The sequence below is a fragment of the Malus sylvestris genome, chromosome 3 (genome assembly GCF_916048215.2).
Source record: "Malus sylvestris chromosome 3, drMalSylv7.2, whole genome shotgun sequence".
NCBI classification, from domain to species: Eukaryota; Viridiplantae; Streptophyta; class Magnoliopsida; order Rosales; family Rosaceae; genus Malus; species Malus sylvestris.
The window spans coordinates 31965001-32080278 of NC_062262.1; the positions used below are offsets into that span (position 1 = coordinate 31965001).

A 115278-nucleotide genomic window follows, 5' to 3' on the forward strand; every position below is an offset into this window, starting at 1 on the left:
AACGCTAGGCGCTAGTCAGGCGGCGGGCTAGCGCCTAGGCGCCTAGGCGGCCTAGACGGATTTAGGTAAATTTCTTGCATATCTTGTAAATAAGTGCATATTGACACCTAAAAAAAAACTATACTTGTATGGATAATAAAATAATGATAAAATGCAAATTAGGTACACTATTTCCATAAGTATTGGATGAACTTGTAATAAATCCATCATTTGTAAATTATATACACCATTTCCATAAGTATACCACCATGAAACCAAAAAAGAAAAAAGCACGCAATTAATAAAAAATAATAAATAAAAAAACCTCCTAGGACCGCCTAGGGCCGCCTAGGACCGCCTAGCCCGCCTAACCCTCCTAGCCGCCTAGCCCGCCTAGACCGCCTAGGCGGCTGCCTAGGCCGAACCCGATTTTTCCTCCCGATTTGCCCAAAAACGCCTCGGTTGCTAGGCGCCCAGCGCCTAGGCGGCCGCCTAGGCCGTTTTTTAGAACACTGTTATAAACTACTACGGTCTAGTAGTATTCCTCTTCACTTGTAAGAGAGGTCTTAGGTACTATTCTCGCCAAATGCGAATTTAAACCACATTATTACTAACCCATTGTGAGACTAAGCCCACCTCCTCTCCCATGTAGACAATATCCTTTGTTCCAAAGAAACAAAAAATGAAAAAAAACCTTAATAGTTACTACAATAGCCATAACGTGAGATTAAAAATTTCCAAAGCACATTAAAAAAGCAAAGCAATTTAAAACCAAAGTGTTGTAAACATTCCTAGTTTAAGTATGATTGTGTAAATCCTAGATAAGATTTGATTCTAGTTATCCTTTCCTATTGCAACTTGTATTACTTGGAGGAGAAGGAATATCTTCTCTCCCTTTACTACTATAAATAAAGGCACAATGTAGGAGGGATAACAACACAGACATTCCCCTACAATTCTACAAACACACATCTCTCTCCTCTCTCTCTCTGCTGCCGGCCCTAGTCCCTCTGTCAGATAAAATAGACCACAACACGTTATCAGCACGCTCCTACCGCTGCGCTTAGGAATCTGACGTTGGAGATTTTTTTTCTGCATCAAACCAGTTCATCCATATCATCACGCAATCAGGTTCTTTCCAAACAACGGCTTTTAACTCGATATTTTGCAAGCCCTGATAGCATGAACATTCACCATGATGCATGACCCAACTTTACGTTTTACGTATTTTAGATTCTACGTAAATTGTGTATGCTTCATAATCAAAATTGCTACAATTATGTGAATTTGATATTTGTCATGAATTGAATCTTACATATATACATGCATTGAAACTATTATTTGCATATGCATCAACGTAAATATGTGATTCATTAAAATTATACATGCATATAATATAATTGAATACAAACAAAAAAAAAAAAAAAAAAAAAACGAAAATTTTTTTTTTAGGGCTGCACACAGCAGCCCATTCCCCTCTTCTCACCCCGTGGGCCTATAATCCCACCCAAGGGTCCTCGGCCTATATTTTTAGGCCCCGAGATTTTATTATTTAATTTTTTTCTAAATAATATGGGTTTTTATATTTTCACCCACATTTTAATTTGGCCCCGAAGACCAAAAATAAATTAATTCACTTATCATTATACAATATTTCTGCATATATTCTTTGCATATTTGTTTGCATATATATTTGTGTTTGCCTGCAGGAATATATGAACCTGAAGTTCATAATTACTTTGAAACCCGAAGTTTCTTATACACATGCCTTGTTTGAAAACCCGAAGTTTTCACTTAAATATATCACCCATGAAAACCCGAAGTTTTTCATGCAAAATTAAACCAATACATGTCTATTAGAACCTGTATGTTCTACTCCTATGTGAATGGATTGATTTTTCTCCATTACACTAACCACATCTTGTTCATCCATTTTGTGATAGGAACATGTCGAATTTGAACAAACTTGACTTCACCGCTTTGGAGGTTTCTGGAAGGAACTACCTCAAGTGGGTTCAAGATGTGAAGCTCCACCTCACTGCAAAGAACTTGCGTCCTGCTATTGAAGAAGCAACAGATAAACCTGTTGGCGAGGCTGAAAAAGCCACTGCTATGATCTTCATCCGAAGACATATCCATGACGCTCTACAAACTGAGTACCTTGCTGAGGAGGATCCACGTGCATTATGGGTCGCTTTGGCTGATCGTTTCGATCACCAAAAGGACATATTCTTGCCTGAAGCAAGACACGACTGGCAGCACTTGCGCTTCCAAGACTTTAAGTCTGTGAATGAATATAATTCTGAAGTTTGTCGAATCCGATCACTTCTCAAGTTTTGCAATGAAACTTTGACTGAAGAGGATCTCCTGGAGAAGACCTACTCGACCTTCTCTGCTTCTAATATTGTCCTGCAGCAACAATATAGAGCTCAGAAGTTCACTAAGTTCTCGGATTTGATCTCTATTTTACTTCTTGCTGAAAAGCAGAACCAGCTGTTGATGAAGAATCATCAAGCTCGACCTACTGGGGCTACTGCTGTGCCTGAAGCACATTATAGCACTAATCAGCACCCAAAACGCCAAAAGATGCGTGGTAAGGGCGGCCAGAAGCCATCCCACCAAGGTCAACAGAGCCAAGGCCCATCCAAGGGAGGAAACAAAGCCCAGAAGTGCCCAAACCTCGCTCCCAAGGCCCCGAACTTCAAGAATAAGGGCAAAGCACCTGCCACAATGAATGACGATATGTGCTATCGTTGTGGTTCCAAGGACCATTGGTCCCGTATTTGCCGTGCTCCCAAGAAGGTTGTGGATGCATATCATTCTCGTCGTACGAAGTTTGAATCAAACTTCCTGCAAGTGGACGAACCGGAGACTACAAAGATGGAGGTTTCTGATTTTCAGGAGGATACCACTCCTATGGAAGATTAGAATCTTAGACATAGACTTATTTTTCAGTTAAAATAAGACAATTGGGGCCAAATTCCACCTAGTGGCCGAACCCCACCTTGTTTTTTGGTTGATTTTGAACAATTTTCCTTTATGTTTTGGATTATTAGTTGGCGATTTATTTTGGATATTAAGTTTTTTCCTTGAATAAATGAAATTATTTTGAATTGATACTTGTTTTTATAAACTTTTATGCATGTGACCGATTCAAATTAATTTTTCATTCTAGGTATGACTAGTGGGAAAGTTAGTTGTTTGGCAGATAGTGCAACCACGCATACTGTTTTGCGTGAACGCATCTATTTCACTAACTTCGTACCTAAGAATGCACCTCTGACAACCCTCTCAGGCCCATCCAACCTGATCGAAGGATACGGTAAGGCACGTATAATGTTGTCCAATGGTACAATCTTGACCATTGTTGAGGCACTCTATTCTCCACGTTCCGGAAGAACGTTACTAAGTTTCAAGGACATTAGAGATAACAATTACCACGCTGAAACCCACGTAGAAAACGGAGTTGAATTTCTGTGCGTAACTTCCTACGAATATGGCCAGAAGCGTATTCTAGAGAAGATGGAGCGTAACCCGAGTGGTCTGTATACTACGACCATACGCCCCATAGAATGCCACTATGTGGCCGGCCCTACCACAGGGACCGCGCACGAAATTACACTTTGGCATGATCGTTTGGGACATCCTGGACTAATAGCGATGCGCCATATCCTCAAAACTTCACACGGGCATCCACTAACCCGAAGCTTAGGTTCGATCCATGAAATTGCATGTCAAACATGTTCTATGGGAAAGCTTATTACTAAGCCTTCTTATGACAAGATTCGTTCGAATCCTCCCATTTTTCTACAACGGATTCAGGGGGACATTTGTGGACCGATTCAACCTCCCTGCGGACCATTTAGATATTTTATGGTTTTGGTTGACGCTTCTACACGTTGGTCACACGTGTGCTTATTGTCCACAAGGAACGCTGCATTCTCCAAACTGTTGGCTCAGGTTATCAAGCTCAGGGCTCACCACCCTGATTATCCGATCAAATCTATTCGATTGGATAATGCTGGAGAATTCACATCTAAAACTTTTGATGACTATTGCATGTCGGTTGGGGTTGAAGTTGAACATCCTGTACCCCATGTTCACACCCAGAACGGCCTGGCAGAGGCTTTCATTAAGCGTTTACAAATGATTGCTCGATCGTTGGTCATACGTACCAAGCTCCCGATCGCTGCTTGGGGCCATGCAATATTGCACGCAGCAAAGTTGGTCCGCCTGAGGCCTGTTGCGACACAACCATTTAGTGCCCTTCAGTTGGTCACCGGATGCGAACCCGACATATCGCATCTGCGCGTTTTTGGTTGTGCGGTCTATGTGCCGATCTCGCCGCCCTTACGTACAAAAATGGGGCTTCAGCGAAGGATGGGAATCTATGTCGGATATGATTCTCCTTCGATTATTCGTTACTTAGAACCTTTGACAGGCGATCTGTTTACCGCTCGTTTCGCGGATTGTCACTTCTATGAGACAGTCTTCCCGTCGTTAGGGGGAGATAAGAACGTCAACGTTCCTAATGAACGACGCGAATTATCGTGGACGACTCCCACTTTGTCTCATTTAGATCCCCGCACCGCTCAGTCTAAAGTTGAAGTGCAGCGCATATTAGATCTCCAGAGCATAGCTCAGAGCATGCCAGATGCTTTCACCGATCTAGCGCGCGTGACAAGATCACATATTCCAGCTGCGAATACGCCTGCAAAGATGGATGTACCAAATGTACGACGGACTACCCTCCTGGAAGCCCGGGACGCCAATTCTGGTGATCCACGTACATTAGCGGCTAGCCAATCATCTGCCCCTACACAAAAGCGTGGCAGACCCCTTGGTTCAAAGGATTCACACCCTCGGAAGAGGAAAACCACGGCACAAGGTCCTGAAGAGCCTACCGTGAATCCGACTATCGCTTACTCATTTTACCCAACTCATGAGGAAATTCTAGATTATGGAAGCGTCCTTGAAGAGACGAATCCTCCTCCCGAGAATCGTGAGATTTCGGTCTATTATGCTAGCTTAGATGATGTGTGGCGTAGAAATGAGATGATTGTCGACGATGCATTAGCATTTGCAGTAGCTACTGAGATCATGTTGAGCGATGACATTGAACCGCGTTCCGTTGATGAATGTCGACGTAGAGCTGATTGGTCAAACTGGAAACAAGCAATCCAAGTCGAACTTGATTCACTTGCGAAACGTAAGGTGTTTGGACCTGTAGTTCCTACTCCTCCACATGTGAAGCCCGTTGGCTACAAGTGGGTTTTCGTTCGGAAGCGTAATGAGAAGAACGAAATTGTGCGTTACAAAGCTCGTCTTGTAGCACAAGGTTTCTCACAACGCCCCGGGATTGACTATGACGAAACTTACTCACCCGTTATGGATGTGATTACTTTTCGATACCTTATCAGTTTGGTAGTTTCTGAAAAACTGGATATGCAGCTGATGGACGTAGTAACCGCGTATCTCTATGGGGATCTTGATACGGAAATTTATATGAAAGTTCCCGAAGGACTTACATTGACTGGTTCAAATATTTCCAAACCCCGTAACACGCTCTCAATTCGGCTGAGGCGTTCACTATACGGTTTGAAACAATCCGGAAGAATGTGGTATAACCGTTTAAGTGAGTATTTGACTAGTCAGGGATATGTGAATAACGAACTATGCCCTTGTGTGTTCATTAAGAAGTCACATTCCAGATTTGCGATTGTTGCAGTATATGTCGATGACATGAATCTCATCGGAACTCCTGAAGAGCTCGCGAGAACTGCTTCGCACCTGAAGTCGGAATTTGAGATGAAAGATCTAGGTAAGACTCGATACTGTCTCGGCCTCGAGATAGAGCATTGTTCGGATGGAATCCTAGTACATCAATCGAACTACACCCAGAAGGTGTTGCGCCGTTTTAATGAAGATAAAGCGAAGTCTTCGAGTACTCCTATGGTCGTTCGTACGCTAGATGCAAAGCGAGATCCCTTCCGTCCGAAGGAGGATGATGAAGAGATTTTGGAGCCTGAAGTTCCTTATCTAAGTGCGATAGGCGCTTTATTGTACTTAGCTCAATGCACTAGACCCGACATCTCCTTCGCTGTTAATCTTTTGGCAAGATACAGCAATGCACCAACACGCAGACATTGGACTGGCGTGAAAGACATCTTCCGTTACCTTAAGGGTACTATGGATTTGGGCTTATTCTATCCCTACGAATCCTCGAGTGATGCCGCACCCTATGCTCATCGGGTTGATTCTCGCCTTGTTGGTTATGCCGACGCTGGATACTTATCTGATCCGCACAAGGCGCGTTCTCAAACGGGTTATGTCTTTACCGTTGGAGGCACCGCAATATCTTGGAGGTCAACTAAACAGACCTTAGTTGCCACTTCGTCTAACCATGCTGAAATTCTCGCCTTACATGAAGCAACTCGAGAATGCTTTTGGTTGAGAGCAGTAGTGGGCCATATTCGAAGCTCCTGTGATCTTCATCCCGCCGTTAATGCCCCGACGACGATTTTTGAAGACAACGCAGCTTGCATCGAACAGCTCAAGAAGGGTTACATCAAAGGAGACAACACCAAGCATATTGCGCCGAAGTTCTTCTTTACACATCAACAACAAGAGCATCAGAAGATTGAAGTCACGCAAATCCGATCACAAGACAATCTGGCCGACCTCTTCACCAAATCACTACCGAAGGCGACGTTTCAGAAGCTTGTTCATGGAATTGGTATGCGTAAACTTTCTGAGTTGTAACTTTGCTATTTCTCTGTGGAATTATGTCAAACTCAGGGGGAGTATCTTCTAGATACTTGCTTGATCTTAATGTACTCTTTTTCCCTACGATTAGGAGCATTTTTCCCACTGGGTTTTTGCTACCTAACTAGGTTTTAACGAGGCACCCACCTTGGGTTGGTCATATCCCTGATGACGTCCTGTAGACGTTTCTTTTGACTTTTCATTTCTCACGCATTTTTCCTTAGACTATGGATTTTGTCCCTACTTGGGTTTTTGCCATAGCCTTAGGGTTTTTTAGTGAGACTTACTACTTATGCAAGTTCCTACCTTATTGAGAATAAGCGTTGTTCCTTGGAATCAATGCCGACGAGTCGACTTCCTCAACTTCTGCATGATGCTGAATCTACCTTGAGTATTTACCCACTCAAGGGGGAGTGTTGTAAACATTCCTAGTTTAAGTATGATTGTGTAAATCCTAGATAAGATTTGATTCTAGTTATCCTTTCCTATTGCAACTTGTATTACTTGGAGGAGAAGGAATATCTTCTCTCCCTTTACTGCTATAAATAAAGGCACAATGTAGGAGGGATAACAACACAGACATTCCCCTACAATTCTACAAACACACATCTCTCTCCTCTCTCTCTCTGCCGCCGGCCCTAGTCCCTCTGTCAGATAAAATAGACCACAACACGTTATCAGCACGCTCCTACCGCTGCGCTTAGGAATCTAACGTTGGAGATTTTTTTTCTGCATCAAACCAGTTCATCCATATCATCACGCAATCAGGTTCTTTCCAAACAACGGCTTTTAACTCGATATTTTGCAAGCCCTGATATTTTGCAAGCACGCAATTAATAAAAAATAATAAATAAAAAAACCTCCTAGGACCGCCTAGGGCCGCCTAGGACCGCCTAGGACCGCCTAGCCCGCCTAACCCGCCTAGCCGCCCAGCCCGCCTAGATCGCCTAGGCGGCTGCCTAGGCCGAACCCGATTTTTCCTCCCGATTTGCCCAAAAACGCCTCGGTTGCTAGGCGCCCAGCGCCTAGGCGGCCGCCTAGGCCGTTTTTTAGAACACTGTTATAAACTACTACGGTCTAGTAGTATTCCTCTTCACTTGTAAGAGAGGTCTTAGGTACTATTCTCGCCAAATGCGAATTTAAACCACATTATTACTAACCCATTGTGAGACTAAGCCCACCTCCTCTCCCATGTAGACAATATCCTTTGTTCCAAAGAAACAAAAAATGAAAAAAAACCTTAATAGTTACTACAATAGCCATAACGTGAGATTAAAAATTTCCAAAGCACATTAAAAAAGCAAAGCAATTTAAAACCAAAGCACATTATAAAATTCACAATAATTCATTTACAAGTGTGAAAAAATATGCAAACATTCGTGATCACATCCTGTACGCTTTGACAATGGGTATATCGTCGTTTGAATTTTTTAACCCCTACAAACCCTCATGAATTGTGTTTTTAGGGGAGCTCAAGATAAATAAAAATTCATGACAATTAATGTACAAGTTAAAAAAATATGAAAGAATATATAAACGCTCATGATTGCACCATCTACACTTAGATAATGGTTATGTTATTGTTTAGATTTTTAAAACCTTCCAAACCCTCATGATCGAATAGTTTTTTGTTTGACTGTAAAATTAATAATAATTAATATAGAAGTGTGAAAAATGTCAAAAAATATATATAAATCACTCGTAATGACAAACTTTATAACTTTCGTGAAGGGCTCAACTCCGAAATCCGACACCATAACAGATAAACTCTAGATTTATATTTAACCATGGATTGTCGTTTACACTATATTCTTCTTACCAGATTTGGTTTTTCAATTATTTTTTTTTTTTGAAAACATGATCTTTTAGCAGATGCAGAAAAATGAACAATTCAGATCACTGATATCACGTTCCGATATTTACGCTTAACTGAAGTTTGTAAACTTCTAGCAATATTTTCACTAACTGTTAGGCCTACTATGTGTTCAATTTTGAGCATGAATATCCAAATCCCTCATGCTAAGAGATCGATACAATGAGGAAACATTGTCAATCCTATTTTGTAGAGACAACCAGATATAAGCTGGGTCAACTGATGGGTCGTGGGCTAGCTGCTTCATATGCATGATGCATCTGCACATGGTCTCTATCCGGTCAACCCTGATCTAGATTTATTGGGAGAACATAAGGCCATCTCCAATCGAAAGATCTAAATATAGCCCCGTCCAGAATTATAGTCTTGCAAAATATTATTTTTAAATGAACAGTGTCAAACCATACTCATATATCATCTCCAACCGAATGGGCTATATTTACTAGTTTGAAGTTTATACTTTAAATTGATGGTTAATTTAATTAAACTACATTTGAATGTTTTCAAATAACCGTTGAATTTGAATCAATTATTGCAACTAAGGATTTGAGCCCCAAAAAAAGGGCCAAGAGGGGGCTAAATTTGGCTAGTTTGATGCCTCTTTGGCCAAATAATAGTCTGGTAACTTCATAGAATTATAGCCCAGTCTTCGGTTGGATATGAGTTTTTGGATAAATCGGGCTATTTTTTTGGCTTTTGAACTTTTAGCCCTCTTCATTGGAGATTGCCTAATTGAGAGATTGGCAAACTATTTGATTGATCATCAACTAATTAAACTTACATTAAACTTACAAACTCAAAAATCATTTTTACTTCCTCTATTGATATTCATTTTAATAGTGTAGAAATATTGTTGTAAAATGAATCAAAGAATGTAATTTTTATGTGTGAAATTAACAGTTCCCATGACCTTGTCCTTTTAGTCCTTGTAGATATGATCAAATTGATTTTCTTATTCATAATTACAATACCAACATTAGATCAAATTGAAATCTTGTCATTTGTTTTCGGCGAGAAGATTGCTATCCATCGGAAAAAGAATAGACAATATTGTATTTGCTTAGAAAATGTTCTATTTGAAAACTTGTCATACATTTTTTAATAATGCTGTGAACACGAAATTTTCCTGAAACAAAAGAGACAAGAACAACGTGCACAAACAAATATTTGTATTTGATGATTTTGGGTTACAATCTCTCTCAAATTTGATCCTCTGATTCGATCTCCGTAAGTTGTTGATTTGTCGATGTACGATTGATCCAAATGGTCGTTGGGCTTGATCTAAGGATGAACGTTCTTCAAGGGCCGTGGGCTTGATCTTGAAGGTGGATTTGAGCGTATTTTCAAGGAGCCGTTGGGGCTTGATCTTGAGGATGAGCGTTTCTTCAAGGGCTGTTGAGGCTTGATCTTGAATAACGGTGATGAACGGATCTTCAAGGGCTTTTGGGTTGATCTTGAAGAACAGTGATGAACGAATCTTCAAAGGGCTTTTGGGCTTGATCTTGAAGAACGGTGATGAACGGATCTTCAAGGGCTTTTGGGCTTGATCTTGAAGAACGGTTGAATGTGTGGATTTGTCGACGTTGTTGATCCAAAGGGCCGTCGGGGCTTGATCTTGGAAGAACGATGAACGAAGAACGATGAACACTTTCTTCAAGGGCCGTCGAGGCTTGATCTTGAATTGGTGGAAGTTCTTCAAGGGCCTTTGGGGCTTGATCTTGAAGGTGGATGATTGTTGATCCAAGGACCGTCGGGGCTTGATCTTGGAAGAACGATGAACGAAGAATGAAGAAGGCTTTCTTGATTCTTCGGGAACCTGGATGCTTGAGAGCTTCAGAGTTTCAGAGCTTCAGAGCTTCAAGGTGTAATAATGAAAATTGGTCCCTTCAAATGAATGAATTAGCCTTCTATTTATAGAAATTTCCAAGGCCTAATTTTAAATATAATATTCCAGATGAAATAAGTCATTTCTGCCAGGTGTTGACACGCGTCCTGTTTGATGACTTTTCCAACTCATTTCAATTTTTCGTCGAGTCACACGCTACGTGTAAAATTTATGTAATACATGAGCGTTAAAACTTTAATTTATCGATCAACATTTATTTACCGAAATTTCGATGTCTACAAATGCCCCCACTTCAAGGCACGTCGTATACATGTGTTTGTCGCGTGTAGGAGATGTGTTTTGAAGTCCTTTAATGTAGATGTCGATCTGAGGGCCATCAAGGCTTGATTTTGAATTGGGCTGGAGATTTCTTCAAGGGCCGTTGAGGCTTGATCTTGAATTGGGCTTGAGATTTCTTTAAGGGCCGTTGAGGCTTGTTCTTGAACTTTGTTTGAAATCTCTTCAAGGGTCGTCGATGCTTAATCTTGAAGGTTGAAATTGGACCACAAAGAGCTTTATGTGGTAAATGATCTTTAGCTTTGGTAGTGGATGAATCGGCACGTATTTGTTTTTGCGCTTTGTTGACTTTCCACAGCTTTGATCTTGAACTGGGTTGGAGGATTTTCTGGACTCCTCCAATTGTTGATTTTCCACAGCTCATTCTTGAACTGGATTTGATTCAAGGGTGGTAGACACTTGATCTTGAATCGGACTTGTGATTTTCTCAAGGGCCGTCGAGGCTTGATCTTGAATTTGGCTGGAAACTTCTTCAAGGGCCGTTGAGGCTTGATTCTTGAAGGTTGGCTCGAACACATGGCAAGCAGGCATGAGGTGAAGGTGACAACTTGTTGCTTTGTTCAATCTTTCTAATTCACACCTGAGCAGTTTGGTCAACGGTATGATCTTCAAGATTGATGGGCTCTTCTTCCAATTGGTGACTTAATCTTTAAGGATTTGATTCGAGGATGGTGAATCAGCACGTGCAACCCACCACGCCTAGCGAGTCGACCCAAGAATTTGAGGGTCAAAACGAGTCCTCCACCCATAGTGATTGCAACCCTGATGATATGAGATACTTTTGATTTTGAAGAAGTAGCGGATGAATCGGCACGTGGTTTGTTGTGCTTGTCTCCACATGCTTCAATGTATCATTTTCCCTTGCCTCATATGTTCTTCTGGCAGATGTGGTATCTTCTCTGGAAGCATAAGATGTTGAGATAATGGGTACTTCGAGAGCAGTGCTAGGTAAGCAATTAGGGAAGGGTTCCAAGCAGTCGGTTTCAGATCGGAAGATTGATACCAAGTGCTGGCTGATTGCTTTCTTTCTCCTTGTCCCTTTGGTAAGAACAAGGACAAAGAAAATGACAAGGAGAAAGCATGATATGAAATACTCTTGCTTTCGAAAAAGTGGTGGCAATTTGACAGCGTTGCACAGCGAGGCTTTGCTCTTCGGCGATGGTGCCGTCAATATGTTGTTAAAGCTTCTCGAGCTCTTGGATTCAACTTAGACCCTTTCTTCTCTCTAATTCTTCAACTCGGACTTATTCTGCTGAGTTGATTGTGCATGCCGCATTTCCTTATTTATTCTCCAAGCAGATGTGGTAGCTTCTTGAGTTCCTCAACTTAGACTCCTTCTGCTGAGTTGACTGTGCAGGTTGCATTCTTCTCTGCTTGTTTCTTCTGCACGTTGTCTCCACATGCTGCAAGGTATCATTTTCACTTGCCTTATCTGTTCTCCAGGCAAATGTGGCATCCGAGTTTGAGTGGAGGTTCCGGCATATTGTTTTCTTTATCCTTGTCTTTGTAGGTAAGAACAAGGACAAAGGAAAGGACATGGAGAAAGCATGATATGAGATACTCTTGCTTTCTACCCTGGTGATATGAGATACTTTTGCTTTGGTGTCATTTGCTTGCAGAGGTACCCCAAGGAATAAGGAACACTGAGTGACTCGAGAGGCTTCGTTGGGAAAGCATTCTCGGAGATGAAGAAAGGTTCTGTACGTCTGCCTTGCTATGGAGGGTGAAGGGTGGCCAGTTATAGGGATTTCCTTAATACCTGTAGGGGTACTATTCTTTCACTCGTGTCGGCAACCATTGAGTGATTGATCAGCATGGCTTCACGCGCTTTCTTCTTTATCAGAAATCTTCGACAAATTGTCCGTAATTTCCGCCAAGCTGAGTGTGCATGTGACAGGTGTTAACGAGGCTGAAAAAGACTGGCGCCTCTTCGACAAATTGCCCGTGATTTTCGCAAAGCTGAGTTTGCGTGTGACGAGTGCTGACGCGTGTGGAAAAGCAAGATGCCTCTTCGATTTCTGAGCTTGCCTCTTCGATTTTTGAATTGGCGTCTTCGAATTCTGAGCTTGCCTCTTCGATCTCTGAAATCCCATCGAGTGCTGATTTTTATAAAGGCACGTAGTTCGTTTCAAAGCACACTTGAATTTTTTGCTTGTAGAAACTCCCCTCTTGCACTTCTACGATCTTGACTTGTCTGACCTCTTCTTTCTTTAACACCTCTGAAAATGTCTGGTCCCTCCGACCCTCGTTTTGACTTGAACCTTGGTGAAAAGGCAATCCCGCCTTCTCCAAACAACATATGGCGCCCATCCTTCATATCCCCTACTGGTCCTCTTACCGTTGGGGATTCGGTAATGAAGAATGACATGACAGCTGCGGTGGTGGCTAGGAACCTCGTCACTCCCAAAGATAACAGACTACTTGCCAAACGGTCTAATGAGTTGGCTGTTAAGGACTCTCTGGCTCTCAATGTGCAGTGCGCTGGTTCCGTGTCTAATATGGCCCAACGCCTATTTGCTCGAACACGTCAAGTTGAATCATTGGCGGCTGAAGTGATGAGTCTCAAGTAGGAGATTAGAAGGCTCAAGCATGAGAATAAACAGTTGCACAGGCTTGCACATAACTATGCTACAAACATGAAGAGGAAGATTGACCAGATGCAGGAATCTGATGGTCAGATTTTACTTGATCATCAGAGGTTTGTGGGTTTGTTCCAAAAACAGTTGCCTTCGTCTTCTGGGGCTGTACCGCGTAATGAAGCTCCAGATGATCAACCTTCGGCTCCTCTTCTTCCTGGAGTTCCACTGAGTGATGAGGCGCCACCTGATCAATGAAGGCTTTTGTTTGTTGCACTTTTTTTTTTGGCATGTAAACGATCCCTTTGTAATTTTCCAGAAAAATCAATGAAATGGACTTTATTTCTCTCAATGCATTTTTTTTTTGCTATATATATACATATATTATGTACGTATATATATATGTATATTTTTTTCACGTGGACTGATCCACCATTCCAAAACCCTTTCCCTTTCTTTTGCATGGTGCTAGCCACCAAGAATCCACCTTCTCTTCTTCTTTTTTTAATTATTTTTATTTTATTTTATTTTATATTATTATTATTTTTTTTTTTTGTCTGCTTTCACATGGTGCTGATCCACCATTCCCCTTTTCTTTTCTTTCTTCACGTGGTGCCAGATGCACCATCACCTCCTTTTTTTTTTTTTTTTAATTATATATTTTTTTTCTGTATAAATTTGGGTGATGGGTAGAGGAATTTGCAAGGAGCGGAGCAAGGAGGCCGAGAAGATGGTGCTTCGAGCTTCACGACCGACTAGTCGTTTAACGGCGGTCGTTGAAGTTCTTTGCTATCATGGTGGTCATAGTGACGAGCTCGAGGGAGGCCAGGCGCTGCGGTGGAAGATGGGCAGAGAGGAGCGGTGCAGCCTTGGAAGTAGCAGGAGATGACGGAGAAGGAGTCCCGCTCGATGGCGCTTGAGATTGGGCTGCCCCATGCATTCACAAGTTTTTTGATGTATAGTGGTTTAGAGCAGCCACCACGGCATTCCCAAGTACATCCTTACCTCGAACCTTGCGGGGACCAACTTCTGCTTGGGAACGATCCTGCAGTGATGAAGGTGGACTTGGCGAGGCGGAGTGCTAAGACCGGTTAGTCGTTTGACAGCGGTCAGGAGGATGATGCAGAGTTGGGACGCTTGAGCAGGTTCGAAAGCAACGAAGCTTCAGCAACGGAGGGCACGACCATGAAGTTTGGACGGAGAGCATGACGATGGCCGCTGTAGAAGACCAGCATGGATTGAGAGATCTCTGATTTCGTCGGTTCTGCAGCAGCAGATGCACCTCAGTCGATCATCCCGGTCTTTACAATAGCAACAGCAGCCGACGACGAGACGGAGATAATTAGGCTTCGACGCCACTTCCCAGACTTCAAGAGTATCGAGCAGCGAGCAGTCTGCTACTGCATTCATCAAATGACGATGGAGAAGAAGATGGTTGTAGAGATGGCGTGACGTGGCATAGTGGAGGATGGCCTGGATCTGGATCGCCACAGGTGAGTAGTTATCGTCGACGGCGCGTAGAAGTTGGGTCGGCGATGGAGTAGAGGACGGAGGTGCCACCCTGGCAGAAGCTGGAGACAAAGAAGGCAATGAACTCCGGCGAGTAGGAGTAGATGCACGAGAGTTTGGTCGTGAACCATGTGAAATCAAGTTTGCAGGAATTTGTGGCCTGGAACTACTTGGAGTTGAGGGTCGATCTCAATAACGATTCAGACGACGTCTGTTGCTGTGTGGTGATTCAGATGATTCAGATGAAGTCGTATGGCACCAGCATCAGCGAGTGCATAACGTCAGTCAACTGCAGCACCTGGAAGGTCCGAGCGTAAGTGGGCGTGACGGCGATGACCGTTTTGAGGTTGTTGACTCCGAACTGCCTTCCCTGCTCCTTCTGAACCGTCTCAATTTATGCGGTGCGCCTTCATGGTCTCGATCGAGTTCGGGTGCGACAAGCTGCCTTGTACCCTAATGGGGATGAACGACGATCTAATGAGCACTGAAACCAAGCAGGAGAAAAACCTTGACATAAAATAGCTAAAGAATCATTTCTTTTCGATAGACATAATGGATCTCCTGTAGAGTCTAAGAAACACAGCAAATCCAATTTGCAATCACTTCTTCAACATTCTTGATCTAGCGCCCCTTTCAACTTCGTCAAACTGAACCTCCTTCACGATTTCTGCAAGACTTTCATCAGGTACGGATTTGAACGGATGTCGATGTAGTCGCCTCTGTATTCTCTGTAATTGTATGTTGAAAGCGAGGAGAGAGAGAGAAATGTGGTAATGAGTAGAGAAAGTGGGTTTTCGAGAGGAATAAGCAACAAACAGCAATGGGGAAGGTTTGTCCTGGTTCACGCGTTTGGCGACCGCCAGATTAGACACCCATGATTTCGTCGGACCGGAATTCGTGGAAGAAGTCGATGTATCCAATGGTCCAAATTCATTGCCTTTAAACACCCTTATCTTTTTGAACAAATGCGTCAGCAGGGCGATCCGACGGACCAGATCGATGCAGTCCTTCCTGAACATACCGGTAACGCCGTCGCCGAACTTGCTTGTACCAACGACGTCGTTGAGTAATTGCAGTAGCTCCGATCTACGGTCGATGTCGTTCTCGCCAACGCCGTAGCCATTTCCATTGCCGTTCTCAACTGGAACTGAATCGAAGGGAGTGGAATGGGAGTAGTTGGAGCCAGAACCGTCGAATCTGAAAACATCCAAGGAGTCAGGGGCGGCGGCGGGGCCGTAGTCGGCGTAGCTCTCGACGACGACGTCGTCCTGGTCAAATTGGCTGTCCGAGGCATGAAGATCATCGCCGTCCACGCTGAAAGCGTTGAAGGAGGCTATTTTTGGCGACGGTGATTTCTGTCTCTCTCTGTCTATCTGAAGATGATTTCAATGGATTGTGAGGAAATGGGAGAGTGTGAGCTGCTGGGCCGCACTGTGGGCCGAGGATAAATGGGGAAGAAGACAAGCTGGAGTTTGGGCCCGTTGTGGCTTGAGCCCTTTTGCTACTGGGTCGAGACACTAATGAGGATGGGTCGCTGACGAGGCCCCGACTTATGAGTTATGTATATGCATATATATACATATATATATATATATACATAATACTTGTATATTCCTTTTCTTTTTCTTTTTTTTTTTGTAAATACATAATAACATATGTATTCATTTTTTTTTGTAATAAAATTGACTCTATTTAAAACACATATTTTTTTTATTTTGATGTGATGAAAGGAATCTTTAATTTTGAGAAGACAAAGCATGATGCCAGGACCTCACGAAGCTTCCAGAGACGGGGTAGTGCTTGTGCAAAAGACTGCAACAGGGTTTCGTTGTGTAATGTCTTTTGATCACGGCTTTCCTCGGTGGGGACGTTGTTGTGCACATTGACCTTGCTGCCTGGAAAGACCGTCTTGTAGCTGCCCTTCCCTCGGTTAAGGAAGGATCAAGTCATGACGTAGTTCAAATGGGCGATGAATTTAACAATGATTTTGATGATGATTTTGCCGTACACAGTTTATGCTCTTGCGGGCCAGGAGCAGTTGGTGTCGCCTTTTATGCTCGTGCAGACCAGGAGCGTTGATGTTGCCTTTTATGCTCGTGCAGGCCAGGAGTTTTGTGCCATGCAGTTTAGACTCGTGCGGGCGAGGAGAATTGGTGTTGCCTTTTATGCTCGTGCAGACCAGGAGCTTTATGCCATGTAGTTTAGACTCATGCAGGCGAGGAGAATTTGGTTGTCGCCTTTTATGCTCGTGCGGACAATGAGCTTTGGTGTCGCCTTTTATGCTCGTGCGGACCAGGAGCGTTAGTGTCGCCTTTTATGCTCGTGCGGATCAGGAGCGTTGTGCCATGCAGTTTAGGCTCGTGCAGGCGAGGAGCCTCGTGTCCTACAGTTTAGGCTTGTGCGGACAATGAGCTTTGGTGTCGCCCTTTATGCTCGTGCGGATCAGGAGCGTTGTGCCATGCAGTTTAGGCTCGCGCAGGCGAGAAGCCTCGTGTCCTACAGTTTAGGCTTGTGCGGACAAGGAGCTTTGTGAATTTGTCAAACGATCCTGGAGAGGCATTCCTTGCAATTTTCATAGCAAGGAGTCTTGACCGAGTGATTGAAGAAGTCTTTAGGAAAGAAATCGCGCATTGTGATAGGGATGGACGATCTATGTGTCGAAATTTCATCATCTTCAACACGTTCATGTTATTTTGAAGGTTAACAAGAGCTACTTTGCCCCCTTTCCGATTGGCGGACTTGTGGAGGAGACGTATGCTTCTTGTGCAATTTCTTAGGAGTGACTTGAGTCCATCCTTTAACTTCGCTTCACTTGGAGCATGCCCCCAGCGATTGAGGTGAAAACTTTGTGTCGGAAGAGCCAAAAGTGATGGTGGTATAGTTTGACTTCACCACATCGTCAAGATCTAGCTCGATGATTCCTTTCTGAGCCAGCTTCACGATGAGATCTTTCAGCACGAAGCACTTTTCTGTCGGATGACTGATGAAGCGGTGGAATTTACAGTATCTTGGACTGTCAGTACGATTCATCTCTTCCGGCCATCTGCACTCAGGCAAACCGATCACCTTCTTATCCAACAGGTAATCCAGCATGGCAACCACATCAGAGTCAGGGAATGGATAAGTCTTCTCCTCAAGCTCCTTCAAAGTGCGTCTACGCATCTCTTGATCACGAAAAGCTTTGGTTTGAATCGCTTTGCCTCGTGTAGGGATTTTGACGGGAGTTGTGTTGACCATCATTGCTTCCTTGGTGGATTTTCATGCAGCCTTCTCCACCTTTGTCTCAAGAACTTTGTCAATCTTGTAGTCAGAGATCGGTTCTTTCTTCCCATGATGGGTGATGCTTAACTCCATGTCATGGGCGCGGGTGGCTAGCTCTTCGAAGGTCTGTGGTTTAATGCCTTGAAGGATGTATTGCAAACCCCATTGCATACCTTGGACGCACATCTCGATTGAAGAGGTCTCCGAGAGCCTGTCTTTGCAGTCGAGGCTTAGAGTGCGCCATCTGTTGATGTAGTCAATGACCGGCTCATCTTTCCATTGCTTTGTGCTCGTTAGCTCTAGCATGCTCACATTGTGGCGGGTGCTATAGAAGCGGTTAAGGAATTCCCGTTCTAATTACTCCAAGCTGTTGATGGACTCAGTCCGTGTACCACTCAAAGGCGTTTCCTTTCAGCGAGCGCACAAACTGCTTGGCAAGGTAGTCCCCTTCGGTCCCTGCGTTGTTGCAAGTTTCAACAAAGTGGGCAACGTGCTGTTTCGGGTTTCCTTTTCCATCAAACTGCATGAACTTTGGTGGTTGATAACCCATTGGCATCTTCAGGGCATCAATCTTCTTGGAGTAGGGCTTCGAGTAGAACAAGGAGGTATGTGAGCTCCCTTCGTACTGTGCTTTGATGGTGTTGGTGATCATCTCCTGCAGCTGCTGGATAGAAAGAGATCACATAAGTGCCGCTGCTTGGTCTGGCTCCGACTTCACATCGTTTTTCTCCACCTGAGGCTCCTCTTCTTCGTCATCTCTTATCTTTAGTGGATCATTCTCTGGGTTAGGGTTCTCGTCGTCCTGTGGCTCCAGTCGGCTGACGAGTGCAGCGATTTGCAAGTTTTTTTCTTCAACAATCCGTGTTAGCCTTGCGATCGCTTCATTCATTTGAGCCAGTTGTTCTTCGATGGAGGTAACGCCGATGGTCATGACTTGTGCAACCAATAGACGTGACTTTCCTTTAGACATCCAAGATGCTGACGAAGAACGTCGTTGACTGCTTTGGGATGTCATTTCGTGTGCCTCAGCATTATGCTTCGGTGCCCCCAGCGAGGTCAGGTTAATGACGGACTCGCATCTTTGATGCTCCCTTTGCTCCTTTAGCGGCACCAACTTTGAAGTGGCATGTTGAGGAGCGGTTGTGGCGCCAATGGATGCTCCGTTCATGGCGGAAGTGCTCAAGCTTCTTCCCTTTGTGAGAACGGCTTGTCCTTTGCTTGATGCCATTGATTTTGGAAGTGTGCTTGAATTTCTTGAACGGAGAAAGAGATGAGAGGTAGAGATTATCCCACCGGGCGTGCCAATTTGTGAACACGAAATTTTCCTGAAACAAAAGAGACAAGAACAACGTGCACAAACAAATATTATTATTTGATGATTTTGGGTTACAATCTCTCTCAAATTTGATCATCTGATTCGATCTCCGTAAGGTGTTGATTTGTCGATGTGCGATTGATCCAAAGGGTCGTTGGGCTTGATCTAAGGATGAACGTTCTTCAAGGGCCGTGGGCTTGACCTTGAAGGTGGATTTGAGCGTATCTTCAAGGAGCCGTTGGGGCTTGATCTTGAGGATGAGCGTTTCTTTAAGGGCTGTTGAGGCTTGATCTTGAATAACGGTGATGAACGGATCTTCAAGGGCTTTTGAGCTTGATCTTGAAGAACAGTGATGAACGAATCTTCAAAGGGCTTTTGGGCTTGATCTTGAAGAACGGTGATGAACGGATCTTCAAGGGCTTTTGGGCTTGATCTTGAAGAACGGTTGAATGTGTGGATTTGTCGACGTTGTTGATCCAAAGGGCCGTCGGGGCTTGATCTTGGAAGAACGATGAACGAAGAATGAAGAAGGCTTTCTTGATTCTTCGGGAACCTGGATGCTTGAGAGCTTCGGAGTTTCAGAGCTTCAGAGCTTCAAGGTGTAATAATGAAAATTGGTCCCTTCAAATGAATGAATTAGCCTTCTATTTATAGAAATTTCTAAGGCCTAATTTTAAATATAGTATTCCAGATGAAATAAGTCGTTTCTGCCAGGTGTTGACACTTGTCCTGTTTGATGACTTTTCCAACTCATTTCAATTTTTCGTTGAGTCACACGCTACGTGTAAAATTTATGTAATACATGAGCGTTGAAGCTTTGATTTATCGATCAACATTTATTTACCGAAATTTCGATGTCTACAAATGCTATTTGAATGTTTTCAGGCCTAGTATATATAAAATGTTGAGAGTGAATCTTGCATTGGAAAAAGAAGAGACATTGTATCTACTTATAAAGATTTCTCCATCATATTGACAATTGCTTTTATGATGCAATCTCAACTTCTATCATAAAATAACCGAGATCCCCTTGTTAGGAAATGTGAATTGCTATAATTAAAAATGGTGGAGTACGCTAAGAGTGAATCTTACATTGATTAGAGGAGGATGTCCTTACATAGACTTATAAGTGAGTTGAACTATTCTCCATATTACCAATTAGTTTTATGGTAGGCCATTAACCTTCTTCATAGATGGCATATTTTATCACAAAAGGTTACTAAATGTCATTATTTTGGTTCTCCACATTCTAATCCATAAAAAAATCTCATCCTTTACGTATTGCAATGCACATTTATGTTTTCCATGAAATACAATCCGCTAGGGTTTTTTTTTCGTTAAATTTGATCATGTGCACTACTTCATGTGACCTAATTTTTCTCTCTTGGGGACATTCAGAGCCTATTTAATGGAAGATGCAAAATTATTTGAAATCAGCTTTAATTTTTTATTTTTTTTGCCAAAAAACATAAGTAAAATGGATTTACGTCTTTATTTACTTCTTTAAGTGGGCTCCGCTAGTTTAAGAGAGAAAAAGAAATTGAGATCTCTACATTTTTATCTTCTGTATTAAAGATGCTCTTATGGTACATCGTTTGGTTTTGTATGTAAATACTTGTATTTAACTTGCAGTGGGTAGTCACTCAGTACCAAGGTCTAAAATATCGATATTATCGGCGATATTTCGCCGATAATATCGTTTTTGTGAGAAGACGATATTTTCACACTTATCCACTTAATTATCGTCAAAATATCGTGATATTATCGATAATATCGCTTCTTCCTCTGCAACTCCGAATCGCCCAAGCTCCAGCTCTTTGTCACCGACCCGTTCGCCGACTTCCCCTTCCTGAACTTCTCGCCGTTGTTTCCCGCCTGGGTTTGTTGCTGCTACTGCGGGTGCACTGAGGACGTGTAGGACGTGTTGTAGCACCTGAGATCCTGCATCCCATTGACCCCCGACGAAGTGCCGCTGCCGCCATCGTTGGTCTCCACCTCCGTTCTTCCGTGGCCGCACAATTTGGATCTGAAATCGTCCATGGTAGGATACTAGGATTTCAACGGAGCATGCAAAGATCTATGAGCTCCACCTTCACTGTCTCTCACTCACTCTCTCTCCTATCTCTCCCTCTTTCCTCGTCCTGCTCAATTGCGATGGTGCCTCTCTGGGTAAGCAAATCCAAATTGGCGTTCACCCAAAGCTCGACGCCGACATCGATCCGTGCGTTCGCGCTCGACCACACCATCTGCAACTCCAATGTCAGCTTCGATCGGTAAATCTTTTATCTAGTTGGGGTTCATCGACTTGTACCCAGTTCCTGAATTTGAAAAGGAAAGGAAAAAGAAAAGGATTGAGTAGAAACGAACGGAGAAGCTTTGACCAAAAAAAAGAAAGGAACAAGAAGCATCTGGAAAGGATAAGAAAGAGGGGGAGAGAAAAGGAAAAAGAAAAGGAATGAGTAGAAAGGAACGGAGAAGCTTTGACCAAAAAAAAAAAAGAAGGGAACAAGAAGCATCTGGAAAGGATAAGAAAGAGGGGGGGAGAGAAATAAAGAAATGACAAAAAAATATTTAGATCCCAAAAATAATTTAGTCCATGATTTAGTCAGACAATGTACCAAACGTTCAATTATTCTTATACTAGTTAGTCTATGTCAAGCCAATCCAATTTAGTTCCTGAACTTAATCTAGTCCGAGATAGTCCGGTGAAACATATGCACCCTAAGTTTATGACTAACTATGCACATGGGTAAACTATCATTTAACCCCTAAACTATTGCTGATAACTAATTCATTATATATAAATGATTATGATGTGTTTAAATTTTTTTCATTAATTACTACATATTTTCTACACTCACAATGTTTGCCAGCTCGCTATATAATCAACTTAAATCAGTTAAATCTATCATACAATGCATTTCCTTCCAATTTTTTGTGATAAACTAATAGATAATTGACTAAATAAACATCCTGCAAAGTTTCGATAAAAATTTCCAAGTTTTTCTCACAATTTACGTGGTTTTTATTCAATTTTTATTGATATCGATAATATCCCGATATTTCCATCGAAATTTCCGTGTTTTTTGACTACCGATATTTCCGATATCATCGACATTTTAGACATTGCTCAGTACTATGGTATACTGGAATTCATCTTCACTCAGAAGTGAGAGGTCTTAGGTTTGAATTTCTTGGATGGCAAATTTGATACCAAATTAGGCTGCCAATTGTGTGACTTTACCAAACTCTCATATTTTTAGTATAAAAATATCGATGTGCTAAAAAAAAAACTTGCAGCGAGTGAACCTAATAAATGAAGATAATGGTAGGTATACCGTCTGCATACAAAATAAAAACAATGAAAACGATAACGCGTTATAGTCAAAACAGCTATTCACATGATGTATACATAAAATAAAAACGATTTTATATGTGGTCGTAAATATTAGCCTGGTCTTTGCGGACTATTCGTTGTATAACTTTCAACACTTTCGAATAAAGGACCATTTCCAACAAGAAAAAAGGGCAATATAGCTAGAGACAGAGGAGTGGGGTGAAAAGAAATATAATTGTTGGGGTCAGTTTAAAAAGGAGGCCTAAACTTTCAATTTTTTTCAAATTAATATCTCAGGTATTAATAGTTGACAATTCAAGCCACTCTCGAATAGCCAACTGGCAACAGCAGTAAAAACAAGTTTGCTTTTATTAAAGTAAATCTATTTGATTTGACAATACTTACAGATATTCTACAACATAGGCAAAACTTACTTGGTGTGATACTAATAGTATATATAAGTAAAGAATCGCAGTCATTTCTTTTCTTGCCCAATACATGTGGATCTCCACTGTGCTACCATGAACAATGATATCGTAGAACTCTTTGACAATACTCTTACCAGCACCTTCTGCTTTGTCCATAATATTAAAGTTTTTCCAAACCAAATTACCCTGCAAATGAATTAAACCACAAATTCATATGTAACAACAATAATTCCAGTTTCATATATCCATTCCACTCGAGAGAAGTCATGCAATAGGGTACCAATTGCAGCTAAACCCTATTGCAAACATACAAACTTCTTAAAATGAGTATAATATACTTGTACACCTAAAACTATCTACACACTACCTCCATCTCCCTCCCAAAAAGTAAGGAAAACAAAATCAGATAGCAGTCAAATCAAATAGGTGAATTTGTGTTGATCAAATGATGAAAGAAAGCCTACATGAAGTAGTATATCAGGTAGAGCAGGAAAACTAGGCATCACTGACTTGAGGCTTAAACCATCAGATCAAGATGAGCAATTCGAACTTAAATAAACAGGTCTACATAAAGTTGGTGGTAAATCTACCCTCCATCAAAGGGATTTTCATGGTCCAATTCTCGACAATGTCTTTCATGTTGCTTCTACCAAATTTATTGTATAGCGAAGTAAAAATTGTAAATAAACTAGCAAAGAATCACAAATGATAAATAAATATTCACTAATAACAAAAACTCACTTGTAGTCACTTAAATTGAGATGTCAAATAAGCGTTTCTCGAGGTTTCTAAATGTTTGGTCATTTGTGAACGTTATCTTGGAAAAGTAAAGCCGCACTTTATAGCTACCTTTTAGCATGCAAATGGCATAATACCTGAGTGAGAGAGGGGCAACGTGCACTGTTTGATAAAAATCTGGACTAGTCATATTCAAAGATAATGCATTTGTTGTAATTTAATTTGCATCAGACTTGTCCATGTACACCCCCATACTGCTATAGCCCCACTTTTGAGACAATGGAACAAAGTCTTATATTTTGGCAGTGCTTAAGTCATCTGCATATGTATGGCCCTCAACTTTGTCTTCCTCCATCCACAATTGATAAATATAAAATGATTTGCATGTGTGACAAGAAGATTATTAAAGATTTATACTTCAGAATTCATATGTATGACACCCTATCACAACCATAAACTCATAAGTTGTTGTATGCTTGTTAGATAGCATTCGAACCTTGACCCTAAGCTCATAAACTATTACTTCGTTAACAAAAGAAAGTAGATACAAACACACAATATTCTATTCTTAATCATTTGGCTAAACAATCCTAATGATATAGAGATTTAGCAGACTAACTAACATCTAACAAAAGTATCAATAAACCACTGGGCTATACAACCAACTAGATGAAATATTCCTCGTTTACCATTCGTCTACTGATAACAGATTAGGTCTTTCAAAGCATTCTCGTCAAAGAGCCTCGTTTCCCATAAAGCAGTTCTTTATTTATTAAGATGGTTCTAGCGTCCTATCAATATTCATGAAAAAAAAAATTAAATGAACCCAACTCACATTTCGGTTTTGAGGAGGAAGGTCATTTATAAGCACCACATACGCGTTGAAAGAATTAAGGCTCAGTCATACATGTATCTTATGATGTTTGATGAATATTGAATTACAAGTTTTGGTGAACTTAGGAGTTTTCTTGAGACGAATAACTAGAAACTAGATTCATGTGATAATCAAAGGAATTAGTAGATACTCCTTTGATGAGAGAGTAGTTGCAGATATTATGTGACATAGGCAAAAGTTACTTGGTGCCACACTAATCGAAGATATAAGAGGCTTATAGATATCTCTGTAAGGAATGACAGTCGTTCATTTCCCTACCCAGTATAAGCGGATCTCTAGCGTGCTACATGAACAATAATATTGTCGAATTCTCTGACAATGTGCTTTATAACGTCTTCATCAAGCTTGGCTAAATCCTAGCCAGATATCTTTGTGTTTCGGTTTTGATCAAGTAGCACATAAGTAGCCTTGATATCTCTATGAATGACCTTCAAACTTGATTCCTCATGGAAGTAAACCAAACTTTTCGCTATATTAACACATATCTTATGCCTAGTTGTCCAATCGAATAAAGACCTTAATCTTGAAACGTGCTTGCCTATAAATGGACTAGGTCGACCCAACTCGCCTATAAATAAACTAGGTCGGCCTAGCTCACCTACTCATACCTACTGCTATAATCCTATTTTTGGATAAAGCAACTTCAAAATTGAATTTACTGAAGTTAATGTTCGTGTTGTGCACATCAGCCACTATTTATATTCCCCTTTATGTGTAGAGATTGTGTTAGTAACGAGTTAAAAGTGGCTAAAATAGATATTAACCTCCACATGCTGATTTAGTGAAACTTGACATGGATGAGGCAGTTTCAACTATTTATAATGTGGCTATTGAATCAGATGATAGAGATGCATTGCGTTGTTTATAAAGCAGGTTGTTTGATACTTATAACCCCATGTTCAGAAGAAGCAACTCTAGAATTGAATTAATGTAGTTAAATGTCATGATCTACATGTTGAGAATGAATCCCACATTGATGGGAGGAGAGACCTTGCATGGGCTTATAAGAGGTTGGGCTACTCTTCATGTTGCCAATTGGTTTTATGGTGAAACCTCAACTTTCTTCAGTACACATGACACTAGTATTTATATTCTTCTATGTGTTCATACTGTGTTAGAATTGAGTTATGGAGGCTGAAATGGAATTCAACATCTACATGCTCATTGAGTGAAGGCTTGGCGTGGATGGAGTAGTTTCAACTATTGATAATGTTCTCCTTGAGATGATAGAGATGCATTGCTTTGTTTTTAGGACAATGTGTCTTAATATCTTCCCAAAAAACCTTGATTATGTTTGACTATTCAAAATCATATGCATAATTTCAAGGGAATACAAAGAATGATATTAACTCTTCAAAATAGTTGTTCCACATTTTTGTACACGCTAGGCCATCACTTCCAGAACAAATGAATCAATTGAGAATCATTTATAGACCTGAATATAAAAGGGTATGGATAGAATATGCATATTTGTGATGTAAATTTACAATACTTTGATTAGAACTCATTGATTTTGTGGTTGGACAACATTACAAATTTACATATAATTCATAGGATCATTAATTTTGTTGCGGCCTATTTTACTTACACAAGTGAAGATGATCTTATCATTTATTATTATTTTGGCAGATGCATGACAATTTGATTACTTGTGATATTTGGATTAATTCTCAGTTATGGCATCCCATAACTCTTAACCTAGCTTGCTGGGAACTAGGTTTACCTAGGGTTTCATTTCAATGTCAATAACATCCAGCTTCAATGCCTTAACTGGTTGATTTGGAGATGAAAGCTTCGAGCCAAAGAGTTATAAATAATTGAAAATAGACTAAAGAACTTTTCATAGGTACGTGTTTGTATGCAGATTTGTGAATTAAATAATTAATTGCAAGTGTGCTGGTGACTGGTAACAGTGTTCTTTCTTCCTTCAGTATGTAAAATGAAAGAATGACAAAAAAAATCCATGATGAAAAGTATTCATAAGTAAAGTCGCCTTCTCCTTCACTCTTGTGGATTTGGTTGGCTGGATCCGACACCATAGCAGATAAACCCTAGATTTATATTTAACCATGGATTGTCGTTTACACTCTATTATTCTCACCAGATTTGGGTTTTCAAATTTTATTTTTTGAAAAAATGATCTTTTAGCGGATACAAAAAAATGAATAGTTCGGATTGTTGATATCACGTTCCGATGTTTACGCTTAATTGAAATATGAGTTGATGTTGTATAGTTTCTAGAAATTTTATAAACTTCTAGCAATATTTCCACTAACCGTTGGGCCTACTATGTCTTCAATTCTGAGCATGAATATCCAAATCCCTTATGTAATGAGATCTATACAATAAGGAAACATTTTCAATCTTATTTTGTAGGACGGCCGGATATAAACTACGTCAACTGAAGGGTCAATGGCTAGCTACTTCATATGCATGATCCATCTGCCCATAGTCTCTATCCGGTCAACCCTGATCTAGATTTATCGGGAGAACATAAGGTCATCTCCAACCGAAAGGTCTAAATATAGCTCCGTTCAGAATTATAACCTGAAAATATTATTTTTAAATGAATAATGTCAACCCATACTTATATCCAACCGAAGCGGCTATATTTACTAGTTTTAAGTTTATGCTTTAAATTTATGGTTAGTTTAATTAAACTACATTTCAATGTTTTCAAATCTAACAGTTAAATTTGAATCAATTATTGCAACTGATGATTTGGGCTCTAAAAAAAGGGCTAAGAGGGGGCTAAATTTGGCTAGTCTGATGCCTCTTTGGCCAAATAATGGCCTTGTGGCTTCATAGAATTATAGTCTAGTCCTCGGTTGGAGATGAGTTTTTGGGTAAATCATGCCATTTTTTTGCTTTTAGACCTATAGCCCTCACCATTAGAGATTGCCTAATTGAGAGATTGGCAAACTATTTGATTGATCATCAACATAACTAAACTTAGCATTAAACGTACAAACTCATAAATCATTTTTATTGCTCTATTGATATTCATTTTTATAGTGTAGAAATATTGTTGTAAAATTATCAAAGAATGTAATTGTTATGTGTGAAATTATCAGTTCCCATGACCTTGTCCTTTTAGTTCTTGTAGATTTGATCAAATTGATTTTCTTATTCATAATTACTATACCAACATTAGATCACTTGCTTCAGCATAGAAACTGAAATCTTGTCATTTGTTTTCGACGAGAAGATTGCTTTACATCGGAAAAAGAGAATAGACAATATTGTATTTGCTTAGAAAATGTTCTATTTGAAAAATTGTCATACATTATTTGGCAGCTAAGTTTTAATAATGCTATTTGAATGTTTTTGGGCCTAGTATATATAAAATGTTGAGAGTAAATCTCACATTGGAAAAAGAAGAGACATTAAATCTACTTATAAAGATTTGCGCTACTCTTTACCATATTGACAATTGCTTTTATAGTGCAACCTCAACTTCTATCATAAAATAACCGAGATCCCCTTGTTAGCAAATGTGAATTGCTATAATTAAAAATGGTTGAGTACTTTGAGAGTGAATCTTACATTGATTAGAGGAGGGATGTCCTTATATAGACTTATAAGTAAGTTAAACTACTCTCCATATTGCCAATTAATTTTATAGTAGACTCTCAACTTTCTTCATAGATTGCATATTTTATCACAAAAGGTTACTAAAAGTCATTATTTTGGTTCTCCACATTCTAATCCATAAAAAATATCATCCTTTACGTATTGCAATGTACATTTATATTTTCCATGACATACAATCCGCTAGGTTTTTTTTTGTTAAATTGGATCATGTGCTTTACTTCATGTGACCTAATTTTTCTCTCTTGGGAACATTCAGAGCATATTTAACGGAAGATGCAAAATTATTTGAAATGAGCATTTAAAATTTTTTTTTTTTTTTGCCGAAAAACGTAAGTAAAATGTATTTACGTCTTTATTTACTTCTTTAATAGGGCTCCGCTAGTTTAAGAGAGAAAAGGAAATTGAAATCTCACATTTTTATCTTTGTATTAAAGATGCTCTTACAGTACTTCGTTTGGTTTTGTATGTAAATATTTGTATTTAATTTGCAGCGAATGAACCTAATGAATGAAGATAATGGTGGGTATACTGTCTGCATATGAAATAAAAACGATGAAAACGATCACACGTTCTAGTCAAAACATTTATTCAAATGATGTATACATAAAATAAAAACGATTAGCCTGGTCTTTGAAAACTATTGTCAACTGAAGCAACATGCTATCTAATATTTACTTTTCCTTTTAGTCCCGATACATTATGCCGTGAAGTTTTTGTTATTGATTTTTCACGTTTGATTTGCGGACTATTCGTTGTATAACTTTCAACACTTTCGAATAAAGGGAACTGGATCCTCTCCTAAGCTCAGGATGGGGATCCTCATGAGCAACCCATTTGAACCGTTCAAATTTGATTTAACGGCTGCAATTATTATAACTTTTAGAGGACCCCCTATTTAAAGTCGTTGGATCAAAATTTAACGACCCAGATAGGCTGCTTGGGAGGATCCCCATCTTGAGCTCAGGAGAGGATCCAGTTCCCGAAGGACCTTTTCCAACAAGAAAAAAGGGCATGTATAGCTAGAGACAGGAGTGGGGTGAAAAAAGAAAAAATAGTTGGGGTCATTTTAAAAAGAAGGCTTAAACTTTCAATTTTTTCAAATTAATATCTCAGGTATTAATAATTGACAATGCAAGCCACTCTTGAATTGCCAACTGGCAACAGCAGTAGAAACACCGTCAACAATGCGAAGCATGTTATTTTTCTTTACGAACAATACAAGCATGCAATTTCCGTTTGGCAAATCGTTAACAGATAACAGTACACTGGAGTGACTTCTTTTTTTTATGGGCCCCGCGGGGGGTAATACTTGAATGACTTAAATTGTTAACTATTTAATATTTTAGGTAGTAATGCGAAAATTTTGAAAGATGGGAGTCCCTTTTTGAAAGTGACCCAACCTTTTTTGGTGTATTACGTAATTAACTGTAATTTGTTTTCCTATGTTTTTTCGGTGTCCTTTTCCAAGGGCAAGTTTTGTTTTTTTTGTTTTTTTTGTTTTTTTCGGTGTCCTTTTCCAAGGGCAAAGTTAGGTAAGTAGAACTTGACTTCTATTCAAGCCCTTGCAGGTCCAACGTACTCCCTCCCATCTTTCTGTTTGCTGTGCCTTTAAAACACTCATCTGATTTTCTTCTTCAGATGCGAAAGTTTGTTAAGCAAATAATGATGAATATATTCCTCCCTCGACTTCTTCTTCTTCATTCTCTTTTGGTGGTTTGCTTTGCAACCTTTGCTTTCGGAGCTACTCGATTGCCACAAGATGAAGGTAAGTCGTACATTTAACCTTAATATATATTTAATTACATGTCAAATTAGGTTGTCACAAGATGCGAATTTAATACCAAATTAGGTTACTCATTATGTGACTTAACTAAATTCCCTCATTCCCTTAGGGTATAATATAAGGGAAACTAATGAAAAAAGCTTGAAAAGTTTTAGTTTTAATAAAAAAATCATGTTATAAGCTTTATTTAATGATTAGTACAAGGCCAATATTAAAGTAGTCCAACTGAAAAATGGCCAAACTATAATAAATTCTTATTTGTCGATTTTACCCCTAACTTTTTTAGGTTGAGTTCCAGATTTTCATCGTTAATGGAGTTCATCGTTGTTTTGCAGACCTTCTTCTTTTTCTTTAAAACAAAAATATAGATCCTCATGCTATTTAATTTATATTTTATATTATTTCGTTGAAATGTGATCATCGTTATTATTCATAGTGTATTCGAGGTACTGTTTTTCAATTTTTCTTCGTTAGTGGAGTTCATCGTTTGTTTCTCCAAAAAATAAATTTGAGATCTGCATGTTATTCAATAATAATGACCGGTCACTATTTCCGAACTGTAAAAATAAATTGTTTCTGAATTTTAAGTAACATTGTTTCTGGAATCTAAGTCATTGTTTCTAGAATCTAAGTTACTGTTTCTGGAATCTAAGTCACTGTTTCTGGATCCAAATGAAATAAACACACTGTTTCTTAAATGTAAGCTAAAAAAGAAATAGTAAAATTCACTGTATTTGGATTCAAAGCAAAATAAGCATCATGTTTCTTAAATATAATCAACTGATGCATGAAAGAAAAGAAACAGTAAAAGGTTAAAACATAGACTGTTTTTGGAATCTAAGTCACTGTTTTTGGAATCTAAGTCACCGTTTCTAAAATTTAAGTCATTGTTTCTAGAATTTAAGTTACTGTTTTTGGATTTTGGTTCTTGTCTTTCCAGATACAGTGTTTATTTGTGCACATAAAAAACAAATATTGTATTTGATTTTTTTTTTCTAGAAACAGTGTTATGTTTTTGGTTTTCCAGAAACAGTTTTATGTTTTGGTTCTTTTTTTTTAGACACTTTTTCGCTGGTTTCTGCTATTAAACTTCTTTGAACTTGCTTTGGCGGCTTTGTTCCGATGAATGCTTCCTTTTTCAACTTTGATTTGGTTGTTTTTGTAATGGGGGAATTCGATTTGATAGGAAGACATAGAGTTATTAGGGCGGTATCATGGTTGGGGTTGGTGAAGAGTCAAGACAATATCGAATCATTTAGGGATATTTACGGAAGTGTAGATTTGTAGCGGATTGGGCTTGTAAGTTTGACCCGTGGACAATAGTTTTGGATGATTTTTTATTAAATTTTGAGTCATTTTGGTTAAATAACATTTTGTGATGGTTTTTGGTTAAATATTTGTTGACTCAAACCCTTTTCATTAAAACTCTCTAAAATATATCGTTGTACTAAAAAAAAAATGGTTCTTCCTTATTAATCACCTTAATTTGTTTCATCCTATAACTTTGTAAACTTATTAATGGATAAAAACCTAAAATAATATATCAGTTTGGATTCATGATTCACATTTCTTGTTTACATATTAATTTTTTTTTCCTATATATGGTGTAACATCTATAGTACTAATTGCACAAATATGTATATTTTGACAATATATATGCTCCATTTTATTCTTTGTAGTGCAAGCTTTAGCTGACATAGCAAAGACACTAGGGAAGACGGGTTGGGATTTCAGTGTAGATCCATGCAGCGGCCAGCTTCCATGGACTAATATATCGAAAGTCGAAGGATTTAAGAGTGCCGTCACCTGTAATTGCTCCTTTGACGACTCCACTGTCTGCCATGTTACCAGCATGTAAACGACTCTCTCTCTCTCTCTGATTATTTTTAAAAGATTACACAAATTATTTGTAAATGATTACCTAAATAAAAAAATCATATAATCATTAGATTAAGAATGCTAATAGATCCACGTCATTGTCCTATTTCTACACCTACAATGTAATTTCACACATCATAAAAAAAATTTAAAAATTAAAGCCGGCATGCTTCCTTAATTGCCGCTACCCTAGCGCCCGCACCAGAATGGTAGAATCTCCTCCCACCTCCCATCAATTACCAAAGGGAGAATGGGGTGGTGTTTGTGGTTGGGGAGGGTGATGAATGATTGGGGACTTGATAGTCGTCGGCCTATCGTGGATGATTTGGGAGGGTGATGAATTTATTTTTATTTTTGTTAGTTTTAGTTTTTCTTTATTCTCTTTTAGTTTGTTTAATTAAAATTATAACAAATATATAAATATGGAATTAAAAGTATTTTGCTAAAAGGATAAATATGTGATTAGCATTTTCATTAAAAAGTTGGTGGGAAAATAAGCAAATGGGATTGTTTTAGTAGCATTCTAGATTAAATGACGGTCAATTTCCTACTTTTTTAAAGCAACTTATATTTTTGTTGTCAAATTAAATTATACACCTTAAAGCATCCCCAAAGGAGATCAAATTTTAAACATAAAATTTAAATTTGAAAGCCTATGTGTCACTTTTATCGTATTTAAAGTTTTGCTCTCTATCAGATATGTCAATTTAAACTATTATTTATTACATTATTTACTGTCAACAATTGTAACGGATTTGAAGTTGTTGTCAAATTTGAAAGCAACCACATTTGCTGCCAATCAACGTCAAGTCACATAAGAATTGACATTTCGGTTGGAAAACATTAATACTGTCTTTTTTTCTTGTTTTATTGTTGATGTGGATTTTTTGACATCTACTTTAGAGATGCTTAGTGATTTCAAACTTATTTAGTGTTTTGCAAGGATAACTTACAAATGAAGATTTTAGGCTTAAATGTCAAATGGTCCATGTGTTTTAACCAATCAATCAATTTAGTTCCTGTGTTTTCAGTTAAGCTAAATTAGTTCATGTGTTTTCAATTAAGGCAAATTAGTTACTTACTGTATATTAAATACGCAAACCAGAGAGTCGATCAGCATCTCTGATCGCCGCTGCTTGGGGACATCTCTTATATTTTGGGAGTCCTGGTGCAAATTTAATGAAAAGGTCATACATATAAAAAAAATGATTTTTTGAACAATATATTCATACAAAATTCAACAATCAATATTTAAACTTAATTGACATCAGCATTTCATTTTTACTAATTGAATAATCTTCAATTTTTAAAAAATTATGATTTAGGGTTCATCCATGAAAAAATGAAGCACGACTAAAAGAGAGATACATAAATACACTTGTGTTTGTGGAAGAAAGTAATACACAAATTTTTAAGAAAAATGAAAGAAAGTAATATACAAGTTTTTTATTGCTAGAAAAAGATGAAAATTAAAATATTAATTATAGGTTCCACTTAATCAATTGCAATATAGATAAACTCATATGTTGAAGATTTTTCATTTCAGTCAAAAACTTTTTTATTGGAAAATTTACACTTATATATAATATGTAGAAAGATTGTCACTCAGTACTACGGTCTAATGATATTCCTCTTCATTTGGAAGTGATAGGTCTTAGGTTCAAATATCATGAATGGCGAATTCGATACCAAATTAGGCTGCCTATTGTGCGACTTAGCTGAACCCCCATCTCCTTAATGTAAAAATATCAATGTACTAAAAAAAAAAAAAAAGATGAAAATCTTTGGGGCCCTAAGAAATTCGGGACTCTATGTCATTGCATTTTTTGCACACTCCTAACGTCGTCTCTGCTGCTGCCTAGGAAGTGACGAAGATAGAAGATGAAGAGACACGAGAGAGATACAAGATGAAGAGTTTCTTTTTCCATTGGTTATCTTTTGCAAGTTTGTGAAAGAGTTTGTAAATCCCAGAAATTTAATAGAGTTCTAGTGGAGTTTCATAGACTCCATATGAATGCATTCAAAATATTAGGGAGAGAAGCCTGATTTTCTATAGCGGAAATATACACTATAAAATCCTTCTAAGCCCATCAAAATTTTTAGGGGGGGTGTGTTTAATTGAGATTTTGAGGGTTTTAAAAATTTATAAATCCATAGGGCTTGATGGAGTTTTAGTTGAGTTTCATACACTCCATGTGAATTCCTTCAATGCCTGATTTCCTAACTTCTAAATTACACTATAAAATTCTTCTGAATCCATTAAAATCCTTAATTTTTTAAAATACTTTAAAATCAATTTTTAAGGAATACACATAGTTTTTTGGACTACTTAAAATCTTAATTGAATACATCCAAACAAACTTCTACAGAAGCAATTCTTAACAAGCTAAGTTTGTTAGGAGTTTTTGCCCTTACACCCCATTTCCCGTATTCGAATTCCCCTTTTGTAATTTAAACGAGTTTAGTGTAGATTATCCTATCACGTTGCCAAAAAAGACAAGTAATTTCAAACGGTTATTCAATTACAACTACTTTCTTTTTCAAATCCATACTAGAAAAAGATTTCTCTGAACCTCTTCTTGTTCATTTGTGCCCGAAATTTTTAGTGTTTTCTAGATTCCTCTATCTAAATTTCCAAAAATATTTTATGAATTAGCAACCGGCTCAATTGGAAGTGTCGCACCCAATTCTATGCTGCTGTTCGATGCAGTTTAAAAAATGCAGAAATAATCTCTGCCACGCACACTTGCAGTGCAGTGGGAAGTGTGTAGAACTCAAACTGCTGCTCTGTACTGTCTGCAGCATCATTCTTCCCTTGGTATTTTGGTGCTTTCTTTTCCTTTTAGTCACAGTAACAGTTCTTTGTTAATTTGTGTTTAAGCAGAATTTTGAAAACTCAGGATTTGCCAGGAACACTCCCACGAGAAATGGTCAGGCTCAAATATCTGCAAGAAATGTAAGAAATTGGAGTCATGCAAATGATCTGTTCTTTCACATCTAAGTTGCCTGTATGTCTGTTTCCAATGAGACAATGGCTAATTTCTTTCATTCTTCTTCAGCGACCTCACCCGGAACTACCTGAATGGTACCATCCCTCCAGAATGGAGCTCCCTTCAACTTGTCAACATGTACTTTCTTTCTCGCTCTGCATCTATGCATATGTTACATTCTCATTGTATTAGGACTTTTTTTTTTTTTTTTTCAGTTTTCTTCAGCCATTTATTTCTTAAGCTATGAAGCTATTCCATGGGCGTTGTTCCTTCTTCATATTTGTGTCCCTTCAGTGGTCATGAGCCATTTGAATCATAAAAACTGAATCTCATTGAGACATATGAGTTGTGTTGCAGCTCCCTCATTGGAAATCGTTTGACAGGTCCTATCCCGGTAGAGTTTGGAAACATCATCACCCTGAAGAGTTTGTGAGTGATGAGTACACATTTTTTATGGATAACCTTATGGATCTTTCAAAATCAATGGATCAATGGAATTGATTTTGTTTTGTGCAGGGACCTCAGTTCCAATTCTCTCTCTGGCGTTCTCCCTGAGGAGCTTGGGAATTTCCCAAACTTGGAAAGAATGTAAGAACTTCTTATTCAAATTTTAATGTGATTAAAATATTTTGGTCTGTTTGGATTTGCTTTTCTGTAGACAGATGCTGTATTTTTCACCAGTAAATCATCCACTTCCTAATTTTTATATCTGTTTTATTGTTAGGATTCTTTCTTCAAACAACTTCACTGGGTTTTTGCCAAAAACATTTGCAAACCTTGCCACATTAAAGGACTTGTAAGCTTCTGTTGTTCTTTTGTTCTTGAAGATTTCCTAAGCACCCAACTTAAATTTTTTCTGAATTCTGCGACTAATTGGTACTATTTCCCTTTTGCAAATCGTTATGCAGTCGGATCGGTGACACTAACTTTTCTGGGCAGATACCTGATTTTATTGAGAAGTGGACAAATCTTGAAAAACTGTTGAGTGTTTACCTTTTGGGTGTCATCTTTTCTGCTACTTGATTCTCGATATCATCACTAATTCAAATGTTATGACGTTAAAACAGTTTGATTCAGGCAAGTGGTTTGATGGGGCCAATTCCTTCCGGCATCTCTCGTTTGACAAGCTTAACTGACTTGTTAGTATATCTCGTATCTGTTTATAAGTACAGAACAATTAGCAGTATAGTAGTTTCTGTTCATAGCTCAATTTTGACATGCAGGAGAATTACTGACTTGAATAATATACCTGAATTAAACTTCCCTCCGCTCGATAATATGACAAACATGAAGACACTGTGAGTTAAGGCTTCGATGAAACACAATTTTTGTCTGTACAAGAAATCTTTTTGCAACCTCAAAGTTTTGGTGTTTCTGTTACAGGATGTTGAGGAGTTGCAATATTGTCGGAGAGCTACCTTCATATCTTGGGCAAATGACTAAATTGAAAGCTTTGTAAGTAGAAACGTCTTTGTCCCTATTTTTACCGTCTTCAGATAAAAAAAGTTCTTCCAGATGTTATTATACTGATTAAGAGATTATTAAAATGACTTAGACGATGTTGGAGGGACTTTATGTTTCTGTATTTATAAGACCATATCCAAACCTTGGGGAAAAAGCTTACAAATTTAAGTCAAAAAATTTTAAGCCATAACTCAGCAATTCTACTCTCCTAAGATCCTAGTTTTGAGGACATGTAAGGACTAAATATATATTAGGCACAAGATTATATTAGTTTAGATCCAAGGCTTAAAATATTTGACAACTTAAAATAACGAATTTAGAAGAGCAAGACTTCATAACCTAGAAATTGTTTTTCTCATCCAATTTTAGCTCAAGATTATTAAATAATGACCTTAGCCTAATTTTGTATTTTCGGTAACTTTTTTGAAAATAAAATTTATATATATTGTCCTAATTTATTTTTATGAACATTTTAATCTAAAAATATTCAAATTCTGATATATAATCATACAAATACATAGCTATTTATAAAGTTTTAAGTGAAATTTAATTTAATTATTTTCTTAAATTATTTTAGACGTTAGATTTAATTTTGGGCCGTCAAATCTTTTTTTTTTTACCATTAGTTTGATGTCATTTGATCACAACCATTAGATTATAAGTAAAAAAATAAAAAAAATTTAAAATATAACAGTTTAGTGGGTCCATAATAGTTTAAGCCAAACTCAAATCCTAGGAGAAATCTAAAAACATATATTTTCTCTCCAGGACTTATTTTAGTCCAATAATTGGAGATGGTTTGGAGAGTTTTAAAGCTTACATTTTAAGTTTTATCCCATGGGTGGGTTGGAGATAGTTTAAAGAGAACAGCTTTTCAGATGGCATTGCCGTCTCGGAGAGCATATCTAAACTGCATCTGCAATTTGTTTGTGCAGAGACCTCAGCTATAATAAGCTGACCGGAGAAATTCCAAGCAGCTACGCCAGTCTAGCAAAGGTGGAATATATGTAAGCAATTTGAATGACCAATCTCGTCTTTATTACACGAAATTCACGCAGACATTCTTCATGGTTTTGTACTTTTGTTACACCCCAGCCTGACAAGCTGGAAGTTTATTTAATAACAATTTGACTTAGACAAAATTCAGGCAGAGGGTTTTGCCACACTGCGGTCTGACGAGCTGGAAGTGTTACTAATCACGCTTACTATAATTAAGGACTCACAGGTTAAACTAGAACAAAACGTTAATAGTCGAGCAAATAACTGACACTAGATGGTCATAATGAAAACTAACAAAGTAAGAAAACTGATTAACCACTACCATTGAACTGACTTGCATATTCATCTTGCTTACCTAGAATCTAGTGAGTATAAGTTGTATAACTCACTAAGCCTGTAAATGTCAGAGACATGCTCAAACATACTAAACTTATAAATACACACACACACAAAATATAATTTACTTATCATCTGAGCACATTTAAGATTTGAGTGACTGTCGGGATAGTCTTGGTCTAATATCACAGATGTTAATCGATGAACTCTTAAAGTGTCCTCAGAGTAGAATGTGGCTCTATTATGGTTTTAGTTAGACCAAGTCGGATTTTGATTCAAATATGGTCATGAAAAGTACTGAAAACAACACCAAAATTGACATGAGATGATATTGGTATAGGTAACAGATAAGTCTCTACCAATCCTCCTTTCAAGTACATACACTGAAACACATTTCCAACATGAAAGTTTTTCATGTTCTGCAAATTGAATTTTTCTATATCTTTAAATCCAGTTAACAGTCACTTTAGAATATACTAGAAAATGTGTCTGCGCTCTGCTGTGGGCGTTGAATGTATTAGTTGCAACAGGTATGAATAGTTTCCACACAAAGCAACTAAAGGAACGTTGTACCTAAGAACCAATGAAGTCAAACTTTGCTTGTTACATATGGATATGCATGCTATAAGAAACATTCATTTGTAGATCGTATTGTGTCATCAATATCATAATTTCAAGTAATCAGCTTACTACATGGAGGAAAAATACAGAAAAGGGAAAGTAGAAAAGTAGAAGACATAATACTTGAGCATCTTGCAGGAATACTAAGTTTCTGAAAAAAATTGCTAAACCATCTTACAAATTCAATCGTTAAACGTTACACTGCGACCCAAAATAAAGATAATGCATATAGTTAGTTTACAAATCAAAACGAAGTGCTATCAAAAGAAAATGTTTAAGATGTTGAAAATACAAAACTGGATTAGGCAACCATATCTTTTATCGGTAACTAAACGAATAATTTAGAATGATACAAACCTGATTCTAGCTCATCTGACTCCTCTCTCATCCTCAGCTCTGTATTTCAAAGGCTGAGTAGCCAACTTTGGAGAAATAGTCAAGTAATCACCATCCGTAGATTGAGAATAACCTACAAAAATTCTATAAAAAAGGGGACAAATTAACATATTTAAAGTATTAAGATGCAAACATTCTTAAGATAAATTAAGCAAAAAAATGAAACTAATCCAATGAAAATACAAAAGGAAAAGGAATTAAAGAAAAGTTACAGTACTTTAAACATTTCAAATTAGTGATTAATCAACCAATTAGTTAGTCTCAATGATCTAACATACCAGGGACATCATATAAAAATTCAAGTAAACCCCGTACACTCTACCACCACTGTTTCTGATTCCCGTCTCCCATTGACTAAAAACATTCCCAAATCACATCAGCCAGCCATACAAAGCCACTGGCCACATCAAATATTCGGCATGATTCAGGTAATCAAATTCTAATAATAGAGTTCAGATAATGAAGGGGTGTGATATCCACACACCATTTTTTACTTCTCACACATCCCTCTAATTTTCGGCCGTCGGATCAGATGAATTGAAGAAGATCAACGAACAGAAATTAACAAAGGGTGCGTGAGAAGTAAAATGGGGTGTGTGGATAGCACATCCCATAATGAAATGCAAAGAACACGGTACATATAGTAAAATTCAAGAACATGATTAAGAGGATTTGAACTATATTGTGTTGAAAACTTACCGAAGAGCGATGGTTCCAGGGCAACAGCGGTCAGGCTAACATGGATTTAATATGAAAAGACTTTCCTTCTCAGTCAAGTGTACCTAATTAGGTAGAGTGAACAAAAATTTTATACAAAACTGAAAAATTAGCAATTTGCAAAATATTTTGTCATGGCATACAGTTTTCAAAAAAGAAATCTTCAGCAAAAAATATGACAGAGGCAATAGTAAATTTGTTAGTCATAATATATCTCAACAGTTAACTCCTAAAAGTAATAAGAAAAGAAAAAGCACTAAACTGACATGGCAGAAAAGTTAAATTGATCTTTTAGCTTACATCCAGAACATTTGCTTGAGTTAGTTCTCATATTTTCCCCTTTTAATCTAACAACATATATGAAATCGAAGAGAGAGGATGAGAAATTTTTACCTCTGGGTGTGTCGACTTCAAGATCGGAGGTTTGGCCTTTGGATCCGCTCGTGTGTAGCCTGAATCTCGCGAGATTTTGGCTCACTTTTCTGAGACGGTGGTGCAGGCGACGGTCTTGGGGCTCTCCTCTCGACGAATCCGGAGGCGGAGCATGGAGCTATAAGGGTTCGCGGCTGGTGAGATTGAGAATGGCGAGAGAGGGAATCGGCCGGGAATTTGAGGGAAATTACAGAGTGAGAAAAGGGAGGGATGGGGAGATTTGATGGATGGTTACAGAGAGAGTCGGGTGAGAAAAAGAGGGAATGAAAAGGGGATGGAAATAGACGGAAAATTAGTCGAAGCAGAGCAATCCACGATGATTGACGCGAGGGCGCCCTTCCACTGTGCAAAGCGGTGGCTAAAGTATTTATTTGTACAATGCAATTTCTTCTTTTTGGTTTTTTTTTTTTTTGTTTTTTGTTTTTGGTAAGTGGGATCCAAAAGGAACGTCAACAAGGCGCTTCTATTAAAAAAACACAATTTTACAAACCAAACAAAGACTCAATTATTTCTAAAAACAAAGAAAACACAGAAAATGAGCCCAACAACAGTGAAGCCCAAACAAAAACAAATTTCTCAAAACCATCCACCGTAGACTAAAGTAATTTTTATCAGCAGCATAGAAAGATTTTGTTAAAACCTCTTTTTTTTTTCTTTTTTTTTTTTAACTTATACACCTTTCTGGTAATTCATAATTTCATTGAATATTAAATCTATATTATACCCCTTGGATGTGTCTTTTAGATGCAAATACTGATATAATGCACTCAAAGTTGGCAAATCAAATTTTCAAACCTTACTCGTGAAATTCATAAGGATAAACACTACATTGTTGACTAAATTTTTTCTATATTCATTATGTCTAGATTCTTAACTGGAAACTTGTTGACTGGACCCCTGCCTGCTTGGCCGAAAGTCAACGTGTAAGCTTCTCTTCCAAATGCTACTCTTTTTACTTAGTATGGAATTTTATGCTGACCGGACCCATGCCTGCTTGGGGGATGGGCAATGTGTAAGCTTCGCTTTCAAATGCTTCTCTCTGATTACTTAGTAAGGTATTTACGACGTCTACAGTTAGAAATTTATGCTATCTATTACTAGAATTGATATAAAACTATGATATAAAAAAAGGGCGGTCAATCCATCTTTTTTCCTACTCTTTTATTACTTAGTAAGCTATTTCTATTCGCATATAAAATCTGTAAATTAGTTTACATCGTAGCCGTTTTTGCGCAGTGATCTTTCATTCAACAACTTCACCATAGGGAACACAAGTTGTCTACTAAATGGCGGCTTGTAAGAATTTCTCCATTAGCTTGAGTTTTGTTCGTTTATGTCCGGTGGAGCAAGCTTAACTTTTCAACTTGTGATTCTACAGGAACTTGTTTGACAGCTCTTCAAAGGGAAATAGTTCGTAAGTTTCAAATTAATCCTCGAAAAAGCATTCATCTATAAATTTAATCGGCATTCCAACTGTGTATTTCTTAATTTTTTGTTTTGTAACTTATTTACATTTATGATGTTATCTTGCTGACCTTTTTTTATGGACCCTGCATTATTCTATGAGCAGAGGAGTTTCATGTTCCACAGCTGCAAAATGTCCAAAAAGTAAGTTGGGATCCTACATGTTGCTGTAAGATATATTTGTTCTCATTTTCTTTTGTTTGGGGGAGTGGGAGATCACTTTTAAGGCCATAATCTGTTATTTTTATCTTATGACCCACAACCACAAGCAGCTTTGCATTCATTCATCGTTCTTCCGAACATTCCCATGGAAAAGGAAACTAAATGTTGCCGTTCTTTTGTGTTCAGAAGTTGCTTCAGTGGCTGCTAATCTGTTTTTCCTTCTTTTTTTTTTTTTTTTTTTTTTTTTTTTGTGTAGCTTGGTACTCCTCCTTTCATATTAATTGTGGTGGTAAAGAAGTAACCATTGAAAATACAACATATGAGGATGACACATTTTCAGTTGGACCTTCATCATTTTACCAGAGCAGAACAAATTGGGCATTCAGCAGCACCGGTTACTTCCCTGATGATAACCGCGCTACGGACAACTTTATATGGACTAATGAAACTAGACTCTATATGGCCAATCCTCAACTGTACATGAACGCACGGCTTTCTCCCATCTCTCTAACTTACTTTGGGTTTTGTCTGCAAAACAGAAAATACACCGTAAGCCTCCATTTTGCAGAGCTAATGTTTAGAAGTGGAAACACATATAAAAGCCTGGGAAGGCGGGTATTTGATATTTACATTCAGGTAGAAAGCTACACTATCATTGTATTTTGATTGTTTAATTTTGGTCAGTTCAAATTTTTACTTTGACAATTATGAAATGTTAGGTAACTAAATTAGTAACGTTGCAGGATATACAAGTACTGCCGGATTTCAATATTATGGATTACGCTAGTGTGTTTGGTAATGTAGTTAGCTTTACCGCTGATGTAACTAACCATACCTTGAAGATCCGTCTCTATTGGGCTGGCAAAGGGACGACAGGCATCCCTGTTAGAGGAGTCTATGGACCTCTTATATCAGCTATTTCGGTGGAACCTGCAGGTAAGCTTACACCACTCTGAGCTTCTTACTGCTATTTGTCCACCGCTGGGAGTTTTCAGTGCATCAAATATCACTTTAGGCATTAATATTTCAACACAATTTAAGAGATCCGAATCTAGTTAGTTATCATTTGATACTACGGTCTAGTGATATTCCTCTTAACATGTAAGTGTTAGAATCTCAGAGACTATGATCTCTGTGGTAAGGAATGAATCGAAGATGGTGAAGAAGATTTCTGTAAAAATCTCAGAGAGCTGCAAGGAGAAGAGTTTCGCGGAAAAGTGCTTTCATTCATTCACACCTCACACAACACGTGCAAGAGGTATATTACCGTTGGAGAAAGAGAGATTCTCTCTCTAAGATACAAAACTCAAATCCAGCCATTCATGCAATCTACCATATAAGATAGTTACACGTGTCTACACAAGTCACTAACTCTAAGATTACATCTTAGCTGTCCAAATTGGAATGTAATCCAATGGCTCACATTTAAGCATGTACACTAAAACTAAATACAAGTTCATTCAGTTAAAACACTTATATTTCAACACTCCCTTCCAAGTGTTTAGCTGAGATTACTCCAAGTTTTCTTCTCAGGTATTCAAACCGATCCTTGGCCAATGCCTTGGTAAAAATGTCTGCAGTTTGCTCTTCAGTTTTGCAATACAGTAAATTGATCTCTCCATCTTGCAAAGCATCTCGGATGAAATGAAATCTCCTGTTTATATGCCTTGTCTTATGATGATGCACATGATTCTTGGTTATGGCTATAGCTGAGGTATTGTCACATAAAATTGGTGTAGCATCAGCCTGTTCTTCACCAAAATTTGAGAGAACAAATCTTAGCCACATTGCTTGTGTAGTGGCTTCTGCTGCACTAACATATTTAGCCTCTGCAGTGGATAGTGCAACACTGCTTTGCTTGACTGATGCCCAAGAAAATACACTTGATCCAAGGTTAAATGCATATCCAGATGTGCTTTTCATGTCATCCTCACTCCCTGACCAATCACTATTACAATAGCCAATGAGCATTGCTTGTTTCCCTTTCTCATATGCTATACCATAATCAAGTGTGCCTTGAATGTACCTAAGCACTCTCTTGGCAGTTCCCATATGTTTTCTGGTAGGACCATGCATAAATCTAGCTAACAAACTTGCTGCAAACATGATGTTTGGCCTTGTAGCGGTTAAATATAGCAAACTTCCAACTATCTGCCTATATAAGCTTTCATCAGCTTGATCACTTCCATCTGACTTAGATAGCTTTTCATTCACTGCAAGAGGAGTAGCAACTGATTTGCAATCTTTGAGACCGAATTTATCCAATAGTAGCTTTGCATATTTCTTCTGGTGCAAGAAAATGCAAGTGTCAGTTTGTTTCACACCTAAACCCAAGAAGTGGTGCAGCATAGAGAGATCAGTCATTTCATACTGTTTCATCATCTCAGTTTTAAACTTCATCATTAACTCTTAGGAACTTCCAGTGTATATGATATCATTCACATACAAAAAAACAATGAGTATTCCACTTTTTGCAATCTTTACATATAGTGTTGTTTCACTAGGACTCCTTTGAAAACCGGCTTTAGTGAAGTAAGAGTTGATATGTTCATACCAAGCTCTTAGAGCTTGTTTAAGACCATATAATGCCTTCTTGAGTCTATAAACTCCATCTTCCTTGTTCTTGATCACAAATCCAGGAGGTTGATCAACATACACTTCTTCATGCAATACTCCATTAAAAAAAATGTTGATTTCACATCCAATTGGAACAATTTCCACCCTTTCTGTGCAGCTAATGCAACCAATGTTCTGATTGTATCAAGCCTAGCAACTGGTGAAAAAAGTCTCATTGAAATCTATTCCAGGCTTTTGAGAGTATCCTTTTGCAACCAATCTAGCTTTGTTTTTCGAAACCAAGCCATCAAGGTTTAACTTGGTTTTGTAAACCCATTTAACACCAATTACTGGTTTATCAGATGGTCTACTAACCAACTCTCAAGTATTGTTCTTTTCTATCATTGCAATTTCACTCTCCATTACTTTCTGCCATGCTTCATCCTTAGCAGCTTCTTCAAAGGTTTCAGGTTCAATAATGCACAGATTGCATCTTTCATACACTTCTGCAATGCTTTTATATTTCAATGGAGTATGATCGAAATCATGTGGACCTGAACTTTCACTTTGTCCTGTAGTACCATTTCTGACTTATGTTTCATCAATGCTTCTTGGTGCCTCACCATCCATTTCTGACATCTCAGCTCGAGTTAAGCTTGATTCATCAGTCTTCTTTTCTTTCTCAGTAGACATCTCAGTGACTGGAACTGAAATGCTACACTCCTTCTGTGTACTCCAATCCTAACTTGCTTCCTCATTGAATACTACATCTCTGGATATAATCACCTTTCCAGATTCAATGTTATACAACTTGTAACCTTTCTCACAACTTTCATACCCCAGAAACACACACCTTGTGCTAGACAAGTCAAGCTTCTGTCTCTATTGTTCTGGAACATGTGCATAGCATAGAGAACCAAACATCCTTAAATGTTTAATTCCTGGCTTTCTTCTACTATAGGTTTCAAATGGAGTTTTCTTGTCCAAAGCCTTAGTTGGACACCTATTTAGGACATATACTGCAGTGTTAACTGCTTCAGCCCAAAACTCCAATGGTAGCTTTTTTTCAAACATCATACACTTTTCCATCTCCACAATGGTCATGTTTTTCCTTTCAGCCACTCCATTTTGCTGTGGTGAGTATGCCACAGTAAGTTGCATTTCCATTCCCATTTCTTCACAGAACCTGTTGAACTCAATGGATGTATACTCTCCTTCTCTGTCACTTCTCAATTTCTTCAACTTATACCCACTTTACAGTTCAACAGTAACCTTAAACTTCTTAAAGACATTGAACATCTCATATTTGTATCTCAAAAAGTAAACCTAACAGTCCGAGTACAATCATCTATAAAAGTGAGGAAGTACCTATTTCCAGCCTTTGTAACAGTTTGCATTGGTCCACAAATATCAGTGTGTACCAATTCCAGTGGAATAGTGGCCTACTTGTTATCTTTCTTGGAAAGGAATCTCTGCGATGTTTCCCAAGAATGCACCCCTCACACACTTCATTTATGTTCTTAATTTTTGGCAATCCAAGTACCATTTCTTTCTCCTGTAGCAACTTCAAACTATTGACATTCAGATGCCCCATTCCTCTATGCCAGATCAAAGTTGACTTACTCACACTTACTCTTAATGCCAAATGCAAATATGTTTGAAGTTTCAAAGGAAAACTTCTGTTTCCTCTCATTGGCACCTTAGCAACCAAATTAGAGAGAGAGAGCAATCATCATAAATTTCAACCTTATTATCTCCAAAGATTAGAAAGTAACCATGATTCATCATCTGCCCTACACTTAGTAGATTCTCTTTAAGACCTGAGACAAGCATTACTTCTTTGATATACCTCATTCCCATCTTAGTGTCCACTACCAAACTTCCTTTTCCAATAACACTAACTAATTGTCCAGTTCCCATTTCTACTTTTACAGTTATGCTTCTGATTGTCAATATCAACTAGCACATAATTTAGTTGTTGAACACCTTGAGCATCTTTCTTATTATTGCATTCCCTTGCAATATGACCAATTTTCCCACAACAATGACACTTAGGTTTGCCTTTAAGAAAACATTCTCCATAATGGTACTTATCACAGTGCCTGCAAGGGTTTCTACCACCTTCTACAGCTGTAATTTGCTTCCCAGATTGATAAGTAGGCTTTTGATCCCATTTTTTAAATTTTGGTTTCCAATTCTTCTAGTATCGATTGCCTTGATTTCCAGAAGAATTAATAGGTTTGGGATTCACACTTAGACTTGCAAATGCTTTCTCAGTCTTGTTATGATTATGTCTCTCCAATCTCTGTGCAAAACTTTTCAATGAAGCACTACCTCTTGAACCTCAATCACATCTATATCCCTTGAGTGTTCAATCACAGAGCATATAGAATCATACGCAGAGGGTAAACTAATCAACATTTTCTGCACAATTCTCTCTCTAGACAATTCCTCTCCATAACTTCTCATTTGATTTATTAGATCAAACAACTTTGTAAGATAAACAGACAATGACTCATCATCTCTCATTCTGGTATATTCAAATTCTCTACTAAGACCTTGTAATTTAACACCCCTAACCTGTTTGTCGCCATGAAATTCTTGCATCAGGATATCCCAAGCTCCCTTAGAAATTTCTTCGTGAGAGATCCAAGGGAAGATCTCATCGGAAACTGCTCCCTGAATCAGCCCCAACGCCTTGACATCTTTCATGAGCTTCTCCGTGAGAGTTACAGCATCACTCGATTCCTCATTCTTCTTCTTCTTTGCATCAGATTCATCAGCTCCCTTCGAATCTGAGCACCCTATTCCCTTTTCAACGAACTCCCATAATCCATGAGATTTGAAAATAGCCTTCATCCTTATGCTCCAGAACTCATAATTCTCGTCGGTGAAGATCGGCACTCTCAACTCACCACCTCCAGATCCTACCATGTTAGACATAGATCTCGCAACCAATTTCTTCATATTTTAAATTGTTCCTTCATAGATTCAATCATCCAGTGTTAAGCAACCAAACCTGGCTCTGAGGCCATGTTAGAATCTCAGAGACTATAATCTTTGTGGTAAGGAATGAATCAAAGATGGTGAAGAAGATTTTTGTAAAAATCTCAAAGAGTTGCAGAGAGAAGAGTTTCACTGAAAAGTGCTTTCATTCATTCACACCTCACACAACATGTGCAAGAGTTATATTACCGTTAGAGAGAGAGAGATTCTCTCTCTAAGATACAAGACTCAAATCCAGTCATTCATGCAATCTACCCTATAAGATAGTTACATGTGTCAACACAAGTCACTAACTCTAAGATTACATCTTAGCTGTCCAATTGGAATGTAATCCAATGGCTCACATTTAAACCTGTACACTAAAACTAAATACAAGTTCATTCAGCTAAAACACTTATATTTCAACAGTAAGTGAGGTTTTAGGTACGAATCTGACGAATTTGCGACCGATTTATTGCCCACCCCTGTAGATATATCATTGTATAAGAAAAAGGTAAATAAATTAAAAAAGAGAAATCCAACTCTAGTTTAGCAGGGTTCTTCCTTTCTTCTTCTGTTTCTTTTCCTTGTTTGAGTCAATTGTTTGAAGGAATCTTCTCTGTTCAACTTTTCTATCACAAAAATGCAAACAAAATTCTAACTTGAGGGTATTTTAAATAGTTACAGAAACTTATCCTTTTCACTGAAGGAGCCATAAAATATGGCAGCAGAATTATGTTATTTACGATCCACTTGTGTTTGGGTTCTGCCAAATAGTTGAATTTTTGTTTTTTTGTGCATTGGGTAGCTGGTTGGATAATGCACTTTCTTATCTATACATTTACATTTACTATCTTACAAAGAAGGTCTTCTTTTTGCAGTCGATAATAGCTCAACAAAAACTGGAAGTAGCATATCACCTGGTGTAAATGGCGTATCTGTAGGTGCAGTGGTTGGAATTGTGGCCGGAGGAATCTTTATTATATTAGTGATACTTTGTATTCTTTGGAGGAGAGGCTCCCTAGGACAACAAAAGACATTGGAGGATGGTATTTGCAATGTTCTTATACTTGTCTCTTCTTTTTAGTAAATTAGGAAACAAAAAACACCCTAAAGCTGTATAAGTTATATGAAAAAGCAATGGAGGTTAAAAAAAAACTCCACTATTCACTTGACATCTATTCTTAGTTGCAAGGTTCTTTTTGGAGCCTTCATTACAAGACAAGTGAGCAATAGTCATGCTCTAGGTGTGACTGTTGTTTGGTGAGAACGACGTTGTCAATGAGAAATGTCGACAAAAAATTCAAAAATATATATTTTAATGCATTCGTCACCACAATGTAACTATTACCTCTTTTTGGATTTTTATTACCATTTTCACATTGACAACATCATTGTCACTCCAACAACAGTCACACATATAGCGTGATTATAGCTCACTCATCTTGTTGTGCTTCTCCCAGTGCAAAGTAAGAAGGGTGTTTTTCGAAAGTATAGAATTTGAAGCGGTTTTGTCTAAAATGCAAGTCTATCAAGGGCTTGTACGTGAAAAGCCCTCTTCTTTTTCTTTTTTACATAACTAAGAAGGATATTTATGTTATTTTGTACGATTTTTCATGCATATTTAAGTGCACACTCTAAGACGATAATTGTTTAGGTATTGATTTTTCTAACACCTTGATGCTCCTACTATATGTTTATGTTGAAACTCATGATGCTCCTCCTACAGTATGTGTTTATGTTGAAACTCATGATGCTCCTACAGTATATGTTTATATTGAAACTCATGATGCAAGTGTGCAGCGAATAGCTTTACTTGTTAAATTCTAGGTCTTGAATCAGTCACGGTGCTCACGGAACATTAAGAACAAGAAATGCTATCATTCTGAAAGTTCTTTTAGACACAATTTCTTATGTGAGTTTACTTCTTACACAGATTTAAAGGGTGTGGACCTGCAAACTGGTAAGTTTACATTCAAGCAACTCAAAGCTGCCACAACCAACTTTGACAAAGCAAATAAGATTGGCGAAGGTGGTTTTGGTTCCGTTTATAAGGTATTCTTCTGAACCAATAATTTCCATGTATATATTTGTTTCATATTTTCTAATTTGATTAATAGTAGTCATCCTAATTAAAGTTAATTTCTCAAACGCAGGGCATTCTAGCAGATGGCACCATGATTGCTGTTAAGCAGCTTTCTTCCAAATCAAAGCAAGGGAATCGTGAATTTGTGAATGAGATAGGCATGATTTCTGCTCTGCAACACCCTCATCTTGTTAGCCTCTACGGATGTTGTATTGAAGGAAATCAACTATTGCTTGTCTACGAGTACATGGAAAATAATAGTGTTGCCCATGCTTTGTTTGGTAACTATCGCTTTTGTGTGCCTACAGTTCATTTGGTTCATGCAGATGGGTATAATAAATCTTATGCACACAAATTATACATGTTATTAGTTATGGCTAATTTGGATTAATTTGAAAAACTGAAGGGGCAGGAGAAAGTCGTTTGAAGTTGGATTGGCCAACAAGGCACAAGATATGCGTTGGTATAGCGAGAGGTTTGGCTTACCTCCATGAGGAATCAAGATTGAAGGTCGTTCATAGAGATATAAAGGCAACTAATGTGTTGCTTGATAAAAATCTAAACCCAAAAATATCTGACTTTGGATTAGCCAAACTTGATGAAGAAGATAATACACACATTAGCACCCGTATTGCCGGAACTTTGTAAGTGCCTATGTTTTTACTTTGTTTACTTTTGTTTTGATTCTTTCGTCCCTAACCAAACGGAAAGTTTTCTACCTTACGAAAATTTCAACTTAACCAAGATCTTTGATGTTAAATAAACTTCAAGGCCAGATTTGTCATATAGCTATTGTATTGTTGTTAAACTTTCGATTAAGATATAAAAACTCTGCTTTCTAAAGCTTGGTATTATTTTAGAATTCTTTAAGCTAAATATGGGGGAAATGATTTCATGATTTTGCAGTGGCTATATGGCACCTGAATATGCAATGCGGGGTTATTTGACTGATAAAGCAGATGTTTATAGTTTTGGAATTCTTGTATTGGAGATTGTTAGTGGGAGGAACAACACAAGTTACCGAACAAAAGCAGAATGCTTTTATCTTCTTGATTGGGTAACTTGAATCTAACTGCATCCTAATTTAACTTCAAATTTTGTTGATGCTGTTAACCCTAGATAGAAATCGACTTATATTCCGTGGGTAAAACCTTTCAAGCCCTTTTCATTAGTTTTCTTAAAGTTTTAATGATTATCCAAAATCAAGTCATCATGCTATTGCTTCATTTGCTATTTATTTTGTCCATAACACCAAAAAAAAGTTATTAGTGTCCTTTACTATATATAGCTTATATATGTCAAAGTTCTCGAATCAATAAAGGTTCTTTCATGTTTCTAGGCAACTCTTCTTAAAGCGCAAGGGAATTTGTTGGATCTAGTGGATCCACGGTTGGGTTCAAACTTCAACAAAAAAGAGATGATGGTTACAATCAACGTGGCTCTCCTTTGCTCTAGTGTCACTTCAGCAGTTAGGCCTACTATGTCTTCAGTTGTGAGCATGCTTGAAGGCAGGGTTGCTGTTCAGGAGCTAGTCTCAGATCCAAATCCCTCAAGTAATGAGATCGATGCGATGAGGAACCATTTTCAATCCTATTTAGAAGGGAGTGCAGGTGAGAGCCAGATACAAACCGAGTCAATTGAAGAGGCAAGGACTATTTCATATGCGTCTGGTCATGATCTTTATCCAATCAGTCCTGATTCGAACTACTGAGAGAACGTAAATAAGAGAAATTGGGAAACTGTTTGATTGATGATTATCAACATATTATTTTTGAAAGAAGGATAGTTATTTTTTGTTAAGAGTTTATAAATATTGGTGAAACAAGAATTAAAGAAGTTTCCAGCATAATAATTGTTAAGTGTGAAATCAACAGTTTCCATGAACTTGTCTTTTTAGTTCTTGTAATTTTGATAAAACTGATTTTCTTATTTTATAACTGCAATATTGGATCAACGTGCTTTAGCATAGAAACTGAAATATTTAGTCATTGTGTCCATGATAAGATTGCATTACAACGACATAATTTAAAACTAAACTCTTGTCACACGCGTATTTAACTCTTTGTAATTTTACTTGTCAGCTAAACTTTGTCATCGCTGATAATTGAATGTTTTCGTGCTCAAACAAAAGTGAGCTACAAAACAATGTGGTTTGGTACTTGTTAGGCAATATCAGTATGTCTTTGGAAGGCACGAGGTAGTAGATTTAGATAGTTAAAGGTAAAGGAGATGAGATGAAGTCACCTTGGCTAGCTTTTCTCGAGCTCCAATGATCAAAATGGAACTAAAAACTTTTTGTACAACTTTACGACTCTTCAGAATCTAAATTCTAAAAGAAAAATGTGCATTCAAAAAATTGAAGATATGATGAGCGTTAGTTTAAGTCACATTGCGATCATTGTGGGAATCAACATTAAAATGAACTTACTATGCAACAAGAGCCCGAGAATGATATTTTCACCAAACTTTGTGTTGGAACACCCATTGTCCCACATCGGTCAGGAGGGAAGAAGGAAAGCAGTTTAAATAGAAATACCCTTTTCTAACTAATACCGATGTCTTTTGTGATAAAACTTCACACATAAGGATTGTGCAGGTGGTAAAGTGGGGACAATATCAGTGTTGTTGGAGTGGGCCATCGGCCCATCGACTTGAAAAAGTGGGGACAATATCGGTGTTGTTAGAGTGGGCCCTTGACCCGTCGACTTGAAAAATTCTACACTTTTCCAAAATTCAAATTATATGAAAGTTTATCATGAGATGATCTGAACTTGAGTGTAAAAATACATTTCTTCGTTAACTAAGTCTGAAATTCCTAAGGATTGTGCAGGTGGTAAAGTGGGGACAATATTAGTGTTGTTAGAGTGGGCCCTTGACCCGTCGACCTGAAAAATTCTACACTTTGCCAAAATTCAAATTCTATGAAAGTTTATCATGAGATGATCTGAACTTGAGTGTAAAAATACATTTCTTCGTTAACTAAGTCAGAAATTCAAGTTCTAAGAAAGTTTATCATGAGAGGATCCGAACATGGGTGTGAAAATACATTTCCTCGATTAACTGATCTGACTTGTTTTTTATTTGCTCTTACCTTATTATGAAAAGTGAAGAAAGTTGAGATTTCACCATAAAATTAATTTGATATGGAGAGTAGTACAACTCTTTATAAGCCCTTGTAAGGTTTTGGAAAATTATGTTAACATAACTTTTGTCTCTGTACAACCTTCAATTTTGTTCCAAGTAAAATAACGTGAGAGCTACTAGACCCTCCCTAATGTCCTATTTCCCACCCGCATTATAATCCCACTACCATTAAAAGTTTAAAAAATGAAATGTTATTTCTCCACCCACTATTATTCATTAAAAATTGAAATGCTAGTTTAACGAAGTCTCCTTTGATGATAATCTACCAACAAATGAATGATTGTCCATTGTTGTATGATTATGCACTCTAATAACTATCATCAGTATCCAATCATCATCAGTTGTTAGCTTCTTACCCTTGAATTGGAAGGGGCATCCACACTCTCTTGTTCCAAACTTCCTTCCATCATCAAGCTTTATGTTTTTTTTTTTTTTGCGAATTCAGCTTACATATTATTAGTTCCTTTCATAATCCAATTTAAGTTTAGGGCTCATGTTACCTTTTCGCGCCATCCTTTTATTATATAACTTTTAAGGTCCTTATCGGTCATTTTATAAATGGACAAATTTGTAATTAAAAATTTCATTAAAAAGTGGGTAGGAAGATATATATAACACTGACGTGCGAATAACAATACTCAATAACACTTGTATCCATATGTATATTTACTATAAAGGACTTATACTAGACTCTTTAACAAAATCTTAATTTCTTGTACACCCAAATTGAATTTCCACTAGAGTTTAGATACAATAAAACATGTTCATCAAGTACGCATTCTCACACCTTTAATTACCTCTCTCTCTCTCTCTCTCTCTCTCTCTCTCTCTCTCTCTCTCTCTCTTTCTCTCCAACGTTCATGAACAAACACAACTGAATAAGAAATCGGCATCAACGATGACTATGAAGACAAAAAGGCAAGTGTTTCGTGTGTTTTTACAAATTTTGACTTGATTCGTCAATTAACACGCTACTTTACCCAAACTTCATAAAATTTGATCACAAATTCAATGAGGATGTCGACTCGACAACATAACTTCTAAAGCAACTTGCGAGTGCATCTATTTGATTGCAACCTTGGACCCAAGTTTGCCAGGTGTTAGAAAAGTTAAAAATTCACTACCAAAAGAAGGCTGATATGTGCCTATTTATTATTGGATTCCAACCGTTCATAGGAAATAAGTATTTATATTTTATACGTACATATTTTCATTCTTCAGAGCCTACTCTTGCTGGAGTTGTGGCTAGGTCAGATTCCATAACCTCTGCTAATCTCCGAAAGTAAAAGGTGAAGAAAAAGTTGGAAATGCGCGTAATTGTTTGAGTAAAATGTGAAAGCAAGTCAGATGCAATATGTTTTACTATACCTGATCCTCTAGATAATAGGTTGTACAGAAAAACAATTTGATTAAGTAAAAGGGTAATTTTGGAAAATTAGAAGTTGTTTTGGGTGTCCAGAGAAAAGCGATAAAAAAAGTTGGGTGTATGAAAAAATGTGTGTCACAAGACAAAATTTGGTGTAAACAGAATTTTTTTTCCAAGGTTTCTTCTTTCACAGATTTACATTTTCAAACCCCTCCTTATTGCACGTATTGCTGTTGGGTTTTAGTTGTGGGCCACCCGCTCTATTACCTTAAGGGGGTGTTTGTTTTCCCTCACTAAAGTTCACTGGACTGGATTGGATTAAGGGTTAGTCCAGTCCCGTGTTTGTTTCCCATAGGGCTTAGAGTTAATGAGACTAGCTCTCACTCGTCCCGACTAAAACAGGGCCTAGCCGGTCTTTGCTAAGCTCCCCAAAAACCATGGGATTGCTAATCCCGTCTCCAGAACTTGCATAGGACGATCGCATGCAGCAAGTCTTGTGAACTACAAATCTGCAAGAATGCTTCTGGGCGACTCCGTTTGCCAACCCATGTCTAGATCTAAAACACAGCCTTACCCACTGCCTAAATCTCAACACCAAAATTCAAAAACACATATGCAAAACGATAACAACAACAATCCCAATAGCAAATTCTTCCTTATTCCCGAATATTCCCAGAAAATTTCCAAATTTTTTTCCTTTGCCCCAGAAAATTTCGGGAAGAATGGATAGAGAAGGGGAGAGAGTAGCTTTGGGACAAAGAGAAATTGAGAGACAGAGAGGGAGGGAAGAGTAGCACGGGGGACGATTTGCAAGAAAAATGATTTGAAGGATGTTGTCTTGCAGGAAAAAAGACAGAGAAAAGAAGTGATGGGGGACGAAACAAGAGGAAGAAAAGGGAAGAACTCTCCAGAGAGAGCAGTGGAGTGTCTGGCTGTGGACGAAACAAGAGGAAGAAAAGTGATGTGTATTATAAAATATTATTGAATTAATAATAAAATATTATTAGATGTGTATTATATAATATAATATTATAGTTATTAATTATCCTGTTTTTTAGTCCGACACTGCACCAAACGCTTCACTAAACTAGTCCAGCTTAGTCTAGTCTAAGCCAGTCCAGCTTAGGCCCTGAATCTAGTCCAGTCCGAGACAGTCCGGTGCAACAAACGCACCCTAAAGGAAGTTATAGTTCCACTTAATATCAATTCCCAATAGGAAGAGTATCTCAATTTTTAAGAGTATGGGATGTCAAATGTTAATTTGATAGCTGATATGGTAGTGTCAGATTTTCTCTTCCTCCAATCAATCTAATTTTTTATAATAATATTTGTGGGATCCATTTAAAAAAAATTAATTAAAATAATAATTTATAATTTATAATTAGTGCATTAAAGGATCCACACATGACACAACACAAAAATTACAAAAAAAATAATTGATAACACTTTTTCTCATATTGGAGCTTCTTCCAACCTTCAAATTTGATTGCATGATATTTCATTTAAGAAATGACATCTCTTTTGAAAATACTCTTATAAGCAGTGGCGAAGCTACAGAGGGACTGGGAGGGGCGGCCGCCCCTCCCCTCTCCGGAAATTAAGCCCAGGAGCGTGGTTCCGCCCCTCTGGTGCCGTCGGAATTAATGGATGCACCTGCACTGCAGATCGGTTTCTGGGCTTGAGTTTCTACTGCTGTTGTGCAGCAGCTTATGTTATTCTTTTTTTTCAAATCTCTTAAATGAAACGGTTCGTTTCATTTTGTATTAAAAAAAACAAAACCTCCTTAATCAAACGATTCCGTTTCGTTTAATTGATTAAAAAATAAATAAAAGTTTTAAAGGGGACCACTGTCCCGTGCCTTCCATTATTCAAATCACTTCTCACCTTTTGAAAGCCAATCCTTTTGTTAAAACCAATCAGAAGGCCCGTGTGTGCCCCCCCAAATCCCAGCAACAGTTTTCAGCGCCCTCCTCCCTCCGTTCCGTTCTGTTGTCCCATATTTCTCCTTCAAGCCAAGCCAGCCGCCACTGCCTGCCAGCCTCTAGCAGCCAACTGTTGGTTGGTTTTCCACTTCTCTCTCAATCTTAGGTAAATTTTTTAACTTTCTAATTTGTATTATCCCTAACCCTAATTGATTCATTAATACGAAATTTTAGTTAATTAATATAGAATCATAGAGTAATACACTAATTAATTATTGATTTTTGCGTATAAATATGAATCCTATGAATGATTATTGATGAATGAAAATTATGAAAATATTGTCTAGACTAAAAATTGAATTCTTGATTATTGATTAATTGATTATTGATATTAATTTATGAATTGAATTTTTGTGTATTAAATAATTTATATGAATATTGGTATTGATTAATTGAATTGTTGGTTTAATTAGTTAGTACTCATATTGACTATAGTATAGTTTACTCTAAGATTAAGAGTCTAAAACTTTTTTCTTTTCTTTTCCATATACAGTTACATAATGGAACGATACTATAAGAAACAGTGCTTAAATCCTCCTTCAAATATTCCGACTAGTCCTTCTTCGAATATTCCGAGTAGTCCTCCTTCGAATATTCCAAATATTTCTTCTTCTAGTATTCTGGGTAGTTTCCAACAAAATGAGGTCACTGAGTTGGATGAAATACTGGCTAATCTTCCTGCAGACCCTGGACATAGACGTCGAATGCTTGATTATCCACCTAATTATCGTGAAGCAATTCGTCGCCACTATCTCCAAAATAATCCTTGTCAGCCTAAAGACCACATCATGCCCAGAAAAGTTAGCAACAATCGATGTTTTGTCACTCGTTGGTTTGATAATTTTAAGTGGTTGGAGTATAGTATAGTAAAAGATGCTGCATTTTGCCGTTATTGTTATCTATTCAAGTGTGATTTTGATAAAGAGGGAAATGCCGGAAGTGATGTCTTCACTGAGATTGGGTTTACAAATTGGAGGAAAGGACTCGAACACTTTCGAGATCATGAGGGAGGTGTTGGAAGTCTTCATAATAAAGCTTTACAACAAGCTAGAGATTTGATGACGCAAAAGCAACATATTGAAACATTTGTGATTAAGCAAACCGATGAAGCTCGCATTAATTATTACACTTTATTGCGTGGCGCACTTGATTGCACAAGATGGTTGTTGCAACAAGGTTTGCCTTTTTGTGGCCATGATGAATCGTTCAAATCAAGCAATAGGGGTAATTATTTGGAGCTTATGCAATTTCTTGCCGATCATAATGATAAAGTTAGGAAGGTTGTGTTTGAGAATGCTCCCAAGAATCTCAAGTATACTTCTTCTGATATTCAAAAAGATCTTGTCCGTGCTTGTGCCATTGAAACTATTGGTGCAATTACTAAAGATATGGAAGGTACATTTTTTTCTCTTTTGGTTGATGGATCACGTGATTCTTCAACTAAAGAGCAAATGGCGGTGGTATTGCGTTATGTGAACAAGGAAGGAGAAGTAATTGAAAGGTTTTTGGGTGTGCAACATGTCTCCTCTACAACTAGTAGCTCACTTGAAGAGGCCATTGAGAGATTATTTGCTTCAACAAATTTGAGTATGTCCAAGTTACGGGGACAATGCTATGATGGAGCTAGTAATATGAAAGGAGAACTAAATGGCCTTAAAGCAAAGATATTGAACAAGTATCCTCAAGCATTTTATGTTCATTATTTTGCACACCAACTTCAACTAGCTCTTGTAGCCGTTGCAAAGGGAATTGAGGGTGTCGCCATTTTCTTCAACAATGCTAGTATTTTGGTCAATACTATTGGATCATCGTGTAAGTGTCGTGACGCATTTAGAGAGAAACAACTAGAACAAATTAAGAAAGCTCTTGATATTGGTGATCTTGAAACGGGTAGAGGGTTAAATCAAGAGATTAGTCTCATGCGTCCTTGTGATACACGTTGGAACTCACATTATGGTACTATAGTTAGTATTATTGTCATGTTTGAAGCCGTGGTGGAGGTGCTTGAATGGATTAAGGATGATACCAAACAAGACAATTTTGGTGAAGTAAGTAAGTTATTCCATGACATACAAACTTTTGATTTTGTGTTTCACCTTTTTTTTATGAGACTCATATTGGGAATTATGAATGAGTTATCACAAGCATTACAAAAGAAAGATCAAGATATTGTGAATGTGATGGCGTTAGTGGAAGTATGCAAGCAAAGACTACAATCCTTGAGAGATGATGACTTTGGGGACTTGCTTGATGATGTACAAAAGTTTTGTCAAGAGCATGATATTGTCGTTCCTAACATGGAGGATTTGCGTTTTGTACCCGGAAAATCAAGGCGTAAAGCTCCAATACTCACAAACTTCCATTACTATCGTGTGGACCTCTATTTTCAAGTCCTTGATACGCAATTAAAGGAATTGAATGATCGCTTCAATGAGGTAAACACCGAATTGCTTCTTTGTATGGCATGTTTGAGTCCGGTGAATAATTTTGCATCTTTTGACAAAGCAAAAATTGTTCGTCTAGCCCAACTTTATCCTTAAGATTTTGATTGTATGGACCTCATGAATCTTCCAATTCAACTTGACAATTACATTCACGATATGAAGATGCATAGTGAGTTTTCATCATTGAGAGGAATTGGTGATCTTGCAAAGGAGTTGGTGAAGACCGGAAGGTTTGCAAGCTATATGTTAGTGTATAAGCTTCTTACATTGACTTTGGTGTTACCAGTTGCAACTGCTTCGGTGGAGAGAGCTTTTTCTGCTATGAAGATTGTGAAAACACTATTGCGTAACAAAATGGGAGATCAATGGTTGAGTGATAGCATGCTTGTTTACATTGAGAGAGATGTATTTGCTTTTATTGATAATGGGCCTATTATGCGGCGTTTTCATGATATGAAACCTCGTCGGCAACAATTGTAATTTATTTGTATTGATAAATTATGGAAGACATTACTATATAAAGGATTTGGTTCTTGCTATTCTTTTGAACCTTGCACTCTTTTAACTTCGCCCCTCCCCTTTTCAATTCCTAGCTTCGCTACTGCTTATAAGTCTTTGTAAAGTTTTTCTTTTTACCGATGTGAAAATCTCACCTTCATATTCTTATAAAATAAAATATAAAAAAAGGCTTCAAAACTTTACATTTTAACCAAAAATCATCTAATAACTTTATTTAATGATAAAGACAAAAGGGAAAAAAACATAAAATATAACACATGTGTGCCCAACGCGCGTTAAGTTTCATAAACAGTGTAGTACTGTTAAGTTTCATAACAGTGTAGTACCGTTAAGTTTCATAAATAGTGTAGTACCATTAAGTTTCATAAACAGTGTAGTACCGTTAACTTTCATAAACAGTGTAGTATCATTAAGTTGCATAAACAATGTAGTAAGTTTCATAAACAGTGTAGTAAATTTCATAAACAGTTTAGTACCGTTAAGTTTCATAAACAATGTAGTACCATTAAGTTTCATAAACAGTACGTGTGAGGAAGCACGGATCTCGCATGTCAATTTTTTTTTTTTTTTTTTTTTTGTAATATTAAAATTATGTCTTTTTCATTAAAATTTAAGTTCTTTTGTCCTTTTTATTAAAGTTTAAAGGTTTTTCATTAAAATTTAAGTCTTTTTCATTAAATAAAGTTATAGAATGATTTTTTTTTATTAAAATAAACTTAGTCTAAGTCATTTTTATGAAAGTTTAAGTCATTTTCATGAAAGTTCCGAAGAAAAAAAAAGAGTAAGATGGTTGGGTGAGCCGTCCGGCTCCACAATTTAGCCCCTACAGCATGTGACTCAGTTGCGTGAGCGTTTCAATTTTTATTGATGTTGATATACTGGACCCTCTGAGATGAGATAGCAATTAATGGAACATTTAAGAAAAAAAAACCCCCAAAGTCTTTTCTAAACTTTATCGTGATAAATCATACAAGTATACAAGGTATAAAGATTAGCCAATTGCTCATCAGAAGCAACTATGACAGAAGCAAGAAAAACAATAAAGAAACGATAATAATACTAAAGTCACCGACTATTTATTTCAATGTTTAGTTATCAACTAATATAAAGAAATGGTCACATAGTACCACGATTTAGTAGTATTCTTCTTTATTTGTAAGTAAGAGATTTTAGGATCGACTCTGGTTAAAAAGAAATTTGAATCACATTATTCCTAATTCATTGTGAGGATTAGCCCAATCTCCCACCCCTTTAGTGTAGATAATATCGTTTGTTCTAAAAAAAAAACTAATATAGATAAATGATAAGGAGATCCTCTCAAAAGCAAGACTATCTGCCACCTCATATTTTTGCACAATGTTTTATTATGTTGGCACTTTAATCTAAGATTTCAATTCTTCCATGTTTCAGCAGTAGTTAGTATATTGTTCCATGGAGCTAAGGTCCAAAATAAGGAAGAAACAGGTGTTTCCACGACTTTATCGCCTAGTTAATTATGTTCCACTTAATCCATGTTTCATGGCCACATATCTTTCCGGGGATATTGATATTAAAATGTAAGATGACAGAGAATTCATGAAGATTCCTACTTTTAGAGAGTTCTCATAGCATTTCTCATATGAAACATGATGTGCTAATTTCTGTGAATAAATTAGTTAATACAATTACAATGGCAAATTCTTATAACGAACATTGATCCGTAACTAATGCTCATGTATATGTGAATTTATGGAAAGGAAAAAAAATGAAGAAACATGAAAGTTCGCATTGCTATTCAAAATGACCATGAAATTACAAATCCGAAATTCCTAACTTAGGGTTTTAATTAGTATTTATTATTTGGTTGAGAGTTAGGAACTTAAATCGGGTACAATCTTATTACGGACGAATTTTCTTTATAAAATAATTGTTAATTATAAGGTAATGCAAGATTTTTCTTGATAAAATAGGCAACACTTCTACTGTGCCACTGATAATTTTCCTATTGGTGAATTGATAAGCTTGTCATGGGATGTCACTGCGTAACTAGGAATGTAATATTTGATATATTTATTGCGAGATAAATTTTGTGACTGATGAGTTGGCCAACCTAAGCTTCCCTCATCCTTTGGGTCCGATCTACTTCTTCTTGTAGCAGCTATTATTATTGGATATTTCTAGAGTCTGCAACATAATTTTGTAATTTCTCATTTGTTGGGCTATTAGCCCCTTTGTTTAACCCAAAAAATAAAATAAATGATTATACTTTCTACATATCTTTTTCTTTTTGAAATTTTTTATTTAAAGCTGTCATTTAATTCCTTTTTTATTTATTCGACCCAAAAGAGATCTGCGTGAAGAGAAAAGGGCAACGTAAACCATTGCCTCAAAGATACACAAATTGCCAACTTTCCATCCTCTCTCTCTCACGTATATACAGACAATACTTATAAATATAGGAGCTATAAGAGATAAAGAGAAAATAGAGATAACAGTTTGTAGTCCCATTACCATTTCTTTTAAACACCGATCTCTCTCTCTCTAGAAAAAGGCTCATGGATGTCTGGGTTAATAGTAGTTTTTGTATGAGTAGTATAGCTGTTTTCCTCCTTCTTCTTGTTGTTTCTGATTACCAAGTAGTAGTATTATTAAATGGTGAAAGAATTGGTGAGCCATCGTCATCGTCGTCATTGTCATGTGATTTCTTCAAAGGGAGATGGATTTTGGACCAATCCTACCCGCTCTACAATCCTTCCTCATGCCCCTTCATTGAGCATGAGTTTACCTGCCAAAAGAATGGCCGTCCCGATCAGATTTACACCAAATACAGATGGCAACCACATGACTGTGATTTAGCAAGGTGCACACCAAGCTATCTCTCTCTCTCTCTGGCTTCTCTTCTTCTACTTATTATTATTAATGCCTTTCTTTTGTTGCGATTATTAGCTGCAAATATTATTGCTTATTATTTTCCTAGTTGTTGGCTTGGCTCATCCTATATATCTCCGACCTAAGTGTAGTCATGAGATCAGGACCAGCAGTTGTACTCTTTGCCACTGTAGCTATAGTATCTGGTGGACCAAAAACTGGGGGTAAATTTTTCATTAATTAATATACGATGCCATATATACGATGACGCTTACATGCATCGTTGTTGGATAGGCCATTTTACATGCATAAGGAAATTAGATGGGTCATGCTTTAATTTAGTATAGAAAAAGAAGCTTAGGTTCTTAGATTTTATACGTTTCATGTATTTGAAGTTGTAAGAGTTATGTTTTAATGTTGTTAGTAAGTGAGGGCTGTTGAGTTCTTGTAACAGTTGCTCCTAGTGTCTTTAAATAGTTGTATCATTGAGTGGAAGGTAGTTTTTTTTTTTTCATGAATCAAAAAATTGAAAGAAAAAAAAACCAAAAAGTTATCTCGACATTGCTAGAATTTAACAGATGTTTTAGTGTTTTATTTGCCTAGTTCCGAGGTTTCTTAGACTAAACAGGGTTTAGTAGTTTATAGTTCTTAGTAGTCTCCATCTTCTTTCCTCGTGTTTCCGATGCATCAGTACAAAGACTTCGGATTTTATAGGACTAAAACTAAAAACTATTTGAACATTATTGTAAATAATGCGGGTTACACAAGTTTACACTAATTTGTTTTTATGGATTTATATAACTATATGAATTTATAAAGATTAACTAATTTGTCATTCTTTTGTTTATTTTTGAGACATGAATTACACTATTTACATTTGAAATTCCACATTCCAAATCAATTCTAAGAAAATGACTTGTTTTGATAATATTTTTCGAAATATAAAAAGTAAATTTAGATGTTGACTGTGATCCTTTTTACATTTCAAACACATGAACAAATTTTCTGACCAAAAAGAAAAACACATGAATAAATTTTATATAATTCGTGGGGGGAGACATCCTGTGAACTGAGTAGATCAATGTTATGTTTAAAAACACAAAAATTCTTGCAGAGGGGCCCCTCTGAATATATAAAGCGACACTCTCCTAATGATTTTCCTAAGAAATATAATGTTTGGCCGCATGGAAAATGTCGGTGATGGCAGGCTTTCATAGGTGACAATTGCATCTTTGGTTTGTGTGAACTGTGATCGTCTTGATAATGCGATGGCACAGTGGTGACGGATTTGGATTCTTTCTAGTCCCACACTCGTGATATGGCCTCTACTCATGTGACAATTATTAATGAAATTAATCAAACTATTTTTTAAAGTCGTGTAATATAGCTCACAGGCTTCTGTGGTGCTATATTTGTCATGTGAGTTCTTCGTGTTTGACATAAAAGAAAATCATCATATGATCAGGTTCAGAAAAAACTTAGGAAAATGTGTTCGAAATTATTACAATAATTTAAGAGATGAGAGATCGAATTTTGAACTCAGAACGCATGGGTGGAACTCAACACACTATTCATTAAGATAAGACCACATATACTCAGAAAAACCTAGCCTGATTTTACCAAAGCTTATATTTTTTGCAATAACAATAATATATTATACAAAATAGCGGGGATTTGGGTTGAGTCATAGCAGATAGAAATCCAAACTCTTAATGTTTTTTCTAAAATTTGGAAAGGATTAACATGCTTATATGGATTATGAATAATGATTATCATTTAACTTTCTCTCAAGTACACAAATACAAGTGGAATCGTGGATTGTCCACCATTGATGAATCCGGTGTAAATTTTCTTGCCATGTATAAGGAGATTGTGTACCTAAATTGTTAACCAAAGCAAGACATAAGTTCTAATTAATCATTTTAATCTTATAGTTTAGCAATATAACATGGCAAATTGTCTGATAAGAAAAACCTAAAATATTGACAACTTTTATTTTGTAGATTTAACGGGCTTGACTTCTTCAAAAGATTTAGAGGGAAAAGCATCATGTTCGTTGGAGATTCATTAAGCCGAAATCAATGGCAGTCCCTAACATGCATGCTTCACTCGGCTGTGCCAACTGCTAAGTATAATGTGACAAGAGTAGACGATGTATCTATCTTCGAATTTACGGTACGTTAAATTTGTACTTTGTTTTTGTTATTATTTCATTTTTGCTAGGTGAATAAATATTTTGCCAGATGGTATACATATTTTGTTGCAAGACTTTGAATCCAAACCATGAATTAGTAAGTTGTTTAAAAGTGTAGTCGAAATTGACAATTTAGCAACATAACATAAGAAGACAATGATAGAAAAACGTGTATGAGTAATGCTATTTGAGTCCCACATATAATTGGCATGTTCCAACTCTATTTAAAGAGTTCGGCAACAATGTAGTTTTGCATCTAAATAGCATAATTAAAATTGTACTAGCACTTTATATCTAATTACCAACTTAATTTGCATGTGGTTCAATAACTTAGGCTGTTGAGTTTTCACACATGCGTCTCGGGTTCGAAACTCCCTCCTTCCCACCCCCCCCCCCCAATCTTAAATTATTGTAATAGTTTCGAATCCTCCCCATCCTTTAAATAATAATGAACCTTTCAAAAAATTACCAACTTAATTCATCAAATGAAATCACATCAATTTGGTATAGGTGAATGCAATGCATCCATCATATACAATAGTTTAGACTTGGTTAAGGTCCATCCCTATTGGTCCATTTTCTTTTTCGAACTATTCGTCCATGACAAATTTCACCTTTCAATTCCCTGCTTGGACAATATTTGACATAAACCTTTGTCCCGGCTCTACCAAACAAGAAGCATGTGGTCCTCTCTCTGATTTTTATTTTTCTTGCGGTAAATGGCATGGTGAAAAATACAATCAAATTACTGCAGGATTATGAAGTTAGAGTGATGCTAGACCGCAATGTGTATCTAGTAGATACTGTAAAAGAAAAGATTGGGAGGGTCTTGAAGCTTGATTCAATAATGGGAGGCAAGTTATGGAAGGATATTGACATGCTCATCTTCAACACTTGGCATTGGTGGAATCGGAGAGGACCCACTCAACCGTAAATCCTACAACTATATTTACTTTAATATTTAATTTTCTTTTGATTTATTTATCTTTTTTATTTTTTTTTTAACAATCGATATTATCTACACTAAATGAAAGATGGTGAGTTTAACCTCACAGTGGGCTAGCAACAATATGGTTCAAATTCGCCTTTGACAAGAATCGAACTTAAAACCTCTCGTTTACAAGTGAAGAATAATACAACTAGACTTTAGTACTAAATGACTCTTTTGATTTAATTTTAACGGGGGTTAAAAGGCAAAAACCAAATTAATTATTATTAATCTTGCAGATGGGATTATGTTGAAGTAGGAGGCCAGATAAGCAAAGACATTGACCGCATGTTTGCTTTTGAGAAGGCACTTATTACTTGGGCTGGATGGGTTGATTCAAACATTGATCCTGCAAAGTCTAGGGTTTTCTTCCAGGGAATATCTCCTTCTCATTACAAGTACGTTCCTTATCTAATATAACTAAGGGACAAATCTGTAACACTATTTTTTTACATAATTTTTTGCACATATTTTTGTGGGGCTATTTCATAATATATTTTAACGATTCGAACCGTTTATCTTTTAGAATATCATTCATAGATCATCTTACAAAAAATTAGACAAATCCAAAATCATTCAGATATTCATTTGTAGTAAGAAAATGGACGAAACGGTTCTACAAAGAAACCCTAGATCCAATGGTCATATGATTTTAGATTTGGGTGATTTTTGGTAGACATGATCTATGAGGGAAGATCTAAAATATAGACAGTTAGAATCGTTAAAACACATTTGAAAGTGGGCCCCACTAAGACGTGTGTCAAAAGTTGTGTAAAAAAAATAGTGTCACGAATCCATCCCCTATAACTAATCTAAGATAATAATCGTTAAATTTTAATTAATTAAAACGGAATTATTATTAGCACTCTAAGAATTCTATCTTATACTCACAACACCCTTCATAGTGCAATTTCTCCGTTATATTTTCATTAAAGAAGAGTGTACGTAGAAGTTAGAACGACTTATTGAAGTGTAATTAAAAGTTCTGTGAATTAAAATTCAACGTTTTGGTGACATACACATTAGCTTTAATTTTTTTTATTAGATGTCGTGTGAGTGGATGTCAATCAAGAATATATACAAAAGTAAAATTTAATACATGGTATATCAACGACTAATAATCGTCCAAATATACGTGAAACAATTGTCATTATAATTTTTTATTAAGTTGTTGTGGAGAACTGTTTATGAAGTTTGTTCCAGTGACATCAAGCATAAGTCTCTAACTTTCTTTTCTTAATTTTGATTTTAGTGGCAGTGAATGGCAAGAACCAAAGGCAAGAAGTTGTGTAGGGCAAAAGGAGCCTTTGCTTGGGTCGACCTATCCAGGAGGTTTGCCACCAGCTTTGAGTGTGCTGAAGAATGTGTTGAGCACAATAAAAAAGCCAGTGACATTGCTAGATATAACAAATCTCTCACTCCTGCGTAAAGATGGACATCCTTCAATTTATGGGTTGGGAGGCCGCACCGGAATGGACTGTAGTCATTGGTGTCTTTGTGGAGTCCCAGATACTTGGAATGAGATTCTCTACAATTTTATTCTTTGAAACATTCATGATCGAAACTATCAAAACAATGGCGTCTTGTCCCATTGAAATAAAGACATGTAAATAAAATTTTACATGTTCTTATTTTTTTAGCATGAAATGAATTCACGTAACAATGTACCTTTCCCTTATCTAGATATAAAAGAAACGTTAATAGTTGACATTGAATTATGAACTGCTGAACAAGAAAGCATCAGAGGCTGCTACACATTAATTTGGAATTTGGTGAGATATAGACCCCCGTGGGCGGTGGGCCACTTTATTTAAATCCTCCATAGGGTTTCTTGTTCAAGTATCTAGCCGTTAGTTTAGCAAGAAACACTAGTTATTACAATCATATAGTTCAAACCAAAATAATTGCAATTACCATGGAACTGGAACTGAGCGCTTTGCTTGATCGGATATGGATGTTGGAACCTGTTTTACTTCCTTTTATGTTTACTTCTTGGAATGAGGATCCTCCTCGGATCCTCTAATCACGTCCTTTCATTGTACATCGTGTGACCAATTTTCTTCAGGTACTATTTATATTCAATTTCAAATAAAAAATTTTACAATGATTTTTTACTGCATGATGTACGATAAACGGATGTGATTGAAGGATCTCCGTCCTCATTCTACTTCTTGGCCCATTGCATCCTATTAGGACAATACCTTCTCTGATTTTCGCGGCGGAGGAAAGTTTTTATTTTCTATTAATGTGATATCATTTCACTGCATAATACGATATGAGAATCATTGACTCTCTTTATCATCATTTAAATATCATCTCTAGAAAAAATTGTTGAATTTGGGGGCAGCTTATTAATCCATATTGTGTCTTAACAAATCAATGATTACAGTAACAAAGTAGCATCATTATGATGAATTGTCAATTTCTTTGATTCATATGAATAATTAAACGGTCGAATTTTGATCTTAACATTTATACAGTGAAATGATGTCACCTTCTTATCGTTATTTTTTGTCGCTCATCCCAATTCCAAATAAAAGAAAATTTAAAAACAAAATAACTCTGCAAAAGATTTGTAATTTAAGTGGTTAAGACATTTACTTTCACACTCAAGATTCTAAATTTGAATCCCCCTCTATCAATATTGCTTGTATTGAAAATAAAAAATAAAAGCTCTAATTAGCTATGAGTCTAGTTCCCGATGTGAAACCAACTAAAAGCCAGATCATGGCCAGTACAACAACGTATCATGACGACTTCATTATTCAGAATCCAGAACGAGACATTCCATACTTCAACCAAGAAAGTCAGAAAAGGCATTCTTAATTTCTTTTTAACCAAACTAAGGACTCTGGAACATGTTATCAATACTTTTTTAACGTCAACAAAACGTACTGACATGTTGTACATTCTTTTTTGACAATATCGATACACATCTGTCATGCTCAGAGTTTTTCTGCTGAAACGTGTTGTGACATTGATTGCAAATTTTTGTTCAATTACATAAGAGCAAATGAAACCTATGAAAGCTTCCGGCCAGATTCCAATACCAGACTGGAAGCAAACAACCAAGACTGATGTTGAAAAGTCTTTTCAACCGAGGAAGTTCAGATTCAAGCTCTAGTGATGCAGCGTAAATTTGACGTATGCCCGCACCATTTTGGAACACTCTGCTCTTTGCTCTAGTACCACTTTCAAGTACGCTGTCGGCTGCAGCCCTTCAATGTGTTCAATCGTTTTTATGTTCAGAACTTGGGTTCCTGATTGTAAACCGGCAATGAGAGGAGTGGTTTTGAGAAATGTTTCAGTGAAGTGAATTGGCCCGCGCGGATAGCTTGAGCTAGCAGTGACACTGCCGTCTGCTGACAAGAACTCGACCATTACCTTGGGGCACAAGAAACTGTAAAATAAGTCACAAAAATGATATTTCAATTAGGTATGTAGAATTTACTTAGCTGATAAAGTTACCGGTGGCAGATTTGATTTGTCATAGAGTAAAATAACCAGTTTTTTGTTCCAGCCCACGACGCAGTTCAGACACAAGAATTTTAGAAAACAACATACAATGAGGCATATGAAAACTTTATATGCAGAGATTATCCTTACCTTCATCTTCGTTTTTAGCCCCTAAGTAACCAGCCATTCGGAGGACTACCAAAACCAATGCGACAGACATAAATGCTGCTACTACAATACCGGCAATAGCACCGGCAGATAGCCCCCAGTATCAACCTTAAAATCTGACAAGTGAAAGTTCTCAGGAATTTAAGATGCGTGCAAGTAGAAAGAAAATCAGAAATCCAACAAGGGGGGCTAAAATTACTTGGTGTCACAGTAAGTGCAGATATAAGAGGTCCATAGACACCTCGGTTAGGAATGGAAGTATAATTGGATCACTAGTGTGCTACATGAACGGTAACATTGTCGAACTCTATGACAATGTGTGTTATAAGGTCATCTCTAACTGAAAGGGCTAAATATAGCCCTATCTAGAACTATAGCCCTGCAAAAAATTGTTTTTAAATAAACAATGTCAGACTACATTTATATAATATCTCCAACCGGGGTCTAAACATAACCCCTCAATAATTTATTATTTTTAAGTTTGTTTTTAACTTATTGGGTAATTGAATTAAACTATCATATTAAAATAACCCGCCGTTTTTAATTTTTTATCCAGACATATTTTGAATGACACTTGTCGCTAAATGAATAAGTCTCTAAATTTCTTATCTTAATATAATCTCAATAATTTTTTGGATTGGATTTCGAGTGACACGTATTGCTAAATGAGTAACTCTCCACAATTTAACTGAAATACAACTTAATTGAAATACGAGAACTTAAATATTAAAACTAGAACAACTTAAATATTAAAGACTACAAAATATTATAGGCAAAAAAATTAGAATTCAATTTTTTTGTTTTTTTTTTATTTCGTCTGAGAAAAAAAATAAATAAAAAATCCAACAGTTAGATGACGTCAACTAATTGTTGCCGCTGATGTCAACACGTTGGAGGGCCACAGATGGGCCTCAACAAACGGCTTAGTGGATGGTTGGAAATAGCCAACCCGATAGCCTGTTGGAGGGTCCAAATGATTCCCTCACCATATCGTTGCCCTCCTTACTGGATTGAAGCCAATGCGGAGCAACATGGACGAAAGCTTGTCTATATCTACCGGTAAAGTAATACCTGCATGTCCAAAGTCCGCGGGAATAACATCATCGATGATACTCTTCCAGTAACAGTGAGGAGTTCATACTGTAGGAATAATCTAAAATATATTGATTGAGAATTTGAGATGAAGGTTTTGTGCATAGACATAAATATATAGATTACTGATTGAGCATCCCACATTTTGTTAATTTCAGCTTCTGGTCAATCTAAAACATGGCGAAGGAGGTCCCTCTAATTTACGTACAGATGTGGGGATCTGGTTGACATCCTAAAATTTACAATTAAGCTTGACAAGGAACTGCAGGCGATTACCGAGTCTCATGTGATGTATTGACATGAAAAATATAGGTAAGGTTCACTGCCCAGACTGTTAATGTGTCTGAGTTCAAGAGATTTGAACTGAAGAAAGAAAGCTGAACTAAGAGCAAAAACAAACCGAAGAACACAATGGAAGATGAATAGTTTTCTTCTTCTCTCTATCAAATTGCAGAGGAATATTTTCTGTGTTAATGAAAGAGCACGAAGCACATGCTTTTACATAACTGATGGCCTAGCACTTGGGACCACACATACACTACATTTCATCCTAGACACACATCTTTCTAATCTCATGGATCACTTAACACATGGCACTCATGGCCTTTTTACAAAACTAGACATTTACACTTTGCCTCATTCTACACAAGTGGATACACCAATTTAAACAAACTTATTCTAAAAACTTTTCAGCTCAAATACTTATAGTTCAACACTCCCCTTTAAGTTTTGAGCTGATTTCACACCAAGCATATCTCGAAGATAGTTGAATCGATCCTTAGACAGAGCCTTAGTAAATATGTCTGCCACCTGCTCATTTGTTGGATAGTACACCAAATCGATTATCCCTTCCTGGAGTGCATTCTTGATAAAATGATACCTTCTGTCAATGTGCTTGGTTTTCTGATGGAAAACAGGATTTTTAGTAATTGCAATTGCTGCTGTATTATCACAGTGTACTGGAGTCGCTTCAGTTTGCATCTCACCAAAATCTTCAAGAACAAATCTAAGCCAAATGGCTTGAGCAGTTGCTTCAGAGGCACTGATGTACTCTGCTTCTGCTGTAGAGAGTGCTACACAATTCTGCTTCACTGAGGCCCACGAGAACACTCCACTACCAAAGGAAAATGCATAACTGGAAGTACTTTTGCTGTCTCTAAGCACTCTTTTGGCAGTCCCATAGTGTTTGTTTGTGGGAGAATGCATGAACCTGGAAAGTAGACTTGCTGCATACATTATGTCTGGTCTTGTAGCTGTAAGATACAGTAAACTGCCCACAATTTTTCTATACTGTTCTTCATTTGCTGGACCACTTCCATCATCCTTACTAAGTTTTTCAGCTGGAATCAATGGTGTAGACACAGACTTGCATTCATTCAACCCAAATTTATTCAACAAGGAAGAGGCATACTTCTTTTGGTGAATAAATATGCTGAAATTGGTTTGAATGACTCCCATTCCAAGAAAATGGTGAAGTAAACCCAAATCAGTCATCTCATATTTCATCATCATGTCCTCTTTGAATTCTTCCAACATTTCTTTGCTACTACCTGTGTAGACAATATCATCTACATAGATAGACACAATTATAATATCCTTTTCTCCCCTTGACTTGATGTACAATGTTGGTTCACTGAGACTCTTTTGGAAACCACACTGGGAGAAGTAAGCATCAATTTCTCCATACCAGGCTCTAGGTGCCTGTTTCAGTCCATAAAGAGCTTTATGAAGCCTATACACTTTATCTTCTTTGCCTTGCACTGTGAATCCCTCTGGTTGGTCTACATATACTTCTTCCTGCAGTACTCCATTTAGGAAGGCAGATTTAACATCAAGTTGATACAACCTCCAGCTCTTTTGAGCAGCTAATGCAATGAGAGTTCTGATAGTGTCCAGTCTAGCCACTGGAGCATAAGTTTCATTATAATCGAAACCAGGTTTCTGAGCATAACCTTTGGCAACCAACCTTGCCTTGTTCTTCAATACTGTGCCATCCAGATTCAATTTGGTTTTATAGACCCATTTAACCCCAATGACAGGCTGCATTGTTGGTCTATCTACTAATTCCCATGTACCATTCTTTTCAATCATGGTCAACTCATCCTGCATTGCTCTTAACCATGATTCATCTTGAGCTGCTTCTTCATATCTTTCAGGTTCCATAACACACAGATTGCATTGAGCAAAAATATCATCAAGATTTCTCCATTTCAGAGGTGTGTGATCATAATCCTCTGAAAGCTTTGCAGATTCAGGAGTACAACTTTCTTGTTCTTGTATATGAAAAGGAGAACTAGGACTGAGAGAACTTCCTTCAATCACACTCATCTCATATGGATTCATACCAACTACATTTTCAGGTTGATCCTGAATGTAGGTTGCAGCAGCTGAACTTTGTGGATTTTCTTTCCAATTCCAGGTCATAGATTCATCAAAGACTACATCTCTTGACAAGATTAACTTGTTAGTACATGGATCAAATATTTTGTATCCCTTCTCACATGTAGCATAACCCACAAATACACCTTTAATACTCTTAGCATCTAGCTTCTGTCTTGTCTCAGTAGGTACATGTACATAGCACAGGGAACCAAAGATCTTGAGATGTGCTATACCTGGTTTTCTGCCACTATAAGCTTCAAAAGGAGTCATATTTCCAAGTGCCATTGTAGGACACCTATTTAGAATATATACAGCTGTGTGTACTGCTTCAGCCCAAAGAACATATGGCATACCTCTATCATGGAGCATAGTTTTTGCCATTTCAACCACAGTTCGATTTTTTCTTTCCACTACTCCATTCTGTTGAGGAGTATAAGCCATGGTGAGTTGTCTTTGAATGCCTTCAGTTTCACAGAACTTAGTGAACTCAGAAGATAAGAATTCTCCACCTCTGTCACTCCTTAGACTTTTAACTTTGAAACCACTCTGCAGTTCCACCATTGACTTGAACCTTTTAAAATAATTGAATGCATCAGATTTGTATCTGAGAAAATACACCCAAATCATTCTTGTATAATCATCGATGAGTAACATGAAGTATCTGTTTCCAGCCAAGGATGCATTCTGCATAGGACCACACAAATCAACATGAATAAGTTCCAGGGGACAGTTTGCTCTCCAGGATTGATTCTTTGGAAACCAGTCTCTATGTTGCTTTCCAAATTGACATCCTTGACATACATCTTTGATTTCTTCTAGGTATGGAAGACCATGCACCATATTTTTCTCACTGAGTTGCTTCAACCCCCTGAAGTTCAAATGACCTAGTCTTCTGTGCCAAGTCCGAGTAGAGTGATCTATGCTTGCTTTCATAACCAACCGGTTGTCTTGCAACAGAGAAAGAGGATAGCAACGATTTTCCTTCTTCTTGACCTTGATGACAAGATTGTCAAGTGAAGGTCCATCAAACACACTACACAAACCTCCTCCAAACACTAGATAATATCCATGCTCATCCATTTGACCTACACTCAACAAATTTTCCTTCAATCCTGGCAAGTGCATGACCTCTCTAATGTACTTCTTCCCCTTAATGAGCCCATTCCAGCAACATTTACTAACACTCCAGTAGGCATCTGCACCTTTCCAGCAACATTTGTTCTTATATCAACAAGGAGATCAGCATTCCCTGTCATGTGGTTACTACAACCACTGTCAATGTACCAATTTCCATTGACATTTTTCTCTGAAATTGCACTATTAGCATAGAACAGATTCCCTGTCACTTCCACCTGATTTGCAGAATTTGCCTTTTGCATAATCTTCCCTATAGTGCATTCTCTAGCCCAATGACCAAACTTATCACAGTTATAACATTTGGGCTTCCCTTTATATCTACATTCACCAAAATGGAACTTAGAACACACTCTACACTGTGGTTTGGTACCCTCTTGACTCATAACCTGTGAGGAAGCATTATTCTGTGCAACATTTGTGAATGATTTTTGCTGAAACTTTGGTTTTGAATCCCACTTCTTACCCTTTTGATTCCAATTTCTCTGTGATTTAAAATTACTAGACTGAGCATAACTTCGATTCTGCCCTTTTGAATTAACAGTAAGAGAAGAAAATGCTCTCTCAGTTGCATCTGAGGAATGCAAATCAAACCTCTGCTCTTGACTCTTCAATATAGCTAGGACCTCTTGCAGTTCAACAGATTCTAAACATTTGGTGTTTTCTATCACTAAGCATATAGGATCATATATCTTAGTGAGACTGATTAACACCTTCTGAACTAATCTCTCATTTGACAAAGTTTCACCAAACGTCTTCATTTGATTAATCAGATCATTCAAACGAGTAAGATACCCAGTCAAGGATTCATCATCACGCATTCTAGTGTATTCAAATTCTCGTCTGAGATTTTGGAGTTTCACAGATCTTACCTGATCCCCACCGTGATATTCGCCATATAACAAATCCCATGCCAATTTTGCTGAGTCTGCGTTTGCGATTCGAGGGAAGATCTGATCGGAGACTGCGCTTTGAATGATTCCGAGAGCTTTTGCATCTTTCATGAAGATTGCAGCCATTCTCTCATCATCGTCAGCATCAACATCTGTATCTTCATCAGTCTTAGCTTTCTTCTTCTTCGAATCGGGAACCGAAATCCCTTTTTCCACCAGATTCCATAGTCCATGTGACTTGAAAATGGTAACCATTTTGATTCTCCAGAACTCGTAGTTCTCACCGGAGAAGATCGGGGTCCTCACTTCAGCACCTCCAGATCCAGCCATTTTTCAAATCTTTCGTGAGCTTCGATTGAGCTCAGTAACCTCACAGATTTACGCCCGGATTTTTAAACGACGCAACCTGGCTCTGAGGCCATGTTAATGTGTCTGAGTTCAAGAGATTTGAACTGAAGAAAGAAAGCTGAACTAAGAGCAAAAACAAACCGAAGAACACAATGGAAGATGAATAGTTTTCTTCTTCTCTCTATCGAATTGCAGAGGAATATTTTCTGTGTTAATGAAAGAGCACAAAGCACATGCTTTTACATAACTGATGGCCTAGCACTTGGGACCACACATACACTACATTTCATCCTAGACACACATCTTTCTAATCTCATGGATCACTTAACACATGGCACTCATGGCCTTTTTACAAAACTAGACATTTACACTTTGCCTCATTCTGCACAAGTGGATACACCAATTTAAACAAACTTATTCTAAAAACTTTTCAGCTCAAATACTTATAGTTCAACACAGACCAGCTCTAGGTGTGGCTGACATCATTTTAACAGCACCGGATTGGCCAATAGCTGATCCATCAACCTTGCATCACAAGATTACACCATAAGTCGGTACATTGCTGCGTACTGTTAGTGAAATAGATAAGGAGAAATGCAGGAAATGTAGCAGAAACATACCATCGGAAAATTAACTACTCAGCAAGAATTAGTCTGGCTGAAGGGATTGGTCTAGCAGAATGGCTTGACAATGAATTGTCATCTGATGGAAAAGAGTTATCAATAATTATTGCAATAAGATTACTGCTAAGTATAGGTCATAACGAAAGACAAACGTAAAACTCAAACTGTAATTCACATACCTTTTAATTCCACCCGCAACCAATCTTGTGTGCATACCAAAGCCTCTCGAATGTCAGGATTCAGTGAGCTTCGACATTCATCAAGCAGTCTACTGCCAGCGTTGAATGCTGATTCTGGTGCAACAGTTGACATAGGAGTTCCGAGAACATCACGTGCCATCATCGACAAAATAGGGTACCTTGGTGTGTGGACCTTCCACCAATTTAATATCTTAAAATCACAATTGCGTGGAAAAACTGGTTCCTCTAGATACTTGTCCAAGTCTGATATCATGTTTTGGCTCTGAGAGGTCTCGTGGAGAAATTTGTCAAATCCCTTCAATCGATCCCTACAATCAGTGCTGGTACTCGGTAAGCTGCTGCCAGGCAAAGCTGAACCTTGATCAACCATTGTTGAGCAAATTGAATAAGCATCAAAAAGTTCCTTGAGGCCATCGGAAACTTCCTTAATCCTATCCAGAGCAGTACTACCGTATATTTGGGAGTAGTAATACTCCACCAACTTCATTTTGAATCGGGGATCCAAGATCGCTGCCACTGCCAAAGCCAAACTGCACTTGCTCCAGTACTTATCAAACTTAGCTTTCATCTTTAATGCTATAGAACTAAGAAATTCGTCTGGGCTCTTGCACCATTCAATTAATTGGATGTGAACATCACAAATCTCAGGAAAATATATACTTGCAGTTGGACATTTGTTGCCACAAAAGACATTGGTGATTTCAACAAGAAGTTTCAAATAAACTGTAACAAACCTTGTCCATTCCCATTCTGTGTCTGTTAAAGCTGATGTATACAAAGGGTCATGCTCTTGCAGGAAAGAAAATGCACCCCTGTATTCCAAGGCTGTTTCAAGCATAAGATACGTTGACTTCCATCGAACTGGGAAATCAAGAACTAATCTCCTCTGACTATTGATTCCAACTTGCTGAACAATTTCATTGAACTTCCCTTGTGTCACTTGTGAACTTCTTACATGTTTGAAACTTCCTCGAATATTTTGTATCACCTCCCTCATTGCTTCTAAAACATCCTGCACAACTGAATTTAGAAGATGTGCAGCAGAGCGAATATCAAATAACTGACCATGGACCAAGAGAGGCCTGTTTTGGGAGATCCGGTCTTTGATTCTTAGAACAATGTCATCATCGGTGGAACAATCATCAAATGTCAAGGCAAACAACTTACTGTCAATGTCCCAGTCCATCAGACATTTGATAACTACTACTGAAAGCAAGTCCTCCGTATGAGTAGATTCAAGTGTGACAAAATTCAGAATTTTCTTTTGTAGTTTCCAGTCCTCATCAATATAGTGTGCCGTCAAACACAGGTACTCAACGTTTTCTGGAGAAGACCACATTTCAACAGAAAGGTTAATTCTGCTGTGCAAACTGTTAAGCATCTCATACACTTGATGTTTTTCCTTCCTATAAATTTCCATACAAAACTGTTCAACATCATTATTTGGCACAACCTCAAATGATGGCTGAAGGTTCTTCACAAAAACTTTGAATCCAACATCATCAACCATGGTGAACGGGTAACCATGCAATATAATCATACGAGCAAGATCATAACGACTACGGTCGTGATCAAACTTTCCGCTTGCAATGGTAACTAGTTCATCCTTTTTCGGATCCTGATCGAACTTTATAATTCCTGGCTGAATATAATCATCTTTTCTCTGTGCTTCATCACCATTAATACTATCTATGCCAACGATATTATCTTTTTTCCTTCTCTTCGCTGAAAGTAGTTGTGATACATCAAAGTTCGATCGTTTCAGACATCGCATTAAATGGTTTCTCAGATGGGTGGTCCCACTATTACTTGATCCACTGAGCTTCTTGTGACAATGTACACAAACAGCATAACATATTTCAGCCTTTCTAACCCTTTCAAAATGATTCCAGACAATAGATGTCAACCTCTTTGGTTTCTTAGCAGACTCAACTGGTATTATTTCCATCACATAGGCATGAAATCAACCAAACTCTGCAAAACATAAGAGATATAACAACTAAATCAGATACAACTACACAATGAATTTACGGAACCTCACACATCAATAAAAAAGTTGATAAAGCCGAAAGTTGATAAAGCCGCAAAAAACTAAAAAAAATACTCCAAATGCTAGCAGATTATTAACATCCTATTCCATTCCATGGTGCACAACGCCAATAAAAGGTGAACGACAGTATATGTGAGTGTGCATATACTTGTATAATTACATGTATACGCGAAAGCTCTCATGCTAATAGAGATTTTACAACTATCCACACTGATAAAATTTTGGTGCAAGTAAATTCCTTGGGATACACCCTTTACAAGAAGTCAAATATTTTCAGACCAAAACCTTGCAATACTTACATCATCCAATGAACACCGAACTATAAATAAACAATGCACAGACACGCACCAGCATATACGCACCGTATCACTACATGAAGAAAACACCACATTATCATTTGTTTAAAGTCACAAAGAAAGTTATCAGTCAGAAGATACAAATGACAAGATTCAAAACGTATGTGTACTTTCATTTCACTAATTGGATCCTGAAACACTGATTTTTTTTTTCCTACCTTTTTAGTGAACAAGACAACGACTGAATTAATTTTTCCCTACAGAGATCCCCTGAGGCAAACCTGGAAGCAAACAAGAACACAGCGCACACAATGGCCAAAAATTCAACCTTAAAACAAGTGAATAATGCAGCTAAAGTAAATTATGTCAACCAAACTCATGAAGCCTCGCAACTTGAAGATCAATTCCAAAATTAAATCTTCAAACATAATTATCCATTGAATAGCACTGCATACAAGATTTAAATACGACTCAACATGAGTTTAGGGAATTTACGATCATAAGGTAACAGCTGAAAGATCCAGCGTTGAACCTCTCACTAAGCCTGTTACGCATATCAAGTGGGCTGCAGGTCACTAAGTCTTAATATAGACAGCAAAAACAGCAAAGTTTAGAACATGTGACAACAATTCAGATCAACAAAAACTGTCCGAATGCAAACTGTGTATCTCAAACTCAAGAAAAATGTGCATGAAGCCACCGAGATAACCCGAAAAATAAACGAAGAACATGCCATGACAACTTGACAAGTCAACAGGGTAAAGGGTGAATTTTTCCAACCCAAAAATAAATAAAAAATAAAAAATTTATATCAAATGGGTCCGGGAGTCAACATTTGGAGTCATTTGTTAAGGTACCATTGACCATATCACAATTTATTTTTGTTGGAACCCATATCACAATTGAAGTGATAAAACTAGTGTCAAATCCTGCTCCTCTTGATCATACAAAATCATGACATATACACAACCACATGACTTGAATTTCAACAAAACCCAAAAACCAACTTAAACAAAAATTAATTTCAAATAAAATTACATCCAAAATACAAAATTTTAACTCTAAATTTCAACATTTCATCTTCAAATCCCTAAGCAACAGAACAACCATATGCATTTAAGATCCGGGTCACACCAAAACCACCAAATAAACATTTAAAATTTCCAACCTAACAGAGTGAGGGGAATAAAAAAGTACAAAATTTGACAAAATTCGAAATGGGTCTTACCGCAATTGTTGAAATGACCTTGTATAATCTCAGGGAATCCGATCGGTGGTCCGGCGAATCGGGGCTGGATTGCGGGTGACCCTGAAGAGAGAGAGAGAGAGAGAGAGAGAGAGAGAGAGAGAGAGAGAGAGAGAGTCTTAACCCGGATGCGGGTTGTGAGATAAAATGGGTTGGATCCGATAGAGTAATATCCACTATATCGGGTTTATGGGTCAACGGATTAAGGGTATTCTTTTAGTCGAACCGATACCAATTGACGAAAGAAGGGGCGGACCATATTCATTTGAGCTGACCCAGTTTGGGTCCGTTTGGTTTCAGGTTAGGCAGGGTTAGGTGTGGGCTTGAATCATTTGGCAATGACACAATATTACCACGTGAATAAAAGTTTACACATATTTATACCATTAACCATTAACATAGGATACTAAGATAACAACAGACTCATATCATATAAATATTCCCGGCCAAATAAAGTATAATTTAGTCTGATGTTTAATTTCAAAAACAAGAAAAACTTGTGTGTATTTATTGCGCGCAATATTTGTTTTATGTTTACTTAGTGATCAACATACTATTTTATATGAACGACACATGTTTCCAATGACCGTATAAATTCTTTTTTCTAAAATGTTTCATAAGGTAATTAGGTTTGGAGAATTTTCTGTACCAACCCTCACTTGTTGATAAGCATCCCGTAAAATTAAGAGTGATACAATTGCATACTATTGCATTTCGTATTCTATTTTTCACTCACGTTAAAGAATTTGACTTTTATTTAATACACTGGTCATTTAACAGTCGAATAAGAGATTGTTAATGTCGAACTTAGTGGTCCACCATGCACATCTTGAGCCTTTACTCTGGTTGATTATTCAAAGAGTCGAAACCATTTCTAGAACGGCCATTCATTCTTTCATTTTCCGGCTTTGAATCATGCTACAAGTCACCATGACATGTGCATATGCATGGTTTTTTTTCCCTTTCTTTTGCTGAACCACGTATATATTCCGTTCGACTTCATTACCCTTAGCACTTAAGATTAATTACCCGTAAAGATACATGTTGACTCAATTTTCAGAGGGGCGTTGAGGGGGTGCGAAAGGTGCAATTGCACAGGACCCCAAATTTGAAGGGGTCTCCAAAAATTTTGTCACCTAATATTTATATTTAAAATTACTTTTTTTATGGAATAATGTTCTATATTCAAAAATTGATTTTGTTAGCACTTTAGAACCTCATCTTACACTCTTTATAAGCGTGTCTTTCTAAATATAAAAATTTAGAGTACAATAAGATATTTTGAGTACCAATAATACACCATAAAAGATAGTAATTTTTTTTCAATATTATTATATAATAATATTACATATTCAAGTGAAACTTTAAAGTTAGAGTTTTTGAAGTTTGTTTTCTTGTTTGGTTGTTTAAATTCAACTGCTTTTGATTATTTAGGGAACATTATGTTTGTAGCTCCTTTTAGTTATTATTAATGACATTTTAAACTTGCAATTAGTGAGTGTTAAACTTTGTTTTGATTTAAGTGATTGTTTTCTAAAATCAATACATTGTTCTACATTTTTTAAGACTATCTTAAGGAGGGGCGTTTTTATAAATTTCGTACAGGGCCCCCAAAATCTCAGAGACGGCCCTGACTCAATTCATGAGAAAAGGTTTCCTCCTCTTAACAGTTTTTCTTACACTACCATCCTTTTGTCTCTTTCTCTCTCCATATGTGCATACATACATACGTACACATAATATATACACACACACACATATATGTATATACATATGCATATGGGGTTCTGTTTGGTTTTTGATAAAATGTAGCAAAGGAAAGTACTTCTTCAATTTTGTTTCTGAAATTTTTGAGTTAGAAATGTGGACCCAGAAAGCAAAGGCAGAAAAATGATTTGAATTTTAATGGTGGGTGTGCTCAAGACTTGTGCTGTATATGCTAAATTCTAACTAAGTAATCTCGGTTTTCGTAAGCTTGTTTGGTATAACTTCAACTTATTTAATCTTCAATGTGAAAATTTGTGACTAATGGTTAGTTTTTTAAAGATTACTTGGTAGATTTTGTATGTAAGAAACTTTTACTGATTTCTTCAAACATGGTTATTGTCATTGATTATATGTTTTCAGCCTGTTTATGAATATTATAACATACATTTTTATTATTAACTGTTGTTTAAATACCTCTCCTAGAAGTTATTGATGTTGATATGTGCTTTTCTTTGAGGGCAATAACAATATGTGCTTAAATATTTCTAGATCACTGTCTAGTCCTGACTTGAGATCATTGAAAATATATGATGGATATAAGTCTCATGTTGGCTTGGTAAATATTGAGAGCATGGATATACCATGTGGTACGTCCCCACACGATTGACTTAGTTTATGTTCATTGGGTGTCATGATTATAAAAGTGTTTAGATTATTGTGCCATCCATTTGGATATAGGTAACATGTTTGAACCAATGGGGAATATTCCTTGTGCTGAGATTTCTTTTCAGATCTTGTTTAAAATTGTATTTGCGTGCGTCTGTATGCTTTCTTCCATGTGCCCATGTACATTGAAGTTGATTAGTCTTTGTCTCAGTTTATTCTGCTAGTTTATCCCTGTATATATGGAATTGTCTGGTTCCTTCACCATTTTGTCTAGACTTGGGCTTGGTAATTGTTTTGGAGGTGCTCCATGCGTGTCTGGAAGATTAAAATACATCAAATCCGAAATACCTGGTATTTGTTTTAACATCAGTCTCGGTTGTCCTAATAGTACACAATGGACCAAGAACTAACACAAATGGAAGGAAAACAGGTTTCAATATCCATAACCTATTAAGCAAAGTTCTTAGTGCCAGCAAAATGGTAATTGTAGCTATTTTGGTTTGAATTATAAAAGTTGTCTGGTGGAACGCATCGGTATATAAGTTGGTCATTATTGTCCAAGCAGGGAATTAAGAGGTGAGAAATTTGTTTGAGTTGCGAATAAACGTGGACCATCGCATCCATGAAGGGCCACCACGACCGACTTTTTCATGCAGTCAAAACACTTTCTTGAAAAGCTTAAAACTTTAAGCTGTAATTATTATGCTAAAATAAGCATTAGGAAAAAAATGTGTACTCTTAGAATTAATTGATTCTAGTTTAAATTATTATGGACCCACTAAAATGTTATATTTTAGATTTTTTTTTTTTTTTTTTTTACTTATAGTTTAACGATTAAGATCAAATGAAATCAAATCTAATAGTTTAGACTCGCAATTATGTTGTTTTAATGTAAAATTTGAACTGAACTGATTGGATTGATTTGGTTTTGGACGATTTAATGGTTAGGGCAGTTTTAAAGTGCACCCTTTATTCTAATGATTTTGTATCTGATGAATTTCCATTCTAATGAACTCCATATGATGAATGTAACATTAGCAATTCTGTCTTGGTGCCCGTTCGAATAAACACTAATCGTTGCATCTATTTTTCCTTTTCTTGAGGAAGACCGACACGAAAGGCGAAGAGAAAATAGAACTAATGTTTAACACTCTGTATTATATAGAGATATACATTTGTCTGAATAAAACATTTTTGCATATAGAAACTGTGTATGATACTTTTATCTATTGTTTGGATTAAAACTTGAACTTTGGGCTCACGAAGAAGCTAGCCCAAAAGGAGGCCTGATGGCCGAAGCTCAGCCAAAGCACAAAAAGCATAAATGACCCTTTCCGACTTGGTGCAGCTCATTAGGGCCACTTGCTCACCTACTTAGAGGCCAAGTGGTATAGACCAGCCAGCTAATCAGCCCAAAAAGTACTTTACAATGGCAGAACAAGTAAATAGCGGATGAGTCGTTACCCTTCAAGCTGCATTCGGGCAAGGTTACTGCTACAGGAGGTCAAGTCAAAGTGTCTATAAAAGAAGAAAGAGAAATCAGAGATAAGGACACTCAAACAAACAAACAAAAGCACAAACTCTACTCAAACCAGATTTACCTTCAAACGAAGCTGTAGTCAGCATCAAGCCTTCATCCCTTTCGGGATAAACCCTCACCAAAAGCCTTTGTAATAGCTCTGCTACCTTGTCAACAACCTGTTGTAGTATCGATTCCTCTCTGAAAAATCATCTCTCTATCCCTCTTTCTAGCTCTCAAACCCCTTGAGAAACCACAAAGATAGGAAGTTGCTAGACGATCAGCCTTGCCCGACCTTCTTTGTTTTTGTCTTTTTATTCATTAATCTAGCAATATGTTGTATAATTCCAGTTATATCCAAGTTATTTCTGTAAGATGATGATTACAAGACTTCTCAGCTCTTGAATCTGATTTGAATATGTCTTCATAGTTTAAATCAGATCTAAGTTCTAAGCCCTCAGGCATATAAGATTGATCATTCAAAAGTCCTTGGCCTCAAGGCATAAAAAAGAGCCTTATGTGGACTTAACCCATCCACGATAGTCTTTGATAGCAAGAAGTCTGAAGTTACTTGGGGCGTAAGTAATCGACTTATTCCTTAGTTTTATCTCTGTTATATTATGATTATCATAGAACATTTGAGTATAGAATTAATTCTGATAGGAAGCCTCAAAGCCTATATCTAAGGCCCTATAAAGGCACCTATTTGGATTCATTCTGCTCTTTAGGCTTGATCATCAGAAGTATAACAGTCGTAATACTTTACGCGACAATGAAACAAACAGTATATGTTCGAGTACTGGGTTAGTTATTGACGGGAAGGCTCAAGGCCTACACCTAAGGCCCCACAAAGGCACCTGTCCTGACTAGCACGGCCTCTCGGGTATATATACAACTAAAACTTGACATCCGTTTTACATCTGCCATACTGAAGATGGCAGTGGCACGCCTGAGCACTTAAAAGTTAATCTTGATTGTGAGCCTCAAGGCCTACACCTAAGGCCCCACAAATGCACCTTTCAAAGTTAACTTTGTCCTTCTCTTTCAGCTTTGCCCGACAAGCCTTGCCCGATAAGCCCGCCAGTGAAGCAGAAGCCCGACAGAAAGCATCAACCAGCGCCAACCTCTCGGGGAGTTGTGTGCTCGTCGGCTAGGAAACATCCCTAGCAGAAATTCTTGCCACGAACATCTATCACCATTGTTTGTTGCTGGTACTTTTCCTGGCTTCCTTGAGGATGAGTTCCGAGAGCCTCTCATACATTCCGATAGCAGATTCGAGCATATCAATCGCTCTGCTTCTGTCCTTTGCTGCCACCTTCAACACATCGTCATTTTTAACATCATCTTTATTGGCATACTCATCAGTTCTTTTCCTGAGAACCCAAAGTCGCAACTCCCATTTCGATAACAAAATTATATTTTTTTAATAATATTTCTCAGTCAACATATTTACTTTATTTCTCCAAAATACTTTTTGGTCAATTTGGGTAGATTTAGTTTTTGATGCAATATTTTTAGTTTATGGTATATTTAGGTTTTAAACATACCAACACTTGCAGATCTTTGCACATGCCGGATTGAATCTAGCTTTGTGTCACGTCCTCTGTTTATTCATGTTTCATTATTTTCCAGTTCTTTTTTAGAAAGGTTGATACAAGTTTGTCAAGTTGGTTTGAGGGTTGGTAACAATCACTTTTAGGGATTCATAACGTACCATCATTTTGGTACGTATCAAAATAAACATTTCATAGTACCAACGTATTGGTATGCACCAAAATTACTATTTCATAGCTTACCAACATAATGGTCATCCCAAAATAAACATTTTTATATTGTACTCAAGTTGGAAATATATAATGTATCATTAGTTTGTTGTGTACTAAAATTAGCATTCTATAGCGCCCTCAAATTGGAAGTATATAATGTACCAATAGTTTTTTAAGTACCAAAAATTAGCACTCTATAGCATACCCAAATTGGAATTATATAACGTACCAGTGGTTTGTTACGTACCAAAATATGCATTATATTTAAAATTTAGTTTTCTCACTATAAATTAAAGCAAACCAATCATAATTAAATAAAACACACGCACTTAGACATATATTTGTTTGGCATGTTTGGAAGTGACTTTAGAATAACTGAAACCGTTTTTTGTGAAAGTATTTTATGATCCAAAAGCACTGGAAGTGCATTTTGGAAGAATATCAGTTATATGTTTTTTGTTGGAAGCATTTCAAGGTGTTTTTTTTTCCAGATTCATTTACATTTTTATCAATAATTGATTTTAAGAATAATTTCTTTAAAAACAATCTCAATCATTTAAAAAGAAATTCCAAACACATATGCGTACATATCAAATGCTCTATTTTAGTTCACATATATGTTGATCCTAGTAATGTATCTAATGCGGAATCCTAAATTATATGCAAAAGAGATAAATTCTGCATACGTTTGTGCCTTTGCTTTTGTGACCATATCATTGGAGTTATCTCCGAATTCCGAGGCAAAGAATCACATCGCTGGGTCCATAGTCAGTCACCCATTGACCCTACTTTCCCTCCGCTACTGCATGCTGCATCGACCTTTGCTATCCAACAGGATCTTCATCGGATCTTTTGGTGAGGATCATAAGAATTTATAAAGTGTGTCTATTTATCATACTCGTACGGTTAAATTTTATCATGTACTATTTGTATTTAATTTTAAATAAAATTATTTAAAATGATTTTTTACTGCACTATGTACGTTGAACAGATATAATTCACAGATTTCCGAATTCCTTTCTGAATTTGAATGGGTATTTGAAAAGTGAGATCTTCTGCACCCAAATACCCATGTGGTCTCTCTGTACATATCAAATCATCAGCCAATTAAGGAAGACACAGAGAGGCTACACGGGTATTTGGGTGCAGAAGATCTCATCTCGTATTTGAATTGTGGATTTGGACCCCCCATCCGAATCCAAATTGTGGGGATCTTAGGGATCCTCACATTTTAACAATTCATCGTAAATCGTGCAGTTAGAAATCATTTGAATTTTATTATTTAAAATTAAATACAAATAGTAACTAACGAAAATTGACTGCACAACATACGATGAACGGTTAAAATGTGAAAATTCTTAAAATTCCTAAAAAAGGATCATTATCCTTGGATTGTGGCCTGATGGCCTGCACATGCCTTATTACACCTCCCTCTTTTTTTTTCCTCAATTCCTCCTCTCTTTTTTCTTTTCTTGTCAGATTTTCTTCTCAGCCGCAGCTTTATTGTCTCTTCTCTTCCCCTTGCTTTTCTTTGAAAAATCTGAAAAAAATAAGAACCCATCTTCTCTAACTTTTGATATCACGAAACTAGGAAGCAACTGATTTTGTCCTTTTTTTTTTTATATGCAATAGCTGATTCTATCATTTTAACTTGACTTGATTAACACACAAATCTCTAATATTCAACAAAGATGATACAAATTCAATATACCATTTTCAAACAAAAAAATTCTCATAGTTTGTTGTACAGAAATTCAAACCCCATGAAAAAGGAAAACGATGCTTCCATGATTCTATTGGTTCATTCACAATGTACGTCCGAAATGATTTTATAGGGTGGTTGACTTTCTCAATCACAACACGGTTGATGTTTTCTTTGGTTTCTCAAGTGAATTCTTTTTGCCTTCTTTTTTTACCTACTGCTGCATATATTTCTGAAGAAATGCTAGAAAATGAGTGGACAACCTGAGAAGTAAAGGAGACAGATAAAGAAAGAAAAATTATAGAAGATTAGATGAATTAGAATATTAATTAAGAATTAATATTTATTATGAAAACTTCAAATATAAAAATATGGTAAATATTATAATTGAAGGCTTAAGGCTTGCCACGGGGAAAGTTTTGATTGGATAATAGTATCACTCAGCATCATTTAGTGGCAAGTCAAGTTCCACACAAGTTTTTCTCCTCTTTAACCGTACTAGCAATTTGAATCTTTTAACAAGCAAGATTTTCACGTTGAGATATATATCAGTATAAGAATATATCAAGTAGGTTTTATAATTAAAAGAAGACTTTTAGCTGAGATTAAGTACTAGAATATATATCTGCTAAATTTTGGGAACTTTGGATGATAAATTGAGAATTAATTTGTGGTATACTTTGGATAAGCAACAAAAAAATTCACCACACTCAGGTGACATCATTCAACTGTAAAAATGTTATCCTCTAAAAAAAAATTATTTGATTTGGAGACGGTTTAGTCATTCATATGAATCAAATAAATTGACAGTTCATCATAATAATACTACTTGTTATCGTGAGCATTGATTTGTTAGACATAGATTAATAAACTTGACACACCCCAACCTAAATCAGGGTATGTTGGCCGTCACGTGAAAGTGACGTAACCATGAGCACAGTGCGGAAGCAAAATTGATATAGAGAAATACGAGAGAATAAAAGCCAAACTACTAGCAGTACTAACTAAGATAGGGTGCAAGTGCGAGATTAAGTGTGAGATACACCATCAGAGCATAAATAGCCTAAGTGCAGTCAGGCAGGACAAGTACTAAATATATAACACCCAAAGATGATCCTACATTTATGATGTTGTGTCAGAACCACCGTCGAAATCCTCGTGAGCCACCAAAGCACTTTTACCTAAAACCTGGAGGGGCACAAAATAGAAAGTGTGAGTGGGCAAAAACAAAGCTTTTCAAAATCATTTCATTTCTCAAAAGTTCTAACCCCTCCGGGGTGCAGGTTTATGAGCTCTCAATACATCACATCATATCTCACAACTGAAGCAATCTCATGATTTTAAGTTATAAACTTACCTGACACTTACCTATGCATCCGCATCACCAATCATAAATATATGCAACTACTAATGCATAAATAAAATAGGCAGATACTTTGCATGGCATTTTAAAACGTATAATTATTCAAATTCGTTTTCTGGAAAAATCTCAAGTATATAGGTATATACGGAAAACCAAAAGCCCACTCACTGGTATGTCGAAGGGTCGTAGCCCCCGAGCCTCGATTGACGGCGCTCATCTTTAGGATAGGTCTCACCTATATGCGAAACAACTATATAAACGTTATTTAAAGCATATACACAAAACTAGGAATAACTTCTCATACAATGCTCAAATGGGGTGTTTGAATATACCATCATGACCTACTCAACTTCAGGAACATCCCTATATTTTTAGAAAAAAATTTCATGACCCCACGTAAAGGCACGTGCCTGGCACACCAAACGGATTCCCTAATGGCGTTAGGGAATATTCTGTTAAAAACAAGCATATGCCGTTAAAGTTACCTGACGGCGTCAGAATATTCCGTCAAATTTGACGGAATATTCTCCTCCTTCTTCCTTGGTTCACCGGAGTCCGGCGCCGGTGCCGCTGCTATCGCCGGAAACTGGAAAATTAATCAAACCTTCATATCTTCTTCGATTCTCAACCAAAATTCATGAATTTTGTACCAAATTGAAGCTTACAACGAGTAGAACAAAACCTTACCAATTTTAAGCCCTAAAATCCACGGGATCTCGCCGGAAAAACCTCGATAATCCGGCCAAAACTTGAAACTTGCGAACTGGGACTTCCCGACGTCCAAGGGTAAAGTTTGTCTGTACAATTGTAAGGAAAATGGAGAAAAACCGAGAGGGGAGGAGAGAGAAAGGTCAATGGGAGTTTGGGTGTGTGAGTGTGTGTGGTCCAGCTTTGGTTTACTAACACAACAAACCACTAACTTTAAGTTCCAAAAACTTAGGAACTAACTAGCTTAGTATAAAACCCAAACTTAAACCACACTACTACACAACGTCTAAGGGTACTTTAGTCTTTCCACACCACCGATAAAATAATTCAGGACGGGGTGTCACAAAACTGCTCCCAAATTGAAGGAAGTTTTTTAGAGATAATATATAAATGATGATAAAGAATATGAATGGTTCTCATATCCTTAGTGTACAGTGCAATGATATCACGTTAGTGAAGAATAAGAACTGTCTTCGTGGAAATGAAGGAGAGTATTGTTCTAATAGTACACCATGGACCAACAAATAACACAAAGGGAAGGAAAACAGGTTCCAACATCCATACCCTATTAAGCAAAGTTCTTAGTTCCAGCTCAATGGTGTAATTATTTTGGTATGAACTATATGATTGTTATATGATTGTTATAACAATTTTTTATTGCTAAACTAATGGCTAGATACTTGAACAAGCAACCCTAAAAAGATTCAAATAAAGTGGCCCACCGTTCATGGTGAGATTTTTTAATGTATCCAGAATACGGGTACATATACCATATGTCATTATACAAGTGGAAAACTTTTTAAATAAAATTTCCCCCACTTCTATAATAACATATAGTGTAACGCCCACAGAAATTTATAACTCACCAAATTCCAAATTGACGAGTGTAGCAACGTGTAATGGTTTATTGTTTAGTAGTTCATACTTGAATGTCAACTATTAACGTTTCTTTTATATTAAGACAACAACTTACATAGTATAGATACCTTGTTACATAGTATAGCAAATATTTTTTTAATTATCAAAGATATTTCTTGTCTAAGTTCAACGGGGAGAGTTTAAATCCTACTTCAAAGTCCAAACCCAACTCTGACCGTAAAAATAAAATAAAATAAAAAGTAAAAAATAAAGGTCCAACCTCAATCCGGGTTTCTCATCCTAGTCCACCTTCATATTTTTCGAGGTCTCTGGCTTGCTTACTTGATGCTTGAGCTAAAGGCTAAAGTTGCTTTTCGACCTTTTGTCTGATGCGACCGGTATATAATTGGGGACTTGATCCTCTCTTGAGTATAAGGAGAGGATCCTTCTGACCAAAGGCTTTGGACCGTTGGATAAAAATTCAACGGTTACAAATAAGAGGTTTCTTTAAAGTTATAATAATTATAACCGTTGAATTTTCATCCAACAGTCCAAGTATTTGAGTCAGGAGAATCCTCTCTTGGGCTCGGGCTCAGGAGAGAATCCAAGTCCTATAATTTGGGGTGTGCTGACCTTGGTGCTTGAGCTAAAGGCCAAAGTTGCTTTTCGACCTTTTGTCTGGTGGTATATAATTTGTGGTGTGCTGACCTTGGTGCTTGAGCTAAAGGCTAAAGTTGCTTTTCTACTTTTTGTCTGGTGCGACCGGTATATAATTTGGGATGTGTTATTTACACATTTTTTTTTTACTTTTTTACACATTCTTATTAATTTTTGTCCGTTGATTTTCTTTAATTCATTCGATCCGACGGTTAAAAATAAAAAATGTGTGAAAAAAGTAAAAAAATGTGTGAGGATATCATACTTTTATAATTTAAGCATGTCTTTTTGACTGGTGGGACCGTTATAAAAAAATTCGTCAATTATGGTTTATGGTCTTCCGTTGGTTGCTGCGACCCTCAACCCAAGAAGGAATACTAGGAAATAAATCATAACAATTATTTTTTTCGATCCCTCAGCAGTCCTAGCATAGTTCACATCCTACGAGTTAAAAATATAGGGTTTATGGGAATTTTAGAATTTTTTATGACCTCATAATTCTTAAATAACTTCAATACTTTATAAGATTATAAGATTATAAAGAAGCAATACTAGAAAATAAATCAAAACAATTATTTGTCTACAAGACAAGAAAATCTAGACCAAATGAAATAATATCAAAATCCTAATTAAATCATATAAAATTACTAATTAAATCAAATTCTAAAATACTTTTCTTTTTATTTTCCAGCACTCCGTTTATTCACGTTTCATTATTTCCAGTTCTTTTTTACAAAGGCTGGTACAAGTTAGTCAAGTTGGTTTGAGGATTGGTAACAATCACTTTTAGGGATTCATAACATACCATCATATTGTTATGCATCAAAATAAACATTTCATAGCATACCAACGTATTGTTATGGACCAAAATAATTATTTCATAGCTTACCAACATACAAGTACGTTCCAAAATAAACATTTTATATCGTACTCAAGTTGGAAATATATAACGTATCATTAGTTTATTACGTACTAAAATTAACATTACATAACGTACTCAAATTGGAAGTATATAATGTACCAATAGTTTGTTAAGTACCAAAGTTAGCACTCTATAGCATTACCCAAATTGGAATTATACCAGTGGTTTGTTACGTACCAACAATTTTTTAGACATTCGCATTGCTCAATGTGTATACATGCATTGACCTTTGCTATTTGCTGAATTTGAATGGTATTTGAATTGTGGCCTGATGGCCGGTACGGTGCCTCTATTTGTACATGCCGACTTGAATCTTTAACAGTGCTAGCAATTTGAATCTTTTAACAAGCACAGAAGGAAAACAGGTTCCAACATCCATAACCTATTAAGCAAAGTTCTTAGTTCCAGCTCAATGGTAATTGTAATTAGTTTGGTATGAACTATATGATTGTTATAACAGTTTTTTCTTGCTAAACTACAATGGCTAGATACTTGAACAAGAAACCCTAAAGTGGATTCAAATAAAGTGGCCACGGTCCTTGGAAAGATTTTTCAATATACCCAGAATACGGGCACATATGTCATCTGTCATTATACAAGTGAAAAACATTTGAAAAAAAAAAATCTCCTCTATAATAACATATAGCGTATTGCCTACGAAAATTTATAGCTCACAGAATTCCAAGTTGTGGTCACTTGCTTATCATTTTTGGCAAAAAACAAAAATTAAGTTTCAAACTGCGTAGAATTTCTATTTTTTTTAGGCTTATTATATTAACTTCCCTCATATTGTTGAATACACCCCCATATACTTAATACACCACACACTTACGTTTTAAACTAAAAATTATCTCAATACACCCTACTTACTAACCAAATCTACCCTCACACCCCACATGCCCCACACCAAAATCCACCTCAAGTCCTCATCTTGTACCCAAAAAAAATAAAATAAAATTTAAGTCTTTGTCTTAAGCACATTTGCAACCTCTAAATAAAACTTTGCGAAAAAGAGGAAGGGGAAATGAACCTTTGCAACCTGCACAGACTACTGTATTTCTCTACTTTTTGCTTCTTTGGAGAATCACTTCGATCGAGAAGTTCATCATTACCCATATCAGTTGTAGTCTTTAATTCATGAATAATGCATTACAGCAGATAAAGAAACTACATCATACAAATTAAATTAAGAATAACTAACCAGAGAATATGAGCACTGAGGGAAAGTACAGAAAAAAAGTCAAAATCTTATTAAATGATTTGGGTTGCAGGAAGAAGATAAAGGTTTTTTTTTTTTTTTTTATAAACTTTTTAGGGCTTAAATAATCATTTTATAGAAGTCATTTAACATTAAACATGCAATGAGATGTATTCAATAATTTATAGGATGCTAATAAAAAAACTTTTTTTTTCTGTTTTCCAAACGTTGAATTTCTATTAACTTTTCTTTTCATCGGAAGCAATATGGACTCGCAACCATGCCCTCCATTTGGTTCTTCGATCCACCACGTGGCACCTACATCACCGTTCGTTCAGCAAGAAGAAGAATGTTGCAATGTGGGTCCCAAGGACAGATTACCAGGTCTAAAAATATATAGGGTTAATTTATAAATGAAAATGGGTAACCAACAAGACGTGGGAAAAATAAAAAAAGGTGTGAAAATGCCTTTGATTCCCACCAAGGTGGCTTTTCCCCGCAACAGATTTAGAAAATGCTCATTATCTGAAAAGTTCCACAGTTTCTTCTAGTAGCGTCGACCGGCTAAATGATCTGCTGTATCTAAAATGGTGTCTCCCTCTATGTCTCCTGTCTATGTATTTGACACGTTTAATTCCCTTTAACAGAAGTTTGTCCTGGGATGGTTGGTATTTTGGAGGTTTTTCATATTTCTCAATAGAAAATAATAAAGCTTACCAGAAGTTTACCACTGTTAAGGTGAACGATACGTGTCAGACAAATAAAAATGGGACACAAAGGGAGACATCATTTTAGGGACAGCAGAACGGGCCTGCCTGGTCCATCCCTTTACGGCTCTTCTCTATATTTCTCTCATGAAGATCCATGACATGCAGAAAAAAAACCATTAACCATCTAAAACAAAAACCCACACACAAAGTTAGCAGAGGTTTTTTATTATTGAGGAGACACAAAGGGAGACACCATTTTAGGGACAGCAGAACCGGCCTGCCTGGTCCATTCCCTTACGGCTCTTGTCTATATTTCTCTCATGAAGATCCATGACAAAGTTACCAACACACTCTCTTTGTTTTCTGTTTTTGTGTAGTGATCGGAGGACAATGTCAAGTTCTGTGATTGTCGTCCTGTTGATCGGGTTGCTGGTTTTGAGTTGTGCTCAGCTTCTGCCTCCGGAAGAAGGTTAGCCCAAAATAAAACCATCATTTTCCTTCTCGCTTTACATTTCTCAAGTTTTACTGCAAACATGAATGATAATTTTGTGATTTTGTGAAGATTTTTATTGCTCTTTTGACGATGGTTGCAGTTGGTTTTGTGTTGTCAGAAGTGCTCAGCTCTGTTTGGTTCCTGAGAATTTTTTCTGGGAAAACAAAGAAATTTGAAAGTTTCCTCATTGTTTGTTTTTGTATTTGTTCATCTGCATCAGTGTCTTTTCTGTTTCAGTTTCTATTTTTAGAATTTTCAGACCCTAGGAGATGGCCATCTTAAGTTAAAGCATGAAGCTTTCAAATCCTCTTCTGTTTCAGGTTCTACCACTTATATAAAACTGCAATGGACATTTTACCCGACACTAATTAGAGTTTTGGGGTTAGGGTTTGTAGTTTAGGTCTCGGCTTCCGTGTCGCCTAAAGCTGGCGACTTTCCACCGATCTGAATATCTCCGACATACCGATTTGGACCCTAATGAATCTGTGATAGAGAAACTTTGGGCTTGCACTCTAATGGGCGAGATTATGTCCTCTCTTCAGCTCATGGGTCGAATTCCGGACCTGCTCAATGTTGAATCAAGCAAGCAGATTCAGATCCTCCCAATCCTTCAACCTCCTCAACCCGCTCAAAACCACCATACCCATTTCCTCCGCCGCCCCACACCGTCGTCGACCCGCCTCCGCTTCCGCCGTCTCCGCTATCCTCACCAAGCAAGAAACGTTCACAGAAGAATCCCCGAAACCCACCTTCAATTTCAAATCCTACATGCTCTAGAAGGCCGAGGCTATTAATTAACCAGGCTTGGACGCCGCCGTCTCCCTCCGTGACCCGATTATGATCCACGAGCGATGCGGTATTCTCTTCTCGCCGGCGGCAAGCGGGTCCGACCCGTCCTCCATCTCGTTGTCGACGACGACGGAGATGTAGAACCCGGATTGAAGTTCGGGTCCGGAACCGAACTGGGCTTCGGAGAGGTCCCAGAAGACGAGAATGTTGGGGGAGAGTTTCTTGGAGCCATGCTTCTTCCAGAAGAGAAAGGACTTGGGTGGAGGTGGAAGGAAGAGGAGGAAAGCAACGAAGGGTGGGGGATTCGAATGAGTGACGAGGAGGTTGAGGTGGAGGGAGCGGCCACCTACTCCCTTCTCTCTCCTCAGACCACCAAAAAAGGTCTACTCAATATTGCAATCATATGAAATCGCGCGCAGGCTCAATATTGCAATCATATCAAGTTTACGTATATTCGAGTTTTGCCGTTTAGGGTTTCTGGTTTACGAAAATGCACTTCACTGAGCACCAATCAGAAGATCTCCAACCCACACTCGACACGTCGACACCAGTAGACTAAAAGTCCGACATTCCGATTTCCAGCCAATAATACTATTCTTATCATATTTTTGTACCACAATTGTATACCATTTTAGGTGGCAACAACTACATCATCTAAATTAATTAGTATTTAATTTCAAAATGTTAATAAATAATTAATAAAAAAAATTGTTAATTAAATGATGATTGTGGTATACGAGAAGTCTTCTTCTGCCACCTAAGATTATTTAAGTGTTTTAATTAATAAAAAAATTGAAATTAAATGATGTAGTTTGTTCAACTCCTCTCTGACCTAAGATGATAAAGAAATGTGATATAAAATTATGGTAAGAATATCATTACTCTTTGGAGCGGAATGAATCTATGACAGAGAAACTTTGGGTTGCACTCTAATGGGCGAGATTATGTCCTCTCCTCAGCCCATTTGTTACCCAATCTTCTGTTTTCATTTTCTGCTAGTCCATAAAAATTGGAATTGGGCATAGAATATAATATTTATCTTTCATAAAAGTACATGTTTAAACCAATATAAAAATTAATGTCTTTTTCATAATGGTTCTCAAACAATTTATATGAGTGCAAATTGCATAATTTGGCAATAAAGGATTCATCTGTTTGATTTGTGGTACATGTCGATTGCCCCACAAGGCACCAATAATTGCATAATATGGTAATTTCTTATTACCTATACGATGTGGCAATTTCTTATTGGTGTAAACATGTACTTTTATGCTTTTCTGATCAAAATAAGTTGTAACAAGTGAAGGATTTTTAGCATTCTTTTTATTCAGTTAGGCCTTTGAAGGGTTAACATGTATGATTGACCATGTCTTTTTCATTGCGTGTGATTTTTGGCAAGTGATGAACTTCAAGAGCTGTTTTTGTTTATGTGACAGTGAAAACTCTCGAAACAATTTCTAGAAAATTACATAATCCTCACTGGAAAAATATCAGCCAAACTTCTTGCCAAGATGGTGGGGTAGGCTTCTTCAAATACTTCACTGCCCACATTTTTAGCAATGTCACTTGCAAGTGTTCCTTTGCAAACAACACTTGCCATGTCAGAATCATGTAAGGCTTTATGGGCTTCAAATTTTATTGTTTTAAGTACAACTGACTAATAAGTTTTAACTGTTGCTTGAATTTCGGTATCACAGCAAGCTGAAGGGTCTGAATTTAACCGGAGTTATACCTGAGGAATTTGGGGACCTTACTCATTTGGAAGAAATGTAAGTGATTACGTTGTTGGTTTGAATGTGTTATGCACATTAACTGGATTATGGAGATGAATTTCTAATGCTTTTTCACATTAAACAGTGATCTCACTCACAACTACATTAGTGGATCAATCCCTGCCAGCATTTCTCGGTGTCCCATTCGTTCTCTGTAAGTGACTCTGAGGACCTTAAATAATAGCCGCGTGGGTACTTGTAATATATGTTAGGCATGTCATGTAATTGTTGTTAGTGTGTTGCAGATATCTTTTAGGGAATCGACTCAGTGGTTCAATTCCTGCTGGTGACTTTACATTGCTCAGAGAGCTGTAAGTTTTGTATTAATGTTATTTACTTATTGATAATTAAAAGAAAGAAGGAACATGCATAACCTTGATTGACAAATACATTTTTTCCAGGGTGTTGGAAGATAATCAATTTGAAGGGCCTCTTCCGCAGAACCTCGGGAGGTTGACTCACTTGGAAAGACTGTAAGATTGCATTCTCATTTCCTATTTTTGCCAAACTTTTTCAAAATCCAAATTTCATGAAACTTTTGCTATTTTGTATGACTTCTCACCGCAAGTGCTCTATGGTGATTAAACTCTTTTTGTAACATGTAATGTAAAAAAATTTCACAAATCATTGGATGATCTTTCATAACTAACTCTTTACTTTCAACAGCCTTCTTTCTGGGAACAATTTTACTAGTACGATACCAGAGTCGTACAGAAATCTAAAGAACTTAACTGATTTGTAAGTGAGGCAAAATGGCTTGATTATACGAATGTGCATAATTTTTACACAAAGAATTTCTCATCTTCTTTTAATGCCTGCAGTAGGATAGGTGGGAGCCAATTATCAGGAAAGATACCTGAATTTATTGGAAACTGGAGCAAACTTCAAAAACTGTGAGTGTTGCTTGCTCTTAATTGTAGTCATCTCCCATCATTTACTGTGAGCGTTTTTTTAGGATCCTCTTTAGATGTATTGTACCGAGTTATTCAACAGTCTTCTAAAATCTTCCTTAAAACTAATGTCATTGTATATATACATCTCTTTTAGGAGAGAACTTACTTGGAACAAGTTCGTTGTCACATGGCGTTCCAATCAGATATGTATATACAATGGCATTGTTTTTAATGAGAATACTATGAATGTTGCTATAGGGATCATGTTGTGGTTATTTTATTGCTAATCTGGTACTAAGAAGCTTCTTAGTTACTTTTAGTTACTTTCTAGCCTTATAAGGACATTGAGCCATCAGGAAAGAGGATAGTGATTAAATGAAATGATTTCTTTTTTGTGTTTCCTTTCTCTGCATTTTCTTTTCATTCCTGCATTTCCTTTCCTTTCAATATACTTGTATCCTATCACTTTTCGGCTGATCGAGTTAACTTAAATTTACTGCAGTGATCTGCAAGGTACATCCATGGAAGGCCCTATTCCTTACACCATATCTTCGTTGAAATACTTGAAGGAATTGTGAGACCACTGCTCCTCTATCTTGTAATCATTATGTATTCCAATTCTTCAACTATATAACAAATAAATATTTCTGATCTGTTATGTATCAGGATGATATCAGATTTGAATGGTCCAAGTATGCCTTTTCCTACTTTGAAATATATGAAAAATATCCAGATAGTGTGAGTTCCATATCGCATAAACTTATTGAAATTGTACTTCAGTGTAATCCCTGATGCACTTATTCTAATTTTTGTTCGTATTCCTGTGACACAGGATTTTGAGAAATTGCTCAATTAGTGGTACAATCCCAAATTACCTTGGCAAGCTGACAAAGCTATTAACATTGTGAGTGCTTTTCTAATCAACATAATTGTATACATGTATACATGTACTATTGCCAAAATGAACAAGAATTTGAGTTTTTGGATTCAATAAACCTTCAAAAGTTCAAAACAAACCTCTGATGTATGTTAGTATGATGTTCTTTTTCCTTTATTGTAGAGACTTGAGCTTTAACAAGTTAACAGGAGAAATTCCACAGATGATTGAACGTGCTACCCATCTATCTTTCGTGTAAGTCGGTCAAATGAAACATTCATTTATTGGTGCAAACAGTACACATTAATTTTAAATATTTCTCAAGTCGGCCTTATTTACATTTCACTGACCGTTAATTTTTACGTGTGCAGGTGTTTGAGCAACAACATATTGACCGGAGAAGTACCAATTGGGATATTGCAAAGCAAACGTGACCAGTCAGTCTATACTCTAACACTAATCTATGAAGTTTTGCTTTATTTGTGTTTGTTTCTTTAACGCAAAATGCTGGCAAACTTCAATTTCAATTTCACTTTTCTGTTTCTCAGTTATATGAATTTAGAGTTGTCATCAATGCCACACAAAATCTGTTGCAGGGATTTGTCATACAACAATTTTACGGGTTCACCTTCCGTCAGTTGCCAACATTTGACCGTGTAAGTCTATCAATATCCAAACCTCTTTTTATGCTATTGGCTAAATTCATTAGGTACTTATTTATGCTCTTTTTCCGTCCGATATTATTTGTTAATTCCCTTTATTATTACAGGAATCTAGTTTCTAGTCATTCGTCTCTAGAAAACTCGTAAGTTCACCAAAACTTGTAATTCTGTGTTTATCAAACATCATAAGACACATGTATGACTGAGCCTTAATTCTTTCAACGCGTAGGTGGTGCTTGAAGAAGGGCCTTCCTTGCTCCTCAAAACCGAAATGTGAGTTTAAGTTCATTTAATTTTTTCTTTCATCTATCTTGGTAAATTGGTTGGTTGTGTAGATCAACGTTTTTTTGTACTTTTATTGGATGTTGCATGTTGTCAATCGAATTGATAGTTTGAAAACTCTAAGTCAATGTTCAAATGGGGTCTAACAAACATGCAAAAACTAATGAGTTTATTGTCGTTATAGGTGCCATACATATGAATTGTAGAGTATAAATTTCTAATAATATTCTTGTCACACGTGCAGACCATTCTATATTTATCAATTGTGGAGGGAGGAAGACCAAGTTTGATGGTCATACATATGAAGAGGATTTAAGCACTTTCGGACCATCAAGCTTTTTTTCGTCATCTCAAAAGTGGGGCTATAGCAGCACGGGGCTGTACATGCGCAAGCCTAATGCAAATTACATTGCAACAAATGCGCTATCTTTGAATATCACCGGTCCAGATTTTTATCAAACAGCGCGCATTGCTCCTGTATCACTCAGGTATTATGCCCTTTGCATGCTAAAAGGCAGGTACAAAGTGCGGCTCTACTTTTCCGAAATAATGTTCACAAATGACCAGACATTTAGCAGTCTCGGAAAACGCTTATTTGACATCTCAATTCAAGTGAGTACAAGTGAATTTCACTTACTATTTGTGATTCTTTGCGAGTTTATTTACCCCTTTTTTGTCAAACACCACAATAACTTCAATGGGCAGCATTTAGTTTGTTTAGCGCGTTCCATTATAGATCACACTTTATGTCTTAAAACCGTACATGATTTTTCTTTTGGTATGATTAGAGAACGACACATATTTGGAATGTTATATGTCGTCTAGCTACTTTATTTGGGTGTTATTTTATACGAAGTTTTAAAAGAAATGCAGAACCTTCAGATGTAAACCTGTTTATTTAAGTTCTCTAATCTGATTGTTTAAGCCTCAAGTCAGTGTTGCTTAGTTTTCCTTCTTTGCCCGATACACTTCATTAGACCCGGCAGTTTCTGACACAACACGATGACATGACATAAAAACAACATGAAAATAACGGGTTTCGAGTCAACACGATAACTTATCGGGTCATTATCGGGTGATCCGTTAATAACGGGTTCTTAACGAGTATACACGCGGGTAACACGTGGGTAACCCATTTCGACACGTTAAGAAAAATTTATTTTGATAATTTAAAGTTTAATTACTAAAAGATTTATTATAAAATACAATAGCCATTTTAATATATACAATATATTCTATATTAAATATATAGTTTTTTATTATTATTCTATATAAGTGTTAAAAAAAAGTTTTAGTCATTATTTATTTTTATTATGAGAGTTCCTTATTATCATTACTAGGATAAATTTTAATTAACACGTTGTTGTCCAAAATTAAAATAAACTAATATAGTATTTGTATAGGCAAAAACTAAAAAGTCATACATACAAGTATGAAAAATGTGAAAAAAATATATAAATACTCGTGATTCATCATTATTCCTCCACTAGTAGATAATGATTATACTTACATTATCGCTTAGATTTTTAAAATCCTCCAAACCTTCATGAATAATTTTTTTTATTTGAGGGCAAAATTAATAAAATTAATAATAATTATTGTAAAAGTGTAAAAAATGTAAAAATAATATACAATCACTCATAGTGACAAACTTTACGACTTTCATGAAGGGGCCAGCTTCGAAATTCAACACTATAATTCATAAACCTTAAATTTATATTTAACTGTCGATTGCCATTTACACTTTATTCTTCTTACTGAATTTCATTTTTAAAATTTTCTTTTTTGAAAACATGATCATCTGATGGATGTAAGAAGATGAACTGTTCAAATCTTTGATATCACGTTTCGATATTTACGGTTAACTGAAATATGAGTCGATGTCATATAGTTTGTAGAAACTTTATAAACATCAAGCAATATTTTCACTAACCGTAAAACTCTGAATATAATATCAACGATCCAAACCGTTCATCTTCTTGCATCTTCTAATAGATCAAGTTTTCAAAAAACAAAATTTGAAAAAAACAAAATTTGATGAGAACAATGAAGCGTAAATGTAAACAGCAATCAACGGTTAAATTTTGATCTATGATTTATATGATTATAGTGGCGAATTTTGAAGTTAAGCTCTTCATGAAAGTTGTAAAGTTTGTCGTTTCGAGAGTTTATATATATTTTTCTATATTTTTTTACACTTCTACATTAATTAAAAAACTATTAAAGACTTTAGGTAAGTGAAAATATACTTAAAAGAAAATTGTGTTTTGATGTTTTGGATGTGACAATATGATATATATATATATATATATACTTATTTAGTATTATGTTTTTCATTTGATTATTTATTGGCTTAAAATATATTTTCCTTAACGGGTAACGGGTCGAGTCATATTACGTGTTAATATTATCGGGTCGATTTCGGGTCGGGTCATTTTACCTGTTTATTTTAATGGGTGTTACACGACACGACCCATTAAGATATCGGGTATGACACGAAAACGACACGAACACGGAAAACACGATATGAATGCCAGGTCTACACTTCATGTAGGCTTTCAATCATCATTTGAACAGAAGTTCGTCAATTTGATCTTATTACCACCTAATTTTCTTTTCTTTTATTTTTGGGAGGGAAATGGAAGGCAGTATTTAGCTAGTCTTATGTATATTAGTATATTATAATCATTTTTAGGAAGTTGTATGTCGCAATAGGTTATGACTTTTCTCCAGTGGAATTGAAATATGAAACTAGAATTAATGTTGTTACATATTGAAATTGTTGTGCAGGGGAATTTGGTCCAAAAAGACTTTAATATTATGGACGAAGCAGGAGGTGTTGGTAAGGGAATTGTCAAAGAGTTCGACAATATTACTGTTCTTGGTAGCACACTAGAGATCCACTTATATTGGGCAAGAAAAGGAACTACCGCCATTCCTTATAGAGGTGTCTATGGGCCTCTCATATCTGCGATTAGTGTGACACCAAGTAAGTTTTGCCTATGTTGTAGAATATCTGCAAATAATCTCTCATCAATTAGATTTACATTTATTCTAATAAAATTATACTTTATATTGGCAGACTTTGATCCTCCAGCAGAAAGTGTAAGCACCATACCGCATGGTAGGAGTTGTCTGCCTATAAGCACAATAGTTAAAATTTGGGGGTGCGTAGCAGTTGCCATCATATTAATAGTGCTCGTTATTCTTTGGATCAAGAGATGCCTCGTAGGACTACAGAAAACATTGGAGAATGGTATTTTTTGTTTCTCCGTTATATTGCATTTTCTTTTCATTGTTCCATTGCTAAGAAGAACATTTATCCTCTTTTCTGACTTCTCATGCATATTTAAGTGCACACTCTTAAGACAATAGTTGTTCAGATATTGAACGCTCCGAGAGTACATTATATGTTTTAAACTCATGATGCAAAGTATGTCTGCCTATAGGTCCAGGTAATTGTTAAATTCTAGGCCTTCAAACCGTAATGGGACAATGATATTGTTCTGAAATTTTTCTTAGACACAACAATTTCTTATGAGTTTTACTTACCATGCAGATTTGAAAGGTGTGGAACTACAAGCTCGCAAGTTTACCTTTACGGAACTCAACCATGCCACAACCAACTTTGACCAAGCCAATAAGATTGGTAAAGGTGGTTTTGGTACTGTTTATAAGGTATGCTTCGAAACAAATAATTTCTTTCTAAATTGATTGATAATAGCCGTCCTAATTGTGATTAATTTTCCATAGAGAAGATATTTGTTTTAACTATCTTAGTTAAATCCAGGGCATTCTTGCTGATGGAACCCAGATTGCTGTTAAGCAGCTTTCTCCCAATTCAAACCAAGGAAATCGTGAATTTTTTAATGAGATAGGGATGCTCTATGCTTTGCAACACCCTAATCTTGTATACCTATATGGATGTTGTATTGAAGAAAATCAGTTATTCCTTGTCTACGAGTACATGGAAAACAATAGCGTTTATGATGCATTGTTTGGTAAGTATCACCTTTGTACACCTACATTTCATTTGGTCCATGCATATGGTATAAAAGATTTTATGCACAAAATTATGACTGATTTTGATTAACTTGACAAACTGAGGGGGCAAAAGTAAGTCGGTTGGATTTGGATTGGCCAACGAGGCGTAAGATATGTGTTGGTATAGCAAAAGGTTTGGCTTACCTTCATGATGGATCAAGCTTGAGGGTTATTCATAGAGATATAAAGGCTTCGAACGTATTGCTTGATAGACATCTTAATCCGAAGATATCGGACTTTGGATTGGCTAAACTTGCCGAAGAGGATAAAACACATATAAGCACCAATCCTATTGGAACTATGTGAGTCCTTGTTTTTACTTCTCTTCTTATATTTGTCCTTCCAATATAATTATATTACGGCATATGTCTATAAGTATTGTATTGATGTGATGATTTCATGATTTTGCAGTGGCTACATTGCACCAGAATATGTAAATCAAGGTCATCTTACTGATAAAGCAGATGTTTACAGCTTTGGAATTGTTCTACTAGAGATTATTAGTGGGAAGAAGAAATCAAATCAAGGAGGATTCTATATTCTTCATTGGGTAACTTCCTAATTGAACTCTAATTTGGATTTTGTTGATGTTGTTTACCACTAGATAGAAGGCTTTTTTTTTTACATTCTTCTTTGCTAAAAGTTCACGTTAATTTTCAAGATACGTAAGTTATTTTCTTTTGTTCTTTTCATGTTTCCAGGCGCATGCTCTCAAATCGAAGGGGAATTTGATGAACTTAGTGGATCCAAGGTTGGGCTCAGAATTCAACAATGAAGAGATGATAGCTACAATCAATGTGGCTCTCCACTGCTGTAATTCAACTTCAAGGCTTAGGCCTACCATGTCTGCAGTTATGAGCATGCTTGAAGGTAAGGCTGTTGTTCAAGAGTTCGTCTTAGGCCCCAATCCCTCATCAAGTACTGAGATGGATGAAGTTTTCCAGTCTGTTTTGAGAGGGGGCGCTAGGACACTTGAAGGGCCATCGAATGATTCAGCCGCAGCTCTTGATGATATCCATCCAGTCAATCCTCATTCAGGCCACCAAGACAATTAAATAGGAAGAAAATGACACAGTTATTAGGGATTTGAAACATTTGAAATCACTAATGTCTCAGGAAAATATATACTTGCAGTTGGACACTTGTTGCCAGAAACATCAGTGGTTTCAACAAGAAATTTCAAATAAACTGTAACAAACCTCGTCCATTCCGATTCTGTCAGTTAAAGTTGATGTATATGAAGCGCTCTGGCAGGAGAGAAAATGCACCCCTGTACTCCATAGCTGTTTCAAACATAAGATATATATGTTGATTCCAACTTGCTGAACAATTTCATTGAACTTCCCTTGTGTCACTTGTGAACTTCTTACGCGTTTGAAACTTCCTCGAATATTTTGTATCACCTCTCTCATTGCTTCTAAAACGTCCTGCACAACTGAATTTAGAAGATGTGCAGCAGAGCGAATATCAAATAACCGACCATGGACCAAGAGAGGCCTGTTTTGGGAGATCTGGTCTTTGATTCTTAGAACAATGTCATCATCGGTGGAACAATCATCGAATGTCAAGGCAAACAACTTACTGTCAATGTCCCAGTCCATCAGACATTTGATAACTACTTCTGAAAGCAAGTCCTCCGTACGAGTAGAATCAAGTGTGACAAAATTCAGAATTTTCTTTTGTAGTTTCCAGTCCTCATCAATATAATGTGCCGCCAATTTAAGCTGACCCAAGTTTGGGTCCGTTTGGTTTTAGGTTAGGCGGGGCTTGGGTTTGAGTCATTTGGTAACATGGATATTTAGAGGGCAATTTACATGGTACAAGCAAACTGTAACTAACGTTTTAATGCCAAAGTCGATAACTTCCGTTTGAACACTTTGTGGGTCTGCCTGATTTTTGTTTTCCAATTCATCTTTGTAAATAAGAATTGGGAAAATAAGAAAATATTACTTCTTTCAACTGAAAAAATAAAATTCAATGAATGCGAAAAATAAGAAGTAAGAAGAGAGCAAGGATTTGCACATTTTACCAATTTTGTAAGATTTTTCAAGTGTTTACTTGACCGTTTGTAATAAAGATTTTTCAAGTTTGATGCATGGATTAATCAAATCTCATCCGTCCATGGATGTGACATGGTTTTGTAAAGGTGTCGTGAATATCGACGGCTTTCACGTCTTCTATTCTATACAAAATGGGGATGGCATTGAGATATCTTCAAAGGCCCCAACCTTGAAGGTTTTCTTGTCTCGCCATTTACAGACAACAGTAAAGAGATGTGAGGAAAAATATTTACATAAAAAAGCAGTACTTTGTAAATGCTAGTTGTGTTCATATCACAATGTATAAGTTCAAAAGCATGATTAGTATTAATATGACTTAATCTGAAATCCAATCGAGTTTGTTTTGCCAACAAGGTTTATTTGCAAAATGGAAAATTTCAGGAAAATTAGGGTGAAGGATGACCAAGTCGACGGTGCCATGTGACAGAAAATACCTTGGGAGATGAGGTAGTTGTAAGCGATGTTCGTCATTTGGAGTCAACTAAATAACAATTCCCATTACGTTATTGGCCCCAACCAATCATCATCCTTGTCTCCAGGTCTTGTAAAATATAAAATCAGGATAAAAGGTTACTGAGCATCCCAATGATCGAGTTATCCGACTAATGGAAATTAAATTGAAACAAAAAATGAGCTATTCCTGTTAAAGGAAAAGAAATCACCCAATCTGTACAAAGTGGACAGCAGGAATATAGCATGTGGATGCACATTCTGGACAGTTTGGACAGTTGCATGTGGATACCAAAATCCTTGTCAGCAAGTCCTTTGCACATGGTGGATGCACATCTGGGCGTGTCCTTTACATCATGGGCAGCAATGATGCCCATTGTTTCTTTATATTTAATTATTGCATGCGTGCTATCATTGTATGTATATATAATAGCTGTTTTCATTTGGTTTAGAACGGAATAAACAAACATTCTCCAATTCCATCATAATATGGTATCAGAGCAGGATTAATCCTTGCTCTGCTCTGTTTTCACTCTTCCGCTGCCATAACCACCACAGATCCTTCACAAACACCATTGTCAACATCATGACAGAACCAACCAAACCAGATGAGAAATCCATGGAATTCTCAGACCCATACACCATACACCACTCAGATCATACAGGACTTATATATCTTGGTCTCCAAAACACTTGATGGAAACAATTATGGGCAATGGAGTCGTGCCATGCGCATGGGTCTCAGCGCAAAGAACAAGATTGGGTTCATTGATGGAACCATTAAAGCTCCATCACTCCTGGATGCAAAATATGCAGCTTGGAAAATATGCAATGACATGGTAACATTGTGGATTGCGAACTCAGTTCACTCAGAAATAGCAAGCAGCATCACGTACACTGAAAATGCTGCTGCAGTTTGGAACGACCTCAAAGACAGATTTTCGCAGAGCAGTGACTCGAGGATCTACCAAATTCGACAAGAAATTGTCGAGAGTTGTCAAGGGTAGCTCTCTGTTTCTGTCTATTACACCAAGATGAAAGCCTTGTGGGATGAGTTGACGTCTTACCATGACCCATTCATTTGCACTTGTGCAGGTTTGAAAGGACTTGCTGAACGGGAAAAGAAAGAAAGGGTTATGTAGTTCCTGATGGGATTGAATGACTCTTACTCAACTGTACGAGGCTCGATTCTGATGATGAGCCCGCTCCCTGACACACGCCGAGTTCATGGTCTCATTCTTCAACATGAACGACAAATGGACGTGGCCAGTCGTCGCAATATGGGGACAAACTCTCACGCGATGCAGGTTCAGCGAACCTTAGTGTCGTCATCTAACAGCAAGCCCTTCAACACACTTTCAAGTAAGTCACTCAAGTGTACCTACTGTGATGGAGGTGGACACTTGGTGGACCGCTGCTATTACATTATTGGGTTTCCAGTGGGACACAAATGGCATGGCAAAAATGTGAAGCCAAGGAATAAGAGATCAGAAGCCAACAATGCCGAAGCTATCAAATCTGCTACCACCAACAAGCTTAAGCCTAATGCTTCTAACGGTCCTATGTTCACTACTGAGGAGTATAATCAGATCATTGCCATGCTTCGCAATGGTAATGGACAACCACTTGCAAATGCAACATGTATTTTCTCGCCTAAATGCAATATAGCACAAACTGACCCACATTCGACATTATATTGGATTGTTGATAGCGGAGCAACCGACCATATATCGCATTCACCACCATCACACAACATTGTAGATGCTCAACATGAGTCCGTTGGTTTGCAAAATGGAGGGCAAGCAGAAATAAAGAAGATTGGTTCTATGAAACTGTCACAAGATCTATCTCTTGACAAAGTTCTTTATGTACCAAAGTTCCGCGTCAACTTGTTGTCTGTTAGTCGCTTGACAAGAACTTTGCACTGTATAGTGACATTCTATCTTGGTTTTTGTGTTGTGCAGGACATGGACACGAAAAGGGTGATTGGCCTGGGCAAGCATTTTGATGGGCTATACTATCTTACACCAAGACAAAACCCTCACCTTGCCAACCACATCCATCGTACCACTAGTCTATGGCATCGGCGTCTTGGACATCCATCGGCCGCACCTTTACTTTCATTAGCCAAAAATCATGCTGAAATAATTTTTGATTCCACACAAATTTGTGAAGTTTGCCCTTTAGCAAAGCAAACCCGTTTACCATTTCATAACAGTGAAATCAAATCTTTCGCACCATTTGACCTGATTCATTGTGACATTTGGGGGCCTCACAGAAATCAAACACATACTGGGGCACGATATTTTCTTACTATTGTGGATGATTTCACTCGTTTTACTTGGGTACATCTTATGAATTTCAAATCCGACACACAAACAATATTGAAATCATTTTTTTCTTGGGTCAAAACACAATTTCAACATGGCATTAAAGCTCTCCGTGCGGATAATGGTAGTGAGTTTCTTTCCATACGTTCCTACCTAGAATCATGTGGCACCTTTTTTCAACACTATTGCCCTTACACACCACAACAAAACGGGGTGGTCGAACGTAAACATAGGCACCTTTTTAATGTTGGTCGTGCTCTTCGGTTTCAAGCCAATTTACCTTTTCAATTTTGGGGAGAAAGTATTCAGACTGCTTGTTATCTCATCAATCGTCTACCTACACCCTTGCTCTCCCATAAGTCACCATACGAACTTTTGCATAACACACCACCAACTTATACCCACCTACGTGTTTTTGGATGCCTCAGCTATGCCACCAATATGACACCCACCCATAAGTTTGACGTCCGTGCTCGTCGTTGTGTTTTCCTTGGTTATCCTCTCGGCCAAAAGGGTTATAAGGTATATGATCTAGCCACAATAAAAATTTTTACCTCACGAGATGTAATCTTCCATAAGCACATCTTCCCTTACACATCTTCATCACCTATAGACCAAACCAACACACATGCTGCTCCCATTATTCATCCAACACAAGACACCGACTCCTCACCAAGCCTACTTCAAACGGTGCTTGATTCACCACATGAACCTGTCACCGTTGACACCATGACACCTGCCATCATCGACACCCCACATGAATCTACTACCATGGCACCTTCCTCAAGCCTTCCAATGGCACCTGCCACCATGTCACATGAACCTGTCACTACCTGTTCTTCCTCTTCTTCGCCACCTACACCACCAACTCCTCACCCAATCTCACTCCGTCACTCCACCCGTCCCACCAAACCACCTGCTCACTTCAAAGATTATGTGGCTCATCACTCCACCTTGCTCACGTCCTCAGAGGCCATCTCTCAGTCCATGTCCAGCACGCGCTACCCACTGCATCGGTATGTTTCCTATTCCTGCTTATCTCTTGGGTATCAACGCTTTGTTTCTCATATTTCACACTTGGTGGAGCCAAATACCTACGAGCAGGCTTGCCAAAATCCCCACTGGGTTGCAGCGATGCAGGCCGAACTCACTGCTCTAGAAGAAAATAATACCTGGACTTTTGTTCCTCTTCCGGCCGGCCAAAAACCCATCGGCTGCAAATGGGTTTTCAAACTAAAGTACCAATCTGATGGCACTCTTGAACGCTACAAAGCACGTCTCGTTGCCAAAGGTTTCACCCAACGTGAAGGTATCGACTACAAGAAGACTTTTGCACTAGTAGCCAAACTCATCATTGTGCGTTGCCTCTTGACTGTGGCTGCTGTTCGCAATTGGCCCTTACATCAAATGGATGTCCAAAATGCTTTTTTGCATGGCGAACTTCATGAGGCGGTGTACATGTTGCCGCCTTCGGGTTGTCGTCGACAGGGGGAGAATGTCGTATGTCGACTCCACAAATCTCTATATGGTCTTAAACAAGCATCCAGAAGTTGGTTTCGAGAATTCTCAAAAGCAATATGTACCATTGGTTTGAATGGTTTCTGCCAATCCAAGGCAGATTATTCTCTGTTCACTCAAGTCAAAGGTACTTCATTCACTATTGTATTATTATACGTTGACGACATGGTGATTACAGGCAACAATGAGGCAGAAATCAAGAACCTAAAGGCCTTCCTCAGCAGTCAATTTCGAATTAAAGATCTTGGACCTCTGAAATATTTCCTTGGAGTTGAGGTCGCATGATCGAAAGCTGGAGTCACAATCTGTCAACGAAAATATACATTGGACATATTGGAGGAGGCTGGCCTTCTTGGCGCCAAACCCACGAAGGTCCCAATGGAGGCCGATTTGGTCCTAATTCCCGCAGGCAGCACTTCACTACATGAACCTGCGAGGTATAGGCGCTTGGTTGGAAAATTAATTTATTTGACCATCACAAAACTAGAGATAGCATACACTGTCAACACGTTAAGTCAGTTCATACAAGATCCACAACGACATCATCTCGATGCAGTGTATCGACTTCTTCGATACCTCAAATGAGCTCCTGGACAAGGCTTGATGTTCTCTTCCCAAAGTGAATTTAATTTAATTGGTTACTGTGATGCAGATTGGGCACGTTGCCCCATTACCCGTCGATCAGTTACTGGTTATTGTATCTTCCTTGGAAAGTCACTGGTGTCCTGGAAAAGCAAGAAGCAAGTTACAGTAGCCCGTTCCTCAGCTGAAGCGGAGTATCGATCTATGGCTGCAGCTACTTGTGAATTGAGTTGGCTGCGATATTTATTGGTAGATTTACGTGTTGAGCATCCCTAATCGGCAAGGTTATTTTGTGACAACCAAGCGGCTTTACACATAGCTGCAAACCCTGTGTATCACGAACGCACAAAGCATATTGAGATCGATTGCCACACTGTTCGTGAGAGGATTGAAAAGGGAGAAATTAAAACTTCCTATGTCAGAACGGGATAACAAGTCGCAGACTTGTTTACTAAGCCACTTCGTGCGCCTATTTTTCATACACATCTAGGCAAGTTGGGCGTCATCGACATTCACGCTCCAATTTGAGGGGGAGTGTTAAAGGAAAAGAAATCACCCAATCTGTACAAAGTGGACAGCAGGAATATAGCATGTGGATGCACATTCTGGACAGTTTGGACAGTTGCATGTGGATACCAAAATCCTTGTCAGCAAGTCCTTTGCACATGGTGGATGCACATCTGGGCGTGTCCTTTACATCATGGGCAGCAATGATGCCCATTGTTTCTTTATATTTAATTATTGCATGCGTGCTATCATTGTATGTATATATAATAGCTGTTTTCATTTGGTTTAGAACAGAATAAACAAACATTCTCCAATTCCATCATAATAATTCCAAGTGGAACGCCACATTGTTGACCGCTAGTTTCCCGCTCAGATTGTTGTCGAGCCCACCAAAACTGCTTGAACCACTGGATTTTCCGTGAAGACGGTGACCCAGCGGATACCCATGAAGCCTCCATGTTTCAATAATGTGATGATCCTTATCACAGTAGGAACAGTGCAACAGCTTCCTCTCGGTGGATCTCCCTTTCTTGCCTTTGCTGCTGTGTCCACGAATCGCAGAATACGAATCATCTAAGGGCTGGTTTGGTATTGTTGTGCTTTGAAAAAAAAATTGCTTTTGTTGTGCTGGGAGAATAAGCTTATTTTTGCTGCTTCACGTTTTTAGCTTTTTTTTCACTCAAAATTGTGAAAATAAGCTGTTTTTAAATGTTTACTAAACATTTTTTTTAGCTTAGCTTTTTTTTATATCCACTTTTTATAAAAGCACCTCAGTACCAAACCAGTACTAAGCCCAATAAAATTTGCAACACTTTGGTTCCCGCCACTTGTTCATTGTTGGATTGAACAGCCCCGCAAGAACATGGCGTAAAAGTTTGGTAGGAATCCATCTCATCCCACAAACCTTTAAGCTTGGTGAAATACACAGTTGATGGGTTGTTGATTATATGCAAGACTTGCCAGATCACGATGGATTTCAAAGAGACGAGACACGTTTTGTTGAGAAAAACGTTCTCCAAATCATCCCAAATGGTTTTGGTTGTCTTCATGTACACCACACTGGTGGCCAGGTTGCCGAAAAGCGTATTGAGAATCCACATGAGGATCATGTCATTGCAACGTTGCCAAAGAGCAGATTTTGTGGGCTTCGTCTTCGCGGATGGTTGTTCGACATGTCCATCAACAAACCCTAATTTGTTCTTCACACAGAGTGTAATTGACATGGAACGACACCAAGTACCATAATTTTCACCTGTGAGTTTGGTTGAAACAAGCATCATTCCATGTGTGGAATGGAATAACAAATGCTAAGAAGTAATAAGCAAATTCCATGTATCAGAAAGTAATTAGAATGGACAACTCATTCACATCGTTTATAAAGAGGCCGAATACTTGTTAGAGCAGCAATTTAGATTAGAATAATTAGATTACTCGAATAACAAGTGTAGCTTGTGGTTTGTTCCAAAATTACAATTTTTGTTGGTGCAAAGCTCGAGCCGAACCATCCGAGTTAGTTTTGTTTGGCTTGTTTGAACCTTTATTTTGTTTTTCATCTACGTTCAATGTTTTCTTTATCAGTTATGTTAGAGGTTAAAAAGAAAGACCTGAGACAACGAGAAGAAAGAAGAGTAGTTGAGGAATGAGGATGAAAGGGAAGCGGAAGAAATGTACACAAAATGAAAAACAAAAAACTAATTTTAAAAATTTTGGTTTTTTATCAAAACCACATATTAATAGAACTTTAGTTGTTAATCAAAACTGTATGAAATTACTCATATAACCCTCTAATTAAAATTGAATTGAAATAAAAATTATAAGCAATTTAATAATTACATGAACATAAATTTTACTGTTTTTAACATGAATCTCACAGTCATAACAGCCCTTGTTGGAAATTCAACCCTCGCCACATCCTCTGTTCTCTCTCATTATATCTCTCTATTTTCTTTTTTGTTGACGTCAGAGATCAGGATCGGGCTTGGTTGGGATGGGTCTCAGAGGACGAGGCATGTAGGAACAAGATCATGAGTGGTTGGAAGGAGTGGGTGGTGGATCGAATTTCTGAGATTAGGTCGCATAGGGTGGGCTAGGTAGGTGGCAAGGCCAGCCCAAGCCCAATGCAGGCAAGACGATCTTTCGGGGTCCAAAAAAATTAGAAGTACCAAAATTATTAGTGTGACATATTTATATACGTTTTCATAAGATTATAAATTTATAAAATTTGGTTTATTGACAAAAATATTTAATTAGAACTGGTGATTTTGTTGTTTGAAATTAATGAGGAGAACTTAGGTTTAAAACATCATGTGTGCTTATTTAAATTCCAATTTTTACAAATTTCTTTTCACAACAGTATAAATTTATAAAATTTGGCTAAATGATTAGAAGTTTAATTAGAAGCAATGGTTTTTGCATTTAAACTTAACGAGAGGTCCTAAGTTCGAAATGCTATGTGCATGCTTATTTTTTTCAATTTTTATGATTTTTTGTTTAGTTGTTAATTTATTTTTAATTACTAGCTAGTAACTATGTGTCATATCCCGGCCCGGGGTCCATCACATCCCGGGTCCGCTCCACCACCGTAGCACGATATTGTCCGCTTTGGGTCCCGACTACGCCCTCACGGTTTTTTTTCTGGAAACTCACACGAGAACTTCGCAGTGGGTCACCCATTTCTGGGAACTCACACGAGAACTTCCCAGTGGGTCACCCATCATAGGAGTGCTCTCGTGCGCTACTCGCTTAACTTCAGAGTTCCTATGGAACCCGAAACCAGTGAGCTCCCAAAAGGTCTTGTGCTAGGTAGGGATGAGAATATATATATATATATATATATATATATATATATATATATATATAAGGATCACTCCCCTGGGTGATGGGGATCTTACAATCCACCCCCCTTAGGGGCCCGACGTCCTCGTCGGCACACGCGCGGCCAGGGTTAGGCTCTGATACCAAATTGTCACATCCCGGCTCGGGGTCCACCACCACATCTCGGGCCCGCTCCACCACCGTAGCACGATATTGTCCGCTTTGGGCCCCGACTACGCCCTCACGGTTTTGTTTCTGGGAACTCACACGAGAACTTCCCAATGGATCACCCATCATGGGAGTGCTCTCGTGCGCTACTCACTTAACTTCGGAGTTCCTACGGAACCCGAAGCCAGTGAGCTCCCAAAAAGCCTCGTACTAGGTAGGGATGAGAATATTTATATAAGGATCACTCCCCTGAGCGATGTGGGAACTTACACAATGTATGTTGCTATTTTTAAACATATCGCTAAAAACTCAAAAATATCATTTTTTTTTGTTTGTTTTATATTGACGAGGTTTGAAAATAAGAAAAAACACCTCACGATTTATACAAAAACACTTTAAAAATTCAGATTGAAGACAAAACTCATAATCTATCTGTAGATATCGAAATTTCGATAAATAAATGTTGACCGATAAATCAAAGTGTCAACGCTCATGTATTACATAAATTTTACACGTAGCTTGTGACTCAACGAAAATTGAAATGAGTTGGAAAAGTCATCAAATAGGACACGTGTCAACACCTGGCAGAAACGACTTATTTCATCTGGGATATTATATTCAAAATTAGGCCTTGGAAAATTATATAAATACAAGCCCATTTCATTCATTTGAGGGAGGAACCAATTCATATTACACCTTGAAGCTCTGAACCTCTGAAACTCCGAAGCTCTCAAGCACCCAAGATCCCGAAGAATCAAGAAAGCTCTCTTCATTCTTCGTTCATCGTTCTTCCAAGATCAAGCCCCAATGGCCCTTTGGATCAACAATCATCCACCAATTCAAGATCAAGCCCCGACGGCCCTTGAAGAAAGTGTTCTTCGTTCATCGTTCATCATCCGTTCATCCAAGATCAAGCCCCAACGGCCCTTTGGATCAACAATCATCCACCAATTCAAGATCAAGCCCCGACGGCCCTTGAAGAAAGTACCATCGTTCATCATCCGTTCATCCAAGATCAAGCCCCAACGGCCCTTTGGATCAACAACGTCGACAAATCCACACATCCAACCGTTCTTCAAGATCAAGCCCAAAAGCCCTTGAAGATTCGTTCATCGTTCTTCCAAGATCAAGCCCCAACGACCCTTGGATAAACAAGCCACCGTTCTTCAAGATCAAGCCCAAAAGCCCTTGAAGACCCGTTTATCATCGTTATTCAAGATCAAGCCTTAAACGCCCCTTGAAGAAACACTCATCAAACCCCAACGGCTCCTTGAAGATCCGCTCAAATCCACCTTCAAAGATCAAGCCCACGGCCCCTTGAAGAAACTTCCAACAGTTCATCCAAGATCAAGCCTCGACGGCCCTTGGATCAACGAAACATCCACAAATCAACACCTTACGAAGATCGAATCAGAGGATCAAATTTGGAGAGATTGTAACCCAAAATCATCAAATACAAATATTTGTTTGTGCACGTCGTTCTTGTCTCTTTCGTTTCAGGAATTTTCCGTGTTCACAAATTGGCACGCCCAGTGGGACAATCTCTACCTCTCATCTCTTTCTCCGTTCAAGGAATCCAAGCACACCTCAAAGTCAATGGCATCAAGCAAGGGACAAGCCGTTCTTGCAACCACTGAGGGAAGGATCCTAAGCACTTTTGCCGCAAACGGACAATCCATTGGCTCTACAACCGCTCCTCAACATGCCACTTCAAAATTGGTGCCGCTAAAAGAGCAAGGGGAGCATCCAAGGTGTGAGTCTGTCATCAACCTGACCTCGCTGGGGGCACCGAAGCATGATGCTGAGGCACACAAGATGACACCCCAAAACAGCCAACAACGTTCTTCGTCAGCATCCTGGATGTCTAAAGGAAAGTCACGTTTATTGGTTGCACAAGTCATGACCATCGGCGTTACCTCCATCGAAGAACAACTGGCTCAAATGAATGAAGTGATCGCAAGGCTAACACGGATTGTTGAAGAAAAAGACTTGCAAATCGCTGCACTCGTCAGCCGACTGGAGCCACAGGACGACGAGAACCCCGACCCAGAGAATGATCCACTAAAGAGAAGAGATGACGAAGAAGATGAGCCTCAGGTGGAGAAAAACGATGTGAAGCCGGAGCCAGACCAAGCAGCGGCACTCATGGGATCTCTTTCTATCCAGCAGCTGCAGGAGATGATTACCAACACCATCAAGGCACAGTACGAAGGGAGCTCACATACCTCCTTGTTCTACTCGAAGCCCTACTCCAAGAAGATTGATGCCCTGAATATGCCAAGGGGTTATCAACCACCAAAGTTCATGCAGTTCGATGGAAAAGGAAACCTGAAATAGCACGTTGCCCACTTTGTTGAAACTTGCAACAACGCAGGGACCGAAGGGGATTACCTCGCCAAGCAGTTTGTGCGCTCGCTGAAAGGAAACGCCTTTGAGTGGTACACAGACCTAGAGCCTGAGTCCATCAACAGCTGGGAGCAATTAGAGCGGGAATTCCTCAACCGTTTCTACAGCACCCGTTGCACTGTGAGCATGCTAGAGCTAACGAGCACAAAGCAGTGGAAGGAC

The 115278-nt window shown here is 37.3% G+C and overlaps 7 protein-coding genes and 1 long non-coding RNA gene across 22 annotated transcripts; 5 read left to right on the forward strand and 3 right to left on the reverse strand.

Annotated features, from left to right (window-relative positions):
• Positions 1 to 979: 979 nt before the first annotated feature.
• LOC126615560 (uncharacterized) lies at positions 980 to 2915 on the forward strand. The gene is made up of 2 exons (XM_050283405.1): positions 980 to 1110; positions 1923 to 2915. Exon 2 carries the CDS (start codon positions 1927 to 1929, stop codon positions 2905 to 2907), a length of 981 nt encoding a protein of 326 aa, XP_050139362.1. The 5' UTR covers positions 980 to 1110; positions 1923 to 1926; the 3' UTR covers positions 2908 to 2915.
• Positions 2916 to 30025: 27110 nt separating this feature from the next.
• On the forward strand, positions 30026 to 51275 carry LOC126615554 (probable leucine-rich repeat receptor-like serine/threonine-protein kinase At3g14840). 3 transcript variants are annotated; one of them, XM_050283389.1, is made up of 24 exons: positions 30026 to 30217; positions 31915 to 32089; positions 34998 to 35069; positions 35173 to 35241; positions 35461 to 35532; positions 35620 to 35691; positions 35828 to 35899; positions 36012 to 36083; positions 36171 to 36242; positions 36327 to 36401; positions 36487 to 36558; positions 37503 to 37574; positions 40935 to 40991; positions 41305 to 41364; positions 41447 to 41482; positions 41639 to 41676; positions 41951 to 42330; positions 42438 to 42630; positions 48117 to 48284; positions 49172 to 49290; positions 49392 to 49479; positions 49728 to 49965; positions 50228 to 50378; positions 50661 to 51275. In XM_050283389.1, the coding sequence occupies exons 1-24, from the start codon at positions 30091 to 30093 to the stop codon at positions 51030 to 51032; spliced, it is 2922 nt and encodes a 973-aa protein (XP_050139346.1). In that variant the 5' UTR covers positions 30026 to 30090; the 3' UTR covers positions 51033 to 51275. The 3 variants fall into 3 exon arrangements, with proteins under 3 accessions (XP_050139346.1, XP_050139347.1, XP_050139345.1); XM_050283388.1 differs by having other exon boundaries at positions 30027 to 30217; positions 49392 to 49602; XM_050283390.1 differs by lacking the exon at positions 50228 to 50378 and having other exon boundaries at positions 49392 to 49602; positions 50661 to 50836.
• Positions 37929 to 40905, reverse strand: LOC126615572 (uncharacterized). Of its 5 annotated transcripts, XR_007620839.1 has the most exons (5): positions 40030 to 40905; positions 39619 to 39701; positions 39198 to 39316; positions 38881 to 38992; positions 37929 to 38475 (listed from the first exon to the last, which is right to left on the reverse strand). It is a non-coding gene; the product is annotated as an uncharacterized LOC126615572 (long non-coding RNA). The 5 variants fall into 5 exon arrangements; XR_007620837.1 differs by lacking the exon at positions 37929 to 38475 and having other exon boundaries at positions 38658 to 39003; positions 40030 to 40903; XR_007620836.1 differs by lacking the exon at positions 37929 to 38475 and having other exon boundaries at positions 38658 to 38992; positions 40030 to 40902.
• Positions 51276 to 56871: 5596 nt separating the features above from the next.
• Positions 56872 to 58353, forward strand: LOC126617173 (uncharacterized). The gene has a single exon (XM_050285211.1). The coding sequence runs from the start codon at positions 56872 to 56874 to the stop codon at positions 58351 to 58353; it is 1482 nt and encodes a 493-aa protein (XP_050141168.1).
• Positions 58354 to 61153: 2800 nt separating this feature from the next.
• On the forward strand, positions 61154 to 66520 carry LOC126615559 (protein trichome birefringence-like 41). 2 transcript variants are annotated; one of them, XM_050283403.1, is made up of 5 exons: positions 61198 to 61615; positions 63627 to 63798; positions 64572 to 64747; positions 65045 to 65203; positions 66058 to 66520. In XM_050283403.1, exons 1-5 carry the CDS (start codon positions 61311 to 61313, stop codon positions 66350 to 66352), a joined length of 1107 nt encoding a protein of 368 aa, XP_050139360.1. In that variant the 5' UTR covers positions 61198 to 61310; the 3' UTR covers positions 66353 to 66520. The 2 variants fall into 2 exon arrangements, with proteins under 2 accessions (XP_050139361.1, XP_050139360.1); XM_050283404.1 differs by lacking the exon at positions 65045 to 65203 and having other exon boundaries at positions 61154 to 61615.
• A 1090-nt stretch (positions 66521 to 67610) lies between these two features.
• On the reverse strand, positions 67611 to 79007 carry LOC126615556 (zinc finger BED domain-containing protein RICESLEEPER 1-like). 8 transcript variants are annotated; one of them, XR_007620832.1, is made up of 7 exons: positions 78676 to 79006; positions 75081 to 77075; positions 74899 to 74980; positions 74735 to 74803; positions 69501 to 69848; positions 68412 to 68545; positions 67611 to 68205 (listed from the first exon to the last, which is right to left on the reverse strand). XR_007620832.1 is itself a non-coding variant. In XM_050283397.1 (7 exons), the coding sequence occupies exons 5-6, from the start codon at positions 77047 to 77049 to the stop codon at positions 74913 to 74915; spliced, it is 2037 nt and encodes a 678-aa protein (XP_050139354.1). In that variant the 5' UTR covers positions 77050 to 77075; positions 77451 to 77520; positions 77666 to 77728; positions 77943 to 78028; positions 78676 to 79006; the 3' UTR covers positions 74432 to 74803; positions 74899 to 74912. The 8 variants fall into 8 exon arrangements, 7 of the variants coding, with proteins under 7 accessions (XP_050139354.1, XP_050139352.1, XP_050139351.1 ...); XM_050283397.1 differs by lacking the exons at positions 67611 to 68205; positions 68412 to 68545; positions 69501 to 69848 and adding exons at positions 77451 to 77520; positions 77666 to 77728; positions 77943 to 78028 and having other exon boundaries at positions 74432 to 74803; XM_050283395.1 differs by lacking the exons at positions 67611 to 68205; positions 68412 to 68545; positions 69501 to 69848 and adding exons at positions 77451 to 77520; positions 77666 to 77728 and having other exon boundaries at positions 74432 to 74803.
• LOC126617174 (uncharacterized) lies at positions 73291 to 74260 on the reverse strand. Its single transcript, XM_050285212.1, has 2 exons — positions 73411 to 74260; positions 73291 to 73358 (listed from the first exon to the last, which is right to left on the reverse strand). The coding sequence occupies exons 1-2, from the start codon at positions 74258 to 74260 to the stop codon at positions 73291 to 73293; spliced, it is 918 nt and encodes a 305-aa protein (XP_050141169.1).
• Positions 79008 to 92684: 13677 nt separating the features above from the next.
• On the forward strand, positions 92685 to 103336 carry LOC126617175 (probable LRR receptor-like serine/threonine-protein kinase At1g53440). The gene is made up of 25 exons (XM_050285213.1): positions 92685 to 92753; positions 92847 to 92938; positions 95188 to 95362; positions 95449 to 95520; positions 95609 to 95677; positions 95769 to 95834; positions 95925 to 95996; positions 96190 to 96261; positions 96345 to 96416; positions 96919 to 96990; positions 97083 to 97154; positions 97249 to 97320; positions 97477 to 97548; positions 97665 to 97730; positions 97890 to 97949; positions 98063 to 98098; positions 98185 to 98228; positions 98482 to 98849; positions 101028 to 101226; positions 101320 to 101493; positions 101797 to 101915; positions 102028 to 102253; positions 102355 to 102583; positions 102693 to 102831; positions 102983 to 103336. The coding sequence occupies exons 2-25, from the start codon at positions 92860 to 92862 to the stop codon at positions 103334 to 103336; spliced, it is 2979 nt and encodes a 992-aa protein (XP_050141170.1). The 5' UTR covers positions 92685 to 92753; positions 92847 to 92859.
• The last annotated feature ends 11942 nt before the right edge of the window (positions 103337 to 115278 follow it).

Coding starts and splice junctions, on each gene's coding strand:
- LOC126615560 (XM_050283405.1), top strand. CDS start 1,927: ATGTCGAATTTGAACAAACTTGACTTCACCGCTTTGGAGGTTTCTGGA.
- LOC126615554 (XM_050283388.1), top strand. CDS start 30,091: ATGCGAAAGTTTGTTAAGCAAATAATGATGAATATATTCCTCCCTCGA. Junction 35,533..35,619: donor ATCATCACCCTGAAGAGTTT/GTGAGTGATGAG, acceptor TGTTTTGTGCAG/GGACCTCAGTTCCAATTCTC. Junction 35,900..36,011: donor CTTGCCACATTAAAGGACTT/GTAAGCTTCTGT, acceptor ATCGTTATGCAG/TCGGATCGGTGACACTAACT.
- LOC126617173 (XM_050285211.1), top strand. CDS start 56,872: ATGACGCAAAAGCAACATATTGAAACATTTGTGATTAAGCAAACCGAT.
- LOC126615559 (XM_050283403.1), top strand. CDS start 61,311: ATGGATGTCTGGGTTAATAGTAGTTTTTGTATGAGTAGTATAGCTGTT. Junction 64,748..65,044: donor CGGAGAGGACCCACTCAACC/GTAAATCCTACA, acceptor TTAATCTTGCAG/ATGGGATTATGTTGAAGTAG. Junction 65,204..66,057: donor ATATCTCCTTCTCATTACAA/GTACGTTCCTTA, acceptor TTTTGATTTTAG/TGGCAGTGAATGGCAAGAAC.
- LOC126617174 (XM_050285212.1), bottom strand. CDS start 74,260: ATGGCTGGATCTGGAGGTGCTGAAGTGAGGACCCCGATCTTCTCCGGT. Junction 73,359..73,410: donor ACAGGTTATGAGTCAAGAGG/GTACCAAACCAC, acceptor TGGTGAATGTAG/ATATAAAGGGAAGCCCAAAT.
- LOC126615556 (XM_050283399.1), bottom strand. CDS start 77,049: ATGGAAATAATACCAGTTGAGTCTGCTAAGAAACCAAAGAGGTTGACA. Junction 74,981..75,080: donor GTTGCGGGTGGAATTAAAAG/GTATGTGAATTA, acceptor CTTTTCCATCAG/ATGACAATTCATTGTCAAGC.
- LOC126617175 (XM_050285213.1), top strand. CDS start 92,860: ATGTCAAGTTCTGTGATTGTCGTCCTGTTGATCGGGTTGCTGGTTTTG. Junction 98,099..98,184: donor CATTCGTCTCTAGAAAACTC/GTAAGTTCACCA, acceptor TTCAACGCGTAG/GTGGTGCTTGAAGAAGGGCC. Junction 98,229..98,481: donor TTGCTCCTCAAAACCGAAAT/GTGAGTTTAAGT, acceptor TCACACGTGCAG/ACCATTCTATATTTATCAAT.